The sequence below is a fragment of the Chlamydotis macqueenii genome, chromosome 7 (genome assembly GCF_036417535.1).
Source record: "Chlamydotis macqueenii isolate bChlMac1 chromosome 7, bChlMac1.mat, whole genome shotgun sequence".
Taxonomy (NCBI): Eukaryota; Metazoa; Chordata; class Aves; order Otidiformes; family Otididae; genus Chlamydotis; species Chlamydotis macqueenii.
The window spans coordinates 34,662,381-34,806,559 of NC_141562.1; the positions used below are offsets into that span (position 1 = coordinate 34,662,381).

Below are 144,179 nucleotides of genomic sequence, written 5' to 3' on the forward strand. Positions count from 1 at the left end.
GAACACACTTCTACCCCCAGCAGCTGCTTCTTCCCCATACCACTGCTGTGGGCAGAGAAGCTGTGGATGAGTGGTTGGTGCTGCACCAGAGAAGGTGTTCAAGAAGAGAAGGTGAACCTTACAGACAACATTCCTCCCAAGGACTTGGTTTTGGAGTTGTGGTGCCTTTCTCCGAAGCCTCCTAGCAGCCCTTCAGGAGATAACAAACAGCAGCAAACCACTCTGGGAACCGAGCACCGGTAGCAGCAAAGCCGTTGGGCTTGGTGGTCGAAGAATCGGATCCAGACTTGCAACCAGTAAACCTCCTACCGCAGCAAGTTTAGGACACATCATATGCAAATGCTTACCGTATCACACCACTTACCACAAGATTCCAGAGGAACCAACATTTTTCCATTCATTACAGGAAAGGAAAATAGCTGAAAATTACAGCTCCTTTCTGTAAGTCCCAAGTGCCGTGCCTGCAGCCGTACGAGCTAGGACACAGCACCCCTGCCAGCTCCGGAGGCATCTTCTGCGCAGCTGGGGCCTCTGTGGGGCGGCTGCGTGTTTAAAAGCAGCCAACACGTTCCTTTCACATGGAGCTTCTCTGTAACTAATTATTATCACGAAATGACCAAGTACATGGGGGATAAACACACAGGGATAATTTCCCAGGATTTGAAACACTCACAGCTATCTAGAGGTTCATGGCCATTCCACCTTCAGGAGGAGGTTACTGGTGCACGATGCTAATTTTTCAAAACAGCGTGCTAAAAGCCAAGCATCACACCCTTCAAACATTCTTGGCCTTTCAAAGAACGGCATAAAGTGGGGATTTAGCGATGGAGACAACTTCCTCACCGCGTTACTCAGGCACCACAAGAAACTTAATCATGTGGCTGCTGGCAAAAGGCCTACTTTTAACGGCGTCAGACGTACACAGAGTTTGCTGAGAGAGATCTTTGTTACTTTTTTATGGCGAGTCTTGCGTTCTGGCTCCATAGCAGATTCAAAACAGAAGAAGTTCAGATAAAGATGGGATTGTAATGTAAAATAAATACATGAGAATGACTACTGGCCTTTCTTGACTATCAAACACAGAATTAGGTGGCAGAAACACCAAAAGACTTATTAAGTGGCCTAACACATAGATCAAGTGAAAAGACAACAGTGGGGTTTTTTTAAGTTTTGTTTGTTTATTGCTGCTGAAGTCGAGTCCCATCTTCTTTCATTGTCAGAGAACTGTGAGATTTTTTTCTATTGAGTTAAAAAGCTTTTGGGAGTTCCCTACCCCAGTGTGCATAGGCATATATTCTTCATCCCCTAAGTAAGAATCAACTCAATATGTGGGCTGCATAAGGAGCACAGGCACTAATATCTGAGTATCTTTCCCTTTTCATACTGTATTAGGAGCACGTACTAATTTACACATGCTTCTAGTTGTAACAGATATAAGAACAATATTGACACTGATATTTGTTCATGAGTGTAACCTCAGGGAATACCAAGCATTTCTACTCCAAGGATGTACAACGGATGGAAGAATTAAACCTCAGGAAGTTTTGGACTCACTACATGAGCTACTTGGATGAAAAAGAATTGCATTCAATATCAAATAAGTAGATAAATAATTAAATAAATAAAATTAATCTACTTCTGCTTGGTGGTAGCTTTCTGCAAGTCAATTGCTGGGGTACGGGTGTGCATAGAAATACGGTAGAAATCAAGAACTCCTAAGCTATTTAAGAAAACGTTTACAAATTCAGCACGCAACCTTGCCATGTTTGTTAGCGTCTCTTTGCTATTAATTAATGAAGTGGGAATGTTCCCCCCCCGAAAAAGAAACATACCATTCACAACTGCTGTGCCACACGGAGTGAAAGCAGACATTGCGCCGGCAGAAACCATAAAAATGTTGTGACTTATCACTTCTTCATCTGATGCTCCTTTTACCCCTCCTCCTATCCCCGGACTGAAGGCAAAATCTTCTTGTCTTCCCCTGGGCTCTTTATTTCTTAAAAATTACATTTAGAACTTTGGCGGTGTATTTTGAGAGATTGAAAATAATCTGGCAAAACTATCGTATTTTCTTTGTTTTCACTCCACGCTTCTTCAAGCCCCAACTCTAACGACGTTTGAAAAGGATTTCGCGAGCAATATCTGGAGACTTCAGCTGAACTGATTGATTGTGTTTAATTGCATTTTAGTTTCATAAACGCAGTACCATAAATCCACCACTTGTCAAACAGAGGGAGCTGATTAATGGAGCAACGGCTGTCTGTAGTCGAGTTACAAAGAAATCTCCACAAAATATGAAAGTCTTTGAGGATGCATGGTTTTTAACTACCAACGCAGCGAGTGCTCATAGCTGCGGGTGCGAGGGCAGAAGGTGGAGGAGGCTTCAGCAAGAAAGACGTCGAATGTGGTGCTAAAAAAGCAAGGGACTGCTGCCTTTGCCTGCCTCATCGGTCTGCACCAAGTGAAACAAAGCATACGGACATTTTTCCTCCTTGTTTATCGCAACGTCAAGAATAAAGCACACATACTACGTAGCTGTGAAGCCAACTTACATACGTGGAAAAATAGAGATTACAAGATCTGAGTCTGGATCCAACTGACATCCTTCATATTTAGGGCAGTTAGTATTGAAAAAAAAAGACCAGGCAAAAAATTCTGGAGTTGTTTTAAAGACCTGCTGGAACCACCCTGAATGTAACTGCTGTTTCCCAGTTATTAAGCCAGATGAGGATCCACAGAGCATTTGTGAACAATGAAGCAAAAAGTCAAATGAGGAGCAAGCAAAGCACTGCCAAATACTAGGGGGGGAAAAAGGCGCTTTTAACGTACAATAAAAACATTTCTGCTTTAGAATTTCTTCTGGTTAGTAACATTTTTATTGAATCTTCCAGAAATCTGTCATGATTACATTTATTACGTGACTACTGAACATTTAAATGGCATCAGCCTCATGATTTAAGAACCTGTAGGGCCAGATCTACAAGAGTTCTTGTACAGATCTAGGCTATACAGATAATTAGAAGTAAATATTCTTTTTTTCCTGAAAAATACCAAAAAAGGGCTACTGAACATTAAAAAACAAAACAATGGATCATACTTCATTGACCAGATGATAAATAAATATTACATCTCCTTTGACATGAAGTCTTGGATTACATCAGCTGAAGAAGCCCACCATTTGTTATAACAGCTGTCAGGGAACAACTCTTGGAAATTTTAAATGAGAGGGAAAATACAAATTTGGAAAAATATATAGGCAAATTTTTATTACTTAAAATTCCCCAGCAGAAACCCTCGTTGGCTCTTTTTTTTTTCCAAATCTGTCACCCGAAAAATGCAAATTTTTTTTTTTTTAAATCTTTTTAAAAAGTAAATGAAATATAGTCAAGAAAATTGGTAAGAAGAGGGAGTATCCCTGAAAGAAAACCCTTCAGAAAAGTTGGACGGGCCAGGGAAGTTGCATGCTGGCAGTTCCATTTCAAAACCATTGGCAGCTCCGCAGGAGATGAGCACACAGGCATTTGGGTTGGTGGCTTCCTGGAGCTGATGAGGAGAAAATGAACAACTTCATAAGGAAACACTTTGAATTAAGAGCCAGTGCCAGCTGCACAAGGTTTCTTCTCTAACCTCTTTTTGCACAGCGTATTGCTGGCTTGTGGCAGACCATTGCTCTCCCTTCAGCTGAAGGCCTCTGCACACATCTTCCGTACCACTCATATGAAGGTTGCACTGAAAAGGTCCCTCATCTCTGAACTAATTTTGCACCAACAAAAAGTGCCCAACTCTGGGCTCTGTTCTACCCTCTCCAAAACCAGCTAGTCAAGCAAGAACAAAGGCATCCTTCTGCCACAGCGCTGAATTTCGCGCCTCAGGAAACCTCACCGCAAGCCAGCAGCAGGTACGTGTGATCAGAGTTTCCTCAGGAGCACCAGCACTAACTTTTCCCAGTTCTCAAGCGCTCTTGGCACTTAGGACTTCATAAGCAATGCTTGAAATTCAGGTATGATGCAAGAAAATGCAACTCCATTTTCTCCACGAGTGTCACACCCACTCTTTCCAGACCTGGATGTAGCCGGCTCTTCTGAATACCCAAACCATCATTCTCATGTCAGATCCCTGATGTACTGAACTTAGCCACATTTAGCTTTCAGTTTGTGCATCTCTGTGGCAACAAACTTTTGGAAAACAAAGTACTATATGCTGCTGAATAGCTCTAAAAAAAAAAAAAAAATTATAGTTGTACCAGGGAAATGCGTCTAGACAAAATATTGCACCTTGGCCACTTTCTCTGAGATGTCTTTAAAGCACTCGTTGGTAGTATTGATTTTTTTCCACAAATTGTAATTCACTTTGGTTCCAGTATAATGGGCCATAGATTTCTCCAGACAGCAGTGACACCAGGGTTCTTGTTCGCTGTTTCTCCACTCTCTCCTTACTGCCTCAGACAATTCAAAGGCACGATGCCATAGTGGAAGAGATGAGTTGCGCCTCTGCCACCAAGAAATATTAGTCCTCCCTGGAAATCCTTTGAGGCTTTGGGAAAATTTGCCCAGTAATTCACTGTTTCAGGGGAGGCAGCCTGATCCCAGTGCATGGTGGTGGTCAGTGGAAGTGGTACCAGGCTCCTCACAAACCCTCCTGAGATATACCAGCTCCTGGCCTCATTCACAACGGCCTGGCTGTAGGGCAGAGTAAGTGGTTTGAGCCACAGCTGGTGCATCAGGAAAAGACCCGTTAAAAATATTGATAGGAGCTCTGAGCAATATAAGTGTCATTGATACTTAGAAGTCTATTCCTCGAGAAATTCTGCTACTTGGAAAAAATCCTGTTCATCAGCCTGAACTGCAAATAAAACATTTTAAAAGTGCAGTTATTTGCAGTACATGGTTGTCACTTTGAGTTAACCTAACCATTCTGTTTTGATAAAATAAAAAACACTCCATTCTTAATTTGACTTTGTATATTATTGTCTACTATCAAATAATTGCAACATAAAATTACTTCATTTTCTTCTGACAAGATGACTCTGATAAGGTCAAAATACTTTACCTTCTGAAGACACTTGTGCTTTAGAAAGCTTTTGACAAAACAGTGTTTTCCACTGCATAGGAATTCAATCAAAATATTTCTGGCCAGCTTTGATAATCAAAAGCAAGCCAGGACCTGACTTAAAAAATTAAAATGCCTGAATAGAGGCTTATCTCTCTCTTGTTAAATGGATCACTAAATTGAATTTACTGAATAATACATCCCACTGACAACCTCAATGTGAGCCAGTACCACTTTCCAAACTCCCCCGCAGACCTGGATTACCTTTGGCCAATAACGCAGATTTGCAAAATCACAGAAAAGTTTCAGCTGGAAGGGACTCCAGAGATCATCTTGGCCAACCTCGTGTTGAAAGCAGGGCCTTAGATGAGGTTATCCACAGCCCTGTCAAGCCAAATCTTGAATAGCTACAGCCATCCAAGATTCCACTGCTTCTCTAGGCAGCTTATCCAAGTGTTCAAGTGGTCTCACACTGAAGAAACTGTTTCTAAAAACCAGACGGAAATACTTTGGGAGCAAATGGTGCCTCTTGCCCCTTGTTCTGTCTCCGTGCATCCTTGTGAACAGAGTGACTGCCTCCATCTTCTCTCTCCTTTAGGAGTTTTATGGAAAATTAGGTAAATGGGAGTTTTGCACAGGTAAAAGAGGATAAAAAAAGACGACTTGCTCCACAAAGTCTATGGCACTTGAGCCGCTTGTAACATTCAGGGCTTGTGGCATTCAGGACTCATGGTAACAAAAGCTGAGAAGTACACAGACATATTTAGAGGCGCAGAAGGTTCGATGGTCTCTCCAAGCACAAATTGTTGGAGGTAACTTATGCTTCATTACAGCAAATTGAATATGTTTACTGTGGAAAAAAATAAATTAAATATTTTTATAATAATTAGATCAAATTATGCAGATGCAGAACTTCCTGGTTACAGAATGGACAGATGACCTTTCAAAAACAGGTGTTGGTTGGCTTTTTCCCTTCTATGGCTTTTTTCTTTCCTTCCATGATTAGCAACTTTTTTGCTTCCGTTTTTCCCTTGAGTATCCAAAACTACTTAAAAACATCAAAACAAAACTAAAGCATATGAAGGTTTCTGGAAGGTTTGCTAAAGGACTTGTCTTCTAACAGTGCTTTACCTTTCCCTAACACTAACAATCACACACTGCTTCGATTTGTAAAAGCATAACAAAACAGATACGGAACGGTATCCCAAGAGAAAAAGTGACAGAACAGAAGCTATATTCTTATCCAATCTATATAACCCATGCTGCTTGCTATATTATAGTTAAAAAAAGTGGGGAAAAAAAACCCAAAACAGGCAACATGAACTTGTTTGTGGACTTGATAATAAAGCTGGTTTTCAAATCCATATTTCCTCGTACATTGCACAGAGTTGCTAAGAATCAATACTTAAATGGAGGACAAGAAACAATTAGATGCTGCAGGAAACTGATTATCCACAGAACATAATCCTCATTATCCACAGCAATATAAATTCATTTCCTGACATAATGCTACTCTTCATTATTGCTCCTGTTACTAACAGCAACTTCATTTTCTGATGAGCTAGCAATCCAAACTCCTAACCCTTTCTTCTCGTGAACGAGTCAAAGGTAGGCAGGGCAATAAAGAAGACATCTCCTTTGGAGAAACAAACTTCAATGCTACAATTTATTTTCTGCTGCCTAATTTCCTCTCGCAAATCCACACACAGGGGATGTTCTGCTTCTCCCCCAGAAATTGAGTTTGTGAAATTGTGGTCTGTCTCCAAAGCGCAAACCTAAATCTTTAAGAACTAAAATAGAAACAAAGGAAAAGCAAATAAATTATTTAAAACAAAACAAAGGTAACCAAATAAGTTCATGTTATTCAATTGCTCCTTTTTCATCATGTTCCATCTTTAAAAAGATAGCAAAGTAGATGCTTTTACTTTCATTTCAATACAAGCAGAGAAAGATTCAAGATCTTCTGATATTCTTTAAGCGAATCTTAAAACCAGCCATGTGTCATTAGGAACACTGCGGTTTCTGTCAGACAGTAGCTACCATTGCTGCTAATAGCAATAGACGTCGTGGGGAAAGGGAATTGTTATTTTTTAGTGGAGCCACTGGGAATTTTTCAATCAGAAAATTCTCAGTTGGAAAACACCAGTTACTAACAGGCGCTGTTTTTAGAAAGTTTCTTGGGATTGGTACAGGATTGCTGGTCAAAGTAGAAAGAGATGAAAAGAAACCAAAGAATAGTTTGGTGTCTGGAGCACTTTTACAACATGTGGTGAAGACCAGGTTCAAGAACCCTTTTCTGGCTAACCTGAAGGAGTAATGTGACCATAACATTCCCATTTCTGTCTCAAGCACTAGCTAGTCTGGTGCGTCTTTCTTCAAGTAAAAAAAAAAAAAAATCCCCAAAAAACCACCGAAACAAAACTTATACTCTTTCCATGATGACTATGTCTTTCCATCAGTTACGTTTTTTTTTTTTTAATCTTCTACACAAACAGTCCTCCAGCCTAACAACAAATGAGAAACCTCAGGAATTAAAGGATACAGCCTGACTAAATGAAAAGAGACTATATTTTATGTCTACACTATGAACACTTCAAACCATATTCCAGCAAATAAGTGTCCCATCCCTCCATCACCAAAGATGGTACGTATGTTTGCTCAAATAACCCGCGTTATTCATGAAGAGACATTTATAACACAGAGGGAAAAGCATTACTCCTGAAGGAATTGCTTTGTAATCTAGGATCTACGATAAGGCCAACGGAAGCCTTTCTGGATGCGTTCCATCACTTGATGTTCAGGAAACCATTTTGTATGACACAAAGGATTAGGAAAAATAAGCTGCATGACATTTATTTTGTAATTTTAACATTAATATCTGTAGAAACATTTTATTGTCAGTACAAAAGTTAACAGATTTTAATACTTCTTTTACCCAATTAAAAAAAAAAATCACCACATAAAACAGTGTAATTTGCATTCATATCGCATGGCCACATCAGTGTGAGCGTTTGGAAAGTAAAAACACAAGACGTCCGTAAAAAGATACAAACAACAGTGATATTTTAGCACAGGCCAGTGCTATACCTACTGTTATGGAATGGATCAGAAGGAAATACTGGAGTCAGCATGAATTAATCCCTTTAAAAACACGCTGATATCCCTATGGCAAATTGTCGTTACAAACAACTTCTCTCTTTTTAACTTCAGTTACAATGGAGGAATAGTCTAAAAGGCAAAAGATCCAGGCCAGAAGATCTGGAACCCATTATCCAACTCAGGGAAGAGAACTGTAGTTAATTTGATGCATGTGCAACTCAGGGTAGCAGCTCAGCTCCTTTTAGAGCGGTACATTCTGCTATGGTTATAGACAAATTCATGTCTTCCCTTACTTTAGGAACCCTCTTTAAAATTTTCTCCTTTTTTTTTTTGTGTGTATGTGGAGTGATTCTGCTTTTTGGCCACGGGAAACATCGCTAAAGAGTTAAATTGCTAAAGTGACAGGTATTGAGAATAAAAGACTGTCTTGTTAAAGGATTTGGTTTTGACAAGAATAACCATCTGACACTGCAGTTTTTAACACAAATAAATCAAAAGTTTAATTCCCCAAAATTAGTTATATACTGTAAATATTTCTTTTTTTTAAAGATCCGAAAACTAGTAAAGTCTGAGCAACATATCTACTAGTTCTCTGTGCTGCCTGCATAGAAATGCCATTTAAATTACAAAAACACAACAACCCTATAAACGATTAACTGTTTTGTACATTACCAATTAGTTAATAAATTAATGATATACCATTTTCCCTGAAAGCAAAGTATTTTCCACCTTTGGATGGTGAAAATTAAGAAATTCTGTGTAAGAACAGCATTCAGCAAATAGCTGTTAAAAAAGAGACTAATTTGCTAGGTGGATTGGGACATCCATTTTTAAATCAATACAAAAAATAATTCATTGTAAATATATATAATATATATTTATACATATTTTGAATATATTTACATACATCCAGCACCTATATACTGCATTTGTGCTCTGTAAGTGTGTGCCAACATATATTTTCTCCAAATATTACAAAATACACAAGAAAGGCAGACCCAGAGTTTGCCTCAAGTCCAACTGGTCCATTGTACAAACAAAGTCTGTTGCAGCTTACAGGAAGCCAGAAAATTGAGAGCGATGGGTATCTAGACACAGCTCCTAAACATTCTTCTTTGACAGGAATATTTAAAAGTTGCAAATTATGAGATTCTTTCTGTAGGTTCTGAATGCTTTCCTCCAAGCTTTTTTTTTTTTCTTTTTTCCTTTTTCCATATTTCATATGTACAAGCAGAAACATTAAGGTCCTGGAGAAAAAGTTTTGTTTTGTGTATGGTAGGTAGCTTGATGTTCTTGGTTCTTTATTCCTCCGTATGATTTCTTTTCATGTTTTAACACTTCCATTCATGTGTTGGTACTTGGGAAGACAAGGTTCATAAGGCATTGGATCAGGAGAAAAAACAGAGTCATCACCTGAAGAACACGAACTCCTCGTGTCAGGGTAACTAGGTGAATACTGCTCGAGAGGTCCACTGAGGTCCAGATACTCCTGTGACAAAAGAAATAAATTGCATTTTTAGATAGTGAGTAAAACTGACAATAACGTGTTACCACTGGTCTGACTTGGCTTCATAATACAGTGGGTAAAAGAATAATTGAAAAGCGACACTCATTTCTGTAACACAACTGCGTTCAAGACTGCCTGTTGCTTAAATACCTCATAAAACAAGGAGCTCGACCAGAGAAAGAAAAACCGACCCAATAACCCGTTACTCTTCTGAAGTCCAACATCCCCAGCATCAGCCGCGTCACTGGAAATAAACATGCCAACCACATCAAAAGAGGACTTTTCACTCGCAATGATAAAAATGAAATTTCACCCTAAATAGAACCATTTTTGTTTAGCACATGGTAATGATTTGGAGAGGGAAAGATACTTCCAACTTTATATTCCTTTGGTCACTTTGAATATCTGTTTTATATTCTGTGATATTAAATTTGTGTCTAAACATGCAGTGGCATATGTGCAAAAAAGAACAGAAAGGAAAAAAAAATAAATTCACTAGATTTGAGGTTTTTTTACACTGCATATTCGTGTGTGTGTGTTCCAGAGTAGCCATGACCAAAGCAGTCATTAAAAAAGGAAATAATATCTGCTGAATCCAAGTTTGGGGTTAAGGCTCTTTTTCTAGAAACAACAGTTCTGGCAGAAGAATAAAGTTATTTTTCCCCTTGAAATGTTCCTTCTCTTTCAACTTCTAAAGGCAGCTGCATTCATTTAAATGCAATCTCTTCATTTGCTAAACCACAAGTTATGATCGTACTGATGAGACAAGTCTTCCACCTCAGTCGGTACTTTATGCTGCTGTGCTTAGGGTTGGGGTAATTCAGTTCTTCAGTTAACATATTTTTTTAAGTCAGAAATTCAATCGTTACCATATTATCATTAAAAAATGGTTACCATTTTAAAAGAAGGGAGGAATGTAAGTTTTGAAATGCCAATAAATACAGTAGACAGCAAGAGAAGGCAGTATCTATGGTTACTGCCTGTCTTGCTGCCTAGGCTTTTAGAAGATCCACGAGGACAATCTTAACCCTTATTTATCCATTAACAAACCAGTCCTACGTGATCAGAAATAATCAGCCACTTTGTAGACACACAGAAGAAGAAAGTATTCCAGTACTTGAAGAAAGAGGGCTTTCTCATGGGATATCAGGCACGGCTCCTCATATCAAAAGACTTGATATAATTCAGTTATGAATCCAGTACTGAACGCGGGATCCTTATCCCCTCTCCAGCCTCCTTGTCCAGTGCCAAGGGCCAGAGTCACATAAAAGGGCATAAGAAGTTTCCAGCATTAGGATGGTTCCTGGTGTTGATATAATGACAAAGCCATGAGGATCCATGTGGATTGGGGAAACATCACCCACAACTCTGGGAAACAAGGGGAATAGGGTCATTCTGGGGAAAAAAAAAACACCCCTCAAAACCAAAAAATAACAAAAACAAAAAACCCCAAAACGAAACACCCACAGAAAAACCCTACAGGTTTTTCTCTACAGAGAAGAGCAAGATGTTACCATTTAAGCAGAAATAATTACTTGCAGAAATGCAGAAGAAGATACTATTGCCTGCTCCAGCATTTTTTTGAGGTTGTTGAGCAAACCAGGCTGACCCTGTATCAACAGTGTCGTTGGGGGGAAAGGGAAAGTGGACGTATAAGCAGAAGAATAAGGATGGATGTGGATAAGAATGTGGAAAGGATAAGTGGAAGTATTGTCAGACTGATGCACGGAGGACCTGCACTTCAGGAAAACCGTGCAGATTACACAAAATCAGAGGTCTCAAAAGCTATGGAGGAAAATGGGACATGCTGGAGTTCTCAGGAGACACTGAGTGAGAACATGATGAGTTTTCAGGAACATAAAAAGTGCTGCAAAGACAAGTGAAATAATTTGCTTTCTATGTCCAGGACAAATATGACAAAAGTAGTATCTTGTGTTGAAAGGTAAGAGATTAGGAAAAACTTTCAAGAAGTAGGGCTAATGAAACACAGCAATAAACTGTCAAGGGGTGATGCAGAAATACAGCAGTGGAGATCTTTAAGAACAAGTTACATAAACATCTGTCAGGAATGACAAACATGGAGTGGATCCTGCCGTAGGCCGATCAGATGGACTGGACATGTTCCTGAGCTTTTTCCAGCTGTTTTTCCTATGATTCTAGTCTAAAGTAATTTACATAACCCTAAAGGCCTTTTCAGGTTACCTTTGAGATCCTTCCAGGTCCATGAGCACACGGACTGGGACAGCAAGACGGTTAAACGCACACGAAAAAGAAAGCAATGTTCTTTCCCAGGCTCAGAATTGCAGGCCAGAACCTCCTTCTTGAATTTGCAAATGCATATCCAGTCCAAGCCACCCAGCGCTCCGCAGTGGCAGCCAGCCCACCTCCAACCGCTCTTGTAAAATCATATATAAATTACGCAGGAAAAGATGCAGTCAGTACTGGATGAGAGGAAAACGGTAACGGTACGCAGAGCTGTGTTACCGACTCCGTAGGGAGCGCTTATTCCTGCCTCATCGCTGAGCCATCCCTCAAGGTGCCACTTCTTAGAGCAAACATTACAAAACAAAATCCAGATAAATTTATAGCTGCTGCTGAAGCCAAAACCTTTTTCAACCAGATCTACTGGGCAAATGATGACCACAAAAAATGGCATCCCCTTACTCAGGTTTGTCTGTCATCTCTGTTGCATACAGCTTTTCATAATGCTGCTTAATAATCTGGTTTTTATTTCTCCAATAATTCTGAAGAATCAGAAAGTAATGTTGAGGACCAATATAAAGCAATGCAAATCTTTTTCTACCTCCCCTCCCCGACAAAAAGTGCTATAATCGCAGCAAATCTGAAAAATGTATTTTGAGATGGCCAAAACAAAGTGCAACTTTCCTCTGTAAAGGTTTTGTTATTTTTTTTTCTTCCCATCATAAATATGATTTCTCAGAAATGATAGGAATTTACAAAATATTTCTGGGGCACCAAGCACTTTCTCTCAAAAGAAGCTTCCACCAAAAGAATCAACATTTCCATCACTTGTAATCTTCCTCAAAGGTGCATGTGGTTTAGTGATAAGAGAACCGATCCCTCTGTGAATACCCTAATCAGTGTGCTCCTTGCTAAAACTAATAATATCTCAGACCTCTGAAAGAACGCTCTTCAAATAGAACCTTTTTGCATGCATATATCCCAACCTGAAGCAGGACCTTTGGATAATTGGATGGCTGTTCACACGTTCCCCATGGGTCCTCCTTCCCTCCACAGAGAGCTATTTCAGTGAACCTAATTCACTCTCAGACATATAATCTGAAATCCACCATTGATGATTTCTCCTCTTCTGACCTAGATATCATGCCTGGGGATCAAACTGAGTCGATAAATGAAAAACACCATGAACTCTACATCTCTCCTTCACATGAAACTCATGTTGAAACATAAACATTGCCTCTGAACCTGCCACATGTAGTCCCTCAAAACTGCTATGTAAAAAAAACATCAAAAGATGCAATGAGAAATAAACAAAAACACTTTAAAGATGTGTTTCTGTTTAGCTGCACAAATCAAGGCATAATGGCAAGAAACCAAGGATTTCATAGGACACATAGTTTAACTGCGTGTAACCTCAGAGGACAACGACAAACAGAACAAGAAGAGAACTTGAGCAGGATTTCATAATTGAATAAATTCCATCCGTCTCCTGAACCATTTGTTCTGATCTGCAGCTTATGGAGGGAAACAATTTACCTACCTCATTAGTTGTGAGAGTGAGAATCCGATCCAAGTCTTCTACCAACTGTTTAAAAGTCGGTCTCTGCGAGGGCACAGCATGCCAGCAATCTCTCATCATCATATAGCTGTAAGAAATACACATTTTCTTGGCTTAATTAAAATCACACGTCCTTCTCATAAACCTTTTCATACACAATGTCCTTTATTACAAGTAAAGCAGCGAACACCCACAGCCCTACACATGGACCAGTGACTTCCCCAAAATTGTGCAATACTCCCTTCCCTCAAAGGTGCATTTCTGCTCCTGTGTCTCTCCTGCCCAGTGTCTAAATTATCTTTTGTGGACCCAATTCTGTAGCCTTCTGTCCTGGGAATTCCAATGGTATTACATTACACATGCTTCAAAATTTTGGCACGTTAAGGATTGTAAAGTGAAGAAATTAAAATGGAAAAAAAAAATTAAATAGTTAAGAGCTATACGGAAATATTATAAAGAGAAAACATTATCCCCCTCATCACCAGAAGTTCCCAGATGTTATTTTGTTGTGTACAACACCAGTCCAATGTACCTTACATATGACTGGTGGTATGTGTGCCATTTTGCAATTTTCATATTAATTAGATTAAAATAAAACAAACATGGGTGTAAAAACACTGATGAAGACTGGCTTCTGGATGATCTCTTCTTTTTAAAATGGGATTTCAACGGGTGTGTAAAGAAGTATCCTCTGTCAAACAGCTCCTGAAGATCTTTTCATACCTTTCCTTTACATATCTATGGACACATACATTTATCCACAGTTTCAGACTCAAGCTGTTCGAAAAATGTTTGATTCTGCTGGGGGTAGAATTAACCACGTGAATTCAGTACGGTTTGTGCCCTTCAACCCCAGTAAAGCAACAAGGGTCCTTACAGTTCATTGGTGCAGTTGGCAGGTTTATCCATTCGGTGCCCTTCTTTAAGCAGCTTAAAAAGTTCCTCCACTGGGATTCCTGGGTAGGGCGATCCTCCTAACGTGAAGATCTCCCACATTAACACACCAAATGACCAACTAGAAACCAAAGAGAAAACTGCGTTAGTAGATCAGTCTTACTGCTGAAAACAGAGATGTGTCTGCAGCAGATGCCGTGACTGCTGGTCCCTCCCTTCCAACTCCGACCGACCAGATAGGGACATCGGTCTCTGAAGTTCATCAGATGTGTGGGCAGCATATAGAACAGGGATCGACCTGAGCACGTTCTCAAGCACACCCTTTGCCTTTATCTGGTGTGCTCCGAGCACCCAAGTTTCCAGGGCTACTGCAAAGAACTGCGTCTTTACAGCTTTGCTTACTGACACAATATTCACAGCTGGGCTGGTTTGCAGTTATGCAGTGGGATATTTTGGAAAAAGCAAACTGTTCAAAACAAAAATATTTTGCATAATTTTGTTCTTCTGTTTTTTTTTTAATTAATTTTTGTTAGGAAATGAAGGAGGATCATTTAAAGCCAGTTTTCCTGCCTGCTTGCCACCTCCTCCAGCGCCTGCCCCATCTCGCCTCGCTGGCGACCTCAGGCTCTTTGGCAGGCGGCTTTGCCAGGTGAGCAACAGCACAGAGCGTGCTGGCTCCCGAGCTTCTCTGCAGCTCTCCTAGCTTGGCAGCACCGTCTTCTAGTAAACTATTTGCACAAACGTACGATAATATTATCTTTAGCCAGCTTCAAAGTCACCACGGGGCCAAGAGCCTCCAAGTTCCAGCACTGAAATCCTCATGCTCCCTGACTGCTGGGGAGCTCAGGCTGGCTTTCAGTCCTGAACCAGTGGTGTACTTCACATTCACTTTAAATATTTTGCCAAGATGTTATTTTAAAACAGAAGTTTGATCCACCCTTAACTGTGTATATACTTTCCTTCGTAAATAATGTAAAGATTGCAGGGAAAACCTCAGTAAACGCTTTTCTTAAGGAGAGAGCAGCTCAGGAAGTGCACCCAGGTTAAAGAAAAAGGAGATCTCTCTTATTTTCTCCACACTGCCCTTCTTTTTAACCCTGCACTGACATGCATAACCTTTTACACCTGTGCTGGGAAGCATCCAGCCCTTTACGGTTAACAGCTTCTCTTGGAGAAATAAAAAACATAAGATCTTCATCTGCATCGCATAAAAAATACACGTCTACTTCAAGCTCAACGCATGCGAGTACTGTGATGGGCCTAGGAAACTGTAATAGGAAGCAGAATAAATCCTGAGCGGTTGCATCAGCCAGCGACTCCGTGCACACATTAAAAGATTTTGAAGTGTCAGGGTCCAACGATTTCCTACTACATGTGAAGTACTGCTGGGAAGCAACACCACTTCTAAAAAATCAGAGAAAACTTTTCCAGTGTACCCAGCCAGCCTATGTTTTATTGTATCTAATCTTAGCACAAATTTTTTAATAAGAAGTTTTCAGAACCTCTCTTTTCTTTCTTTCTTTTCTCTCTCTTTTTTTTTTTTTTTAAACCTGAAGGAAGTCCAGAGTATGTCAAAAGCCAAGCAAATTAGATAGACTCTTTGTAGCTGCACATCCGTAAATAAGTTCAAGGGGGGAAACTTCCGCACTGACAGAAGGAGGTTAGCGTTTTCCACCTTTGATGTGCTTTGAAACTGGGCAGATTAGTAACAGAGCACTGGTTAGCAGTCTACCATAAAATCCTCACTTTCTAAGGGCAAGTCCTGTTCCGTCTACTAATATGTGAAACAGAAGAAAACGCTTAAAGGTAAAGGACAACAGGAAAATTTGAAATATCCTAGAAGTACCCTAAACTTTAACGAACATAAACCAAAACAACCCCCCTTCCCACCCCCCAACACCCATTCACATCAGGGCACTTACACATCGCTTTGGTGCGTGTAAACTCTGTCAAACAGAGCTTCTGGAGCCATCCACTTTACTGGAAGCCGTCCCTGTAAGTTTGGAGGGGAAGGGAAGAAAAATTAAAGCGGCAGCAATTCACAGGATGATTTCAAAACCAATTTTTTTTTTTTAAATTAATCAATTCTCAGACAACAGTCTGATAATGCAAACCAGCACATAATTTACCTTTAAGAATTCGGGGGGGGGCGGGCGGGGGAGAACACGACATGTTATATGCACAAAGCAGGGAAGCCGTTAAGAAAAATGGACATAAACACTGAAGATAAAATTAAAAGCATTGAAGTTCCCAGACTGCTTGCAAGGAGAACAATAGGATAAACAAATCAAAATAAAAAAGACCATTCCACTATGGCTCTTTAAAGAAAAAAAAAAAAAAAAATCCTCTGAAAAATAGGCTTGTCTGCAAAAGTAAGTTGATGACTAAACCCAAGATTTTTTTTTTCCTGTTCCACCTTTTGCAGTGACCCAAAGCTCACGGTCACAACTGCCTGTTGCTCTGCACACAGTCTGCTCTGCTCAGCGCCCAGGAATCGCACTAACTGTGATACAAAGAGGGTTCAGCTCCCTCCAGTACTGACACAGCCATAACCTGGTCGCTCTCTCTTTTGGAAGTAGGCAGATATTACCGTTAAAATGCCATTAATCACTTAGTGCTTTATTTTCACAGATAAGTCACTTAACATGATCGTTTATAATTAATATTTATACAAATAATTAAAGTCTGTAGAAATGAAAAGCCAAGCATAGTTCATCGGGATGTTAAGAGACCTCTGAGAAAGTGCTGTAAGCTGTTCAAACCAGTAACTACATCTAAAAAGTTTTATCTTCGTGATTTGGTACAGGTTAACCAGCAAAACGGTGACAGAGCTGGGGGTAAAAATCAGTTTTCTCAACCTCTAGCCCCATTCTGACACTACTGCCATAACTTGTACGTAACAAGCTAAGTACAGGCAAAAAGCACAAAGCTGGATGTGGCATTACCACACATAAACAGGATTTTTATTACTATTATTGCTAGCACAGTTTATACGGTGTTTTTCAAGATCCTAGGCTTGCTCCAAAATGAGCTGGAATCAACAGGAATATTTCCACTTCTTGCAAGCAACTGGAGTCGGGGACATACAAAAACCAATTCTTGCATTTTAGCATTTCTAATAAACCATACAACATGCAGCCCCTTTGGTTATCTTTGTAACTGTCGCTGTCAGAGGGGACAGAAGTGCTTATGTCCTTGAGCCCTGTTTTCTGTCTGCACTGAAAAGTGAGGCTGCTGTAGCAGAAGCCCATTAAGTGTACAACCACAGTTTTGAAGAGCATCATTGAAAGAAACACTTGTTTCCAGAGATAAGAAAACTATCCACTTACATTAGTAGTCTTTTTATAATAATCTATGTTGTTGATGTCTCTGGCTAAACCAAAGTCTGCTATTTTCATGACATTATTTTCAGTTACCAGGACATTTCTTGCAGCCAAGTCTCGATGAATACACTGGAAAGAAAAGGAGAGAAAAAAAAAAAAAAGGCCCACTGAAGTAAACTGCTGTAAAAGTGAAATTACTTCTGCACCATGACTAAGTCTCCTTTACAGATTTTAACCTAAAGCACAAGGTGAGAAAGCCACACATGTACTACAAGCCTGGGAAATATAATTGTCTTAATTATCGCAATCCATCCCCTCAGCTGGTATTTCCAAGATGAACAACGGCCCTAAGAAGCCTCTTAGAAAAACCTGCTTTATTTAAGACTTATATTTTGCTAAGGGTGAAAGCTTGGGCAGTGACCCAGACTGTGCCATGCTGTTTGTGATTCACGGTTTCACTTGTCCAGGTACAGGTATTGCAGTGCTTTCATCACAAATACTGTTAATGAGCAGTTTATTAAGTTGCTTCTCTTAAATTATATCATCTCACCAGAGCTAAAACCTGACAGTCTGGATCAGTGCAACCACTTTAATATAAAAGACCTTAATATGAGAGATAACCACAGAATATAATTTTAAAGTATGTCTAGGGTGTGTTTATTTACTTCAACCATAGGACTATAACAATTTAATCAAATAAAAAAAAAAAAACAAACCCAACCAAACAACACAATGGCTGGACTGTTTGCTTTTTAAACAGCTTTGATACTGAAACTAAAAATGTTCTCTCCTCAGAGATTTTTCCTTCATGTCAGCATTATCCTGAAAACTTGCTACTGATCCCTGACACTGAAAGGATGCTGTGATTGCTCTGGATGTTATTCCTGTGTTTAAGCAGCCCTGTTAGGGTTGATATGAGGTGGTAGCAGGGGCTGGTAAGAAACATTGCATTTGGAATCCCCTCAGGATATTCTACTTCTTTTCAACTTTGTTTTTTTTCCCCTGCTCAATTTTGGATTATTCTTTATGCTGCCCTCTTTATTTCAGCATGTGCATAGACTTTCTGGACTGAACAACTACCAAAAAAACCCTGTACAACAGCCAATTTCTTTCTTGCATTACAACTTGCCCCAGCAATTTTCTGAGATCTCTTATCCTGCATGGGCAAAATGAGCCTACAAAGCTTCTGCTCCTCACTGGGTTAGTCATTGGGAACTGCCAGGAAAAACCTGCTCCAGCAATGCCTTCATGTGCGCAGGACCAGACAACAGCACATGCTTTTGGCATCAAATCAGTCTTCTAATTCAGCATCAGCAATGCTACACCAGCAGAAAAAATACAGGCCAGCCTTCCTGCTTCCCTGCCCCTGTTCTCAAGCCCTACAAGAACATCCTCCAAGAGGCTAGGAACTCAATCCAGCTGCCCACAGAGAAGTACGCATTGTCACCTGAGATGCCCTGTGATATCCAAGGTATCTTGATGAGACTACCAGGGGCGACACAGGATCTACAGCTTTCCAGAGCGGCAGGCTGGGGGTACCACAGAGCATCTCAAACGGCACGTAACACCTCTGAGTGAATACAACAATGATTCAAACCCTGCTGTCTTGTGTCAATATACTTCTGCTTTCTCATACCCTACAGTTTTACAGCTGAGACTCTTCCTATCTTCAAAATGGTGCCATTATTGATTTCCATAACTGGCAGGTTTCATAGTGACCCACTGGCCCTAGTGATTTGCTTTTTCTTTGCAATGATCTGGGCCAGCTCCCCTATTGTTCTTGCACCGTACTGCAACGATGGAGAGGACATGTCAACAGAATTTTAAAAAGCACCAATCCAACTTTGAAACAACATCCCATTTCCAATGTACATTACTTGTAAGGGAAGAACTTTTTGTGAGGAAAAAAAATCTTCTTTACATTCCCCCCCCCACTTTTTTTTTTCTTTTTTTGGTCTCAGTCAGCCATTTATTGGATTGAAATAACAAGAACACTGGCCTTCTCACAATTCCTGCATGACAGAAATACCGTGAGAAGACCAGCTCTCTCACTATTCCAGCTCAACAAATGGATCCCTAAGGGGAAAAGAACTAGTGAAATACAAACAGAAATGGTGGGATATCTGAAGAACTGGAATGAATAGTTTTACTATGTGCCGCCTTTGTTTTCCCTCTGCCTTGTGCAATGCTTCACATTCTGTCAAGTTCAGCACAGTGCTGATCAAGTGTTTTTGCAAAGGAACTGGACCAAGCATGAAATGGTTCTGCCATGTGCATCTGTGCGAGAGCACACCTTCTTCACGTGTCCTACAACAGCACTTGAGAGCTTCTCAGGTGGAAGCTTGTTCTCAGGATTTGCCAATCAAAAGATTCATTTTTTCTTTTCCAACACTTCTTTTTTTCTTGGGACATGGCTCATTGCCAGGCAAATGTTTCATTATCTTAGAAAGAGCTATCCTAAGGTGCTTTACCTAATACGATACTCATGCTTACTTCATCAGAAGATTTTCTTTTGGTGTCATGCATGTCTCCCTGTCTACCCTACTGCGCTGAGAATTACTCCTTCAAAACAATAGGTAAAAGCAAAATTAGACCTCAATTCCCCCTCCTTCTAACCTTTACAAGTGCAGAAAAGTAATTAAAAAAAATTACTCTGCACAACAGGAACAGATATTTACTCTCAGCTCTGGTCTGGTTAAAAACAGCTCCATACTTGGGAGTGGACACGACTGGAAACCAGTATAAATCCCACTAACCACTCCACATCTCACAGGAAGTACTTATCATCAATATCTGGTGCTTTGGTTTAGCCATCGGGTCCAAACACCACCCAGGGTATTCACGATTGCTTGTCCACCAAGCCACAATATGTTTACAGAGTTAGTTATATAGGGCTATTTAAGGTTTCATAACTGTAATTCAATCAAATTACTGGTTTAAAAAAAAAAAAAACATTCAAAGTAAAGCTGAAGAAATAAGTGTCTAGGGACAGGATAAATAAATTCTTTCAAGCTTAGTCCCCTGACAAACACCAGTTTTAAGTAAAGCACATAATTTACAGTGACTAATACACTCCACTTATTTTTGCCTTTTCTGTTTAAAATTTTTGGCCTGATATCTTGTGGTCTTCTCAACTGTGCCCGTTATCATTCTGTAAATCCTTTCACTAACTGAATTCATTTATTTTACATCACTACGTGAGCCGGTTTGGTCGATTGAACTGGAAACAGAAGGCAAATGGTGCCTGATGTCTCATGGGTGGAGTAATGTGACTCGTGTCATCAAGTGACCACCTGTGCTTATGAATTCAAAGTGCAGATATGTACGTAATATTTACTTTAAATGATCCCTTCCGGGCCTCATTTTACCAATGCCATTAAACAGAGATTAAAAACTTTAAGTGTATTAATTTTCCCACCAATTATCAAGAGTGTGGATTATGCAACTTGTTTGAGAAAGGTCCTTCTCCCAGCAAATTCTTGAACATAAACGAGATGAGAACAAAATTCAACTTTAAAAAGTGCCTAACAAATACACACCCTGTGCTTTGTGCAGTACTTGCTGAGTTCTACCTACTTTTTGTGATGCCAGGTACTCCATGCCTCTTGCCAACTGGTATGTGCATGACACTAAGTCCTTGAATGTCATCTGCTCTTCTGGTACCCTGTTAATATCAAACGAGTACTCCATCCCCGGCGGGCGGCGCGTTCGCAGGTACTCACGCAGGTTTCCTTTGGAAGCATACTCAACTATCACGTACAACGGACCTTGGGATAAACAGAATAGTATGAAAACTGGAGTAAGGTCAAAGGGTAAAATGTTTTGACATAAAGACGCTTTTAGCACTCTAGAAAAAATGAACTGAATTAATAAATGTTTAACTGCGAAATCAGTAAGCACAACTTGAAATAAAAGGAGGTCTGGACCTGGCAAAGTGACTGGCCCAAACCTGTGTAGGAGGACAATGGCAGAGCTACAACTACTGTCTGATAGTACCTAAACTCTGACCGATTCCTTCCAGACTATGCCATGTCCTAAAAGCAAGCATTTTCAAACAAGAAAAGCCACAAGATCTCAAACAAGGGGAAACTGCTTCTTAAGATTTTTTAATTTCCAGAATTTTACACCATTCTGCATCGCTTTACATGACACAATTAGCTTTTAATAAAAACACTGTAGAAAGTAAAAGTGCTGATTTCAGATTCATGGGATACAAGTTCCACTAAAGCAGGACTGACAATTCAGAACAACAGGTATGGGTAAAACCCCTGTAAAATGTCTTTTTCTTCCCTACAGCAAGGGATTAGAGAGTTTTCATGTGATATAGTACCCTTTCTCATATTAAACCTGCAAGTATAATGAGAGACAGAAGTTAAAATATTGCTGCTAAGCTGAGGAAATGTCTAAAAATCCCATCATGGCATAACTGTTTCCTTAAAACCTCCTGAGAAATTATGATTAATGAGACCAGTAGGAAAGTCCTGGCTTACTTTCTTTTCTCTACTCACCATCCTGAGTACAGGCTCCAAGGAGATTTATGATATTTTTATGCTTCCCAATCATCTTCATCATCTCCATCTCCGACACCAGGTCGGATAGATCTTTTTCTGTAGCATCATCTGTACAAGACACAAGTTCAGTTATTTTCTAGCGTGCCAGCCCGAAATCCACTAAGGCTCACCAGTTGGTGTAAAACCTGTGCTTCAAAGTGCAGAACACAGAACTTGTTTTCCAGTATGCACTGTACCTTTTACAAAGTCATACATTATGTCCTCAAAAAAATACTCTCAACCTCTTTGATGGCCTAACCACTACTTCATATGTTAAGAGGCAACACAGTAATATCAGACATAAAAATGCTGTCCTTAGCTATCAAACCGCCAATAACTCTGTCTTTCCTGCAAACTAACCTTACAATTAAATTGAAAATAAATAGGCATCAACCACCTGGAGCGAATGTACACATGGAAAGCCTCTGACGCGAACTAAACTAAAAGCAGAGAGACCCACACAATGCTCATACATCTCCTGGCTCCTAAATACTCACTGTTCAAGATAAACATGCTGTCAAAGGCATAGATTTACACCCCAAACTGCTGAAGGCTGAGGTCAGCTATGTGCTCTTTGACCCTCCCTACGATGACAGAGTTCAGATGCCACAAAAGAAACTTTTTGTGGATGAGAACCACCATATCGCCCATTCTGATCCCTAATCACCCAATCTTCTTACCTTTCAACATCTTCACCGCCACAGTCACCGCTTCTTTTGGCCTGTCTTTGTCAATCCCCACCGCTTCGGCCATGACGACTTGCCCAAAGCAACCTTCTCCCAGGGGTTTACCCAGCGTCAGCCTAGAGGTGTAAACAGCAGATTAACACACCGCATCTGGTGAAGGGACGCGACCGGAAAAATTCCAGGGCTAAATATAAAAAGCTTTCAACAATTTGCTGTAGCATGAAAAGTCTATCGCATAGAACTGATGAGACTCATTGGTTTTCACACGCACTGCAATATGTTTCCTTAGGGACGACACTGCGAGCATCTCACACGGGCAGATCAGTCGCTAAACTCGGCTTTTAAGCTCTCCCTGTCCTCGTAACAAGAGGCTGTACTCGATGGCTAGCGGCGAGACACAGCACGGAGGGGCCGAGCTTTCAAAAAGCATCAGGCTGCAGCTGAAATTGAGGAGCAGCCAGCAACACACAAGCTGTTCCTGTCATTGTAAGACAGCCGGTCGTCATCGTCTTCACCTTAACTGCAAGGAGATGAAAGAAAAGTTTCTTTGTGTGTGTTGCCACGTGGTGGCTTTCAGGCAGCTGACGATTTTTGTAGTAAAGGTTGGTATCAAGAGCAGGGGGATGTTTTAAATATTATTAACTCCTGTGATACAATGGCACAGTGCAAACAGAAAGGCAAGTCAAATATGCTCTGAGGCAGCTTAATTTTAGCTCAATATTCATATTCTTGCTTTCTGTTTGGGGACACGGGCCGTGTGGACATTTGCTGAAGGGAAACGGTGTGCTGAAGGGATTGGCCAGGACAAGGACAGCAAGTCAGCAGAAATCATATTTGGGCACTGCTGTGGGTAATTATCACACCCATTTCTCTTTCGTGGGGCTAATGAGGTGGTCACAGCTGCCTTCTTGCGGGGAAGAGGAGGGAGGATGAAGGCGGGAGAAGGGGAAGGGAAAAGAGGCCGGCGAGCGCTCTGGAGAGGTTACTGCAGCGAGAGCCCGGGTAAAGGCGCCCACGATGCTCGCAGGCCTTGAACGGCTGCCAGGAGCTGCCGCGGCCGCCAGCTCCACTCTTCTGCTGCAAGTCCCAGTGCGGCTCACACAGCGGCCACGCTCTCCCCCCACAGCCCGCACGAGCGGCAGCACAAAGGCAGCACCTCTGCGGGACAAAGCACTTGGCAGATCTTAACATCCCCTACAAGACATCTTCTCCACGGCCTCCTCCCAGACAGCAAGATCACTCTTCCGACATCCTCACACGTTCCCCCAGTGCTTTGATCCTTTAAGGGGCGAGACAGGACGCTTTATTTGCCCACAGCTGGGTCTAGCCCAGCGGCTGCTTCTTGGCTTTGGGCTCTTTGCTGCCACAAAGCCATGTGCGAGGGTAACAGAAGATGCCTCATGTCTGCAACACCCAGGCTCTGCTCGCAGAGTGGGAGGCAGAGGCTGGGGGAAACTGAAACTCTGTTCTAATCACGGTATCAATGCAAGAAACTTTTTAAAAAGAGCAGTCATTAAGCGGGTTATGCAAAAGGCATTTTGTAGAGAGATGTTGATCTCAACTTCATGCGGATGAAGAGAAAATAAAAAAGAAACTTCAAAGCCTCTGGGTAGAATCTTGTTGGTTCCAGCCTAAGTGCTTAAGGGCAAGATTCAGGCTCCGTTACTCACAGAGAAGATCATCTAACATCCAGAAGCAGTGCCACACAGAAATCAGGGAGGGTGCTCAGCAAGTTTGATGCTGTTAGCGTTATCCAGTGTGGAGGCCAGATCCAGAAAAGCATCTTCATAACAGAGTTCTTAAGGTTTTAGCTTTCCATGGCCAAAAGCAAATTCACAGAAATATGAAGGGACTCATTCTGAAAAGCATGGACTTCTGTCTTCCCCCGTGAAATACAGGGAGAGGCCATCATACCATCAACAGAAGAGTGACAGACCAGGGCTAAGTGATTTGGAAACCCCGCTTATCTGCTCAGGCGCAAGACAGAAGTGAGAGGTGCCTCCTCCCACGGACAGCCCACAGTCTCCTCGTCAAACGCGGTCTCTGCCTCGGCGAGAAAGCCTCAAGCTGTTTTGGATTGGTTTCTAAAGCAAACGCGAGTTTAAAAAGGTGCAAAGACTGAAGGGCAGCATGTGCTATGCTGAGGTCATCCTGCATTTTCTCCAGAACTAAAATTGAATTTAGAATCTTGGCAGAGAACAAACATTTGCATTGGAAACTGGTTAATTTATGTGCTATTGCCCTGTTAGGACTAAAGTAACAAACCCCTCATTGTGTGCCTCCTGCCCCCCAACCTAATAAACTGCCTCTAAATAGCCTCCTTTCATTGCAGATCTGCTCCACCTACATTTGTGCTGAATGCTGGTTTTAAATGTTTAGCACACTAAAATTTTCCACATTTAGTGTATCCCCCCAGGGCATGGGCTGACAGAAGTACATATACAGGCCCTCACTGTTGACTAGAATGCTGCAGGTGGCAATTACAGCATTTTGCACTAGTTTTCAGCTACATCATTAAAATAATTTCCAGAACAGTTGTCAGAAGGTTCAAAATTACAGCTCTTCTATCCAAAAGTTACAACGCTGAACTTTGAAAGAGAACTGTTCAGGATAAAAGGTGTTATTTTTCTCAAAGCCACCTAAAGACTTCTTAAAGTTAGTACTAACTTTACTATATAATCATAGTTCTACCTGTGTTAATATTATCTCCCTTTTACATGTCTTTTAGATTAAGAAATATGGTTACAGCTTTAATTAGATTATTCAGCAGCTCATTTTGCATGCTAGCCAACAGACTTTGAAGAAATATTATGTAACTATATGAATTTGCATACACCAAAATTCAGTATGCTCTGCTTGAAACCTAATCCTTTTAAGCCACAGAAGTTGTACAGAAATATACACAATATGCAAAATGTCCCATTAAATCAAAAACCATCATCTCCACTAATACAGCCTAATACATAATCAAGATAAAATCTTACCCAGCAGGTCCTGGCAGAAAGAAAATACTGTCTAATCCCGTATTTTAGACTTTCTCTATCTCCTGCATGATATTTTATTAGCTATTTTATAAATATTAAACAGTTAAGTCTCATATGTGAACTAAGAAACATCGTTTAATATACAGAGGTATTGCGCAGGGAAATCTCAACTGCCCTTCAACAATGCTTGTATGTGGACATCTCTTGCAGTCTAAATCTATATATTTTGAAATAACATGTCAGATTTGCTCCTTTCGTAACAAAGGAGCTACATTTCAGCAGGGCATCTGAAAACCTACCAGAAATCTGAAAATAAAATCAGAATGCCAAGCAGAGAAAATTCAGCTTCTATTTAAAAAAACCCACTGATTTCAGATAATTGAATTGGATCTTGATCTTCAGAGGAGGTTCAGGTAATTGAGATTTTCTTTTAACTAAAGAAACTCTGGCAGACACTGGGGAAGATGTTTCCTCTCACGCTGCGTCATGTTTTTCAGACATGTGTAGGTAGTGTTAAGAAAAACGAGCTACGTACTTATCTCTTGGAAACTCCCATTTTGGGTCTTCTGGCAATTCATATTCCGAGACTCCTGCCAGCATGGGGGCATCGGCAGTCGAGGAGAGGCGAGTAGTTATCCTCACCAGAGGCGTGTTGGAATTCATGGAGGAGCTCGAGTCGGCCGACACCTGTTGTTGCAATACAAGATGCAAGAAGAAAAAAGGAGGAGATGTAATCTTGACCCAATATCTGAAAAACAGCAGTACCTGATAACTGAGCCAGCTCAGAACAGTGGTGTTAGGAAGTGGCTAACAGTTTTGTTTCTCGGGCACTGTTTTCACGCATTTACCCTCCCTTGTAAGCACAATACTGACTCTAATGGCTGCCAAGGCTGTAAGTCTGTCCCGTAGGGCAAAAACTATATAAGTTTTAAATACATTCACTTAAAAGATAAATAAACTTTTCCCTCTTTTTGTTTATCAAATTAATATTTTTTTAATCAACTGAGAGTATTTATATCACCACCTTCAGATACCTAAGTGGGCAGCTTACACTGCGAGCAGACGTTACCAATAAGCTCTCTTCTTCCACTCACTTCTACCTACCCACGTCACCTCTTCTTTTCACAAATCAGCACACAATTTACTGGTTTTTGGTGTTACTATTAAGTTGAAATTTTCAATTTTTAACTGAAAAATAGTATTTTTGGAGGTGCTCACGTACTTTTCATCAGCGCCAATGATGAAGATCACATGCATGTTTGTTATTGTGTAGGAAATGCTGGATTCTCTCACATATTTTCTAAGCATTCAATACTGAAAGCATCAAAAAGCTATCACAAGAATTGAGGGATACTTAAGTTTTCAGTCAACTACATTCAGAATTAAAAATTCTGCAGGCAATGCAGAGAAGAGCTCATAAAAATAACTTATGATGTCCAATGCTTTGAAATGTAATTAACTTTGGAGTATGATTTTTCATTGGCCTCAACAACACCACATTTTCCTTAGAGCACCAAAGGTACTTAATGATGACTGCTTTGAAAAAGGAGGCAGCTATTCCCATCCATGTAACACATCTTGTTTTGGGGTGAATGGTGTATCTTCCACATGGCTCTTTCTTCAAATCTGCAAGCAACAGCCTGCTGTCTGTCGACCTCAAGGGTTTCAAGTCAATACGAACACAAAAGAAAAATGTTTGTATTGCCAACTCCGTCCCCTCCTTTAAGTGTGAATCCTCCTTCTCTCTTCAGGCCATGACAAGTCTTGACCAAGCACAAATCCGGTGGCCAAGGCGGGACGAAGGTTGTCTCGCAATGCCATTGCTGGTACCTGTCCTCACATCAGGTGGCAGGACGTTCTTCTTGGCCAGCATCGTTGGGACCCTGCCCAAGCTGGAAGCCTACAGCATCGGAATAACTACCACTCTTGACCTTCGTCCTCATCACCTGGTGTCAACTTTGACACCAGGTTTGCTTATGTAAAGTGCTACCAGGCTACAATTTGTTCTAGAGGCCTTATAACTAGATTGTTAAAAGTAATTATAAGCAAACAGATCCTAATAGCATTAGAGTGCAAATCAGCGACACACAGTGATATGAACACAAAATCCTCTTGTCTCTATTACACCTGATAAGCACAACTCAGTGCTCCCTTATTTCAAGTCCAATTGACAATTACAACGTCTCAGCCCACGAAATGACTCAGGCTCCTCAGAATGGGTCTGAAAGGCTTTTGCAACTATGTCATGCTCTCACACAACGTATTTTGACAAGACAAGGCTAAGGCTCTCAAATGAATTCCTCATCATGACTCTGACAACCTGTTTTGTTTGAGGTGTTTTTTTGCAGGTCAACATCCTCAAAGCCATCTCATCAAGTGGACTTGGCTTCTTGACACATTTTTCCCAAGACCAGAGATTAAAACCAGAAAGATGTTCAGAAGCTTCAGCTTCTGCATGCGAGATGTGGTATCTATGGAACAAGAGAGTAACTGCACAAATAAGACTACCATTCACAGAAGAGTGGTGGACTGCTTTCCCCCTTGTCCATCCCATCATTGTTCATGTTAAGATTTACATTCAGCAAATATAAGTACCTGGCACATTCCTCTAGGCTAATAAATATGGTGACCACTTGGGATACAAAGAGGAAACTACTAGTAAGGCAGAGTACGTAGCTCTAAATAAACCAGTACGTGAATACTGAAGAGAGAGATGCTGCTATGCCCAGCCTAGAGGGGAACACATCTGCTGCAGCTGAAATGCTCACTCAGAGCTGCATGGCAGGTCAGCAAGAGAATCCAGGCTGGAATCAGACTTTTACTTATTTTTTCTGTTAATTTTCATTATTATTTCACTAGAGTTTAAAACTAATGCCTCATGAAACAAACTAGCTCAGGAATAAGAAATGTGTAGATCTCCACAAACAATGTGGCAACTCCTCCTGAATTTAATTTCTCTTATTTCTGTCTGACTTTATTCAAGTCCTGATTTCTTTATATATTTATTTATTTACTAACACTGCCTTTACTTTCTCTTCTCTTCCTTTGTCATTATAGTCATCAGGTGTAATAGAGACAAGAGGATTTTGTGTTCATATCACTGTGTGTCGCTGATTTGCACTGTAATGCTATTAGGATCTGTTTGCTTATAATTACTTTTAACAATCTAGTTATAAGGCCTCTAGAACAAATTGTAGCCTGGTAGCACTTTACATAAGCAAACCTGGTGTCAATGGGGCATCAGGCAGGCATGGAAGTGAAGCTGCAAAATTTAGATGATACCTCTTACATATCAGAAATGGCCCAAAACACTCTGAGGTGTTTTTCTGCATAAATACATTATTTGTATTAGGCACTATTCAGATCTCTGCCAGAGTTTCATATTTTCACTAGCTCTTACACACACAATTCAGCAGTCTCAGCACGGTTAAAACCTATAAATGTAAACTTGCAATAAACCGAAATACTCTGGTGATGCATTTCAAACAGAGAAGTTAAACAGTAATAATGGATAGAAAAAACAGATGAAAGACTCTGCCAGTTTTCCTTTTAACACTATCGCACATGTTTACTTCACGCATAACTGGATGATTGGCCGGAGATGCTGCAGGTAACCAAAGTGCACTAATGTGGACAGGAATGATGGGAAATCCAGAGAACTACTCAGTGTCTCAGAGAAGAAAAATGGACTGCATTCCCAGAGAATATGCTTCTGATTGATTAACTGGAGCTGTACAAAGAGTTACAGGAGCTCAAGGGCTATAAAAATCTGCTCCAGAAAAGATGAAGCCAACCCAGGTTGGCCTGTGGCTGGAGGAGATTTTCTGTTTCAAAATGGCCTTTCACCTCATCTGCAATAGTAAAGAATTAACCTTTGAACTCATCCCTTAAGTATCTTTTTTCATTGCCTTAGAGTGCACTATAAAACAATGAGGAAAACCCTACCTTCTCCAAGGTCAGTAGACTTGGTCAACTTTAATCTACATGTATACATTTAAGTAACAGCATATAAAAAGCCTTTTTCCAGCTTGCTACTTGCAGCACTGCTCTCCAGCCCCTTACCACGCAGGTTCAAGAACCAGTGACACTCCTGCCATGAACCCCACATTTCAGCGTGTGGAGTTGCCTTCAAGTATGTGGATGCTCGTTTTGCTTTCAGTTATGCAAAGATTCCAAGTGCATAGGACACACTGAGGCCATACTGAGTTTGTGCAGTAAACTTGTAATTGTACACAGCCAATACACAGACTCCAGGGCCACTTTTGGCTTTACCAGGTGCCACGAAGGAACAGCTGGACATCTAGTCAAAATGTACAAACTTCTTGGGCAATCACCCAGCTCACCAACACATGCTTCTCAGAGGAGCAAGGAAGGGCACCTGATGTAGGTAAATTAGAGAATCATAGAATGGTTTGGGTTGGAAGGGACCTTTAAAGACCAACCCCCCTGCAAGGAGCAGGGACATCTTCAACTAGACATCTTCAAGGTCTATTCAGTGTGTGGGTGACATCTGTTTGAAGTGATGACACTAGAGTAAGGAGGCATTTTGAGTGCTTAATTAAAACAAGGGAGGCAGAAGTCAGCTTGACTTGAGCAGAACACTGAAAGAACTACTGTGGCATATGTTAACCTCAACAAGAAAGTAGACCTCCACCACAAAGATATTCTTTGAGTGCTTCCTTTCTTCTTATAGGAGGCTAGAACCAAGAAAAGTACCAGCCTCAGACAGCTCTTTAGCTCTATATCTGTACTTCAGAAGAAAAGCCCACTGTGTCCAAATCTCACGCACCAATGCATGATTATATTCCCATTTTAACAACATATTTTTCCTTCGGCCAACACGCTGTATTTAATCAGCTCTGAGATAATGCTTTATAAGCATTTCTAAGCAGTGGAGCATTTAAAACAAACAAATCTTTGCTGGAATCTTTACATGCCATGTGGCAAAATCAGCTGCAGAGCACTGTGTAATTGTCTGTAATTGATTATGAAGGGTGTTTTCCTCCACTGATGATTTACAACATGTCCCGAAGCCTAGAGCTGTCAGTTCTGGCACTCATGCTGTGAGATTTTAGCAGCCATGCAGTGATTTCCTATAATTGCCAGTCTTTTTGAAGGCTCTGCTATAAAAGTTAATTTGAAGTCATATGCATATATGTATGTAAATATAATTAGTAAGTAATGCTATTAGCTGTGATAGAAACAGTCCATCTGAGCGACTGGATCTAGGAAAATATAAAGTTAAATGCCCTACATGAAACTGAGGATTCCTAATGTTAAGCACTGAGATTTAAAACACACACACTACCCTTTCATGAAAAGCACTCCTTTTGAAACACTTACACAACAATAAAATAGCAGATGAGTATCACTAGGCAAGTCAATGGCTGCCACATAGAGAAATCCAAGGATAAAGCAAGAAACTGAAATAGGTATTACGGTAAATTGCTTGCAACATATCCTACTGACAGTTGTGTATTAATCTTTATATTTCAGAGTCTATTCCTTAAAATGAATGATATTTATACAGCTCAATACTATGAGAAATACTCTGTTACTTTACTTGTTCCAGATTACTTTCCTTTTTTTCTGGTTCCAGCTGCCACCACCATTTTGAATTAGCTACTTTGTTGGGCGAGCTTAAGCCTTACTTCAAAAGAGTCACTCTTTGTTCATCACAAATGCACTCATTATATCTTTATGAAGGATTAGACTCAACAAGGACAGTAGATACAAATTAATAGGAATGTACTTAAAATGCTAAGCATAAGAAATCATTGCTCCCTATTTAAGACATGTATATACACCCAAGCTGAGGGGATCCAAATTTGACAGATTAACTGTGATAGCACTAAAGAAAGGCTCTAGTGATGACAAATACTGGTACTTGACTTTGACTGGGCAAATCACAAGAGATGGGACTGTCTTTTTGCCTGTTTCAATTATAATTTATTTATCATAGAATCATAGAATAGTTTGGGTTGGAAGGGACCTTTAAAGTCCATCCAGTCCAACTCCCTTGCAAGAAGCAGGGACATCTTCAACCACATCAGGCTGCTCAGAGCCCCGTCCAACCTGGCCTTGAATGTTTCCAGGAATGGGGCATCCACCACCTCTCTGAGCAACCTGTTCCAGGGCTGCACCACCCTCTGTAAAAACAATTTCCTTCTATTAAGTCTGAATTTGTTAAAAGAAGTTCTACCAAATAGATGTGTTATCTTATTGAAAGCTACTCTTTACCTTTTGGTTACTGAACCTGTCACCCAAATCCTCTACTGCAAATTGGCTTGTGATGTTCAATCCTACAAACACTTCTTCCCCTCCCCCCCTCCACAAGCTGGTACTTGTATGCAGAACATGGCTAATGTTCCTCTCTGCTTTTATATATATATAAAAAAAAAAAAAAAATCAACTGCTTGCTGGATTTCCCCGTAAGCAGTTTCTATTTCGAAAACCAAGAACCAGATCCCAGTGAGGCCGAGGATTGCAGGGGGAGGGAACTGATAATTCCTGACTTCATCATGACCCTTCCTATGAATGTGAAGAGAACCACATTCTGGCAGGGAAAAAATGCCTGCATGTGGGGAATGATAAAATCCTGTAGTAGCTCAGACTAAATAGTGCACGAGAATCCCGGCCCACAAACCAAACCACATGTTACTCAGCAAGCCTCTTATCCCACGTAGACAAGATGGCATCACAGTCTTGCAAACACCTCTTTGTGAACCTGGATTATTTTCACATCCGGATCCTTAGGGAGCTTGACCCAGCAGCAGAGAACTTAGAAAACAATATCAAGAATTTCCCAATCTATGGCCTCATTTCTCTGGAATTCCAACAAACCCCATCACCCAGCCCCCGATCTCTGCGCAGCTCACACCATCTACCTGCCACAAGCATCTCCCCTGCTTGCTCTCATCCATCCTTTCAACTCGGCCACTTTTTCTATTCCTCCCCTGCAAAGGCAAGGGAGAACCTTCTGTGATCAACAGATAAATAGAAGTTTACTGACAAAACCCCACCAAGCTTTAAATACAATCTTCTGAAATATAAATAAACTGAAAAAAAAACCAACAACAAAAAAAAAAGTGTAAGCCTGGCAGTACAACAAAACAAACAGTTTAATAATCCAGAAATGTAGACCCATTAAATAAAACATCTCGACTTATTTTTTTAATTCTTGATTTGTGAGAACAATTCTGATGTCCAAAACCAGCTTTAAAAGATGCAGAAGCTAAAAAAATTCTGCAGCTGGAGAAACCAAGATGATGCTAACCGAAAAACTACTGAAACTTCACTGCTGATGAACAAGTCTTTGGGGACCGCTTGTCTCACCCTGCCTCTCCAAGCTAATACAAAGAATTAGTGACATGACCAGTGAAATCATCAAAACAGAAACACAGATTTCTTTTAATGCTTTAGTAGTTGTATTTTCCTCTAAGAAGATATGAAAGCAGAGAGCCCTTCAATGAGAAGCTCCTGTTAACACAAAAAAGTGCTCAGGAGAAGGGAGAGTAGTGGAATTTCTGCTTAGGGGTTGAAAAAGGATTTGCACTTTCAAACATACGCTGCTTTTCAAAAAATTATTCCCACTTTTAAAAGCAAAATGCTGTTTTTGCTAAGAAAACAAAGAACCAAAATAAACCAATAAAACCCTGTCTAACAAGCATGTTGTAAGAGGGAGATTTTTTTTCCTCTGTGAAAACAATAGCTTTGGAGAAGGTCCATATTGCATCATTTAATGATAAATAACTAAACTGAGGGCAGCGGTTGGCACTGCCGTCACACACAATGAAATAACACTCTGCCCCTGAGGAACCATTTCCAACTGACACAACTGAGCTCACACCAAACCTTAGGTATTTTTTAATGTCGTCAACCTATCTCTGAGTCATTATGATGCTTTTATATTCAGGCAGAAATCTAATAAATGTCTTTTGTCTAAGCAGCCGATATGTATCTCTGGTTTAGTATACAACACTCAAAAAGCCTTCTTTGTTCAGAAAGCTCCATGGATTTTTAGCCATAGAGATGTGTGAATTGAGCTGAGGGCTTCTCATCATTCTTTTTGCTACACTCAGAGCCAAAAGTCCTTCCTCTTCCCAGTGATTTCCAAGCAAATGAGTAAAACCATAAAATTACAAAAAAAAAAATAAATAAAAAAACCACCCAGAAAGTGGCAAAGAAAGTAAGAAAAAATAAGAATTAATATTTTTGCTCATAAACCAAACTAAATATTTTTCAGATTGGGAAAGTTCATGTCCCCCACCTCAAGATTTTGTAAAATACTGCACTTTAGAGGAAGATGGCTAAAGCATTACTACTCTGTAGTATTTTTAACCAAGGAGATTCAGAAACTGTGGAACAAGAGTTCAGAAAAAGGTAATACTATTCAAAATCCCCAAATCAAGCTCCTCCCTAACTCTGTGAGTTCATGCATCTAAATTTCAAACACTTACCCACACTGCAGAACTATTTTTAAGGCACATGTATTACTCTGACAGCGATAATATTCAAGATAGGCTGTAAAAACAATCTCCAGAAATTCTGCACAACCTATTCATGGCGCAGACGGACTTGAACTAAACCCTCAGATCCAAACCCCTGACCAGAGCCTGGATTCAACCCCCTAGAAATGGTCTCTGTTTTGAATAATGAGGTGAACCACAGCCTCAGGTGCCAGCACCCCTCCACCTCACAGGTCTGAAACCTGGAGGTGGATTTGGTGGGTTCAGAGGTCTATCCTGAAGACCTGCTGCAAGAAAATCAAAACATATTAAACTCCAGCTTCAAAAGAAACAAGTCTTTCAGGAGAGGACAGTATGTGGGAATGGAAGCTGTTTTGGCAAGTGATGGTCTGACAAAGCCAAAGTCCTGCTACTCGTTTAACTGGTTTGTTCCTCGCGGTACTGCCCTCTCCAGAAACACTCATTGCCAGCGACAAGGAATTGTAAAATATATTACATTCAAGGCTGTTGTGTGCATTTTAAATCTGACATTTGCTTTTGTTCCTCACTCAAAAGCATCTCTCAAACTATCTGAGATCTGATTTAGTATCTTCCCTATTTTTACTTTATTACAGTCTTTTTTTCTATTTTGAGGTGGTTTCTGGACACTTGGCTATGAAATTCCCTCCCTTCAGTCTTCAAAATTCTTTCTAAAAAATACCTCTCCGTATCTGGTACCTAGTTACTACAATAATAGTCACCTTAGAAACATTATAAATACACAATTAAATAGGATTCTGTTCCAAAAGTCCATTCAGTCAGTAAAACTTTTTCCATTGACTTCAATGAGCTGTGGGATCAGGCCCCAAAATACTCTAAATACATTTTTTTCCATCTATAGACTGCTAATACAGAACATATTCCATTTTTTTACATTTCTCCTCTAACATCCTTGCCCTGATTTCCTTGCCTTGAGACACACGTTGCTGCACTAAGATGTACTTTCTTCCCTCGCCACTCTCCTAGGCGCCAGATTAAATCCCACCCCTACCGCAATTTGGTTTAATTCTTGTTTATTCCCCTTTTCAAAGCTTCCATCAGAAGGATGTGCTGGCTTCATTGTTTGGTAAAAAGATTTTTGAAACTCTTTATCTACTTTCTGTTACCTGTCTGCGCAGAGGGATTCGCTTTGTCAGCTTATGGACGGCGGGCTGGCTGCTGAAATCGGGCTTCTTGGTGGTGTTCTTCATGCGACACAGGATGACTGTCAGCACCATGCAGGCAATCAAGAAGACCCCTATGCAGTAAATTGCTATTTCCAGGTAGTCTGGAGACGTCGGGTATTCTTTCTCTTTCTCAGGAGCTGGATTGGAAGTTTTTAGGAGGGAACAATCATGCCACAGAGTTAGCACGTGGTACAAGCATAGTTCAGCACAGCGCTTGGAACAACATGAAACGGTAAAATATCAGCAATTCTCGCAGTGACTGGGTGACAGACAGAATACTGTGAATGTTTAGGCCACCTTGCAATCAGAGCAATTCCTCTTTCTAGATCACTGCTTTGACTTCTCAGCTTGCCACTGAGTGCGAGCTTGTGCATCTATGTATACGTATATAGACATACACATGTGTCTGCCTAGAGTGGTAGATATATATACATTGAAATATTGGATGGACAAGTACAATTTTAAGGGAAAGTAAAGTGAATTGTTCAAACTAGGCTCAGGTTCATTTTGTTGCTCAAGTCAAACTTCAAACTTCATTCTTTTTAATCACATAAAGACACCTCTGAAGATAAAATACTGAACTAGCTAGCCTACAAGAAAAGTGACTAAATTCAGCAATAGACATTTGGGCTTGAGTCTGCATTGCCTGTTTATCCAAAATTTTCACTGAGATCTCAAAATACAGAGGGAAAGCAGGATGAATCGGTCCCTCATTACGTTTCTGAATTCAGGTTCGGTATTTCAAGAGTGTTTCAAGGACCCAGCTGCCTAACTCGCTGTGCTTCATGCTGGGTGCCCAATTCCCCTGTGGTCCTTTGAAGAGCCGGATTAAAAAGCGTAACGCAAGCAAAAGCCAAATTGCTAGCAATATGTTAATTAACAAGTCCTCTTTTGTGAGGACTGCATATTTCGAGTGGTTACCAGTCTACGAGATTAGATTTTAGTGGGAGTGGCTCTACATAGCTGTTGCTCTGACTGAAACCATTTTGAAATTATCTTCAAGACAGTTCTATGTGCAAACACTGTCCCTAATCCCTTATCTGGGATCCAACCCCCGGATAAACAGCATTCCACAGCAATCAGCGGTCACTCCGCAAGCAATGCACGTTCAAGCTGAAATTTTCTTGCGCCTCATTCTAGGCTTATAAAAATATTTCATTCAAGAAAATCGGTTAAAATAATGCTGTTCAAGCACTTGCAAAATGCAAACACTGCTAGCAGAAGCGAGCTCTACACAAGTACTGCTTTGCCTGCTTGGTGACAGACCACACAGGCTCTGTGCTCACGGAGGAGTGAGATGTAATAAAGGTGCCTTGTTCAATATTTTTTAATAAAGGGTAAGAAATTATCTGCGGAAAGCGGGAAAATTTTGCTCCCGTAATATGAACCTCAGCAATACGCACATGCAGGTTTTGTACCTTTCACTTAGGATTAACAATTAATAAATGGTAAGCACAAGATGACCCAGCAAACCTCAGGTGGTTCGTGTTTTTTCAAAGCAACTCCTAAGGCAGCTGCCAACAGTTATAAATGAGAAAATTTGACTCGTGTCAAAACCAACTATGGTTACATCTTCTACCAGCTGATAGCAATTTTCAGGCAATAAAGCACATTGATGTTTGTTTAAGGGCAGAAACATCATCAACCCCAGAACAGCAAGACATGCTTTGCAGTAAAAGCAAATGACTACTTGTTTTCTTAGAGCATGCAAATGTTTAAAGATGCACAGAGCCAACTCCCAAGATATGAAAGGCACTGCTTCTGTACACGATCCATTGGCATTAGCACTACAATTTCCATAACAGATTTTGATGACAGGTAAAAGCAAATTTAAGCACACTGAATAGCTCAGGTATTTTGACGAACCAGTACATGATTATGGCCAAATTAGTCCCAAAGCTTCACAAGAAACTTTGGATTTCCTCCTTGTGAAAAAGTTTACAATGATTAATGTGCAGATTTTCAGTTATCTCATTGAAGTGCTAAGGAAATGTAGCTCCTTAGCATTTCTGATGAATGTTTAACAGATGTGAAAATATTTCAATTGAGTCCAGTAGACATTTCCCCTCTCCCCACTTTTTTGTTGTTAGGTTTTTGGAGTTGCAAATAGGTGACAAGGCAATTCACTGGCTTGAGATAACTGTGTTAAAAAAAAAAAAAAGAATCATTGTAAAAGTCCTTTTCTGAGACAGAAGCCGTGCTAATTCTGCAGCAATCAACAAGGGGGAAGAAAAAAAAAAAAAAAAAAAAAAAAAAAAAGAGGAAAAACCACAGAAAGAGAGCAGTGTATACCTGGCAGAACTGTCAACCATGCAGTGTGAAAGGATATCCCAATAGAATTACCCGCCAAGCATGTATACTCCCCAGCATCCTCAAAAGTTACATTCCGTATATAGAGAACCTCAATTTCTTTGTCCGTAGTGTTAACACCGGCAGCCTAAAAAAAAACAGAAGAGGGAAGCAAGAGAAAAAGCTAGACATTGAGAGAATTCTTGTGGATAGGGAGATGGAGCCCCAGGGCTTTGCACTTTGTAAAGGCAGAGGTGTAGAGATGCAAAGCTCCTTCCCCATCCACAATCCCTCGTCCAAAAGGCGTTTACCAACAGGTCCCAGCTCACCTCAGAAAGTAATCAACACCCTTCACCAGACCTAAACTCACCACCTAAACATGCATGCAATCAAATGACATGGAAAAATTAACCCACAACGCTTTTTTTTTTTTCCTTCTTTTTTAACACAAGAAAGTTCAAAGAAAAACAGAGAAAACAAAGTAGGACAGAATGTGAGCTTCCTCACATGTAGTTACCTGTTTCAGAGGAAAGAATTTACTATAAAAATATAATGTGAAAGGATTTTTTTTTTAAAAAAGGCAAATTCTGCTCCAAAAGACCGAACTTAGTAGCTGTCTTAAGCACTGTGTGGTCCTTGCATCATCCACTGCCCTACACTTAAATATTGTGCATTGCACAGTGTTGCCAAATCTCATTTAATCTGAAGTCTGGTAATCTTTGGCGGTTTGCTTAGAAGCACAGTGGAAGGTATCTCAGGTCTTGTTCAGTTGTGGCTCTCTGAGATGTTGAGAAAAACTGGACCCCAACAGTTCAAAGAACTGAAATAAAAGATATTTTTCTAAATCTTAGAGACTGAAAAAAAACTCTGGAAGTTGTTTGGGTTTTTTTGTTTGTTTTTTTTTTTTTTTAAATTGGTCTCCTTCCAGACTTGCTAAATCTGGTTTGACAAGTCATTATGCACCAAAGCAATCAGCGTATCAGTGATTACCCAAACTCATAAAAACAGAGTAAATCTTAGACCTGGAACCTTCCAGCTGTCCCAGGACAGGCGCAGCAGGGCATCAGTGTCAAGGTCTCTATGACAGAGATTTAGAGAAATTATTGTTTGCTGCTTTTTGTCTCTGTTCCATTCAAAAATGTCACTTTGAAATACACGATAAGGGAATAAACATCTTTTTACCAGACCATTTTAAAGTAAATTTAGTTGGGAGTTGTAGCCGGATTGTTGCCAGTCCTTACTGTTATTGATGGGTTCTTACCCAGTTAATAACAGGTGAATAGCAACTGGAAAACCTTCCCACCCTGCGCCATCGCAGGTGACGTGGGAAGTTATAAGTGACTAAACTGACCTGACTTACGCTTCGCTGGGTACTTATGTGAACATTTCATACATATATACCCATATGTATATACATAAATATACACTAATTAGGTCACAATTACCTTATTCAAGGAGTACCTTGCATGTAAACTGCAAAGTATGCGGAATTAACAACAAAACTGGACGTAAACACAGACACAAAGACATCAAACACAAGAGAGAATGAAGATCAGCGTCAGAAACCAGTGCTCACGGCACACACAGAATATTGTGGGAATTTTTCCATGGCTGCTGGTGTAATACCAGTTGCATCACCAAAGGAGGATTACACATATACCACAAGGCCAAAGAGTTATCCTACAAGCTGCCTGCAGTCTCCCAAAGCACCATTTTTTCCAGCTTCTACATCCAGCTTGCTTTAAAAAACGTTGTTACCTTGTATACTCGGCAGAACAGAGAGCCAGGCAGACTGGTTGGCCTCCCCTATATAATTGGAGACCTTACAAATATATTCTCCAGCGTCCGCCTCTGTCACATTGTACAGTGTCAGCACTTCAGCATTGGAACTATTTATCCCCGAATGCTAGAATAGACCAATAACACAGGAGAACAATGTCACTGCTGCCCAAAACGGACACCAAGTTGTCTACGGTCCCACCACCAACACCTCATAAGAATATGCCTTCCACTTCATACAGGTATCAGCATCAAAACATTGAGGGCTTGGGGGTTGTTTGGGGTTTTTTTTTGTTGTTGTTTGGTTTTGGCTTTTTTTTTTTTTTTTTAATCCGAAGCATCATACAAGGAGTTAGAAATCAGCAGCATCAGGGGAAGAAGCACCTGGGCTGGCACACCAGCTGCGTGGAAGAAGATGGTATAGAGCTGGCTGTCCCGCCTGCCAACACGCTGAGTTATGGCAATGCCCACCCAGCTCGGAAAACTTTGGAGTTTCCCTGGTCAGGCTTGCTCAGGACGCCTGCCGGCAGGAATGACACCATCAATACGCCACAGCACGCCGGCGAAAAATGGACATCTCTGTAGGCTCAGTATCCAGAAAAACCAATCCTGCCAATAAGCTTTTGGCAGCAGGTGCCAGGTTACTTTGAAAAAAAGAGGCTGAAGAAATGGGAAAGAAATGGAATAGATTCTCCTGGGTATGTTTTGGATGCACTCAACCGCAATGAAAATGTCAATTATGTTCTCTTAGAGGGTTTTCTTTTTTTTCTGAATAAATAATGCCTGAAACATCCAGAGATAAAGAACTTCACGGAAGTAAAACAGAGCAAAACAGTGTCTATAAGCTGCATAATTAGCATTTAGACTATCAATGTTTATCTAACTCATTATTGCATTTGTAAAAAACACTTCCATATTAAAAAAAAAAAAGTTCAGATCTCAACACTCTTGGATTTACATCAAATAAAATTCAACACTTTAAAGAAGTCATCACCATCACCAGCATCTGTAAAGCCTCACCTTTAAAACCTGAAGATAGGGCAGTCCATCTGGTCCATATTTACTGCCATTCTTCTCTACGTGTTTTATCCACTGGATATGAGGCTGGGCATCGCTGTAGACTTTGCAGACAAACTCGACGTCCCCTCCAACGACTGCAGAGGCATTTGCTGGAAGGCCAGCTTGAAGGATGGGCCTGTGCGGCGACCGCTCTGTTCAGGCAGGGAGGGAAGCGAGAAGGAGGAAGAGAGAAAGAGAAATAAAGATGCATAAATAAGCAGAGCTGCCAAGAAAACTGTAAGTGAACTCGAGCCAAAAAGCCCTGTAAGCCTGTTGGCTGACTCCTCCGAAATAACACTGCAGCCAAAACGTAGAACAAAAACTACAGTTCAAAGGAGATGACTGGAGCACTACACTTGTAACAGAAAGAGCAGCTATTTGGGGGGAGGGGAGAAACTCTGCTTAAAAACTTTTAAGCATTTTTCATAGTTCAACTCAGCAAGAATTAAGTAAAATATCTTCCTTTTTTTTTTGTTGAGCTGTCATAATAACTACCTCATGTTTTTAAAACATTCTAATTGGACTAAACCTCCACAAAGAAAGATTATTGATTAATTTTTAAAAACTGATTAACGTATTAACATAAACCAAAGGGAATGTCTCAAAACTAGCAGCACAAGCCTCAGCACTGAAACTTCTCATGCAGGATGCACAATCCCAGGCAACTCGACTCTTCAAAAGGCTCTGACCAGTAACCACCATGATAGCTGCTCTCTACTTCACCCAGACACAGCAAAAATACCAGCTCGTTCTTATTCTGAGCAGGACACGGAAATATGGAGTTCTCTGGAAAACTGCAGTGTATTTAATGTGAGTCAGCAGAGCTTTTAATCTTGCTTATGCCTTTATCCAGTGTGCTTGGTCAAGCTTACACCACGGAACACATCGAGCACATCCCGTATCACCCAGGTACCCAGAGAGTCACTGCAGCCAGCATTCCCCGCCCGATTTTGTGGATGAGATATACAGACTTTAGGCAAAGCACTGAGGGGAGCCTCACCCTCAGCTACGACAGCTTTCCATCACCCTCACTAAACCTGATTTACGAACTGGTGAAATCTCCTGGGTGGTGGGCAGGGCACGAGCCCAGCTCCCCAGCTCCCAGGGCCACCATGAGCTTTTCTTGCTGGACAGGCGGGCAAAGCATAAAAACTTTTCATTCAAACATCACGTAAGAAACAGTCCGCTAAATGACAGCCCTGCTTATCAAATTTCTTTATTATCCAGTCAGCAGGATGGACACTGCCACCTTCCTCCAGAAAACCCTCAAAGAGCTGCAGTTTTATCAGCCTACCTGGGAACTCACCACCTTCTCCATGCAAACTTAACTCTCTCCGCTTCCTCTTACAAGAAAGTAAATACCCACCTACATATCCTTTCAACCTATGGATTAGAAGTGAAACGCCCACTTGCCCAGCCCCAGCCCCTTCTCCTCTGCTCCAGGAATTCTTTCGAAGATAAGTGAAAACCAGCAAACCTAAATATTTATTTTTAGAGGCTGCACACTGTAAAAGCTTTGACATTACGAGCCAAATCAACTGAATTTCAAATCAAGCGTTCCTCCTTAAACATACTAGTTTCCAATAAACTGTTTCACAAGCAAACATTGCGAGTGTAATAGCAAACAATGATGCCGGTGGAACAATGGGATCTTTTACACAGCCCAATATTTTTGGCATGCAGCAAACATCTACTGGGAATTTGTTCACTGAGGCTACACTGGCAGCGTACTACAAAGCAGCAGTCTTATTTTCCTTGTGGCAAAAGTGCATTTGTGTTGCAGTTATTAAATTATTCCATGGCTACGTGTGTCATTTTCAAAGATCTAGGAAGAGTTTAACATTTTTTAATTTGTAACTTACAGTAGAACATATAAAGTACTATTTTACAGTTCTGGAGAGAACTTTTAGTTTCTCACCTTATACTAAATAAGCTCTAATTCCATCTCCGTCGCTCCTTCATTTGGGTACAAAAACAGCAAGTAAAAATCTCTCTTTAATAGAAACCTTACACCATCTTCCAAAACTTATTACAGCTGCCTTCAGTATAAAATGAAACCTTAGAGAACGTTATTTTAAATGTTTTTTAGAAGTCAGTAGGCCTCATGTTTCATTTCTCCACATCAGGGTTTGATTTCCTTTGTGACCTTATTCTCTGCCCTTAAACAAACCAGAGAATGAGGCCTGAAACATCTTGGAAAAGTTCCTACTATGCCAGCATCAACACACGAAATGTGTTTAGTTTATCCCGACAGCCATCAACGATTTAATCTCTTATTGATGACTGTCGAACGTTTCCTCTACTGAAACAGAAGAGGCAAAGCAAAGAAGTAAAAGCAAAGTTCTTACATTCTTGGTCCCAAATTCCTTAAAAAAAAAAAAGTGTATGCATATGTATAGGTAAGACATTTGTGAAATTTCTTCTCTAAGGGTAAACGTGTTAAAAACAAACTTTAGTTGCCCTCCAACACATGGAGTAATGATGAGCGTCCACCAGCTCCCCCACCTCAGCAGAAGGGAGATTTCCCATCCCACACAGGCAAACAGCACCATCATGACGCAAATACAGCAGCATTTCATGACAATCCTGGAGTCCAATATCACAATAAATACACTCTGTATTGGGGAAGAAACCCTAAATATGGCTAAACTTCCACTAACCACAAATAAGCAATTATAATTCTGTACAGTACCATTTCTCAGAAATAGTAATTTCAGGATGTTATCTTGTCTTTTGATATTTCTCTGCAAACCACACATATAGCAGGACACTGCTTAAGCACAGGTACTGTCAAAGCCACAGTCATAAATCTCACATCACTATTTAGCGTTTCAAATACAAGCCTTACATTTGTATGCAGATATCAGCACTCAACTGTCTAGAGTGGTATTAGATGGAAATGATGTTCTCTTTTTTTACTGAAGACTAGCAAAAGAGGCAGAGCTGCCTTAAAAAAAAAAACTTAAAGACTGGTGAAACTAATTTTATCATCTGCCTTACACAACCTAATAATTATGATCAAAACCATCGCTAAACTATACAGATCACATGTATCTCTAGTTATTTAGCTCAGACAAACAATATTTTCAAGCAAAACAAGTTGGTAACCGAGCTTATAGCTCTGTAGCCCTGCTGATTTCAATATTTCCCTTGTTCATTAATATTGAATTGAATCAGAACCTCAGTAAACAAATTGTTGCTACTTGACCACTGAAATTTTAGTGTTTCACTCTCAGTGCTAACACATTTCAAAAACAAGTCAACAGCATATGCTAAAATACAGGAAACCACTCCAAAGATTAGCTGTCTTCAAACACACTAAATACTACATCATAAAAACCATAAAGAGTAGATACTAATTTTATTAACATAAATATTAGTTACTTAGTGAACGACATATAGCTCTACAAGGTTTTTCGTAGATATGCCCTGCTTTCTTAAACACACCTTCCTGGTTCAACTGAAATGTAATGGATATTTTAAAATGTTTAAAATTAAAAAAAAAATTCTGTATATTGATCTGAAAGTTATTGAACCAAACAGACATCCGCTTGCTCTCTCCAATCCGTAGCTTAGATACAAAACGAAGAACAAACATCCCCATTTGAGGAGTCAATTATCTACAAAAGGCAGAGCAGAAATGATTGCTCACGTGAGGAATATCATATTCAAGGCTACAAGCATCTAGATTTTACCCCACCATAAAAGTGCCCAGGGGTTGAATTCTGCTGCTTAGAATTCTGCTTATCTATAGACAAACAGACTCGCTATCTGAAAAGACGACTGACAAAGAGACCTGCCCAACAGCTTAGAAGAAACTGTCATTTAGCCTGTTAATGTTAAAACTTCAGAAAACCTTACCCCAAGAGGGAAAACTGCAAAGAATCCAGGAAAGCTGGAAAACTCCAAGTTTCCTAACAACTGGCACAATGGAGCAAGCTGCTCAGAAAGCTCCCAGCCCTGCAGACACCTGGAGACAGGTGGGAGCCCATCCTGCCACAGATGATGGAGAAATGACTGGAAGGACTATCCTAGAAATGACTACTGGAGCCCACACGCTTCACATGGAGGTCCTGAGAATTAGCTCTTTAAGAAGCTTAGGCCTCTGGACAGCGGTTCCTACTTCTCCTGTCCTCACTTCTCTCCCATCCTTGGCTTTATCTCCTCTAATTTTTCTGGCTGACCAACTGAAGCCAACACAGGAAAATCAGATGAGAGAAACAAAAAAGTCACAATGCAAATGCGTGAGATGAAGATGTTGGAGTACGGACACAGGTGACATGGGCCAAAAACCAAGTTTCACAATCAGTGGAGACCAGAAGATCCAATCCCACCACTCTGGTCCTGGGGATGCAGGGATGGAAAAACTGCCGGAACAGAGGCTGCTCGCTGAGCACATTGGCAGAGGGAAGATGTAGGGCAGGATTTGCTGCTTCCAGAGGCCGAAGTAGAGCGCATTGTGACTGAAAGAGTGGCTCTGCCACTACCGGAGCGTCTTGGCAGGGAGAGGAGACAATAACCCCGGAAGGGGCGAGTGCTGGGGCCCATCCCGAGGCCAAGTCTCCTTAGCAACCTGGCTGTGCCAGGGGCTGAGAAGAGCTCTGGTAATTGTCTATCCAAGCCTCCTTGTCACCCTAGCACAGACAGTTCAGGACCTTTCATGGGAGCTAAAAGCCAGAACCAAAGCCCATTGAAGTCAGGGGAAAAAACTCACATGGAATTCAATGGGCTTTGGATAAGGCATCTGATTCATTAAAAAAAAAAAAAAAAATTGAAAACTACTCTTATTTTCTCCTTTTGAATGTGCTTGTTTCCTCTCCTTGCAAATGTGTGATTCAAGTGCAGTCTAGGAAAATAAAAGCTGAATAGCAAATGCAAGACCAAACATGAGTTTTGGGGACAACAGAGAGATCTTCAATTAAGGGGGGAGAGAGGGCAAAAAAAGTTACCCAATTCTTCTCCACAATTTTTAATTGGACACATTTATCAGTCTTTAACACCAGTTTTGAAATGTTACTGACTCCTAAGGAGTCATCTTGATGGCTGCCACTGTGAAGCTACAAAGAGCTCCCTCAAATGATGCCTCTCAGTGCAGCATCAGTAACCATTCTGGATCGATGGCCCCTGGTAAAGGCTCTGTGTATTCGGTCATCACTGAATAAAAAATGAAGCAGTTCCAGCTGTCTCTCTGCTTAAAACGCAGGCCTGCTGTGCCCTCTTCTTCACTTGCCCTGGTCAGCACAGCACATTCAGCTCTAGTTGCTTATTTGCCTGACTCCGAGAGCTTGGGAAGTCTTCAGCAGCAGGCTGGACACTGTTCGGTGAAAACACTGCCCATTCCCAACCACCCTTCTTCCCATGTGCAACATCTGTTGCTTTGGCAAATGTTAATTAGCCTGTAAATTATGAGTTTCAAAAGCATCCTGCAGTGTTTTAGGTCAGGCTGTAATCACAGGCTCTTACCTTGTCTTTAGCATCCCAAACTCGCAAGACTGACTCCTCAGCCTCAAAAAAATAAATCACAGCCTTTTCATCATACACCTAGACTGAAATATTTCTCCTCCGTGTTTCAGAACGCAGCACCCTCCCACCATTTCCACTGATCCATGTACCTAACACAGGAGGTCCCTGAAGACCACCAAGCTCAGGCAACAGCACCGCTGATGGAAGAACGTGTTGCTACTTGGCTGTCCCCGAATTAACTGCATGTGTCCTCTCCTATCCAACAACGCGTCACATGTGGGGATTTCCTTGGCAAGTACTTTACAGACAGACAACATCTGCCCAACATACACCTCATGCCACCAACTGACTTCCGGACAAGCCTCATGGAGTTGGAAGCCTGTGGTGTCACCCATCTCTGGGACACCCAGAGCCCCCTCTTCCAAAATGTACCCATGGGATTACCAGGACTACTCCAACAAAAAAATACAGTTACATGGTATTCTCAGGTGACTTAATCGCTGCCTGGAGTTGACAGCAAGGTGAAACCTCTGAGGTATAACTCCAACTTCCCACAGGGCCAGTGCACGCCATGCCACCTCAGAGGCGAAATATCATTTTGTCTCAGAAGTGGCACTAACAGTCATTTCACCCACAGTTTGAGGAAACACCTCTCTCTACCTGTGCAAGCCACTCTGTCTCTATGCTCAATTTTTGGCATCCCTGTTGAGACTGTACACATACACACTATTATTGCTGGCTCTGACGGTGTTTTTGGTGGTGAAGACATTTACTAAAGCCACTGGGTCAACCACAGGATATCAGCCTCTGATCACTACCTATTTGGGCTAAATATCAACCATTAAAGGAAAGACTAAATGTTTATCAGTCTCTCACTTTTCAATGAGCGAAGACCTTTCAAGTTTCTATCCTGGTCTACTGACAGCAAAGGAAGCAGCTGGGAAGGAGAGACACAAGGATCACTGTCCGTCATGAAAGATCCCACCTACACGAGCTGCAAATCTGGCCTCAGTTCACGGGCACTCAGAGCCTAGATTAATTCTTGCTCTCTGAATGACAGAGCTCTTTTGAGGAAAGTTCCAGGAGTAGCCAAGGCATGAGGAACCGCAACTCAGGTTTCCCTAATAAATCCAGTGTTATCCAAGTTCATACAAAGGACCCAATTTGAAACCACACTTGCTCTCCATACCCCGAGGTGGAGTGGTGTAGGAGGGGTCTAACCAAACAGATGTCAGAGTCCCCGCAGGAATTTCCTCCTCCAATGTAGCCTTCTACACAGAGACCAAGCCAAACCTTCGCTTCCTTTCTCCAGCAATAAGCAATTGCTTATGGAGGCCTGTGCTCTATGAAATGCTGGAAGGAAAATACTACTAACTCCACTATTTGCTCCATAGCGTGGGAGAGTAAGGTTGAATGCTGGCTGCTCTTTCAAAAGATCAGAAACAACCGAGCAGGTGTAGGCAAAACACCTCTACTAATTAATGTCATACACTATATAGACTTAAGCCAGGAGCTGAGCAGCTTCTACCAGCTGCACGTCAGTTTGGTTTCCTTTCTGCATAATATGAAGCACTGCATGTTGTTTATAGCCAATTCAGAAGTGCTGCTGAACTGTCATGTTCCATTTACACGTACATACATACGCACCCCTCAAAATCATCACTGCCTGGGTCGTTTATACACGCCAAGGTAGCGTTCATTGCAAGCTAGGGACAATGCCCTCTTCCCAAACCCTGCAAAATCAGAAGATGTTTTAAGTCTACAGGGAATAACAGATCACTGCCATTAAACACTAAGAGATAAAGACCATCCCTGGCAAGAGCGCTTGATAAAGAACAGGAGCCTTCCAGGCAGACTAGCTTATGGATCAGACCAGGTTACCAGCACTGATGAAATCATGCCTTACAAATCTTGGCATCTTTTATCAGTAAGCATTAGCCAACACATGCGCATACTATTCAACGTTCCTGTACAGCAGGAGCCTCCATGTACAGCATTTCCTATCAGCCCAACCTACTCAAAGAAGCCATTTTGGTGGCCAAGAGCTCAAAGAGGCATCCCTGCAGTCGGAGCTCCTGGCCCTCACAAGTGAACCCGGTGAGGCCCGGAACAGCGCAGGGATCTGCTCATGCAGATGGGATTGAGGGGCTAGCCTCCATAGTCACTTTCTAAACTCCTTCTTGTCCTCAAATTTAGAAGCCTTTATCAAGGCATTTATTTCTCCCGGTGTGCCACACACTTCATCACTGCTAGGCCTACTAAATCTCTGGTTTGTGGACCAGTATCAGCAATCAGCATAGAGTGAGACAGCAGGGAACCAAACTCCCTCTATTCCCTGCTGTCACTGAATACTTTCTCATGAAACTGAACATTTTAACACTGACTATTAAAGAATTTTATTTCTAAAGACTAAAATTTTGTCGCAGATACCAGAAGCAGACAGCCTCTGACCCTTAGCAGGGCCTTTGCCACCACATCCAACCTCCTTGTGCCACCTAACCCCTCCTACTTACCAGGGTCAGTCAAGTAAAAGCCAGCACCTTTTTTAGAAACCTCTACAGAAACTAATCAGGTCTATTTAAACTCTTTGTCCTTGGCTTCACCACCTTCACCTCTGATTTGAAGTAACGGCAGAGTTTCTCCAGCAGGCAAAGCTCCCACCGATGTGATCCCATCTGTCTCTTTGGATAGCTCTGCGGCACAGCTTCAGCTTGCTGCCCTATGTGCGCTTTAGCTAAAAATCCATCTCTGCACAACACCTTCACAGCCTAAGTTCATCTGCACACATCTTCCTCATATGGCAGCAAGCCGGGAAAAAGAGAGCAAGCAAGACTGACTTATTTGGCTTGATACAAAGCCTGTTGATGTCAGTGAATACAGTAGGGAAAAAAATAAAAATCACAATCAAAACTAGTTAAAAGCTATCCCTTTGGCCTTAAAGCGAAGCCCTGTTGTCAGGCTGACACAGAGCAGGTTTCAGCAGCCCCGTGGAGCAGAAAAAGTCACAGCAGCAAGAGCTGTACCACCCCGATCCTGGAGCTGGCTTGCAGTATCCCTCACACCGCGCATGCACAAGCAAAAGCTTCATACGTGGTCTAAACAAAGTGGGGAGAGGCCTTACTTCGGTGTGAAAAAACACAGGAAACTGAATAATGAGGAGCTGAAACTTTGACGGGAATTCATTTCAGTGTACCCTAAAAGAAAAAGGCTACAAGAGACTATGAAAAACAACTCGTGACTTCTCGCAGACAAGTGGTAAAATTTTATGGTTCTGGCTGCTTCCAGAGACTGCGTTAATTTTTACGCACAGCTATCATCCTTTGTAACCTGCACAGCTCCCAGCACTCAGCTGCTTTACAATAACCAGAGACAATGCTGGGGTCCAGCATCCTTGGACTGGACTCTCACTGTATGCCTGGCAAAAATCACCTCTCCCACAGGGACGACGTCCCACAGCTGCAGTGGGTTTAACTCGCCAGTGCACCCAGCAACGCCATAAAGCACACAGTGGGAGTTATTATTGCTGTTGTTATTGTGACCTGACTGCATATTTTTCATCCTCCAAATTTCCTTTCCTGAAAACAGCTCTGCCTTTAAAGTAAAATGGAAAAGATTATGTAGCCTTTAAAAGCCCTCTTATATTTCTACACTTCTCCCCCTTTCCTTACACAGCACACTTCCTCTGCTGAGGAACGCAGGTGTGAAATTATCAGAAGGACTGTGGTATTCCGCACAAGCTCTCAGGGCAGGAAAGAAGCTCCAGCTCCCAGAGCGTCAATGCTCTGTGCTGGACCGTCCTGGCTCAGCCTCAAGACATGTCTATGTTGGACCTCTCCCAGCCTTCGGACTCTCCTCCCCTGGTGAGGGAGTGCAGTCCCACATCAGGAGGGGAGATGTCCCTCCATCAGGATCACACACATTTCTGCAACACAGAATCCGTAACTTGTTTTAAACGTTGCACCAGGCGCTGAAGGCGGCTGCTCTTGGAAAGACCCTGATCATACATATTTGTCATTCTATTTCAAGTAATTCAGGTAAATCCAGATAAAGTTTGCGAGATGGATTTACCAAGCTTTCACAGCAAGCGCTCAGGTTGGAAATAAACGTTGTGCTCCAAAACAAGAAAGTTTTTCTCCGTAATTTTCTACAGTTCTTGACTTTTCTTCTGCACTCACATTCTCTTGCCTGTCAGCATACACATCTGCATGACCACCTTTTCCTACAAAGCCGAGACCCAGCAACACCATCACCAGCCCCTGGCTGAGCAGCAGGTGACAGAACTGCTTTCGGAGAAAATTTCACTGAAGACTGTTGGGGGCGGGAGGTGGAAGTAATTTTTTGGAATATTCATTCAAATATAGACATAGGTGGGTTACACAATAGAGCATTAGCACAGATATCAAAGGAAATGTACATCTGAAATCAATTGCTGAAATTAAATTATGTTGCGTATAATATGCATATAATCCAATCTAATAGCTAAAAAATATTCCTGCAGACACAAACACTAACCAACGTATGAATATACACTTGTAAACACAGAACACAACTTAAGTGTAAGTATTTGAATCACCTAATTTATGACTGTGATTAAAATTCCCTAAAACCATATATATTCTAGACTTCTACAAACATCTTATAAAAATGGCAAAAACTAATTTTATTCCAACTAATACACTGTCACGCTGAGTTCTTCACGCAGCTCAAGTTCTGACAGTATCAGTGTTTTTCTTCCATGAACAGTCAAAAATTTCAACATATTCACGCAACCTTTTAAAGAGCAACCTGAAAAAGTAATATTTATAATTACAGAGCAGTTCAGTACTCAAAATTATGGTTTTTAATGTGGCTTTTAAACTATAATTAAATTAGATCTAACTATATTTTTATGTTTAAATGGAGTAACTGCTGTTCAAGCTGCAGCACGGGAACAGTAGTAATCCAAAGATGACCTAATGACTTAAAATCCTGAAAATCTGTACAACACAGCCACCTTGGGATTTCCAGTCACACAGTGGTCTGCAGAGCAGTGAGAGGAGAGGATACCAACAGGAATTTTCTCCAATAGCTACAGAATTTCACATTGTACTGATTTGTCCACACTTTGGTACTGCCAGATCTCTCACCCACTTACCTATCTCACCCCAGTACCCATCCGTAGAGGTTTTTTTTTCTCTCCTGCACAACCCCCCAGTGCCTAACACTCCAGCCTACCACTGAGTGCCATCTCCATCCACTTCCACCTCCGCTACATCTCTTAAGCCTAGTTTAATCCCTAAAACCAGCAGTGTGGTGGTCTCAGTTCAGATACACCTCACCCACGAGCCTGTCCCACCTCTGTGTTTCCCCCCACACTTGGGGAGAACACAAAAGAAATGAAGGTGCAAGATATTCCTTAATAAGGCACCCATGATTAATAACCTTGTGTTTGTGTTTGTTCATCCAGGCTGTATCACAATTCATTTACAATTTTTTAGTATTTGTGAGAATTCCAGTTTCCTTTTCCCTCTTTTTTTTTTTTTTAAGTGGACGTAACTACCAATTTACTGTCAAATACACTGACAATTTTTTCAGTAACAAAACTATCGAGAAAAGACTGGCCCAGGTCAAAAAAAAAACCCAGATCAAGTATAGACATGGCTTTTGACACATGACATTTAACAAGACAAGAGTCTTGCTAGCAGCTTCAGAAAACTGCAAATTCCTACTTGCATTTCCACGAGTAGGATACTGCACGAATTAGAAGGCATGATTAAAAATGATAATAACAGAGCTGAAACAATATCCTGTTCATCATTCATCAAAAGAGAGAGAAATACCTGCCTTGGGGCTGTAATAAGACAGAAAGTGGGACAGGGAGATCAGTCCTCCCCAGCAGACTCTGCAGGAAGCATTCCAAACATGACAAATTCACTGCTCACCCAGCAGATGAAGTAACGACACTAGTATTTGTCCATAAAATGTAATTTAGCCAGACTACTCCAATGAAATCAGGAGCTTTAACACTATAAAACTAGGGGGTTGGAATATTTTTACCTTATTAAGAAAAGGGGGGAAAAAACCATAAGCTCTCGTTTTCCCTTAGCTGAACCATCACACTGTGGTCTTTGTTTTCAGGAGTGAACCACACAGCCTCCAGCACTAAACAATTTGTGTAATTTCTTCTCAGATGCACACACCTTGCCAAAAGCCTAGTGCCAGGTGTAAAGTCCGCACTCAGGCTTATCAGTACATTAAATAAAATCATCTTCCCTCTCAGCTTAACCAAACACCCCAGGGCAAGCATCGGCGCAGATTCCTTCATGCTTCCAGCCCCTGTCTCATCATGTCCCACGCCGCAAGCACTTGGGTGAAGATGTCAAGCCAAAGCTTGTCCATGTAAAGAGTCAATCAACAACTACAAGAACATCTGCCAGCAACGCAAGTTCAGGCTTGGTTATAATACCTATGCTTAACTCCTGCCAAACATTAGTGATGCAACGTCCAAGGCATGTATTTAGTTGGTGGCAGTTCCTTTTTCGTATGCAACGTGAATCCTAAAATAATTCTTTGGAAATTAAGGAACGTACTCTAGTTAAGTCAAACTAATTCTGAACTTTATTTCGACAAAACAAGTCATAGCAAAAAGCAAATAATGATGCCTATGTTTTTATTAATTTGGGAATGGTAAAATGGAAACACGTCTTTAAAAAAAAAATGTGTTCGTGTCATGTTCACAGCTAGAGACTCAGAGCTCTTGAAAATCCAAAACTAAAACTGAGTAGAAACAAAAGCAAAGTTTTTTCTTCTGCCTAAACTAAGGGAAATATAGTAAAATACCAGTAGCAAAAAGTTTATTCAATTTTAATCAGATTTTTTTAACTAACATGCTGTAAAAAGTAAGAGTAAAATTCATTCTAAAGTCTTCTAAAACCTCCAGCAGTTCCGAATAAGTGTTTTTCGGCATACCCATCAGTAAAACCACTCATACCTGAGATCTCTGGGACACAATCTTTAAGCTGAGAGTCCTTCAAAATGCTTCCTGGATCAGAAGTTGTTCTCACACCGTTTTCATAACAAAATACGAATTATTGTTAAGGGAGAACTGCATGGTACTCTGCCACCTCTGGAGAACCAAAGGCATGGCTATTAGGTAAATTAGAAACTGGTCAAAGTACAGCTAACCTGGCTGCAAAAGGACTTTTTTGGAAAAAAAAAAATATTTGTGACAAGTTATGTTCACTTTTATAGTAAACAGCAGGGTCTTCTTACACGTCCTTGTAATGTGTGTCGTGTTACGGCAGCTGCTTATAAAACCCAGTAAATGAGGTAATGTGTCAAACTCCATCTGCAACCAAACCATCTTTTGTTTCCCTGGATGATGACATTAAATAGGACAGAAATGGCTACCTGCACTAGAAGTGATCAAATACTAGCCTTTTTTTTTTCCATTAAAATATAAATTCAATTAGTTACTTCCATGCTTAAGCAGAATTGCCGCTGCTGAAATTGTACTCTAGCGATAATTGCAATCCAAGAGTGATCTAATTATACACAAATCTCAGTGGCTGCATTCCCACGTCGCTTCCCACAACCCGGATTCACTACAATACAACTGATAAGTGAAAACCACAGCGTTTTCATTCATTCTCCCTTAAGACTGCATGACTTTATATATGTTTAATGAGAATGGAGTTAGTCTGTTAGCAAGCTTACTATTAAAAAAGCGAGTTTCTACCTACTGTTAAGTACAAAAGAATAGAAATGCACTTCAGCCACACGGAAAAAAAACAGCTGATGGGCTAAACCGTACAAGGGAAAGAACATACCTCTAATTAAAGTACTGGATTAGGACTCAAGTACCAGCTTTACTTTTTGGCTCTGCCACCAGCTTCCTGTGTGACCCAGGGCAAGAAATTTCACCGCTCCACAGCTCCGTTTTTAATCTATAAAATGGACAGTGACATTTCCTTCGCCCGATCTCTCCGCATTTCAGTTGTAAGCCATTACTGTGCGCTGGCACGTCGCCTTAGACAATAAGTATCTGATATTAATTGAAGTCTCTGGGTAGTACTCCAATAAAATGCTCAAATCGAGTCGTCTCCCTTTCACAGGATGCTAACAGAGTTTTGTATCGCTAGCATTCGCCACTACTGCAATCTAACATCTGTATCCCTGAGCAAAGTCCTGCGCAGAGCCTGCTCCAGCCCTTGTTTTGACATGGAGGAGGGGGAGAGAGGAAAAGAGAGTTGACTGGGGTATCCCAAACACTTACAGAGTAACTTTTTCCAACACAGAATATCCTGGCCAACTGGACTGGACAATTCCCCACTAACTCCCGTCAATGTGCACAATTACCCTGTGCGATACAGAGCGGCTGCCAGCGACTTGCTGCTTTTTTCTTCAGTATTTTCTACTCCCATTGTAAAAAAATTCAGCGCAGCAGTTTTGCCAGGTTTGTAAATTTGAATGAGACCATCTGAGCTGAGTTGACTATTTTAAGAGAATTCTTGCAAGTAATTACAAGGTAAAAAGGAGAATACTTCACACCTATATCCTGACTGAAATCTACTCAGCCTTGCTGGCTCCAGGCTTTTAATTGTCAAAAGAGTTCAACATTTGGAAAGTTATTGGCATCAAGTAATGCTGGATATTCCTAACTAGCATTGTGTCATTTTTTGGCACGATTTTTGCTGGGATACCTCCCAAATCTGTGACATAATCAGAGGGTTCTCTACATTACACCATATAGTCAGATGCTCATGTTAGTGTAATACGTTACCATGTTTAATACCATTTTCTATTACTTACACTTAATCAACTCTGGAACCAGTTAAACCATATAGGAAAAGCAATTTCAGAGGCTTTCAACTGACAGTTTTCCACACACAACTCAATCTAAAATTACGACCTGAAGTTTCTAAGATGCGGTCTACATATGCAATTGCTTCTAAACAAACATCCATAACTCTCCACAACCCTGTGGGAACTGAAAATTCTTATGAAAACAGAAAAAAAAAAAAAAAAGAAAAAAAAAAAAAAAGAAAAGCAGCACAAAATTAACTGCTCTAGAACTGTCTTAACTAGAAAACTGTCAGAGTTTCCCCTTCTGGCCAGCCTTAATTTACTGCTTCAGCAATTTTATGCCCAACCTCCACGATTATTCCAAGCTTTTGGCAACACAGAAACGGCTGAGCTCTCTAACACCGATCTCCCTTGTAGGTTAAAGTCCCAGTGCATTATCTCTTGAAAGACTCACAGTAAACTCCACACTGGTATCTTAGAGTGCACATTCCCATACATGTTTTCAAACTAAACTAAGAATTACACCCTTTAACTCATCAAATTACAGGACATAAAATTATGAAGAACACAGAACTCCAAGATGCAGACTGGGATTTGCAGAAGTCACTTTCGGACTTCTCGTTTGCCATCTTGTAGGGTCCAAGCATCAGAAAATGCTGAATGTTCACCCAGGGAAAATTAGGGCTCCTTTGGGATGCCATCAGCTGGGTACCCAGCACCCCAAATCACTAGTCGCTTTTGAAAAACCTCATTATTTACTTTTCTGCCTCTCTATAGGAAAGGAATAGACATTTAAATAAATGACATAATCCTTACTACCATTCCATTCATTCATGCAGGTCACTAATTTACTGCCAGGAAAAATAAGCTTCTGCATGATATTCCTCAATGCAAGACATTCAAAAGGCTCAAAGGGGGAGAGGAGGTGAGAGGGCTTCTGACAAATATTTGCTCAAGTGACCGCATCATCCACAAAAACATATGCTAGAAAAAAAAAAAAGGGTGAAGAAATTTATGGTCAACATGAAACATGCCAGACTGGGTCTGGGAGGAAAGGGAGCAGGGGACAGAAAAGGGAAGGGGAATTTTTAACCAGTTTTGTTTCGGCAAGGAAAACTCCCAAAATTGCAAAACTGGCTTTTTCCTCCCATGTAGCCTACTAAAAAAAAAGGTTTTAAACAAAACCAAAGTGAGTCAATCCATGCTCCCTAAAGGATTAAGAAAAAAAAAAACCAAACAAAAAAAAAATTCTCCAAAAATCCCACAGCTCATCATCCCCTTACATTCTTCCTGGGTCGGGCTCTGTAAATTGAGCCTCCTCCCTGGCAAGTCCATGCGAGCAGCCCGCGCCCTCCAGCAAGGTGGTCAGCAGAGGACACAGGCACGCAGAACACGATTTACTACCATCTCTGGCAGCCGTTGCTGCTGCACCCTCCATAAACTTTGTTTAAACAAGTGTTCAAACAAAAAATGGCTTTGCCAGTCGCTCGGTTCACCTCTACGATACCCATAGCTCACTCTCCTGAGGATGACAAAATATTGCCAAAGCTATAAAAATCCTCACTGCTTTCAGTGTTGACTACGAAAAACCAAGTCCAGGTGAGCTGGGCAGTTCACAGACTGGCTCCGAAGACTTAAACATACTGGGGCTGGTGGCTGACAGCACCCTCATCACAAGATTATCTTTTTCCTCCTCTGCTACATGAAGGCTAGCTCTTTCTGGACTTTTCATGGGGAATGTTTTCATTTCTTTCTGCCTGAGAAGTTGGCACTTGTTTTCTTTTGGATTTATGGGTTTCCGCAGATTTAAGTGGACCCAGACAAAATAAGACACTACTTTTAAAAAGCATCCAAAATAACGAGAGAGATGCATTTTTATTCATGTAAAGACCCATCAAGAAATAAGGAAATTAAAATTTTGTCACTGTTTTGGTCATATAGACCCAAACTCAACAGTAGGATTCTCCATAGAAGACAAGTTGGGCTGCCAGTCACCAGCCAAAAACAGCTTACAATAATCAAATTCATTTTTACTTTCAATACTGATTGATCAAAAGTTTTATTCACAGAACTCAGGACGCTCAGATCACTCCACAAGCCTGGAAAGAGCAAAGGCCCTTGAAGACATACTTCAGAAACTGCAGCCAAGATCCCCAAAGGTACCACCAGCAGGTCCTACTGTAACAGCCAAATCGAGCTCAATTCAGAGTCAATAAAAGTGCTCGCACCCATCCAGGCTAATCAGCAAGAGCAGGGGTGAATGGAATTGGTTCCTGAGATTTCAAGCCCTAATTTAGCTAAGCACTTAAATAAATACATATAAGCCTTATTAAAGTCAACAGGATTTTGGTATTATTAAGTTAATATTACTAAGCATGTGCTTAATAGTCCTTCTGAATCACAGCTTTGCTACTACTAAGAATTCACACAGTTTTTTTAGAGTTTGTCCTCAAGTAAAACCATCTCTTCACAGTTTTTGTCGCCTGTGTTTCAGGGACTCCTCGTAGCCCACGCACTAGGCTACGGTCAGAACTCTTATACTGCTGTGAATACAAAGTGCCTTTCCCGAATCTCCAGATCTGCACTACCTTCACAAAGGCATTATCTAGCTTTTCATTAAAAAATACCAAAACAAAACATTTCAGCTATAACAGCAGCAATCTAAAGGATCACTTGAACAGTTTTCGTAACTGCAGTTATTAAAATTTGTGTTAGTACAACTGTCAAGTAATAATTAAATTATAATACAAATGATTAAAATTGCCTCAGTATTTACTCTTTGTAGGCTAAACCACCACAGTGTATCACAGCAACAAGAACTCATTTGCACACACTGGTATTACACCTTTGCCAAGGCATGGGTGGATTAGTCCTACAGACACGAGTGAGACAGATGAATATATAAATTTATTTAGTAACTGGCTTTGTAGTGAAATCTTATCTTTAGGCTACTGTGAAATCATCGTCAAAATTAACGCAAAACATACCAGCTGAGTTCTAAATGTTTTAATAAACTCTTTAATTAAAAACATCATCTTAAAGTGACAGAGTCTTACTTACCAACAACATCGAGATGGTACGTGTGATTGATGGATCCGTACTGGTTCTCCACTATGCACGTGTAATTTCCTTTGTCAGACGGGACCACGCTCTCCATGATGAGACTCCAGTGCTGGTTGCGGACCTGGTGAGTTGTAAGCAGAGAGGCTGGGAACTTCACTAGCATAGTTTCACCCTCTCTCCCTCCAAAAGAACCGTTTTCTGAATAGCGAACCTCTTCTAACTCGTGTTTAAAAGCCTCTTCCATGCTCATTTGACAGCTCTGGACACTGAAATACTTTATTTATTCCTGATCAGGTACAGCATGGCTGCAGCACTGAAAGCTTCTGCGCATTCTGCTATAAATTCACCTCATCCCTGATCTGAGCACTGCAGACACCAGAGCACACTCAGTCCTACCAGGCTTAACGAGAATGGCACCAATTAGCAGCAGTTGTCTTACCAGACTTTACCCCTCAATCCACTCTAAAGCAAGTTTACACCCTCAGGATATTTCCCATCTGATTCCAAACAATCATCTGATCATACTAACGACCCATCAGCAATATGGGATGGATATGATCTCCTAATATCTAAGTTTCCAGCTTTCTCTAATAGCTCAACTGCACAGGCCATGTTTTGGGGAAACAAAGTAGAGAAGGGCAATGTTTGGGATCCCTCCCGCAGACTGGGAGTGTCCGCATCTCTTGCTGCTCTGGGGTACCACAAGAATGAAATGAAGATGCTGCCTCATGAAAAACGCCTTTAGAAAATCCTCATGGCAACAGAGCATAAGGATATACATTTATTTCATACAATCCTTCTCAGACAGAATGTATAAAGGCGCTGATCCTGTTCCCATTTGAACTCAAAAGGAGCGTTGGCGTTGGTCTTGCAGAAAATAGGATCCAGCCCAATACTGGAAGGATATAGAGTCATCCGGTACATAGATCTATTTCCTGCATCATAAGTTGGCTCCCAGAATGACCTTTTGCTGGCTATCCACTAATCCCTTGTTTTAGCATTACATTTTTGACAAAGCGCTCAAAGATGTTAACATTATGTGGCCATAATGTAGAACTTTTAAACTGCAAAGTATGTATTTTAGCAAATGGAATAAAAATACAATCTGGTACAGTCATTTTAATCAGCCAAATGGAAAGCAGTAATTCAGCGCAGTACACCAGAAAAATTTATGGACCATTCAGTGACACTTCCAGTAACTATACATTCTTAAAAGATCATTACAACTACAGGTCTGAACTCCGGCTTTGTGCCTGACTATTGCATAGGTCCTTATCCAACAGGAAAAGGCTACGCAGGGCCGCGTCCCCGGTGCCAAGAGTTCAGGCTCCTATGCTTGCTGGAGGTAAAAATGCCTTCAGTTCAAAGCTTGGAAGAAGAGAGTCCTGGCTTTCCCTGTCCCCCCAGCTAGTAATTAGCTCATTAGCTAGACATTACTATTATTGTCCAGTTATGGGCTAATAGTCTTAGCTAATGACTGCCCATGTGGGCTTTGAAAAACAAAGAAAATGTAGGTGAGACTCCAGAAGCAGGTGAAGGGCATGGATGCTAACCAAACGTCACAGAAACGTGTGACACGACTTCAAAATCTCCAGCCCAAACTCACAGCTCCTCTCTCCAGCCGCCACTCTTCATGGCACACAGCAAAACTAAATACTGATCATTTTTTACTCTATGAAGAGCTAAGGAGTAAGTTTATAAAGCTAGAAAGAGTTTATCAGTGTGATTTTATTATCTCACTACTCTAAGCAACCTTGAAAGTCACAGTTTGGGTCAGAAAGAATTACTGTCATAAACCATTGGCAAATAACAAATACAACAGCTACATATTTTGAATAGTTTACTTCTTTATGAGTTATTTTGAGGGAGACGTGGTCAAAGTGACCTGAACTTTTTGCCATGTCAAGTTCCATTGTAATTGCTCTCAGAATCAGAGTAAGCATTTTTAACCAATTTGACTGTAAAACAGGAAGAACAGATCATGGTTCCGCGGAAGTTAAAAGAAAATAAAAACTGGTAACAAGCTGTAAGTAATTAATTTGATAGGAAAACACAAGACAATGTTTAGCATTCAATAAGAAAACATAACCAACTTACAGCCACAAGTGGATATACTGAATGGCAATATTAAAAAGTATTTGTGCAATTTCCCTTCTTCTAATTCCAATGAGAAGAGATAATATCTTTATAACAAAACAACAGCTTAAGCCTCTTCAGTGTAAGCTAAACAACTGCTATAGAGGCCCAAAGCATTTATGGCACATCGCCACACAACTGGATTTATGTCATGGATCTGGACTCAACTAGATGAAGCCTGTTGGCTTAGTGCGTTCTGGTTACAAATGCAACATTGCCAGCCCAGAGAAACTCCCCTTTGCTGGTGATGACGGCATCTTCTCCTGATGAAGCTCCCAAACTGAACCTTTCATCCTCAGACACACTGCGGTCCTGCCATGTCCCTGCAACCACGCAGTTTGCAACACCCTGACTGGACAAGTTGCAAACAGATGTTGTCTTCAGAAACGCAGGTTAAAGCCGTTGGCTCCCTCTCGTTGCTCACTTGGGCCCTTCTAACTGAAGACACCAGTCTTACAGCTCTCCAAATATTCCCTAATAAGTTTCCCTGGGTCTGTTTAAGCTGTTTACATAGATGACTGGAGCTCGTCTGGCAGACAGAACGTATTAGGGAGCTCATGTGAACTAATCCACTAGGAAAAAAACACGAGGGCAGCAACAAGCCGCTGAATGCAGAAGCATCCTCACCAGGCAGATGAGGTCTAGCAAAGGACGAGTGTCCACAGCCAGAGATTTATCAGTTGTAGGAAACTCCCAAATTGTTGTTGCCTTTTCTTGACATAGAAAAATTCAGGGAAGAGCTGCATTCCAAGCATCCCAAATCACAGCTTGACTCTTTAGATACTTTGTCAACACAGTTTAATTAACTACTTTCACCCGTTTTTTTTAATTGCTCTGCAATACCCATTTCCATGTTTTATCTGTGCTTCATACCCGAAAATGGTCCTTTATTGAAATAATAACTATGATTTGTCCATCTTCTCCATCAAAATTTTAACCAATTCTTCCAGTCTCTTCAAACAATTCCATTTTTAAGCTAAATAATCAATATCAAATGCATACAACTGTACCCTTAAGATATACCTTCGAGGTAGGAAATCTAAACTGGAATCAAAATGCCAAGAATTATTGGTCAGAAATCTAGGAAGCTGCAAGGAATGTTTCATGGAAACGTTTTGCTTTTGGAATTATCATACAAAAAAAATTGTGGACAGTTCTGTTTAATTTTAAAAGAGGTGTCTTCAGTGAACAGATACATCATGAAAAGTTGTCACTTAGCAAAGAACAGTTAAAAGGGGTCAATTTTAAACGAATTTCAAAAGAAAGATTAGAAACCAAAATACCATTCCCCACAAAACTGGTACTGCTCAGAGAGAACAAGTGCAGAACATCCATACAAAAGCAACAGGCTTTTACAGTTCCTATAGAGTCAGAACTCTTTCTCTAGTCGGTATTTACCTGGCTGAATTTAAATGCCTATAAGACGACTGCAGTGATGAAGCTTATCAAAACACATATAAGAACACACACTCCTGTTAATACTTAAACAGTAACAACTGATAGAAGTACATTTGCTTTCTGGGTGGTGTACAGAAAAGTAAAGGCTGCTGTGATGTCTCACGGAGGATTTAGATTATTCACTCAAAGAAATCATAAAATGTCTTTAAATGCACAAGTAAGAGCTATCACCACTTCAGAGACAGATAAAAAAGACAGACTAAAAAGGATTTAGACATTCAGTAACTGATCCCTTTCTCCTTGCTGTAAGAACTTTGTCCATACCTTGAAAAAGCATAAAAGGTTTGATTTTGAAATTCACCACCCAGAATTAGTCATGGTGGAGGAATTCCGCTCTGGAAGCTATCTTGGCCAGCACATACACCCTTCTGTTAGCCTGCCCGAGTGCAAATTGACTCAAGACATTCCCCAGTCAGAGGGGCACAGTGCTACAGGTCGCTATCTGATTGCGATAAAGAGAATACAAAGAAGAGATTTCTTAGCTCAAGGCAGCAGGAGAGAGGTGGCTGGAGGATTACTGCAAAGCTTCACATTTTCCTTCCCTCTATTTTGTTCTTAAAGTCTTCAAGGGACGATTGCATCTTCCAAAAGGGATGGATGGTATTACATCAACTGGTGATGGCAGATATGGCCGAGTTTGGTTTCAGCTATCCTAGCTGCTCAAAATATTACGAATACGAAGATCTCCAGCACAAACGCTTTACATACAGTGACGCCCAGATTCAAGACAAACCAGCATACAAGAATTATCACAAGTTGTTGTGATATCTGGCTGAACGCAGACCAACATGGAAAGTTGGCCAGTCCTTTCAGAGGATCCCTTCATTACAAATTTGTCTGTATAGAGGTGTCAAGAAAATATAATTCTCTCTTTATTTCAGAGTAATTTTGAACTAAACCCGTAGTGACCTCATCCTGCCTCTCTAACACGAAGAGGGCACAGCCTCCAGAAGCCCATTCACTGAAAACAAGCTTCCATCTGAAAGACCGATGGAATCTGGAATGTACATAGATTTGGTAAGCAGAATGACAATGATAAGCAAATGCTACTAGATAATTTAAAATTTGATGTACTTATGAGCAACAAGAACATCTAAAATCCACAGCTATGTCTCCTCTTTTTTCCCTTTAGACTAAAGGGATGTACGAAGTTATGATTCAGAATTACAGGTATATACTTCACTTATCCAGCTGGCTTTAGAAATAGGCATCTGCGGTTCCTTCCCAGAGTACATACATACCTAGGAAATTGTATACGTTTAATACACATGAGCAAAAATTTAATTTGTGCCACTTAACGGGCACAAGTCTAAATGAGCTCACCCAGATCCCTAACACAAGCCAGCAGCGGCCACACGGAGCCTCACAAGCGGTGACTTACCCCACCCTCCCAAACCAGAGAGGATCAGGTATCTCCATCCTGCCTTGCGAGACACACATTTTCCTTCACAGTTTTCAAGAGTGATATCTGCATTTCCCCTTCATGAGATGTAAAGTGTTCAAATAATGTCTCAGTTAGTACCAAACCAGTTACTACTATTTTCCAAGACAGGATTAGTTTGGGGTTTTTTTAATTGGCTTTTTTCTGTTTTAAAATAAGCACCGAGGAAGGTGAAAAATCACTGAATTGTAGCCAATTCATTAACACTCCATAGCGTTATGAAAGGCAGAAGGTGTTGCCAGGTGTACACTCATAAGCAACAGTAATTTATGGTGTAAGCAAACATAGATGGAAAAGTCTACTTAGATAATTAGTGTTCACGCAGGGAGATTTTCTGGGCTTCACTCTCCACTAACACAAATGTAGGAAAAATTGACACTTTCTACAGTAAATCTAGCTAGAGAGGAAAGGAGACTACGGCTTGTCCTCCTCTGCACTGGAAAACATAATTTTTTGTACCAAGCAGGATCTGAGTCAACAGCACATGAAGCAATATATACCCTGGCTCCATCAGGACATCGCAAAACGCAGCATCCTGAAAATACGGCCATCACTGGGGTAAGGCAGTGGCGTGGCACCAGGGGAGGCAGCCCCAAGGACTCAGTCTTGAGCTTACAGTGTCATCTGGAAAAGTCACTCAACTTCTGTCTTAATTACCATGACAAATTGCTCCGAGCTCCTCAGCAGAAGTTCTAGGCTGGAGCTTACAACTGTGACACAAGGTGACTAACTCGGAAATTTCTCATCTTTGGAGAGAAGTTGCTGACATGCTGGGTACAAGAGGAAACCGCTGCCAGAAGGCCTGCAGAAGACGTTAAGGTAACTCAGAAACGCAAGGCAGGATGGCAAGGGCAGTGCTTGAACAGCAATTTGCCATCAAAGTCACGCATTTCCATTCCCCGTGAGGAGCAGGATAAGATGACCGAATCCTGACTTCTGACCTGACCTAGGCAGATACCAGGAGGTTAAAGGTCCGTGCACTAACGCACAGAGATAGCTGGCCTCCCTAAAACTCTCTCTTAATCAGTAACCACCAATTTAGAATGAAACATCTAATCTGAAGCTGTTTAAAATTCAAACAAACCCTTGCAAGTAATTGCTGTTACTTTCCCTCAAATTCTGCTTCCCATTTCAGTTTCACAGACCATAAACTCTACAGAAAATAATAACTTTTGACTTCCAACCCTTCCTTTATTAAACTGCCTGCAATCACCAGAGTGGATGGTCATGTTTTTAACAGTGCAGTTGAAAATGAACAGAGCAAAACAGTCTTACTCTGCTTTGCAAAGTCAGTCTTTGGTTTTCCAAATAAGCCTCAATAAACAGCTACACTGCTATGCTACAAGCTTGAACTTGAGTAAAAAAAAAAAAAAAAACCAAAAAAAAAAAACAACCAAAAAACCATACAGAATTAGTGCTCTGTAACCGCCAAAGAAACTACCCAACCTCCCCCAGAAGAAAACAATTACCTTTTTTTTGCTTCTACATTTGAGCCAAGGCCATCGAAAGATTTTCTGCTGACTTCAGCAGTTTTGGTGTAGGTTTTTTTTTTTCCCCTTACAGTCTTGGTCAAGAACAGAAATTGCAAAATCACATCATAAGAATTACCTTATATCCACCAATACGATGCTCTTGTTTAAACTCTTTCCCATTTTTCAGCCATCGCATGGTCGGTGTTGGGTTTCCCATCGCCGGACAACGAAACTTGACGGTGTTTGCTGCTGGCACAGCGTGTAGCCGTTTCTCCATTTTGTCCGTATGTGTCCAATAGGGTGCCCCTGTTCCAAAGAGATACATCCAGAAATATCAGTACTTGGAATCCAAGCTCCCTTTCCAGCCCCTTCTGCAGATATAAAGCACTGCACGTATTTGTTTTAAGTGTGGTTTAGCAAGACTATATAACTGGAAATATATGTCACAAGTGTCAACCAGAATTTTGCAAATGGTTCAGTCTGCAGGCTTGAGTATATAATTTATAGCAAAGTTCTAATACTTAAGCACAGATATCCTTTGTTTTGTGTACACCAAGACAGAGGGACTGAGTTTTCAGCCGACTCAAATAATCAGACACTTTTGACCTCAAGTTGAGTTACTGTGAGTGCTCAGCTGTGAAGCCAGACTGACCAAGTCAGAAGATCTACTGGAAGAATCTACCTTAATCTTCCCCCACCGGTCAGAATAAACACCTACCTGCCTGGCAGCGCGCTAAAACGTACACTGCACCACAGCAAGGTGAACCGTGCTGTTACTGTTATAGAAACCACTACAATATATTTACAAATTGAAGATATTTCTGAAACCTTAACCAAAGAGGACCAGCAAAACTCAGTGATAGCATTTATCATTTCCCACTCTCACAAGGCTATCGAAGCCCAAGCGTTCAGTGATGTCCAACACCATGGCACAAGACTTCACTTGTCTCACCATAACAGTTTTTAAAAAGTTAAAGATTCAAGATCTGTTTAATAGTAGGAAACATTAATTTCTTTTACAATGGACTTTTCCTGAAGCAAATCAGATTAGTGTGGAATTTTTAGGACTAGAGGGGTCCAGAAAAATAACTCTATTTCTCTCAGCCCTGTTTCATTTCCTTCATTAGCAGCCTAACACTCCACTATAAATAAACTCTTCCGTTCCTCAAATATTTATAGCAGTTCTTACAATCAGTGCAAACTCAGAAATCCTGCTACCCCCTCTCTAAATAAAAATACAGCTGGACAGAAAATACAGTAACAACTCCTTTAACAACGTCTCTCTCAGTATAAAGAAAACATTCCAAAAGCAAGCTTATAATGATGTTAAGAACGATAAGTGATTTTTTTTTTTTTGCCCAAAATGGCAATTAATGTTAAAGTTAATGAAGTAGAAAAGCAAAGCAAATTTGTGCATGTAATCAAAATAGAAACTATTGAAGGAAACTATTGAGGTAACTATTGAACATTTAACTGCAACACTAAGAAATCGTTACACAGACTAAAGTGAATTAGGGATGCAAGGAAAATTACTGTTAACGTTATTTGCTAAAACCAGGATCACATTAAATAACAGAAGACTTCAAGCAAAGCCAACCAAAGGAATTAACTACTACACACAAAAACCAAATTACATTACAAGTACACCAGGCAAGGGCAGAATTACATGCTGGTACTGATACATTAAAAGGATATTTCCTCTGGATCGCTAACCATCTTCCACAAGGCAATGTAAGGTGACCACTTCTGGGCTCTACCCACAATTCGCACACAGTCAAAGTAAATGGTGACAGGTCAAAACTGATCAACCATCCTAACCAGATATACAGGTGTCTCAAATGGAGCAGAGTGCCTAGACTTGACCCCAAATGGGCAACGCCAACCCAGCAGCTTTGCAGCCAGTATGGCCACTTTCTCATCACGTCCACCACACGCACCTTCTCACATCTATAGAGAAGAAAAAGTGTGGAAGCATCCACTGGCAAGCACAACCTGGGAACTGCAGGCTCCGCAGCTCACTTGTGCGAGCACAAGCTGGATGGACCAAGCTCCAGAGAAGCTGCCATCAGGGTGCAGCCCACAACCAGGGCATCCAAGTTAGTCAGGATCCATCCACCTGTTCCCCAAACAAGGATGCTTCGTGCAGTCAAGTTTCTACTCAGCTACCAGCCTGTACTGCATTACAGGGCAGCTCATCCTCTGGTTTTCTTGTCTATAAGCCCCACCAACCTTCATCCTTTAAAAAACTCTGCTCCTGGAAAAGAAGTGCTGCCATAAGTTTTGTATACAACACACGCAGAGGGAGGAAGAAGCTTTGCTCTACGGAAGAGGTGGGAGCAGAGGAGAGGCCAGAAGGATGCAGTAAGGAACGAAGATAAGTTCTTGAGCTTCTCAGGATGTTAAAGGGAAAGGAGAAAAAAGGCAGCAACATCCACAAATGGTAACGCTCGCCCTCATTTTGTGCTTTCATACAGCAACTGATCCAATTAACACAGAGCATTTCTCTTCATAGATTAAATTATAAAAACCTAAAAGCACCTTTTTACTGCTTCTACTTGTCTTGAGAGGAAAAACATCCAGATTCACCAAAACCAATAATGAACATCGTTAACGAGTACATGCCACCAAGCACCAAGTCCTCTTACAGACCGTGTCCACCGCATCCCATCTTTGCTAACGGGACAGGTGGAAGTAGGTAGCACCACTGTTAGAAGTTCACAGTAACAACAGGGCAGGCTCCGGCACGTAGCGGTAACAAGCAGCAGGGGAACGGGTGGGAATTCCTGATTGCTTTTAGAGCTCTCATTAGTGAAGAAAATATCCTGCTGACCCACACTGCACTCCGCTGCAAATACATTACATCTAATCAGGCAAATCTCCTGCATGTGAAATTGAAATTAGGCAGCCCAGGGGACCACTGCACTTCAGGACGCCTCGTTTTTTATTTGGACTTATCTAATACAAAGAAACACAAAAGTAGTCAACTCCAGGCCTGCCTGACAGGCACCTCGAGCCAGCAACAGTGCGCCTGAAATGACCACATCAAACCCCTCCAAGCTTTTTCAGTACTATTGTATTTGACCTTTAATTAAAAAACACTTCTAGGCAACATCCAATTTTTGCTGCTCCCTTGAGTGGGTTTCCACTCTACAGGATTTGATGAATTTGAACCTTGTTTCATCCTTGCTGAAATTCTTCAAGGCATGAAAAGAACAGCATGTGGATTACATTTAGATACTTTTTGTTCTTGGTGCCAATTTACCATCGCTTGGCCCAGAAGAAATTCTTTAGAGGGCGATAAGGAAAAAAGTCATAAAGCTTCCAGTCACCTGACCAGAATTCAATGCACAATAGCAGCATCTTCAGGGCTACTCAGGCGTCTCCTGAATAAATTATTGTTGGTGAACCTCAGCACAACCACCACGACAGCTGCTGCCTCACCAGCACCAAGTCAGGGTTATAAAAATCCCTCGAGTTAGGGCTACCTCTCAAAATCATGAGGAAGAAGAGGCAACAAGTACCAACAATGTATTCTCCACACATCCCAGCAGGAACTGATGATGATCAACCCTTAGCTTTGTAAAGGGAAGTCCTAGGTCAACACCCTTGGAGGTGGCCCTCCAGAACCAAGCTACGGCACCTCTTTAAGGCAACAAAGGGAAAAACTGAGCTGCCAAGAAAGATATTTTGCAGAGAGAGGACTATTTTGCAGTGGAACCAACCCTGCACCTTCCCCACAAGCACTAATCCCCTCAACAAAAGCTGGAAGTAATAAAAAGCTATTCAGGATGCAGTCTGGAACAAATCTACCACAGTGTTTTTTCAGACAGTTAAAATATCTGTCAAGCTAAAAGGACACCAAACGCAGAGTGAAATCTGCTATGCATACCTTTTACTTTTTCTACTTTTACACCCAGGGCAAATGGTCAAACACACACGTGTACGTGTGAGTGCCCTCCTCGCCCGAGAAGGAGTTGCTCCTCGCAGCTACAGACCCACGTACAGCCTCCGCTGCCTTCAAGAGCAGTTGTATTTTCTGGGCAGCCTTGAAAGCTACACTAGATTTCCTCAACACCCTCTCTGCCTGCATTGGAAAACCATGGCCTCTGAAAAACATACTTGTAACAAAGGCTAAGAAAATTTTAAAAGCTTAAATGAATACTTACCATCATAAATAAAATAGCCCTACAAGGTTTGTTTTAGTTTTAAGTATGCAGGAATGAGAATGCCAAGGCTCAGCTTCCTGTGGAAGGCACTACAGCGATTTCCTGCCTCATCACATCATAATTAACATGCCAGGACAGCTGGACTTTATCAGAATTGTTTCATCAAAAAGCAACAACCTTTGAAGACTATGGCCTTTTGTTTCCATCAGCAAAGGCATAACCAGGCCAATTTCCACTGCTTATCCTTAATGATCGCTGCTGTAATTTGTATGTAAATTATCAGTTAAATGGTTTTAGATCTGCAAAGCTCAAACCATGATTCAGGAAACACTTAAAGACTTCTCTTAAAGAGCAGCAACCAGGGACTCTTGTGAAGTGCTGGACTTCTCCAAGCTCTGCCTAACATAGGCAGGAGAAGGTGGTAAAGGGCATTTGACCATTATACACCACTGCGTGCCACATGGCACACTGAGGGCAGACTTGGACTACTCCTTGACTTCTCCTTCACTTTTTAATCCATCTTGCAACAGTTTCTAAATTAGACATGGCCTTTGGGAAGGGACATAAAACCCAGAAGAGGAATACTGATGGGAAGGCTTAGAAGGCACTACAGAGGCAAGCTTCAGTGGTTTGCAAAAGCACCACACCAAGTCCCAACCCTAACTTCCATGCAGCTCCGATCTTGTCAAATCACAACCCTCCTTCAGCGATGTTGTATTAATCCAACTGAGTTGCTATGATGCAACTTTTCACTGAAAACAGACTGCTTGCAGGAACGCAGTGCCACGATCATTCTTCCCTTTCCAGCTTTTCCCATCGAGTGCTCGGACATCGGGAGGAAGGCTGAGCTGCTCCCTGCACCCATCTGCAGCTTGTGGGCACCTCGTAAAGAGCAACCTCATAAGGACTTGCTTGGGCAACGCCCCGCTCAGGAGCAATCCATCTTCTGGCAGCTTCCTCCCTTCTACACCGCAAGAGTTTGCACTCTCCGCACCATCGGAGATGTTTGAACGTTCACGCTCTAGAGGCATCTTTCTTTTTGAGCAGGGAAAGTGTGACCAACCCCTGCTAAAAGTACACACCCCATCCTTGGCAGACGGAAATTGTCAATGGCCTTTCACCAGCTCCTGAATCAAGATTGATTAACAGCAGCTTAAAATGATAGCTCATATTACAAGAACATCACTAGCATTACAGAACACACCACTGGGTCGCTCTCCCTGTTGTGTGGAAGGGCAGGAATCATTACCACAACCTTACAGAGCACAGTTGCCTTGAGATCAGGCCCTTTCCTTTCTTCTCGCTATATGTGCTTCCAAAATCCATTTGTGCTCAGGGTGAATCTCCAAAGCCGTCTGCTGGGATTAGAAGCACAATTGACTTGGCTAATACACCAGAAATACCGCAAGCCCTTTTCTGACCAACACCAACAAAGCTCTAAGGTGAAAACGGACACGTGGATGTTTCCTAAAAGAACTTCAACCCATGAGTCCTTTTCAAGGGAACGCTAACCTTGCCTGGGTTGGTGGGTTTTGCCTAGACAACGTCTTTTAAAAGCAGTGTCCCTTTTCCAAACTTGCCAATTATCTTTGCCACCGCATTCCTTTGTCAGAGCAGCCTCCAGCTGCTTAATCTCAGCCACTTCAAGCTACACCTGTGAATCAGAGTGGGCTAATCACACTAACAGATGGCAGGGGCCAAACGGGCAGCTAAGAACTTATATCATTTTAAATAGCATCTAATGTTTCACAGCTTCAGACCGGGGGCAGTCATATACGACAGTAACCAACGAGGGGAGCTGAAATCAGGCTCGTACATTATCATCATCTGAACAAGCGTCTCGAGCATACAGTGCAGCTGCCAATTACTAATCAGGCAGAGGAGCAAATACACTACCTGGCTACCGCGTTCGGGAACTAGCTGACATCTCCCATGAAGGATTTCTGTGTGTTATTGACTTTACAAAGCACGAGCGATAGCAAACTACCAGTCACTGAGGGGATTTTGCAACAGAGCACAGGGGCATAAAGAACCAATATGAACTTCACTTCTTTTTTCCTAGCGATTGCTCTATTTAGAGCCTATTAATAGCTTTCCAAATTCTCTAAAGGGACTTAAGTTTAACGTTCAAATAGGTTTAAGACTCTTTTAGCCCATTTTCATCATGCATAAGTAACATAAACTGTGGGTTTAGTGCTGGATTGCTTCCTTTGTGACAAACCTTGAGGTCCTTTGCAGACAAAAGAACTTCATTGTCTCCAAATTCATTCTCCCCAGGGAGATTTCTGCCGAGATTAAGGATTGAAGGATTTGCCTCATTACAAGTTAATTTTATTTTTAAAGTTTCCATACCACCTTTTAACAAAGTGAGCTGGATCTTTATTTCTTCTGTTCGATTTCAGCTCAGGTTCAGGGAAAATTAGTTCATCCGGGAGAGTCTACACCAGACAAAGACTGAACTTCAATTTAGGAAGAAAGGAAACTGCAGAAAAGCTAGCGAGAAGGGAGAAAGAAAGTACAGACCAGTAAAGCATGTTTAGAAGAATATTAGTTTATTTTTCTTTTTCTTTTCCACATTATGAACTATGTGAAACAGAAAATGGAAAAGGACAAAGATATCACTATTTGACAGCCCAAGCACAATCAAGAGGCTCTGAAGGCAGGAGCACGAAAGACGGGACATTATTTTCCACGTGGATCTTGCTAGTGACTGCTGGCAGTTCGCTGTTACTTACTCATCTGGTTGCTGTCATTCACAAAGTCCTCGGACCCATCATTGTCGTCTTCATCATCCCCAGAGGAAAGAGCATCTGCACATTAAAAATAATCAAGTCTTTAAACCAGCCTATTTTACAGACAGCTAAACCAACATGCTACAACTTAGATCATCTATCAAGGAGAACAGAGATTATGTTAGTTGTGCAGAAGCTACAGAAAATCCAGCCACAAAATGGGTGCTATTCTTCTAAAATTCTAACAAAACTAGTTAATAATCCTGAACTTTGCAAAGGGAGCTTGCTAACTCAAAAAAAACAAAAAAAAAAATCTCTTTCCACTTACAATTTTTATTTTTCTTAAAGTTGAGCACAACTGCGTGTCTCCAGAACGACTTATCTGTAAACTTAAAGGCTGTAGGACACTCCTTTTCTGATGCAGGGGGAAAAAAAATACTTGTATCCATTCTCCTGGCTTTATCGTCAACACACTGACTCTGTATAATTTAATCCTGTCATAGTGGCATAAAACAGAGGGCTACTCAGCAGCTGTTAATCACTATAGAACCCGTGATATAAAAGGAGTATATACAAAGCGAGTCCATTTCACGGTCAGGACAAAGGGGAAAATACCTGAAATAACTACGGAACTCAGCTCAACTCGCTGTGCCCGAGCGGGCTGTTTCACGTTACATCGTAATGTGTCTTTATATCATGTTTTACAGCTTCTACATGCAAAAACCTATGTTTAACTCACTCACCTGTAACATTTACAATGAAGTACAGGGTATCACTGTCTAGGGTCCTAACAGCAGTGCAAGCATAGAGGCCCGAATCTCTGGATGTAGCATCCTTAATTTGCAAGTACTCCCCAATAATCACTGTCCTATTGTCGGGCCCCAAAGGGAGCCCATCTTTAGTCCAACTGATCATGACGGCGTCTTTCAATTGACAGCGCAACTCAAGCGGTTCTCCTGGAAGTGCTGAATATACATCTGGCTGAGAGATTTGGTATTTGGTTGGCGGCTCTGCGAAGATGGAAGGAAAGGAGGAAAAAAGAAGAGAGAAGGGAAAGAAGAGAATTTCCAACAAAAGTCAGTGAAGGCCCTTTTCATCCACAGAAATCAAGTTATGTTCAATAAAAAAGTTGCATCCACATTAGCCCAGCAATCTGTCTTGTAAAACTGAACCACATGCAGGCATGGGGCAGGCTTCATTTTCAAGAAGTTAACCACAAACAAAGCTCTTTCCCTTTTGATCAGGGTCTCGGCACGTGCTCTTTTCCCACTGCCATGCCGAGGCACAACCCTTCTCACTGGCCACAGCGAGCCGACTCTGGGCTGATGAGTGCTGCTGAACCAGGTGCCAGGAGGAATTCAACAAGCAAACTCAGTTTTATATCTTAGCATTTGCGCCTATGAGTCAAATGAATATTTATCTTCCCCTATCTCATTTTGTAAGTTGCTTTTTAAAAAAAAAAAGCCTGAAAAGAGCTGTGTTGGAAGAAAAGGACCGCCAAAAAGCCCTTCACTAGCTAAGCTAATAAATATCAGTTCCTACACACAGCATATGTGATGTCCTTTATTTTTCTTCCTGCACCCTTCCCAAAGTCTCTCCATCTGCCTTCCACACTGCCAACTCTGCTCTCCGTGATAGTAACTTTTTCCTTTAATTTTTTCACTTCCTTTCCTATTTCACAGCCTGGCTTGAGCAGAATACAGCAGAAATCCAGGAACACAAACAAAGCTTTCAAAGTCATGGTGGACACAAATTCAGAATGAAACGGCTCATCCATCAGGCCCCTTCTGTAACCATATGAGAAGAATGTCAAACAGTACTATTCTTCCCCAAAAAAAACCTTGGAAAACTACATCTGCTGATAGCTACTAGGGCTTTGTTGTCCCTTTCCAAAGCCAGCTCTAAGCAGGGTGAAGAAATCTGCAGCCCCCGGCACTTGGGACCGTCTCCACAGGGACAGTGTGGCACGGGGCGGAGGGACCCCCCACACCACACCTGTGCCAGACATAGGGAGTGCTTGTGTAACCGGTTTCTCCCTACAACCACAGTATCCCTCTCCCATGAGCCTCCCAGCCTCACCAAGGCCGGCATGGAAGGTAAATAAGGGAAAGCAGCATGAAGGCATCTGCTGTTTGAGCACGAGGAGGGGTCACGTCACACGGACAGCTGCTCCCCGGCACACATCCTTCCCCACGCAGGCGCCAGCTGTGCACCACCGCATGCATATATAAATAAAACACACACCTCTTCTTGTTTGTTTGGGAGTCTGTGGGAATATTAAAACAGGTGACTCATTACTGTCCACCTTTGCTTCTAAGAATACCAAAACCCTGAAACCTGTGTTCCTCATCCTTGGGACACAGTGTTGTCATCCCTCGTATCACACCTCCTAGAACAAGCGTCACATCTGAGCTAGCCTGCACACTGGAGTTTGGAAACGCTGAAGCTCTGTTAGTTTAGTTGTAGGTGGTCCGGCGAGAAGCAGGGAGTTGGACTCGATGATCCTTATCGGTCCCTTCCAACTTGAGGTATTCTGTGATTCTGAGTACCAGAAGGGGTGACCACAGTGGGACACTCCTGCATTTAAATATCAGGTTATACTGACGCACTGGAAAATCGTATGCCAAATTCCTCCTCTCATCCATCCTGGAATCATGTCATTTCAGGGAGTTCAGTGGGAGTTTGCCCGAAGCAAAGGGAGAACAGATCCAGGGATGTGCCCTTGCAGAGCAAGCGAAGCTTCTCCTGGCTTTTTCCCTAAGGGAAACGCGGGTTTTCTCAAAAAAACAGATCTGACACATGCATCACACCACGATGGTGACCAGGAGAACTACATAAAACCATCTAAACAAGACCAATTACGGAGACTGTAAAGATTCTTGGATTTAGATTTTATAACAAGGTCTCTAAACTTTCTGGCATGCAAAGTTCCATCTCAAAGTCCAGGACAAGCTACAGCACAGCTTTGTACTCCTTACAAACTAATTCAGTCTCACTGATGCAGTCACGAATCTACAGATCTGCAATGCAGGTGTTTCACTGAGTTTCACTACGCTGTTTGAAATTTAATTTCCAGAAGCAGCGTGGGCTCCTTTCTACATGTATTTTGTAACAGTAATGAGTATATTTGAGTCTGCTTGAGATTTTTTTTAATTCAGATTCCAATGTCAAATTAAAAAAAAAAAAAGTAAATTAGCTAGCTGGCTTCAGTTACTTTGAAGTTTTTAAGACTTCTTTGTAACGCTCTACCTGCAAAGAAAATTTCTTTTACAGAGTGTACACTGTGCCAACAATGTACAGGAGTCTTCAAAAAAGTCTTTTGTTTAAACTCTTTAAAAGCCACTGTGGGTGAAGATAACTTAACCCTCCTTTAGGTGCATTAGAGGCTTTCCTTGAGGAGCCCCCGGAAACTTGCAGGATGGTCACACAGGCTGCAGTGTCCTCCCGGGCAGATCGGTTCCTGGCATACCATCACAAGGAAAATAATTTTCTACCTCTCATCCTTGATTTCATCCCTTTTAAAACTGTTATTCCCAAATTCACACCGAGTCTTTCAACGCAAATCCAAATCCAAACTCAAGAACAGTATTTTTTTTTCAAAATTAAAAAAAAAAAAAATCCTTTTACAAGGAAAATTACCAGTATACTGAAGAAAAACAAGTTTCAAATAAGTAATAGCATTTGGTAAATATTATCCTCCTCCATTTCTTTCTCTCTAGAGTATCAGGGAAGATACAGCACAAAGTGTTGTCATGAAATAATGAAGTCATGTTTGGAACTAGTGAGTTATTTCAGGTAAGCCTTTGTGTTGCCAAACTAGAATGTAGCAGCACTTAAGACTGTCACTTTTTATAATGTTTGCCTATAAACTTTTTCCAGTGTGGGTTTGAAATGGTGCCCAAAAGCAAACAGAGAACAGGTGGGATTCTGAGGCATGAGTCCACCCAACAGCTTCACTGCAAAAATCAACCAGTTCAAACTGTTAAAAAATTCCCAGCAGCGCATGAACAACCTATGCTTGCAAAGTTAACTCTCTCTCCAGGACACTGCACTACACCGCTCTGAAATTTAGGGAACAAATTTTGAACTCATGTGCACGCTGTACCATCAAATCGATGGTTCCCCTGAGCCTGACACCAGGATTATTTCTCCGTTTCCACATCTTTTGAGGGCACCGGAGAAATAACACTGCAAGTTTGCCCAGCCCTCTCTTCTACCTACCCTCCAGTGTTTCCAGCAGCATCCTCCTGAATCTTCCCTTAGTGAAAATAGATCGGAGGAGGAGGAGATAGCCCTGCAGCACCAAACAAGGCTTGATGGTCTGGTACCACATCCACGCTCCTCCAGCCCTGTCTGAAGCTCTGCCTTGAAACTGTGTCTCAGTTCTCACCATAAGCCTGGAAATCCCTTCACTGGGCGAGCTCTGCACAGCTCCAGGAAGGCAGCGAGGGACTGATTCCTTTCTAAGCAGGTTCTCCTGCAAACCCCGTAATTGTGGCATTAGTTCCTCCTGCAAAGGTGCATCACCCAATGCAAATAACACCTGTCTATCACCCCTTAAAAAACAAACAACCAACAAAGGCATGTGTAAAATTTCTGGCGGTGTTCTCATACGTGGGGGGAGAAGGGAGAGCACGCAGCTTCTGCTATTGTCTGCTCCCAGCTACATCCTTGTTTGCAATAGTGGCGCGCACAATGTATTTTAACTTTATAGGTGGAACTATTGAACAATACCGCCATGGAAAACCAAGCTGCTGTTAAATAAACAGACGGGAACTTTTTCTTTGCCTGCTCGTACAGTCTTGCAGCGTGGTTTAGACCATCCAGCCATCAAATGGAGTAAAGACTGTTTATATAAAAGCCATGACCACAATAGAGGACTGGGGACATTCGGAATGCTCCGTTGCAGATTATGAGATATGCAATTATATTCCCAATCATGTTTCTGCTCAAGGTTCGGTCACTGAAACGAGAGATTTATATTTCCTTAGGTTTTAAATTATTTGTCTCCATTTATTAAAATGTTAACAAAGAGCTGCTTATCTTAAGGCTCAAGGCATTTAGTTACTTAGTTACAGAGCCAAATAATTAAACAATCAGCTAATAGCTAACCCCAGCAAAGATTCTCACACAACTCTCCAGAACACAAAAGCCTCAGACCCCATCAAGCCACTTTCCCTTCAAAAGCCTTTAGTAAATAACTAAACACTCACCACAGCGTGCCCAGAAGGGTCAACAGACCTGACCTGTCAAGGATCCAAGAGGTTCACTGCAGAATTGAACGTCCCCACAGGGAACGCCAGGCTGCCAACCACCTCCACTCTTCCCGCTTTTCCCGCCCCTTCTCCTGCTTTTTCCTGGCACTGAGGAAGATCCAGCAAGACCACGCTGGGTGAGCAACGTGGAACGGGGATGTTGAGCTACGCCTGAAGCGGAAGAGCCATGGGCCTCATGACTTTGACCCAAACCCAAGTCTTTACACTCTTCTCCAGGAGACGGTCTCTCCCGCATCAGGAAGCCCAATATCCTCAGTCAGGTTTGCAACCTTTCCTCCCATTTCCCTCGTACAAGCTGATGGGCTTCTCTCTCAATTTAAGTTGGCAGGCTAATATCAAGCCTCTTCTGAGAGGATGATGGAGGGTAAACTCAGCCTACAAAAGAAACAGCTACTGGTTTCAAAATGCAAAGAGTCATTCCTGGTCATGGTGACTATCTCCTGTGAACTAACAGCAAAGCAAAGCCACAAAGGCTAAGCACGGCTCCTTATACAAAAGGGGACAAAACAGCATTTGCAATTCATCCATCTGCTTCTCCAAAGTCACTGGGCTCCTGCTGTCTCATTTGTACAGCGTTTCCGTCAGCTAGCTGCCAGCTCTGCCCAGCTCTGCCTCCGCCAGGCATAATCAGGAAGTCTCTGTTCTGATAAAATACTTTCCTTTCCAAGTTACTAAACTTCCTTCTAGAATTTTAAAACACACACACAAAAAAAAAATTAAGAAATCCCTTGTCACTGTGAACAACACCCCAAAAAGTAGGAATCATTCCTCCTCCCAGTGAATAAAACCATTAATTGTTCAAATCCGACAAAACAGATCTAGGTCTTGTAGAAAAACTTCAAACTGCACCAGAGAGCAGGAAATATTATATTATGTTGTAGTTACAAAGATAATAAACGTGGCTGATTCCAAGGCTCCACTTGTTCCTTTAAAACGACCTCCTGGGCTGCTCTCTTTGGAAGCACAGTGGCTGCCACAAAACCTTAACTGCCAGACTCTCCAAAACAAATTGAGATATTTTTTTCCTGGCATCTTCTTTAACCCTGTTATCCTTATTCTATAAGGACTTAGTCATCTGATGGGTACAAGAGATGAAGGAACAGGAAGAACCCCTTTGCCCTGGAACTGAACATTAGCAAAACAAAGTAAGTGTTGCCACATAACACAGGTCTGATACTCTAGCAAGCGTAAAGCTTCCAGCCATGCTGACCTGCTAGAGCATGGACCTCCAGCACCATGTCAACTCCTATTGAGTGTCACATATATCAAGATCATAAAAAAAAAGTTCATCTCCTCCAATTTAAATACTTGCCAATGTCATCACAGGTAAGGGAAAATATTACACTGCACTAAGTTGTTTTCCTAAGCTTTGAAGACTTAGAAAAATAAATAATTCTGGAGAGCAGCAAAGAGTCTCACCATTGGCAGGACCCTCTGGCCAAGAGAAAAGTTCTGCATGTGCACCTAAAAGCTATCCCGACATGTTTCCATCTGTGTACCTCGAGTAAGGCTCTTTGGCAGATGAGCAATCATGGAACTGCAACTCCTCAAGGTAACGACGCCCAAGCAGGGTACACGAGGTGCATGAACCATACCAGAACAGTTTTGATGGCTGCAGAGCAGTTGGGTTGATGTTTCCCACCCCGTGGTTAAAGGAAGACAACGCCTTCCCAAAATGAAAAAAAAAAAAAAAAAATTGTACTTGTCTAGGCTTCATGAAGAGATTAAAAATTCCTACAACTTGTAGCCTGCTTGCTCCTACCTGTCTTTATAGTTGTGATTGTTGAGTTACGGCTGCATAACCATGCAACATGCATCAAAAATGCCAAGTATCACATGCTCATGGGCTTGGCTGTGTGCTTTATGCTTCTGGAAGCCAAGCCAGGGAAGACTCAGAGCATGCCAAGTGCAAAGTAAACAGCAGAGAGACCAGCAAGGCCACCTCCTGCTGCTGGGAACTGCCCTGCAATTTCTTCCTGTTTGTCCCCATTTTTCACCGTCTGCTCCTTACAGGATGAAGACTTCTTTATACAACAGTCACCATAGGATTTATCTCCAGATACGGGACAGGACAAGAAACAGCAAAGCATCAGCATGTCTTCTGCACAAAGACTTGGTAACCAGGGAGGGAGAAAACACCCCAAACCTCGAGCAGCCACACAAAACCCCCTAAAATTATTGTGCTGCCTTTTATAATTTCAATCAGTATGATGAGAAGCTACAGGCCATCTTCAGGATTTGAACTTTTGATTCCAGGCACCAAGACTTGACCATTTCTGTTCAAGTCACAGGCTCCGTCAGTCGCCTGAAGTAAGAGAGTGACACTCTCTGTGCTCAGTGTACTGGGGAGCACAATGCAAACCTAACACACATGTAACACAATCTCAAAAAATAATTACCTACTCTTCAAACTCACTACAGAAAAGTCTTCTCATGTAATCTATTCTACAATACAAGGGGGAAATGTATCACCTTTTGCCAGAACCTCAAATTAAAAGCTGGAAAAAAAATTAACCTTGTCTCTAAAAAGCAGAATCCAAGACTAGGTTCAGCTTCTCATTCTTTCTACTTTCAGCAACAGTAGAAGATCAAATCTTCCTGACCTTATTCTACACATAACCAAGTGGCAGAGCAATTTAACCAACTCCCATTGTCCAACTTTGAATTAAAGTCTGATTGGGAAAGGCTCTGCCTAAGATACGCAGCCTTGGGAAAAGGCATGAGCACGTATATTCAGTTGCAAAGGGTTCTTCTTGGTTTTAGTATTTTCTTGCATCTATTCCAACCTGTAACTTTTTTCAGGTTCTTTACTTGCATTTCAAAAGCAACATAAAAACATAACAGAACATAGCATAAATCCAAACACAAAACCGCAACCTTTTTTCTTCCAGGTTTGCTGAAGGCCATGCTCAAGTCTATTACTATTCAAAATGCAAAAAGAAATAAATGACAACTGTGAGGTTAAAAATTGCACAATTTCATGTCTGAGTGTTAGTTCTGGATGCAGAGAACATCTATTCAGATTCCCCATAAGCAAGTCAGCAATTGTTTCTTTTGTATGCGGTCCCATTTTTACTTGACTATACAAATCCTCTTAATTTTAACAGCTCATCTGGAAGTCTCATCTTGCCTGTTGCCCCGAGATTCATCTTCCCCCACTTCCTAAAGGGGGATTTGAAAAAAAGTCATAGGAAACAATATCCCCAAAACATCCCCTCAGTACTTTTCAAAAGTCCTGTTCACAACGCATATAAACATAGGATATTCTCCAAATACTTCAAAGTATCAAGACGCACCAGGCTTGTTCAGTCACAAGATACCAGGGCTAATTTAATTCCAGCTCCACACAGCAAAAAGTCACCAGTGGTACCTGGGGACAAGGAAGGCGCAGTAGAACAAGCCCTGAAGTTAAAAGCAAGGCTGGCTACCTGCACTTCCAGGTGGCCCATGACCATTTACATGACAAGGGTTATTTTTATTTTTCACTTGCAGACACCTCCGTCACTCCTCACTGTAGCCGCGGCTCCCGGGCACTTTGCCATGCTAATGGAAGACGGTTCAAATGCTTCTGAATTGTTAGGAGAAGGGTTACTACCGAGTGGTGGTGCGCTGCAGACTTATGACGGAGCCTCCATGTTAGTCCCGTGCGTCTGACATACCTGTGCTCCCCTGGTGAGTAAACAACATCAGATAATCCGAGTACTCCAACACTGTAATATCTAACCAGGATTACTTTTCATGATTAAACAGTGTTTAATAGAACCAAGCTCAAGAAAGGCTCAAAACTTAAACCAGGGTTTTAAAATGATTTTTAAGAACAGTTGGGTGGCATTCAGAATTACAAGTCGTATTACTTTCCTTGAGACAAATTAAGTGTCGCAGCACGGAAACACTGAGCAGGGCGCTTCACAAGCTGGCCTGCCCAGCGGCTCACCCGCACCCCTGCGCACCCACACAGGCCTCCCTAAAAAAAGACAATTGTGACCCTCACCTCCTTTTTCTACACCGCAACTTTTTATTACGTCTAAAACTTAAGTTCTGATCTGGTCAAGTTCTGCTCCATCTAACTGCTATTAAACCTCCTACAGACCCGTCCTGGTCAGCACAGGTGGGTAAAGCGAGCCCAACCGCAACACCCAACTCCAAACCCCACTTGGAAACAGCCACAACCCTCTGGGAGAAAGCCTGAGGTGGTAACTACCATGTCACAAAACTCTTTTCAAGATAGAAATTCACTAAAAGCTAGGAGAAAAAAAGAAGAAATACAGCCAAAATATTATTTTCTCCTCCCCAAGCAGCTTCTCATCCTCATTTTTCTCCCTTCCAGTCCCCCAGCACATTGCCCTTCCCAGTAAACCCTTACAAATGCAAGCTGTTTCCTTGGTATAAAGGAATTTTCTCCTCCTCTCAGTTTCTGTGGCTTTGCTACCGTAAGGCGCTCTGCGAGGCTGCTCCACGTCGGTTCACGTCCCAAACCCATGAGCCAGTTCTTTTGCGGGGGAGGAAAAGCAATAATTACACACAACTTGCAGCAACATGCGAGGAGAGGAATGAAAGTAGGTCAGATCTCAACTCCTCAGCTTCACCGAGGTTCACCAAACGCTTTCACTTACAGTCATTTTAAAAAATACAATTAAAATAATAATAGCACGGCAAGTGAAGGAAGCGGCAGGGTAGAACTCAGCTAGCTAGCACTGGTTTTGCCTTTCTGGTCCTCTTTGATCTGGATAATATCATTTGTGTGGCGACAAGCAGCAAAAAGAGCTGAATCAGCAGAAAGCAAAGCCCATGAGATGCTTCTCTATACCAGGTGCTAACTACTCCGACACTCAGGAGAACCAAATTCCTACAAAAAGCGGCTCTTTTTCAAAAAAAAAAAAAAAAAAAACCAACCCAGCAGTGATAATTAAGAGATAAAAAAGGATATCCCGGAGATGCATATGACCGATAAACAAGTTATAGACTGTTTTTAAGAGTTTCAAAAAATAATATACATAAATATTTACCCTTCTTACAGAATAACTCATTTTGCAACTCTCCCGGCCAAGAGGCGCAGGCCCCAAGCAGTCAATGCCAACTCAGTTTCGCTGACGCTCCTTGCTCCGATCGAAACCCGAAGGGCCAAACTTCCAGAACAGCTCGGCGCTCCCAGCGCACATTTCGTAATTATAACAGGAGCCGTTGGCTGCCGCACTCTTGAAAATCTGGTCTTTATTTAAAATTTGTCTGGATTCAAAGTTGCTCCAACTTCTTTTTCAATCAGTCTAAAAGCCAGTTTAGTCCCTGGTACTACAACACGGCATCTCTGATTATGGGAGCAAATCCCTCCAAAAAAAAAAAAAAAAAAAAAAAAAAAAAAAAAAAAAAAAGCTACAGACACACAGAACGACGTGCTGAACCTAAATTCAAAGGGTTGAATTTCAAATTGGCAGGCTCAATGCTAAATCAAGTATTGCCCCGTTTCCCACAGCCACCACAAACCCCAGTGGGTGCGTCCTGCCCGGCTCCGCAGAGGATGCTCCCACCGGAGCGGCTGCGATGGAGGAGCACAGCGTGTCCACCCTGCAACCCGGGAACCAAACCCTCAGTCACTCTGGCGCAAAATTCCAGACTCTTCATTGTTTCAGACATGTTTTGGGTTTCTGATGTCTTTTCAGCTTGATTTTTGCACTTCTTTAACTACAGTGAAATAAGTTCTCTCCTCATTAAACCAGGTGCACTATTACAAACAGACAAGATATAACTTGCCTAAGTGGGTGATGGTTCTTTCAAAAACACGGATTTATATTGCTAAGGAGTGCTGCTTCAAAGAAAGTCTCTGCTTTCACTCTAAAGCTTCAACCTTGAGGACTCACAAACGTTTAACACTTAAAAATCTGACCCTTCTAGTAAGGAATTTTTTTCTATTAACGACAGAAAAAGGGACAGTTAAGTATTTTTCTCACACTCCCATCTGTTCCTAAACTAAATATTCATTCCAAGAAAACACTAATCTTTGAATGTATTTGTACAAAGGCATTTCTACTCAAGCTGGGAAGCTGGATATAGAAATATGCTCATTAAAAGCCATGCTATGGTTATTATCAAAACACCACAATAGTCCATCGTCTCATGCGTACACAACCTTGCATAACTGGACATGTCAGCATTTTCATTGTAAATTCTGCTTTCCAAGGTTTGTAACTTGTCTGTAAAAAAAGTTACTATAGCCTGAAATTTGCTGCAAGTTCTCTGCCAAGGAAGAATTATTTTAAGGTTAGAAAACTATGTATCCACCGGAGTTGGTGGCCAGTTTGGGGTTTTATCTATATAACTGGTTTAAAAAAAAATAAAAATAAAAATAAAAACTCCCACAACTCAGTACCTTTGAAAGTCTGCCGGCTCCAAAAAAATCACTAAAGGAATCAAAGTCCTAAAACTTTTTTCTCATTCAAAAACCTGCAATTGTAAAATATGGTAGGTAAGCCTGAAATGTGCAATTATTTGTGCTGCTTTGCAAAATAGTTGCCAGGCTGACACATTACCAACTCCCAATGCCTCATCGACATTGACTGTAAATAACAACCCTACCCGTGCCCAATTAGTCTGCAGCTCAGGACCCTGCCTTCGCTGAAGGACTGCAGATTTTAAACGCAGAATGGACACATTAAGACTGATTTAATCTGGCTGCTTGTACAATTCTCCAGAATCCCAGCTAGCAGTTCCTGTACTGGGCCAACTAGCTTACTGAACCGGATCTCTGAAAGGGCATCCAACCTTCACCCAGGCTGTGGGGATGTCACATTCCTCCATAATGGGCTGTGATAATTGCCTTTTCTTAAAAAAAAAAAAAAAAAGAAAAAGCCACATGCACACAATCCTCTGATTTTACTAATCAGTATTAATTGTTAGTTATAATTTGCAGATATCAAAGCCAGTGCTCTTGTAAAAAAAGGTAACAAGGGAACTCTGGGTCAACTTTTTACTTTATTTTTCCTACCAAACTGAAAGCAGCATCTTGGTCCTTCTCCATCCCCTCTGCTCCGGGGAAGATGACCACTGCTTGGGGTCCCACCAGCCCCACAACCTCACAGCAGGGTGGCACCGGCACGGAGCGGACCCACAAGGGCACCCCCGGATGGGGACCATGCTGTTTCCCGTGGGACAGGGGACATCCCACCACCACAACATCCCCCCTTCACCCGCTGCAGGCTGAGAAGTGCCTCACATCCCGATCCCGGCAGGTCGCAGCGGCTGACGAAGGATCTCCGGGTGGACTGCACTAACCACTGTGACCGCGGGTGACATTAACCTTGTGACCGCGGGTGACGTTAAGCTCTAGGCACGGCCAACATGTTTACAGCAATGAAGGTATATCGCTCATATCATGCAATATTTTCACAAAAAGGAAGGTATTGCTCTGCTGCCTGTGTTTGTATTTGTATTTAGTGCCAGCAAAGAGCTGAGACTGAGTGAAAACCCAAATGACAAAGCGTCACTCACCTTAGAGCCCACCATAAGGGCACACCACCCATTGAAGAAGGCCTCTCTCCTTCACTGCTGCTTCTAGGAACCTCCCAAGCCCACACTTCAGGCCATTTTGAGCCGCTGTGTTTTTCACAAGAGATAGAATTAGGCTGTCCCTTGCGAAAGGCTTAAATCAGTCCCTTGAAATTTGACCTAAATTAAAATAACTGAAACACATTGTCATTGCAGCAGGCCAGGGCTCAGAGTGGGTGCTCCAAGGACGAGGCGTTGCGTGTGGAGAAGAGGCTAAATTAGCTACCCAGCAGCACGATAACACACAGCTTGGGCAAGGGAAGGTCAAGGGAGAGCTTGCTATTTATCAAATATATGTCTAAACTAATTATTCAGTTCACAAAGTAACCCTTCAACCTATGTGTGCGGTCAGAGCCCTTTTGAAATGTTGGCTATCATCAAAGGCCTTCACAGCCTGGGTACAGAGAGAGAGAGAATGGCTCCTTTGTACACTCTGGGGTGGAATTATTTCTAAATATTTAAAAGCAGAAAGTCTTTATATTGTGTAGGATTAAAAAAACATCTACGTAAACATTGGATGCAAGACAATTTGATAGCTGACAGTCCCCAAACTAACTCCCACAGGCCCTGTCTCTGCTCACACTGCTGACCAGCCTCAGATTTTAAACCACCACTGGGTAAAGGAAGAAGGCACCACAACCAACCATGACCACACTTAGCGAGCACCCACGGTATCAATATTGACATTATGATTTACAACGGCTCAAGATACCATCTTCAGCTTTCGTACGCACCAGAGTGATATCTGATGGTCACAGATGAGATTCAGAGCTCAGAGCCCAGCCTTTTATAAAAGCACCTGAGAAGTGTGCTACCAAAGAGAGCGGATTGAGTGCAAATAACCAAAAAGTTAAGTACCTCGACGCACAACAGCCTCTTGCCCGTACCCTGCACATACATTGCTTGTCCTAAAGCACACGTTTAACCAAATACTCCGAAGAAAATGATTGCAAACATCCCTGAAACTATGTTTAGCTAAGAGACAAGAGTATATTCCCTATTACAATCAAAGGAATCAAAAGCCACAATCTCAATTCCTGTTAACATTGCATAGAGCTTTTCGAATATTCTGAGTCACCAAGACAACAAATTGTAAAAATAAAAGCACCTAACATCAAGAAATGAAGAAACTTAGGGGATGTCTGTGAAGGAAGACCAAGGAACAGATTAACACGTGTCACGAAAGGTCAGGGCCCTGCCGACCTTCTCAGCTGGTATGACATGTCATCGCTCTAATGACCGCACAGCCAGCAGCCCCTCCGAAAATTTACATTATTAGAGCACCTGACCCCCGAAATTAGTTGGCATTTACTAAATTAAAAAAAAAAAAGTCTGCTTTGTCTTTGAAGAGATTTTTTTTTTTTAAAGAGGTTTTTGTTTGGTTTTTCAGCTGAGAGTGCTTGTGGGTGGCAGTGATGGAACCCAGAGAAGGTGATTGGGTAAAAAGTTGGTACTTTTTTTAAAAAAGAGGTTTAAGGAAGTACATAAAGGAGGTTTTATTTCCCAAATCTCAGATATAAATCCCACACAATTCCCTGTATTCTGCAGCATAAAAGCTCTTATTATACCATCAACTTAGAAGCGTGGGTTTTTTTCTCCTTTCTGGTAATGATTCGGGTTCTCATGTCTAAAACTGTTTCATGTCAGTAACTTTCCCGCCCAGGGAAGAAGTTTTAAATCCTTTTTAACAATTTACACTTTGAGAAAACCCAGATTCCACCCCCTGGATATTCACCACAAAAGACATATTTGAAAACCATGTTTTTTATTATTATAAAAGCTATTCTTTCCCTGAAAAGCTGAAAAATTATCAGGCGTTCTTCAAAAAAAAAGAAAAAATTACTCTCCTCCCTCTAAAATATGCCACCAATCATGCAATCACATTCTTTCTGATTTAACCCCAAAACTAGGGGACCTCACTACCAACAGCTAATCTGACACCAGAATTATTCATGATTTTGTCATTACTCTGAAAAGCTAAAAAGGCACCAGATGTGCAATTAACAAATCATACAGTAAGTGGTGAGGAGAGTTGGCTTTTTTTTTTTTTTTAAATTCTCAAGTTACCTTCAAAAGGAAAAAAAAAAAAAAACAACAAAAATCTTTGCTATCAACAATCTATGGCTGACAGATGACAATATTGCTATGCTTTGTTAATTTTTTTCAGGAATGCTTGCTAAGGAGGAGGGCTCATCATCTCCAAATAGTTCATCCCCTGCCATCAATAAAAATGTACTTGGAATGGATTCTAAAAATATGTTAGCTGGTGACGTCTATTTTTAGAAGCAGTGGATAGAAACAAATAAGTTTTGCATGAAAACGTATTAAATAAAAAACAAAGCTGTATCCGTCGACATGAGTAGCAGAACGTGTAAAGACCCAAATTCTCCCCAGCAAGCCTGCCGGACCAGAAGTGCTCTATGGACTATTATATGGTCTGACAGTCAAGTTATTAGAAATGTAATCACTCCTCCAAAGGACAGATAAAACCTTTCGAAGGAACCCTCGCTTTCCCCCTAAGGTGCTCAGAGAGCAGGAAAAGACCCTACCCAATGCAGTAAAATCATTCTTAAATGCATTCAGCTTTTTTTTAAAGCAGCCTCTCCAGAAAACCACTTTGCAAAGCTTGAGGAACGGCTATGCCTACAAGAACATACCAACAGGTGCAGGCTCAAAACAGCAGATTTTATCAAAACACCTCTTCCAGCGTAAAGGTATCAACTAGCCTTGGCTTCCGCTGTAACAAACTGCAGTCCTTGCTAGTCAAATCTCAACATGTACACTTCCAGATCTTGCAATCCAGGCGCTGTACCAACTCTTGGACAACAATAGGGAAGTTTATTCCAAGCATAAACACCAACAAAACTACAACACCATTTTTGCAGAGTGCCTCACAAAATTAAACATTCAGGCCATATGATTAAAAGCTACTGGGATTTCTTTTCCTCTGAACTTCTCAGGTTAGGAGAATCACAAAGGCATTCACAGGCATTTCGTTCCTTGAGACAGCAACACGTAACACGTCTGTAAGTGCAACAGGCTGGTTTCCTTAAAGACCCATTCCCGAAAACTTTCGGCCGTTTGATTACACAACGCGATGCCAGCCCCAAGTGAAATCACCAACACCGCGTGCTTGCATAAGATTAAATGAACGCACGCTCGCATGCACACAGCCTGCGTGTGAGCAGGAAAAGTTGAAAAACATAACTCTTGAGGGCTCATCTGTTACTCGCCTCAGATTTACCAAAGCACACAAAGAGACTTCTACTTCGGACCTTCAGGCATTTAAAATTAAGTTAATTTGCGGAATATTGAGGATTCTAGAGTGATTTACCTTCAGGTTCCAGCGTGGCGTCTTCAACAACTAAATTAAAGGAAGGTCGAGCCAGGGACAGTCCAGCCATGGTGACCACCACCAGGCAGATAAGGCAACCCCAATCCCAGCTGACCATCTTTTTAGAGTAAATTCCTGGTCCGTTTCCATATCTCCATGTGGACTTTAATCCCATCTGAGCACCTCTAGAGAAGCATGGAGAGAAAGCAGTGTCTTCGGCCAGGGTGAGACCTCCTCCCGTGGAACAACAAGGGCTGCTGCTGTGGGGAGGAGAGAGATTTAACACCGTCAGAGAAACCACCTTCGACAGCAAACTGAAAAACTTCAGAAAGCCCCGAACAGAGCGGAGGTGAGAGGGGGAGGAAGATGGGAAAAATAGCTTTCCAGCTTCAAGAATACGTGAAAAGTGAGTGACTTTTCATTTTCTGTTAGCAGTTTCCATCATCACCTGAGGCGTAACCAAGTCCTCCTTGTTTTCACAAAATCACTTCTCAGCACATATTTAGAGAGCTATTTTACTGACAGAAAAATATACAGGTTTTAAAAAAATGGGAGGCACACACATGTGCAGGCATATAACCTGTAATGCTACAAAATTACCACAATTATACAAATTATATTCTTGTTATTGTTTGAAGGTTTATGCGAGTTTCCCTTGTTTTTCATTCCTTCACCTAGGCAGTTCTGCAGCCGGCTGAATTTGCAAGAATTCAGTAATTTTCCACAAGAAAAACAGTTGAAAAATACTCCTTAGACTTGGATAATCTGTAAAATTTAATTTCACTCCAGGACTTCCAGCTCCCCTATGGATGTAGCTTCTTCTGCCCCAGTTCAGTGTCGTTTTAAAGCCCAGAGTCCTGTACAGGTGAAAGGCTCCAGTCTTTGCAGGGCTGCTGGTTAGCTACATTGCATTACAGGCAATTAAAACCTGTATAAAGTGTGGGACAGACTGCAGTTTCACAGGAGACCTCCACAGCATCGCTTTCCATTCATATACACTAAGCTGCAAGCACACACCTTTCTCTTCTCTCTCTCCCAGCAATGCTTATTGATATATATTTTTCAGACAGGGGGGCGGGGGGGGCAGGGGGAGGGGAAAGTGTATTTTGTTCACAGTAAAACTAATTTAGATGGCTGGAGTTAACTTGTAATCCAGGCATGGGCTGATGGAAGACAGAAGCGGTACCAAAGTAACTGGCACTCCCTTCAGGGGACCCTGCTGCCACCACAGTAAGATGCCAGGTGAGGGTCAGAAGAGCATCTTCACAGGGTGATTTAACTGCTCAACCAGAAAATTAGACCTGATTTTCCGCTTCAAAAATAAAGCATGGTCAACTTCAGTAAATAGATGAAAGAAGTAACTGTAGCAATTGTTCTAATCTGGCCAATGATTCATCTTAGATGTGATGAAACCCAACTGAAGCTTAGAAAGCACTTGCCTTGAAGGGAAAAATAACAAAAAATTCTTTTTCCCCTCCTGCCCTCACCCTTTAAAAACAAACAACCAAAAAAAAAAAAAAAACAAAAAAAACAAAAAAGGGGAAAGTGTAATCATAAAGGCAAACTTCTCAAAATTCTGACATTTGGATGTAGTGTCTCAGCATACAGTACACAGAAACACAGACAAATATTCTCCTTTTCCTATTCCTTCCTTTTCCTTTACAAAGCCAACTATTAAAAAGTTTACTCAGATTTTCTCAGCCTTTTGCTACCTGCACGCACAAACCAAGCTCACAGTGCTAACTAAGGACAGAAATCCTGTTGATGCACCTTTTACCTTGGGTACTATATACAGTAACTTCTGGAGTCAGTAGAAACAGATTTTAGATGACATAAAGAAGGCACTTGGGGAAAATAATTAATATACAGCATTTCAGGTGAATCCCTGATACTTGAGGGTAAGTTTTTTTTTCCACCTCAGATGCTATCAGCTCAAAGTTTGGTCCCTCCTGTAGAGATTTAAGCACAGCATGAGCATCCCAGACCACAACCTAGCAACCACTACTAAATCTCCAGTGAAAACACCACCAGACCACTCCAAAAATATTTGCAAAGTGCCCGTGGAGCACTTCTGTAAATAAGCACAGAGCAGGTGTAGAACTGAAGAGAGCTCTGTCTCTCGGACAGATTTGCGTTTGGTGAAGGACCAAGTCCTCCTGGATGTGACCACCCAGGTCAGCTGCCCCACTCACTGTCTGACAGCCACAGCTCCGTTTATCCAGCTGTAAAGCGAGTAGAAACACCAATTAGCAGACTGGACGTATCGCTAATTTAATTTCCACTAATCATCCTGTAAACTCCGATTAAAAGTGATGTACATATGCAAAATTTGATCATAATTTTGCAAAAAGAAAACATACCGGAATGCTAGCATTCATTCCAAACTCTCTTTTAACAGCCTTAATTCCACTCACATTTCAGCTGTTTCAGATTTTCAGGCTACATTAAACACCCCTGAAAGCACGTTGGTGGTTCCTACCCTCACCCAAAGTCCTGAAGCGCGGCATGAGTCTGCTTGACCACGCGTCCCCTCACCTGAAGACTCCTGCCACCTTCCACACCCGAACATCTGCCAGCAGAAAGAAGGGAGTCTCCATCCACAGGGCAGCAGCAAACTCAAACCCCTGGCTCGCAAAGGCGTAGCAAAGCAAAAATCAGGGCTCTGGACCCATCCATGGGGCCAAACCACTTTTCACCACCACGACAGCGAGCAGGATTCGAGGACTGCCCTTTCCCAAAAGAAGCGGTGTATGATGAAGGTGAAAGGAAACCAGATTCTTTTCATAGTTTAATCGCCACAGTCGCTGGGGGACGAGTCTCTGGAAAGACCTCCTGCGCTGGGTAATTATGTACCTCTATCTCCATGTTTGGAACACAGCCCCAGCATGCTTTTTGGCCTCCACCATTCTGGCTTCCTGACTACAATACCATAATCCCTCCTGGAGTCTCAGACTCAGTGAAAGCCACACGTAGTGTTTATTTTTCCCCTTGAAAGGGAACTCTGTCTCTCTTCTCAGCCTACACTTTGGGGAGGAGTTGTCAGCCCTCAGTGATTGATGGCTAGCCTTGCCACTCGCTCATCAAGTCAATTTTCACCTCGTCACATACCTGCCCAAATTTCTTTGCCAAACTGACAAGCATGGGAAAGCAGACTGGTTTGGGAGCCCAACCAAATTCCTCCGAGCTGTACTTCAGTTTAAGCACACTCACACACACAAACAAGTAGTACTTGTTCAGCAGTGGCATTAATTAAATTCGATGCTCAGTGTTCTTTTTAATCTATTTCCATTGTTGTTTATAAGATGTTTATCACTCCCCAGGGAGAATACAATTTGTGGAGTATGTTAACCAAATCAATACATTGCTCATTGTGTAACTCCTCAGCATCTTTCTCTAACAGGCAGGGAACAGCAAAATCTGAATGAAATGGAGATCTTCGCTCCACAAAGAAATCCCAAGCGCCCTAAAAGCCCAGCGGCTTCACCAGAAAAATCCAGGTACGTGAAGCTTTAAAGCGAACAGTAACACACACACACACAAATATATAGCCCTCTATAAATACATATACACACACACATATCTATATCTAACAAGGCTCTTCATCACAGTTCAACCTCCACGCAAATCTGAGCATCGCAGCTACCAAACATTAATTCAGGAGGACTAATGGGAACCGGCTGGCAGCTTCGCTACTTTTTCATTGTTTGAACTTCTTTCATTTCCAGGACTATCCTGTTTTTCGCAAGTATTTTGCCACTAAGAGATCAGGGAGGGGGGGAACAAAAAAAAAAAAAAAAGAAAAAAAAAGAAAAAAATCTGCATTTTAATTGACATTCCAGAGACAGAGAGAGAAGTCCAGAGGCTGCTGATTGCTGTCTATTCAGCCCAAACAGGCTTTTCAGATGAAAATGAGTAAAGGCTAGTGGAAGATTTACAGGGATTTGGTACAAAGGAGACAATGAAGTTTTAAATGTTGATAGCGTTTCACACCAAAGGCATAATGGGTCCCTGTTGGAACGGGCCGGTTCGCATTTAAATATCTATTTCCCTGCGGGTTTATTTCTCCCCGTATCCCGGAGGGGAGGGGGCAGTGATCCGAGTGCTGCCGGCCCCGAGCCCCCCGCTCCGAGCCGGGCACGGCGGGGCCGCCACCTCCCGCCCTCCGGTTCCACCGGGCTCCGGGCGGCCCCCGAACCGGGACGGGACGGGGAGGAGGGCTGCACCCCCGAGCCTGAGCCTCCCCTTCTCATCGCTGCCCGTCCTGCTGTCATCGTTGGAAACCGTCCCCAAAGACACCCGCGGTCGGGAGCGGGGAGGGGGGAGACCGGCACGGACCCAGTGGTGTTGCTCGGGCTTCCTCCTCCCAAAACGCAGAGGCGACCAAGTGACAGAAAAGACCGACCCGCAACTCCGTCGGGGAACGCAGCCCGCCGCAGCCCGCCCCGCAGGCTGCCCGAGCCCCGCACCGGCATCGCCAGGCACCAGCGAGAACCCCCCCAACCCCTCTCCACTGCCCCCCTTTTTAGGGACTGCGCCCTGCCCCCGCAGCCACCCCGGCCCGGTGTCGTTACCTGCAGCCGGAAAGCTCGGCGGCGGGAAGGGTCCCGCTTCCCCGCAGCCGGCGGGCTGAGGCGCGGTGCCCACAGCGGCTCCCCGGGACGGGGACAGCCTCCTCCTCCTCCGCGGCCGCGGTCACTCCGCGGGCAGCCCCGCCTGGCAAGCCCGCAGCGGCGCAGCGGGGCGCATCCCCCGCGGGACGCGGCTTGAGGCGGGGAAGCAGGAGGGAGGCGAGGCAGGAGCCGTCCCGTCCCGTCCCGTCCCGTCCCCTGGCTCGGCTGCCGCCTCAGAGGGGCGAGCCCGCCGTGCCCGGCGCCAGCAGCCTCCTCCCCCGGGCGGGCATCGCCGAGCAGAGAGAGCCGCGGGCCCCGCTCCGCTCCATCCAGCCGCCCTCCCCGAGCCGCCGCAGCTTTGTCAGCCCCACAACCCCCCTCGGGTGGGTGGGTGGTTTTTTTGGTTGGTGGTTTTTTTTTTTCTTTTTTTTTTTTTTTTTTTTCTTCCTCCCCCCTTCTCTCTCTCCCGGTTCCCTTCCTCCCTCCCCCGGTCACTCCCCCCTGCTGCAACCCGAGCCGTTTCCTGGCCGGCGCTGCTCGGCTCTGCCAATCGCGGAGGCCTCGACGCCGAGCTCCGGCCCCCGCCGCCCGCCCCCGGCCCCGGCCCCGGCCCCGCTGCCGCCGGAGAGTAGCGGCCGGCCGGGGACCGGTTCACCCGGTGCGGGGGGTGCTGATGGCGAACCCACGCGGGGAGGTGGCTGCTCAGAAGCAGCGTTAAGGAGAGGGGAACGGGAGTCCTGTGTGTCGTCCCCCCCCCGCGATGCGGGAAACGGGCATCCCGCAGCGGTCACGGGGCTGAAATCCCTCACGGCCGCGCTTGGGTTGCCCCACTAAAAGTTTTCCAACCGGTTAGAAAGATGGGGAGCGTGGGATGTCCCACTCGGGGCGGTTTGGTTTGGGCCTGGCCCGTGGCGGTACCCTCCACGCAGCTGGGCGATGCCGGGTGGCATCTCAGTCCTCACACAGACGCGGTACCAGCTCAACAACTTTCCCCAAAAACCTTTCCAGAAGTTCTTTTTTGGCTCAGAGGCCATCGCTGGCTTGTGGCCTGTCCCAGCTCAGGATGATTGAATAACACCCACTCAAAAAATCAGCCTCCGTTTCGGAGCCTTTCGGTGCAAAGCCTGATTTCCGCTGTCTCGTGAATTCAGCTCACAGTGTACCCTTACTAATTCTGTATGTGGTGCCCAAACAGGGAAAAAGAGTTCTGCAAACATCATTTGCCTGGACACACAGATTAAAAGCGATGCGTAACATTGGTATTCAAAATTCGGTATACCTTAGCCTGATACTTGCTTCATAAAACATTTGCTTTAGATACCATTAACTAAGAGGCTGCTAATACAGAGTCCATGCTTTGTAGAATCAGCCTGACAACAAAATCAATAAGTGGTGGTTGCCTCAAATTAAATCAGTGTTGATCAATTTAATGTTACTTTACTTAAGCATAGCCCTGCTGTGCAGTTTATATGCTGGCTGCAATATTGATCAAGGGGATTTTCAAGGACTGTGGCTGCACAGCGTAGTGCAACTCTCTATTTACATACTTCCAGCCACCGAAAACTTGAAAACAAGTTTTCTGTAGAATACGTAGTTACCTCCCAGAAAGTACTTTCCCACTGTCGCTGGCCATAATGCAGGCTTTTTGAGGGATGGCAGGCAAATTTGTAATTGATTAGAAACACAGGTTTAATTTTTTTTTTTTTTTGGTTCCTAAAGCAACAGACATCTGAATGTTCTAATTGAGAAGCTGAGATGTCACAGTCGAGATCCAATTTTCCCAGCTCCCGGCATGTCCATCGCCCATTGAAAACATTGTTAACGCATTCTCACATAAATTATTGTCCGACACAGGAAGCTGCAATACCTTTCCCCATTCATTGATATCTTTGCAGACCCTGAAAGAAAAGGAAGCATTCCACTAAAAAAAAAAATGACAAATCCGAACACCTATTTCCAATGTCTGGAAGCACTTGTCAGAATTTATTCTTTTTGGGGATGAAAAGATAGCCGTCTATCAATAGCAGCCTTTTCTCTTAAATGAGCCACATTCTCCTAAAGTGGCCCACAACAGCCCGGCTCCTCAATCTGAGAAAAGCAGAAGCATGTTTGGAATTAAAAGGGGGGGGAGGTGGGGAAGATCAATTCTGTCATCATATTTAGGCTTCAAGAGATCTCAGTGGGCCCAGGGAGCCTTTCAGAGCGGTTAGGCTGCTGAATGAGGGCATAATCTCTTTACAGTTTTTCCCTCCTCCTCTCAAAGTGGCTGGGATCTTTTCTGTGAGCCCTCCTGCACGTGAATGGGGTGGCTAATAAGCCTATTAATGAGGTTCCACAGCGGAGTGTGAATAGGTAAATAAGCCCCAATCTGTTGAGGTTCAGGAGCAAGGGCAGTAAAGCCATCATGAACTAAAGGTGACAGTTTGAACTGAAATAGGAACAACAGCTCCAGGTTTCGAGGGAAAGAAAAGACAGAACAAGGCGCACATTCAGGCTCCTTCTACCCCCTACCGAGTCCTATTTTCTTTCCCATTCTTCCTCTTTTATAAAATGTCTTGAGTAGTCACCCATTTTTTCAAAAGCTCTTGAGATGTCCTTTTTCATCCTGGCAATGATACATCAATAGGGAGGAAGGAAAATGAGGACACCAATGCTCCTTTGCACCGCAAAGTTTCAAAAGCGGGAGCGGCGCTGTCCCCCCCTCGCCTGTGGAAGCAGAGGAGGAGGAGAAAGCAAGTTAAATTGAATCTTTCAGCCCTTCCAGCTCTTTGTCACTGCTGTCAGCTGGACCCTGGTCCCCCCTCCGCCCTGGGATACAGTTAATGTTCAACAGGGACACGGTGCGAGCGAGGGGCTCCAGCTGCGGCGAAGGCACAGCTGGGCTCGGCCAAATCTCCACTGCGGAGCGGGCGGAGGTGAGGAGATGAATTTGTTTCCACTCGGCACCTCTTTCACCTGGCTGGGTGAGGTGGAGATGTGCCTGACTTCAGGCTGCCCCTGGGCTGCATCTGCAAGAGCCCCACTCTTTTAGGGATGGAGGCAGAAAGTTAAGGAGAACACAAAGAGCTTGTGTCTATGGAGGGATGAGGTGAGACAGACAACCAATGCCTTCGAGTGATGTGGGAAAAGTCACCTTAGAAAAAAACGTTACACAGAGCTGCTGAGCGCTCCTCAGTTCTAATCCTTACAGAGTCACTGACATTTCTTTTAAGTGCTGGAGACAGGGCTCCACAGAAGCCAGCTCCTCCGCGGGAGCCCAGCAAGGAGCGGGCCCCAGCGCCATCGCAGACAGATGGCGAGGGAGGCACGGGTACCGGAGGGAAGCAAATTCTCCAGTACTGGTCTGTTCTCCAGGTGTTGGACCTGCTAACCCGGCACATTTCCATCTATCTGATGAAAGTAGAAATATAATACAGAAAATTAATTAAATTTTTTAAAATAAAAATAAAACCCACACAAAGTTTTAGAGAACCATGGGGAGTGATCCTCTAGATCCTAATTCAGCCACGCACATCACCAAGGGTTTGGCTTCTCTACAAAGACAATGGGAGGCAACATTTCTTCCGTGTTATTCACGCTCTCCTGTCCAAAATTTTTGCTTGACCGTGCTAGATACTATTAAATACTTGTCCAAGATTTATTTTTTTTAAAAAGTTCTTCTGAAGCTAAGTGCCTAAAGCCAAACTCTGGCAACTGTTTACCTTGTTTCCTAAGTATTTATGGCTCCCTTTCCCGGCAGCTTTCATCTTTTTCTCTCAGGATGCCAAAGCAGCAAATCATAGGAACCCACTTCTGAAAAATTTTGTCTCAATTTTCATCTTTTCTTTTCAAAGACAGGCAAAGTTGCTCTATATATTTGTCAGTGTTGTAGGGGAAAGTCATACCGTATCCATATAAACGTGAACCCTTTCTAACATAAAAACTGCTACTGAGAGACTTCGATCACTAGTCCTCACCATGTAGTACTTCAAGATGCTGCTGAACTGAAAAATTGAGATAAGAATTTCCTTATTTCAATGCCAGTAGATACCATAATTATCCACAAAAGTGTAAAGCAAAGGGGATACCAAGTTCTTTTGCAGGAAAATGTATATAGGAAGGGGAAGGCTGCAGTTCTCAGCCCATAAAGGGATAATTTTATTGGGTATTTACCAGAAAAAAAAAAACCCTCATTTTGGTTAAGCTACAGAATGTGGCAAATTAATTACTTTTACCTGTCAAATTTTGATATCTTTCTGCATTATGGACGGCAGAATCTTCTAAGAGGCACTTCTTCAGGCACTAAGGCCAAACAGTTGGAAAAAAAAAGATATTATTTTCACTACGATCATGTCAATGTCTTGTAATGGCATTTCCAGTGTCAGCGCTCCCTCCAGACTGTTGTGCCTTGTAGCCATGTAACCTCTCTGGTACTCCTCTCATTTTCTGCCTCTCAAGGAGAAGATTAAAAAAATGTTTGTTGTTATTATGACGCTGTTGCGAGATATATTTAAACAGGAAATGTGCTGTGTTATGAGCAGGGTATTACACTGGGATACTGGACATCTGATGCTTTCTGCCCCTCTGCATCGCCTTTCCTATGCAGTCCTGGGAAAGGCACTTAATTTGTCTGTGTCCAAGCTCTCCAGCTATGAAATGAGAATAATAGACGCTTCCTGTCTCCCACCCTTTATCCAGTTCATCTATTTAGATGGTAAGCTCCTCATCTCTGACCATGTTTTTATGCATGGCTTAGAACAATAGGACGCTGATCTCAGCTGGAACCTCCAGGCACTTCCATAATGCAAATATTGAATACTAAATAATCAAAATAAAAGAAAATCCTCAATTTATTATGTATTCTCTCGTAAAGAATTTGTCACACGCAGTCCTGGCAGAGGACCTCTGGCTCTTGGGGAATAGTGTCTTTTCTCAAAGAGTGGAAAAGCAGCCTCCATTGGAGAATATCTGTTAACAGCGAGCTCCCCTGAAGCAGGCCTCAGAGAAACCATGTGAATAAACCCCTTTTCAGCGCCGAGCAGGCCGCAGCAAGACAGAGCCAGACTTATAAAAATGAGAAGACAAAGGCTGCAAAGACAATTTGTCTTTCTGTTACAGATCTTGGATATATTTGGCCCACGCACTTCTTATTTCTGGTTCCAGTCGATCGCTACACGCTGGTTTGTTTTACTGAGGCTCTGTTGTCTAACTAGGCCAACTGGTGGCTGTGGTAGCTTCCCATGCAATGTTACATCAGATGGGATTTTTCTCTGGTGACACCACAGGGTTCAGCAAGCGTGCTCTGACTTTCAGGCACAACCTCAGAGCTGAAGGTGTGAAGTCGGGCTTACACCCGGGTTCGTGTTACGGTTTAAACCCTGGATAGGGCAGAAAACAATACAGCAGGGATCTGTTCTGTTCTTTCTGGGCAGGGTCCTGTGACCCAGCCGTCCCACACCACCGCATCCCCGCAGACCTCGTCTGCTCCCCACATCCTTCGCTGCAGTGCCAAACTCCGCGACTCTAGTTCACTCTTTCAGGGGCCCAGCTGCAGACACAAACAGTCACTCTGTAGCAGCTAAAAAAAAAAAAAAGAAGAAATAAACAGCATTTTTTACTTTCCACAACCCTGGGTAATGAAGCACTAAATGCCTGTGACTGTTTCCCTGCCTCATTCTTCTCATCCCTCAAACACCTTTAAGTCAGCATTCCGCAAATAGCCCGTAGTCTTTCTTCTCTCCTCATCCTTTGCACATAATTTTACTTCTCTGTCTCCTACCATAGTTTTCACAGGCATTTGCTCCTTCCTGTGTCTCTCTCTCAGTGAAAGCCATGTCTTTTACCGGCTCCAGTCCCCACTGTAAGGTGACCTCCTCCTCCTCCACTTTGCCAGGTGATTAAGGTACCCACAATTTCACTTGAGAAACTGAATTGCCTTGGAGAGAAGCCAGTGACCTGCCCAAGAAAGCCTCCACGTAAACAGAGGTGCATCGAGGTTTAACAGCCCTCGTTTGTTAACTCTGTAGCCGCGTTCAGGAGCTGCAGTCCAAAAAATGGGATGAAAAGGTGATGGTCAGGCAGGTGAAGCCCAGACACAAATAGAGATTTGCTATTTGATACAGGCACATGGAGTTCCTTAAACAAAAGTCATAGAATCGTTTAGGTTGGAAAAGACTTTTAAGATCATAGAATCCAACCATTAACCTAACACTGCCAAGCCCACAAGTAAACCATGTCCCTAAGTGCCCCATCTACAGGTCTTTTAAATACCTCCAAGGATGGTGACTCCACCATCTCTCCAGGCAGCCCGTTCCAATGCTTGCTAAGTCTTGGGTTTTATCACAGAAAGGTTCCCTAAGTCACTGCACAGACCCAAACCATCCTCTTCCCCTGCTCACACAGACCCAGAAACACATTCATTCTTTTGTGTTTTGAAGGGAGGGCTACAGAGAAGCTCAGTTTGCATGAAATCTAGACTTGCATTACTGAATATTCATACACACAGCAATGAATATTCATATGTGCATGAATATACAGCAGTATTTCAGGGCTGCCTTTGATTTGGATGGCCAAGTTGATATCCTAAAGATACTTTCCATCTCATAAAGGATAGCAAAGGTCAAATAGGTGATTGCTGGACGAGAAAAACCCAGTAACAATCGTGCGTCTCTTCTGATGTCAACCGAGCAGAGAAACAGATACTGCTGGAGACTCCCAGGGCTGCTGAACGCCATGGGTCAGGAAATGTTTTACATTGTGGATAACAAGTAAGGAGCCCAGAAGCTTGATTACAGGGGAGACTTAGTTAAATATTCACTGGGATTCATTATGTGAAAACCACTAAAAAGGAACATGTTTCTACAGGAAGGGCAGGGCTGTTTTATTCTTGCTTCTGTTGTAAAATGCTACTGATAGCTGTGTACACCAGCTGCTGTCCTCTAGTGGGAGGAATACAGCAGGTCTGCGTGGATGTGCAGAAACGCTTTTGCTGGTTGTTATGTTAGCTAGAGGTAGGGCTTCTCTAATTTGCCAAGGAGAGCCAACAGGACTTGATTATCTGACCACCTTGCATTTACTGAGCAGGTAACATGAGCGTTTTGGGCAAAAGGAATGTAGAAAACAAGGTTTATAAAGTCTTAGAGCTGTTGCTCATTCAGTCTGAAATAATCATGAGCGCGAAGACCCAGAGCAAGCTGCACAAAAGCTTGGAGACTGAGAAAACCACGTGGCTCTCGCAGTCGATCCCTGCCATGGAAAGGTGATGGCTTGGTCCCAGATCACCCATCCCAGCCAGCATTCATTTGACCAGATGCCGGTGAAGCCAGCGCTTTGCTTCTCCCACCTTGCAGCGTGTGCTTTCCCCTTGGCTGCAAAGTGTTGAGTGAGCACCGAGTGCTCAGGGACCTCGCTCGGCGCTGTCTTCCAGCTGGCTGTGCACGACAAGATGTAGTGCTTCCTGGCCCCGACCCCCGGCTCTTTGCGAAGATCAGGTCCTAAGAGTATAAACAGAGGTAAAAAAAAAAAGACACAAAAAAAAAAAGGCAAAACATCCCAGCAGATCCCCCACGGTGCTTCCTGTGAGGAAGCGGCGTGTGCAAGAGGACAGAGGTGGCCTGCCGTACTGGCACCCATCCCTCATCACCCTGGCTGGGGATCCGCAGACCCCATCCCATGGGCGTCCCCACGGGTAGCTGCTTCGCAAGAGGTGGCCTCTTACAAGCCATCTCCTCTCCCCACCTCCCCGGGCTGGATGGGTCCCAAAATATTGCACGTCCTTTGAAAAGAGCCGTGATGATGATTGGTGACGGATGATAAATCTCCCCAAAGAAGCTTTTTAAACAGAGCTCCCATTTTCAGTGGCATATTCAGCCTCACTACATGCAAATAAGAGCAATTCAGCAATGAATCTGAAAGCAGCAAGCTTCATTTTCCCCACAGAGGACTAGAAAAGTGTAGTAAGGAGTCAGGAACTAGAGAAATGCTGAACCCGCGGTTACAGAAAGCGTTAGCACTAATAAGAGCTTTTCACGGCATGCAAAGGGTGAAACATCGTGTTGGCCAGCGAGGTAGCTCTACGGTAAAAACATACAAGGCAATTCCTCTCCTGTAAATTTTATTCCCTGAAGCCTTACATTCAGCAATCTACTTTCTGAGGGGAAAAAAAAAAAGGGAATCGGCAGTCCCACCCTGCTCCACATGTAGCAACAGGCTCCCAATTAAATTCTGGAAAACAGAGAAGCTGAAACATTTTAAACAGAAACTACTGTGATCTCCAGCGTACAACCGAGAGGCAGCGGGAGGGGGAAAGCAAACAGTGAAAAATTGAGCTAAAAGTAAAGGAGCTGCATTTGTAGTTGTGCTCAACAGGAAAAACATCATTTACAGGTAAGAAACTACGCAGTGTTTAACCCTGGCTCCACAAACAGGCAGTAGGAACTACAAGCAATTGGTCTCCTCCATGGGGCCTGGGGGTCAATGAGTCTCCTGGTTTGGGGAGATGCAGAAGAAGGGCCGAAAGGGAAAAGAAACTGAAGGAGGGAAGGAAGGGGCTGGTATACCAGTACACCTCAGTGTAAAAATTTTTTTTCCTTATATCAAACCTGAATCTACCTCCCTCTATTTTAAAACCATTACCCCTCGTCCTACCACAACAGGCCCTGCTGAACAGTCTCTCCCCATCTTTCCTGTAGCCCCCTTTAGGCACTGGAAGGCTGCTATCAGGTCTCCCTGGAGCCTCCTCTTCTCCAGGCTGAACAGCCTCTCACCCTGTCCTCACAGGAGAGGTGCTCCAGCCCTCTGATCATCTTTGTGACCTCCTCTGGACTCCCTCCAACTGGTCCATGTCCTTCTGATGTTGGGGGCTCCAGAGCTGGACACAGTACTCCAGGTGGGGTCTTGCGAGAGCAGACCAGAGGGGCAGAATCCCCTCCCTCAACCTGCTGGTCACCCTTCTTCTGATGCAGCCCAGGATGCGGTTGGCTTTCTGGGCTGCGAGTGCACATTGCCAGCTCATGTCCAGCTTTCCATCCACCAGCTCCAGGAACTGGTAAGGCCAACAGTGTGCTACTTGCTGGAGAAAAGGCAGCAGCCTCCAGGCACTGCAGACCTCTGCTCCTGGGGAGGCTGGGCTGCCTCTCGCTGCCAGGTCGGGTGGTCTGCTGGGGTGGGAGGTGAACTGCATCAACAGAGCAGTGAGGAGAAGCAGTTTGCAGCTGTTTGCGTGATACGTGTCTTGCGAATAAATAAACCTCATCTCCAGCACTGCTGCTCTCTAAATATCTATAGAGACGTGCTTTCCCTCAAAACATTCAGAAAATAAACAGAAAGAGGGCTGCTCAACGGAACCCTCCTCTAGCCAAAACCCAACGCTGTAAAAGTGTCACCTTTCAGCAGAGTCAAAAGTCTCCTCAGCCCCCCAAATTTTTCTTCTTGAGGAATGCTCTGTCTCCATTTTCTGATGCAGAAACACCCCAGGGCTCACAGGTTAGAGGGGTTCCAAAACCTGATGTACATTTTTCCACATATACTGGGAGGCAGAAGGAGGTAAAGAATAGTTAAACGTAGCACGATTGAAAATTAGCTCGAAATGCCGCAAGCTGCAATTCAGATGGATTACGAGATAACCTCAGTAGTCTCAAGAATGTAACAAGAACAGCCTTAAATCAACATAAATACTTGCTCAGCTATTTTCATCTCAGGATTAATGTCAGACCTTTTTTTTTTTCTGTCCCGTGGCAGTAAAACCATTTTCCAGCATTTTTTAGGGAAGGCATTTGTGGTTACCAGGAAAGGGGGTGGGACTGGTGATGGCTGTAGGACCCTGAGGGCAGGAGCAGGGGGAGTGTGGGGTCCAGACACCCTCTGCAGAGCAGGAGCGGAGCTGGGCAGGGAAGGGTTGATGCCAGTGGGTGCACCTGGGCGGCCACGGTTCTCCAAAACACCAGGATTTGCCGGAGTTTGGTGGGGAGCCAGCCAGATGACCTCTGCCACCTGCCCTTTGTTTCTGCCTGCTCGGTTGTACCAAAAGGCAGCTATGACCATTTTTAGTGCTTTCCTGAAGATTTTTTTTTTTTTGACCGTCTCATGGTCCATGCCCACAAGACACCATGATGTGTCCCACACCACATTCCCGCTCACGTTCAGCCGCACCTCAGGCCAAGTGACAACCTCAGGATGCAGCCTATTATTCTGGGGTGAATTCAGGAGATTTATTGATACTCAGAAAAAAAAAAAAAAAGTCCCTAGAGAGGCACCTGTGGCCTCTAGGATAAATTTCTCCTTTACGGTCGCCCGTAAGCTGCCCGGGAGACACACCCTCGTTTGCCAGAGTGCAGATAAGCTCCCAAGGACTTCAAAGGGCTTGCTGAACCAGACCGCAATGAATTTCTGCAGAAACATAATGCACAGCATGTGTCTGAGAGGACGGAGAAGAGCTGGGGTGGTTTAGATTAGATAGCATTATTTGGCTTTTGAGGGGCTGGAGGAAGTGAAGGACACAGAATTGTCTTTTCAAGTGTAATATTTGACTTCAATTCACCCACACTGCAGAAGTGCTTGCAGATAAGCAATGGAAATTATTTCTGCATCAGGGTGAGGGCTGGGTATCGCTTTCGTAGAGCTAATCTCCCCGAGATCGGTTTTCCATTGAGCTTATCGTTGTGCCGGGGGAAGGCTCGGTTGTACACGCTTGGCGATGCCTGGTCCCATCGACGTATAGTTGAGTGGAGCCTACTGCTAGGGAGCACCTGAGGGCCACATCTCCCTTTATTCGTACAGTATCGCCGTTAACAGCGATGGCACTGATGCGCTGGCAGGTTGTGCGTGATGAGGTCTTCGTCACAGGGGAACCCACGTCCCCAGAGGGTCCCCACGTCCCCAGAGGTCTCACACCTGACACCCCCAGTGCCACCTGATGCCCATCCTTCCCATGCCAGCACCCCCTGCTAGTTAAAACACAGGTGTTTTACAACCTGCTGGACTAAAACCTGAAATAGGAAATCCTTTCATCAGAAGAGCAGCAGAAAGAAGAAATATTTGTATGCTAATGACACTTTCAGTCAATGTTAATGCATACAGAAAAAAAAAAAACCTTCAGTTGATCTAGAATCCTCTTTACGACTGGGGAAAAATGGTGCTACCTCTGTTGCTATCTGTGCTGGGGACACTGTAAACTCATTTGAGATGGGGCAGTCTCTTACACAGCGTTTGCAGTTGGCAATACCATCTAACATGTCAACGCTTAAGGTTTCTGGCCACTGCGTGTGTGCCTCGTCTACTAGAAGGTTAGTGATGGTCTTTCTTCATTGTTTGGTTCCAGCTCTGCTCTGTGAAGGAGTGCAAATACACAGGCTTTACATATTTGTCTGGAGCTTGTGGTGTGCTCTCTTTCTGTTAACAAGATATTTGTTTTTTCTGTTTGAAGTCAATAAAATCTTTCAAGATATAAACATAAGGATGAGTTTCTTCCTCTGGTGGAAAGTACACCCAAAGAGCCAGCCTATATTCAGTTTCTCCTTAGGTGAATATTCCCCTTTTGATATCAAGATTTGTTTTCCTTGAAGAAATGTGCCAGACCACACCACCAATGTGAAAAATCGCTGTGAATTTGTCAGCAGAAACATTTGCTCTAGAGTAAGTACGAGCTTGAAGAGCAAAGCCAGAGTCAAGGCGAGGACACTGAAGATTAACTGTTTGTTCCATTAAATAATTTACTGGCCGAACAGCATGAAGCATTTTAAAATGCAGTGTGTGCCTCAGGCCAATAAAGAAACATCTGCCCAGCAAAGATTACCTACACGGAGTTCTCAATTGCTTGCTTTGAAATTCCTCATATAAATCTCACCGCCTGGCCTGTCTAGAGGGTATTCTTCCCAACTTAGCACATCGTCTCCTGGCAAGCTGCAACCTTCAAATGCCACCCTGCACATCTCTGCTGCTGAAAGCCACGGAGGCAGAACAACAGAGGAACTTTCCCAGCTGCCAGCCCTGAGCACCAACCAGGGATCACAGTAAGGGAAACTTCTGTAAGGAAAAATCTTCCGTCTGTTTATTTTCAGTAAACACAGGGAGAGAAACATAAGCACTTTTCCCCAAGACACTTTTCAGTAAAGTGTCTTTTTTTTCCCTTTAAAACTGAAAATACTTGACAGTAAATGTTTTTTCCCCAGTGTGTCGTCTTTGAAATGAAAGCATGAATTTTTCTGTTCCTTTCAATAGCTACCAGGCAATAAACTCAAAAAAGTAATAAAAATTTGTGAAGATGCATTATACACAATGAAGAATAATTTAGCATTGGCAAAAGGATGGGTCCTGGCTTTAACGTGATAACAAATCAAAGAATAATTTTCTAGTATTTTATCCCTTGGCCATTAACTGCTTTTCACAAGACCCTGACATGAAGTAATGTGGTTCTCCTCCAGCCCTGCTCTGTTCACTTTTAACAAGTTAAAGTAACCGGTGACATTTATTAGAATGATTTCCCAGAGCACAGGAGAGGGAGTCTGATGGATGTAGAGCTGCAGGGACACGGTCTGAGGGCTAACCAGACCAGCTGACCGAATACATTTAAATGTAAAATCAAGGGACATACTGAAATCACTGCACTGATTTCCCCAAAAAGCACTTTCTTTTTTACCTATTAATTCCAGAGTATTAAGAGAAGGCTCCTTATTCACATACAACACAATTAAGCTTGGCATTCCCTGTGTACACTCATTCACCACTATCGTTAGAGACAGAGAAAAGTGAAGTAGACCCCATAAATAGGCCTGCCTTTTCCTTTCTCTTCACGGTTCTTGTATAGAAACAGCTGAAGTAACCACAAGATCATCATTACCGGATTAATCTAATGATCTATACAATGCTGAAAGACGATGTAACGTACTCTCGGATTCCACAGGCTGCTTCTATGGGATCGTATCAAACAGATCCTCTTCTTACTTGCCTTTTTCTTCCTTCTCACTAAAAACCTGTTACTAACTGTTCAGCACAGGCATGGTAACAGCCTTGTTAGCTCCTGCCAGCCAAGGTATTCTCAGTGGTGTAGTAAACATTTCCATGCCCATACTCGTCCCAGCTCCTCTGCAGGGGATCATGGATTGGGAGGCCGCTTGGGCAGGTAGCAGTGGTTTGGATGTCGCTGCGTTGCAGCTACGGCTCCTCTGCAAGGAAGAAGGATGGGAAAGGGAAGCAAAACTGTTCCCTGCTCTGGGCAGGGAGGTCCGCGCCCTGCCAGACACAGGGGCTTTTGTAAACCTCCCCTCTGCGCAGCAGTATGCCAAAGGAAGAGTAGAAAAATATACTTAATAGCTCAAAGTCACTACCACCACTTTATTTTGCATTCCTTAAATATTTAAGCACATGGATTGTTTTTGCAGGAAAATGAGTAGAAAGAGGGCTGCTGTACTGTGCAGTTCATTACCTGGCCTGGGGTGTTTCCTGGTGAATTTTCCCTTAGCGCCGGTATTCCAACAGGCAGGCAGTAACCCATTCCCCAGCACAAGAAAAGAGATCAAGAAGCTCTACAAAGCTGATTCATTTTAAGTCAGGCACATTTGATGTCAGTGAGAAATTATTGGAGGACGATATAAAAAAGCAAGAATACATCACATAAGAAACAATTCAGAAAATGGGGGGAAAGTCACAATAAATGACATTTCTTCATGCAGGGGAGGCAGAGTTAAGATTGAGAACAGGAGGGTAAGCAATGCTTTAACACAGCATTCAAAACATTTTATTTCACCCAAGTGGAGACTTGCAGGGTCTGGTCTGAACTCCTGCATCGCCTGGGTCAGAGACTTGCTCCCGGTACCTCCAGCATCAAGACCATAACTTCTGGTTGAACCAGAATGTTTAGAAAAAAAACCAACAAAAAACCTCATCTTAATTTAAGTTTTCAAAGAGAGAATTCATCATGTCCCTAGGCAAATTGTTTCAGATATTAAATTCTCCAGTGGCCAAGAATGCACACCTTATTACTGGTCTGAATTCTTCAGCTTCAGCTTTCAGCCACAGAACCTCATTATAACTTTGCTTCATTAAAGAGCCCTTTCCCTACACCAGTACCCTTGCACTAATGGTTTGTCCACACGGAGAAGCGTCAGGTGACGCACATACTGCTGGAGAGAGCTCGCATGGAGTAGCCGGTTTAAGTTTATTATACAGGAATTTCTTCAGCAACCGCAATTAAGGTTGGTTATCCAATATTTTATTTAGATCAATTTAACATTTAGAAGAAAATAAAGCATGGTCAATGCGACAGCAGGGACACCACATCCCAGGTTTGCTGGTGTCTCCAGGCAGGAAAGATCCCTCAGAGCCCAAAGTCTAGGAGCTTGTCCCACCACCAAGTGCTCCTTGTTCAGCCCCTGTTCTTAGAGGTTACCCTCACACGGTGTGACCCTATGGCTACACAGCCAAAGCACTACTGTGACAATTTTATTTTTCAACTAAATACCCCGAGAGGCTAGAGGAGAGAGCTGTTTTGCAGCAGATAGATAGGTTGTAGAAGCAGATGCAAAGTAGCGCCAATAGCAGCTCCTCTTGGGATGAAGTTGTGTCTCAGCAGCTCCTCACAGCTCATGGGTATGCACACTCCTCCATCCCATCTCCCATGGTACAAGAGACTACATTGCATCAAACATCATTAAAGTGCAATATTGACGCAAAACTGGAGCACACCAGCGCAGCGTGCAGAGGGCTGAGGCTGCTGTTGTCACCACAAGCCCAAAGTGCGAGAAGCCGTAGCCGTGCGCAGTCACAAATCAGCAGGAAAGTGTACTGCAAGCAGGCTGCTTCTGCGACCATCTACGCTTCGCAGTGCAGGGAATGTTTATTGTGTTTGGCACAGAAAATTTGAAAATAAACAATACAGTACCTGATCGTTATTTTCCATTCAGCTTTGGAAGGCCAAAGCAAGGAAAGGCGAAGGGGGAGGCGAAGCGTCGTTCCAATAGGTGTGTCTCCGTGTCTGCGGCGTGTTCCAGCTTGACAGTTCTCCCCATGGCGTGGGCAGCGTTCATGCAAAGAGACTGACTTGTAACTCCAAGCAATAGCACAGCGCAAAGTTAACTCGCTGCGTGCCTTATGACAAACAGGACGGGGTGAAATAATGACCAGCACAACAGTAGGGCTGCACTCCTACTCCTTCTTCAGGTTGTGACGCTCAGATGTCCTGCAGTGTGCTGTGATTCATGGACATTTGAGAGCTGTTCACTTTGCTGGGCAAAGAAGGACAAAGGTGGAAAAGTAAACATGGAGATTTGGGAATGGCCAGATCTCTGGTTTTCTGCACGGGAACAGTTTGGAGGCGATGATCTCCACTGTGGTCAATAATGGTTGCGTTTGCTGGGGTACAGAGTGTAGTGGCATCCTCAGAGGAAAGCTCTGCTCCAAAGTAGGGGAAGCTCCTCTGTGCAGATGCCACATTTTCAAGAAAGAAAAAAAATAAAAAAAAATAAAATAAAAATTGTGTGATGCCGTTCCATCATAGACAGCAAGCCTGTGTTTTAATCAAGGCAATGATGCACTGGAGGGCTCTTGGTAATAAACATCCCATTACCTATGGTTCTTATAAAACCAACATTTTTGTGAAAGAAGCCATTTATTTTCACACTCAACTCTTCACTAAGGCTGATAACAAAAAAAAAAAAAAAAAAAGAAAAAAAAAGTGCTTTGGCTCAGAGACAGCTCCAGTTTTGAGAGTTCTGCATTTTCTGATCAGCTTTATTTTTAAAAGATTCATTTCTTGGCCTTGCTCTGCAGAGCAAGAGACCGTTTCTTGCATGTCAAAGGCTGGAAGATGCTTACAGCGTATTTCAGCCACCTCAGGAGACTGTAAAATGCAGTAGCATTGCAGAGCTTCGCTTACCTGAGTCACCTCCCCCTTCAGTCCCTCCTTCCCCTCTTTCCAAACTGCCTTCAATTTTTTTAGGCTTAGCCTATGAAGTCAACCATTGGTTATTTTTCTCATTTCTATACTAAAAGAGTACTCACTATGGAAATTATGACTTTTTAGGGCTTCTTTATGTTCTTACAGTATTTTGTAGAGCAAAATAATTGAAACACAAATCAAACCCTTCGCCATCCTAAATCTGGTGACCCACCGTTACTACCTCTCGGTAATTCCTCAGTAACTAGCAGGGTGCGAGGGCATGAGGGACCGGGGATGGAGAAGCGTGCCAGAGCACAGCGAGCCAGCAGTCTCACCCAAGGTCCTGGGGGGCTTCCTCCAGCTTTTGGGCAGAGGAATGGGTAGAGCTCAGCATTTCTGGTGACCCTTTCACCAGAGAGGCAGAGGGAAGCTCCTAGGGAAGCTGGAGGTATCATCTGAAACTGGAAGAGGACCATCAGTGTGGAGGGAGTCAAAGAGGAGAGTGCCCCGAAGCTTGGTCTTGGGGCTGAATATATTAGATATTTTAATTAATATTCTTGACCAGGCAATAAGAGCATGTTGATGAATTTTGCTGATAGTGTAAGACTGGGAAGGACTGTCAAACAGAGGAAGATGGGAATGTCCATTCTGGAAGAATGGGATCAGAACAAAAAGAGTAAACTGAATTTATTAATATGATGAATACAGTTGTGCTGCTCAAGATTAACAATGACAATTTATGTCAAGCTTATCAGCTGGCAATGACAAGAAAATGTAGAAGACAGGTTTCTAGCTATTGAGAGAGATTCTGAAAGTATCTTTCCAGATGAGGGCCAATTCCTACCAGACCTTTGTCTGGAAATTGATATGCAGAGGATTACACGAGGTGGTTGCTGTGAGAGCTGATCATGGGGGTCCAGTATCTCCAGTAGAAGCAGGAACTTTGAGTTGGCTGCTCACATCTGTTCCACAAATCAGTGGGTGCTTTTGCTAATTAAACCCTTTTAATGATGACTATCTCCATTACCATTTTTTACATTTCTTTAGGATCGCTGCTGTAGTCAAGCTGAACATTACAGCTCCATAGATACACTTCTTTGCAAAATATTTATTCAGAAATGTTCAAAGCAGACCTTTCTCCAGACTGCAGCATCTTCTTACCTGATAGGAGAGATCTTCCTCACCCTCAGCAGCTGCCTGAACAGCTTTTTCTCCACAAACCAACCATTTGCGGAGATGCTAGCCTTTGTGTACATGAAACACTATTGCACTAAACACATCGCACACTTCAGAGGGAAAAGGCGAGGTACATCAGGTCACTGTCTTCTGAAGTTTCTGCAGCATGTCTAGATGAACACAAAAGCCACCCATAGGAAGATGGTGTGATACTGAGCAAACGAAAAGAGGAAGACTAAGAGCAAAGCTGGGGTGGGAGCAAAGACAGGAATATGCTTTAGCACACACTCGCTTCTAAGCAAGTTCTTACGCTTGGTACACAAAGGCTCTGTTTCTCCTCTAAGTAGTGTTTCCAGCAAAACCTGGGTTAGAAATAGAGATATTTGCAATGCTTTTATTGCCATTATAGTTCATCCAAGATGATGTGTCTGGTTTGAAAGTCGCAAGAAAAAAAAAAAAAAAAAACAAACCAAACCATATTCTTGTTAAAAATGCTGCCAAAAAGCTAAATGAAAACAGCCCGCTGCTGAATCCTGTGTTTGCAGCATTACCAGTGGGTTTTTTCGAGAGTGTTTATGTAGACTGAGTTTCATTTCACAAGGCAAAAGCCGGAGCTCTCACATACTCCATTATTTCTCTGCAGGTCCTTCTCACCAGGGTTAAGTCTTTACACTACTTCCAAGCAAAGCAGCCAAGAAAAAGAAGAAACAAATGCTACTACTACTGAGCACAGAGGCCTCCTTTGCAAGAAATGTGATTTACGGAATGAAGTTCCTGGCATGTCTGCTGTGGGCTGTCACAATGTGTGCCTAAAATCCAAGGCTGAAATATGATCCCCGTTCCTTCCAAGACGCGTTGTGGCTTCTAGCAAGTTCTTCAGAAAGCACAAGAAGCTGTTTTCTCGGGAGCTGTGCTTTCTGCGTATTTCCGTGCCTTAATCAGCCTTTGCCTACCTGAGTGTTGTTTTGGGGGTCAGGAACCTCCTAATTTCCTCCAAAGTTGGTGTTAGTGAGCCTTGCGCTGTTGAAAGTTCAGGAAATTGTTTCATATAGTTTGGAGAATAGACACGTTTGGAAAGACGTGGAGCAAAGCTCATCTTGGTACCTAGGATTTAGGCTCTGTCTTCATACTGTCTTTAGCTCTCCACTGCCCACACTTGGATGACAGACACCTGATTGCTGGGAGCTGAACCACGATGGAGATTGTTTTTCACAAGTTAACAAAATGACAGGCAGACAACAGAAGCTTGAGGGCTTTCTGGCCTTTGCTGGCCCTGAACTGTTGATGTAGAAGACATTTTCACCCCCTTTCTGCAGTCCTTTGGGCATTCCTCTTCCTCTATGTGAAGGAAATGAAAATTCCTCCTCATTTTGCTGTAATGATTTGTACAGCACTATGGTCTACCTCACCTTGCAGTAGCAGAGACCCCATCATTGTAGGACCCCTTTTTGCCAGCCTCCCCCCAGACCGCCAGGTGACCCAGCCCTTACCCACAGGTCTCGTCACATCACATGTTGGTTGATCCCATGGGAGACAACACCGAGGACCTCTGGGTGGGGAACTGCCAGAGAGTGGAGGTCACAAGATCCTGATAGACCTCATTAATGAGGCTTGCAAACACACAAATAACCTCTCTATGATTTTGGATAAAATCCAGTGTATCAGCTATGCTAAGAAGAAATGTTGCTACCTTATAATATCTGCGTGATGAACAAGTATTTTCTAAGAGTAGTAGCTAATGAACTGGCAAAATTTTCCACAAAACAATAAGACAGACATAACCAAGTCGAACAAAGTCAGCCTGACCATTGACTTTGTATTTGCTTCAGCAGGTTTTGGCGCTGACGCCACTTGAGCCACAAAGTTTTGAAACTCATGCGTTTCTTCATTCTCATCTTTCAGTTTTACAGTAGATGTTTTTTTCCCACAAATGTCTCTGAGGCCGTGTGGGATGTGGTCCAGCTCCCATTAAGGTCAATGGGAGTGCTGCCACTGGCTTCCCTGTGGGTCTCAGCCCTCTCCCATTGTATTACATTTCCAACTGCAATTGGAGACAGCTTATTTCAATTTTTTTTCCTCTCCTAGTGCCCACAATGGGCAAAGTATTTTCCAAACAGAAAAGAAGGTCCCACTGAATGTCCCTAAATTCTCTAGAGATACCGGAAAAATCCTTATAATTAAATACATTTGACATGCAAGATCACAACTGTTCTCTAATAATATTTTTTTTTAAAGGTTTCTCTCCCATGTAGCTTTGCTTTACTGTAAAATAGCAGGGATTAAATCCTGATTCTGTTGAAGTTTATGGGAGTTTTTCCAATTAGCTTCATTGGGGCCATATTATCTTCCTTCATCTCCATCCTTAACGCTACCAGGCCACTACTGAAAACATCCCAACAGGAACCAGTAATGGCACAAGGGTCAGTTTGTCACTGCCAGTCACAGACTTACTTGACAGATTGTCTTAATCAACATGCACCCCCCAAAAAAAAAAAAAAATCCATAAAAGGAATGGAAATGCATGCAAACTGTATTAATTTATCTTTAGAAAAACAGAAGCCTTGTGCAAAAATTAATTGCATTCAAGGAGCGGTGAACACAGACTAACAGCTGACAGGAGAAATGGCAGGGCAGTAGCTCCCTGCTTTTACACAGGGACTGAAAACCTCACACCACCGTAAACTATTGGGAAGTCCACAGCGAGGATTTAACAAATGCAACAGTGCTGAGAACCGCTTGGAAGTGGGAACATCAAACATAATTCTGTTTACAGAAGACTTCATCCTCATATTAATGTCTGGTTTGGATGACCTGGTTAATCTTCAGGAAAAAAAAAAAAAAAAAAAAAAGTAAAGTTTCCCCCAGACAGCAAACCAATAAGTAGTAAAATGTTAGTTACACTGTCTGGTGTGAAGTGTGAAGGAAAATTACTACTAGGAGGTGCTAACCTTGAACCTTTACATAAACACTTTGGCACAGACGCTTTAAAGACACCACGGACATCCCTAAGTGGGATTTCATGAAGGAAACATGAATTTACAGTGAATAATAATTTAAAAACCTCATCTTTATGCATAAAGAGCTCAGCCTCTTCTCCATATCGAATTGATTAGGGGGCATATATTTGGGATTCAACCTAGTTAGCTAGGAAAATTCAGCGCTAGCTGCCAGCCACCAGAAAAACAACTGACGGGGACTAAGAGCTCCAGTTTGCTGCATGTGCTACAGCGATCTGCGACATCTTGTTCTCATTCTTTAAATGAAACCAGCCCATTTTGTATTCACAATCCAGACTTGAATGCAAAAGTTTCTTCATAGATGTTCCCAGCTACCCGGCTTCTTCCGTAATTTGGAGAAAAGGTATGGATTTGTCATTGTTGTGCATACCCTACCGTACCACAGATTAATTACATCATCCAGCAGTGCCATTTTGCCACCAGTATACTCCTCCTCATCCCAAGTTTTTATTTATTATCCTTATTATTTGGCATATTTGGACTTAGCCTTCAGCAGCCTGGCAGGGCTCTACCTGCTCCCAAGAGTCTGCCTGGGCATGGAAGATCCTGCATCACACCAGTGCTCTTGTCAACATATTTGCACTGTAGAGCCAGGCCAAAAAGGTTCACTTAAGATCGGAGGAGGGAAGCAATTAGAAAATCCCAAACAAGTAAGACGCTGGGTTGGAGAGAAGGATCTCTAAGTGTGACGCTCTCCCAGGGTGAACACTGGGAGAGTGTGTTTCTGCTGTGCCAGGCTTGTTCATGTGCTAGTGCAGTTGGCGTGGAAACACTTCTTTTTTTGTTCAGTTGGAAACACATCTCAAATACATGTAGGCTTCTTGCTTTTGGTCCATTATCATCTTCATCCCTGGAAACATTCAAGGCCAGGTTGGATGGGGCCCTGAGCAACCTGATCTCATTGGAGATGTCCCTGCTCCTTGCAGGGGGGTTGGACTGGATGGGCTTGAAAGGTCCCTTCCAACCCAAGCCATCCTGTGATTCTCTGCACTGATCTCATTAACATCTGCTGCGGTTGTTGCGCTGCTCCATGAGCCTCGATGGCATTAATACTGCCTTCCTTGCTTGCAAAGGCTGAAACCCTAAAATCAGGTTGTGGTTGCTGGTAGCTCCCCAGCTGCCAGACCAGCCTCTCAAAGTCATGAACACTGCACTACAGTCAAGCTTATACATACATACACGCCCACATTCTTTATTTGCCAAAAAAGTATCCATGTTTGGGAGGCATTAAGCCAAAGGAGGAACTCTGAAACCACTTCCCACTGCTGCTGGAAAGAGGCAGGGCTAGGATGCCTCCCACAACACCAGTCTTGTCTGCAAGGTGTGAGTTAGAGCATCCCTCCAGCCTGTCTGACACAGCTTGGTGGTGGTAGCATTGACAGGGCTCCAGCAGCAAACATGTGCAGTGCAAGCTACTTCTGCGCACCAATTTCTGGTCTTAGTTGTCTGCCATTTATATCAACATTTAAGCTGGTTAATCAATTGCTGTGGCAAAAAAAAAAAAAAAAAAAAAATTACGTACCTAAAGATCCCTAAATAATTCCATTAAGTAGAAGAGATACATGAGTAATGCCTGGAGCTTGTACATCAATATCTAAATTGATGAATATCTGATTATTATATCAATCCATAGCATCTCCTGTCCTAGCCACCACTCAACAGCCATATTAAGTTCTTGTCAGAGAGGTTAGGTTCTGCCAGTTGCCTAGCAGAGGATTTGGAGGGTGTACTAGACTTACTCCCTCTTTATACCCCTTTTCTCTCCTCTGCATTCTGGTGGGTGAGGAACAAAGAAACAGAGAGCATGCCTACAGCGCAAGTGCCCCAGGTGGGAGCTCCTTGTGTTCCTCTGCCCCAACAGTGCCAAGCCCTCCTGGCTGAGTTACAGCAGAATTAAGAAATGTGAAATAGCTGCCCTATGGTTTTGGGATCTGCTGGTTTTTCCCAGCTGTAGGATTGGTTTCCTGGGACATGAAGAAGAGAGACAGTTTATATTTCTAGGAGTGACATTAGTTTGCCCACATTTTAGGCAGACTCCATTAATCAACTGGTGGCTTCTCAGTGCCTTCAGTGAAATGCCACTTCCTACTGGAGCTTGGACTGAGAGCTGAAAGTAAGCATCCTTGGTGTGAAGATCTTACAGCTTAAAAGAAAAGGCAAGTCAGAGATCTTTTAAGTAGCACCATACTTGAAGTTGATGCACTGAGAAGCACCAGCAAGGATGGGAAACCATTGATCAAATGACACAGGCATCTTCATGGAATATGAGAGGAACAAATGCACTTTGTTTCTTTGACATTTTTAAGCGTGGATACTACTGTAACTATCAGGACAAGCTGGACAAATACCATTATCCATGAGTTAAAAAGCAAACCTGGAGCCCCAGTTCAGCACAGCTTTTATTATACATTGTTATTGAACACATGTGTAAGCCCCACCGAAGCTAATAAAACTTATAGATACGCTCACATTACTTGTTCAAAAGGGATCAGCTCAGGGACGTACTTAAAATGCTTCCAGGGTTCAAGGAACTGAGCTAAAGTCACTGTTCTTGGTCTCTCTTCTGTTCTCATTATTTATATATTCATTAAGAAAGTTCTTCGCTTTTTCCATCATCTCTTACAATAATGACTCTCCACAACAGCTGTAGACAAGATTCCTCTCCCGTTTGAGGGCACATAATCCTTAGCACGGGCAATATAAACAGGCTCAGCTGCATAAAACAAATATGGATTTTGCTAATATTTTTTCCAGCCCCTCACTAAACAAAACCATGACACATATCTAAGAAAACCTACACTATTTTTTTTTCAGACATCAAAAACTAGAAAAATGGAGCATATGCAGCCAAAAGTGGTTATATACTTTGTAAGTTTATTAAAAGTTAGAGTTGTTGTTGAGGAACATGCTGAACGGATTTTACTAGTTTCCCAATAATGGAGCCCGGGCTGGCATTGCTTTAGAGATTTTACTGTGGAAGAAATGTCAGGCATGCACTCATCTCTCTGACTGCCGTTCAAATCAAACAAACTAGGCTAGACATCTAATAACAAGCTTCATTCACTCTAGAATGGCAGCTATGGAAATGCGCTTCATTTTATATATTATCATATGTCTAAAGAGCACACTGCAAAAGCAACAAACACCGTTCATTCTTTTTGAAATGACCGGTTTTGAGTTACTTGTTTGACCAAGGGGAAAAACCACATAGGACTTCCTTACTGAAAGTCTTCACAATTCAATTTTCCCTCTCATAAGCCGTGATTCATATAACTAGACGTTTCTCAAAGAAGCTGTGGACATATATGGAAACCAACGTTACCAAAACTTGAAAGTAAATTAGAGCTAATTGATTGGGGTTAATTTATGAAGGCAACGACATGCCTTGTTTGCAGCTCCAGCGCCAAAATAAAAAATGAGCACAATTTATAGTTTGTTTCTTATATAAAAATTAACATTTAGACTTTAATTTTTTGCAGCTATGTTTAAGTGATGGCCTGAAGGCAGAAGAACACTTTGTGAGGTCTGCTGCTGCTCCATCTTCGGGGTGGTTTGCTATTTCCCCTTTTAGAAACCAAAAGCCCCGTTTCAATTGGCACCTGAACAACTTCACAGGGTTCCACAGCGAAGATGGGAGGAAGGCACATTCCCCTCCACGTGCATCTCTCTGCTCTATTGGAAACCAACTTTAAGCAGTCCTGGCGTGGTTGAAGGTGCTTCCATAACCGGACCCTCACAATCAGCAATCCAGTGCCTTGAATAAGTATATACATTAGCCTCTTTTTCTTTCTAAATTCCTACACCTAAATTCTAAATATTTACCGTAGCAAATGTTATCCAACCCATGGATTCCAGCTGCCAACATCATCGCACCTCCCTCTGCGCAGACAGGCTGAAGGCCTTCGCAAAGGCTCCCAGGTGCCCGAAGCACCAGGCCCGCTTTCCTCCAAACAGCTTCTTATCATCGTAATGCAAAAGGTCACACTAACAGTTTGCAGTCTCTCTCAGCAAAGGGAATAAATGTGCAAACAAAGCCATTAGCCGTTTCCAAAATAAACTCCTCTACCCAGTCACCAGGACCGCAACGTGCCACAGATGCGCTGCACAGGAATCCTTGCTTACATGTCAGCCGAGCAGCTGCAAAGAGCCGCGAGCCAAATGAGCACTCTTCGCTTGACCACAGAAATGCCACCTTAATTAATTAGGTAGATACCGAAAGCTTAAAAGCATTAAAGATAAGCATGGGGAGATCAAGGGAAGGGTTTTCACCTGTCAGCCCACTTCTTTATTGCTCTCTCCAATTAATACTCACACCAAACAGGTGCCACTTGAAAAAAAAAATAAAAATTAAAAAGCTGTTCTGGAGGAGCATATTATTCCTGAAAGGACATACACACAAATTACCAGGGAGCCATCTGTGCCACAAAAATTTCAACAGAGACGCAGCAGCCAGAAAAAAAAAAAAAGAAAGTCAACAGCAGTAAAAGCAAACATTCCAATTTAAGATATGGCAAAAATGTTTGAGACAGCTCTAATAAAGATTTTTCCTGATTACTATTTTCCTTTTCAGGCTGGCGGGGATGATTCACCCCTCTTCCACTTCCCCTGTGCTCCAGGACAGGGGCCCACTTTCCCCTCCAGCATCCCCGTCCCCACTGAGCTCCCACTCACTCTGCTCCTTGGGCCTGTCTCATTTGCCTGTCCTCTCTCCCAGAGTTTGTTTTCCTGCTGCTATGGCTCTCCTGTGGCTGGTATAAACGGGAGAAGTCGTCTCCTGCATGTTTCAGGCTCTGTTTGCTTTGATGGGAGCTCCTAGTCACATCTGGGAGACCAGAACCAGCTCCTCCAACCACCAACCCTTTCAAACCTGGGCTTGCCCTCCTGCTAGAAATCTCCCCCAAATTTTGTAGCATCAAACAAACCACACGTCAGCACACCATCCTGTCTTTCTCATCTCTCACTTAATCTCTTACCTTCAGATCACAGAGCTGATGGAGCAGGAGACACATCTCCTTCTGGCTTGTAAAGCTCCTGATATCTTCTGGCAGCACCAGAAACAAATTAATAAATCCATGTAAAGCCCCGTTTGAAACAAGCATTCAAACAGCTGAGGAGGAATTAAATAATTGATAGTGACAGGTATTAATGGGGCAAACAAATTTGCTGGGGCTGCAATTATACCCAGGTTGTGCTTGCCTGAAATGTTAACTGTCTGATGAGACTTAACACCCAGCTAATTAGCTTTAAAAAGTCATTTCCACGTGCCACCACCTTCATTTCCTCACAGAAGGGAAGCAGAGTGTCTGGCAATTGCTATGGCCATCAATCCAGGACTAGCAGCTAATCCTGCTTTATTACCCTCGTTACCCAAATACAGGACCAGCCACTGAGCAGCTGTGCTCTTCCTCTCCCTGCTCTTCCTCTCTCTCCCTGCTCTTCAGCCTCTACTGCTTCTCCACCCGGGTTGCTGTCTCCAAGTGTTCCTTCTTTCCCTTTATCCATCCTGCAGAAGAAGAATTCAGGTCATACAGCCGGCCTGAGCGCCTGTCATCTTGTGGTCCATCACGGCCCTGCAAGCACACCTCCTCCCACCTGGAGCTCCAGGAGGGGCTTCCCCCCAGCTGGATTTAGCTCTGAAAACCCCAATCCCTCTCTGAAGGCTGGATGTCTCCAGTTCTCCCCCAAAAATGGTTCCTCAGCAGCCAGCAGCTCCTACTTTGGCTCTGCTCAGCCATCCTCACTCCTGCTCTTACGCTTTGCCATCTTCCAAAGTCTCTGGGCTCTTAGAGAAGATACCACTAAACTCTCAGTAAAAGGGTCTAAGCTGGCTAAGATAAAAAAGTATTTATAAAAAAAAAAATCCTTAAAAAATTTAAAATACAAAAGACTAATACAACCAAGAAGAGAGCGTGCAAAGAGTCAGCAGGCTCTGGTCAGGGGGGCTGTGGGGATTTGCAACACCTGAGAGGTGAAAATGTGCAAAGATCCGTGCCAGGAAGCAAAACTGGGGAGAGTAATCCATGAACATTCAAAGTTTAGCTTGTTTCAGGGAGAGGTGAGGGGAATAAATGAAACCCATTGTTAGAGCCTCGCACGAAACAGTGTGCAGATTTTATTTATTTAACTTTAGCTGGTCCTTGGACCTCTTTTTCCAAAAGGCATGCGTCTTTTCATTAAAAAAAGGTGGCAAAGCACAGCTTTAAAGAATATTCTTCAGTACTTGAGTTATTTTACCTGCATGGCAAGGAGCAGACAGGCTTTCTTCCAGGCTGCAGAAAGGAACAAAGAAAGGCCTCACACCTGTGGCTCCTGCCAAAGTAAGTAAACAAATGCACTCTGAATTATGGGACCTTCATTCTCTCAGCTGCTTTGCTTGTTTGCTTGCCCAACTCCTTTTCTTCCTGGCAATGGGCCATTTGAAAAAATCCTTTATCTGCTACTATTTACATTAAGATTGCTGTTGTACAAAGCATGCCATGGAGAGTGCAAACCAACATCTTCAAGCCCAGACGCCTACCGTTGGGTTTCTCAACCAACCTCCTAAAGCAGAGCTATCTGATTTCTCAGAGTATAAAACTTCATCAGATCTTTTATTTTATTTTTTTTTCCCCCTCCACTATGAGTGCCCCAGGTCAGACACTGAGTTTTTGATCTGTTCAAAGCCTGCCCAAACTGCTGGTAGGCCACCCCAGGAATTTGTGAGCATATCGATCGCCGCTGGATCAGCACTGACTCTGCTCTGCCAGGAATCCCGCGGTCGTGTTGCTGCCTGACAACTGGGAATATCACTGGATGAAAGGCGAAGAGGAATGACTCGGGAGATGGAAAAAGGGAACAGAGAGAAAATGCTAGAAAACAACCTAACCAACATCATATGCCAACTTCGCTGACCAAAAGCACTTTCTTTCTGCATTCTTCACCCATCATCAAATGACAGAGCCAATAATGTTATCATGTGCCAGCCTGCACAAGCCAAGCCTTGCTAATCTTTCCTCATTCATTCTTTCTGCGCTGTGCCGCACTAGGCCGTCCCAATGAGCTGCATTGCCCCTTTGTTATTTCGGGTACAGTTACTAGCCCTGGTACAAGCCCATTCTTCCTCCTTAGAGTCCCCATTGTCCCCGGTTGTTTACTGGGGGCACATTCGCGCTCCACGGCATCAGGACATCTGGTGACGAGCAGCGCTGAGCATCGCCCAACCGCCCCACGTCCTCAACAAGGCGCTGAAACAAAGCTCATCAGTATCTCTTTGTGTACCAGCACCTCAGATGAGAAGGGCCAAGATAAATGAGGTTTCTAAAGCAGTGGCTTATCTTTCCCGTTGTTTCCTTCACGGTATTGTAATTCGAGATAGGAAAGACCGCAGTTTCAGTGCAAGAAATTCATTCAGCTGACTGCAGCCCACGCTATCCAAGTCACAATGTGCAAAGTGACGCTAAGGCACGTCATAGGCAACAAACAGCCGCAAAACAGCTTTGAGAGCTATTGACAATATATATTCTCATGCTGTGCCATGCAATTCAGTGATTTCAGGCCAAAACCCTGATTCAAAACAACCAGTGGGTGGGAGGTTTTCAAAGCAAGAGAGACTGGTGGGAAGTTTTCAGACACATTGCTTGTGGAACCCCAGTTTCACCAGGAGGGTCTGTGACAAGGGACTAACCCAGGACCAAGCATGTTGGAAAGGCCCAACCAATTTGCTTGCTTGGTAGAAACACTTTGTGCAGCATTTATTGTCCAATATTTAGAGGGGAGGAGACTAAGGAGCAAGGGAGAGCGACGGTGTACGAGGTTGTTAATGAAAGGGAGAAAGCAAGAGCGGATGAATAAAGCTACTGTACTTTTTTTAGTTGCATGAGACAACCTTACAGCAAGAAAGACACGGCCACAGCCCTGAGGAACATGCAAATAAAGTAATCGTGGCAGAGTAGGAGAAAGACTGTATCAGGCAGAAAGGAGGAAATGGAGAGATTAAAAAGTTAAAAAACTGGGTCATTTAATCAGAAAGGCAAACCCTTACCTTAAATTAACTGTATTTATATAGTGTGTAACAGTTTGTAATTACGCTTTGTAACCGTTTTACTCCTTATGCATGGTGTAATTGAAAAGCACCTCAGAGCAACTGAGTCAGATCCATCCCACTTCCCACAGGCCCAGCAGTGGATGCCTCGTCCTCACAGCTCCTACCAGCTTTCTGGGGCTTCCTCAGCGGCTTGTTTCATCTGAGTCATTATGGTTCATGATGAGTGATGAATCCAGCCTTCATTCATTTCCTTAGTTCATTTTTTAAAATAATCTCTATTTCTGTCCTTCACAATATCCTGTGGCAATGAGTCCCACAGTTAATTTTGTAGGGGACAAAAATATTTTTTCCTTTACTTGCCTTACCTGCTGCTTGACCTCTTCACTACCTATGCCCAATTAGTTTTTATTGTAAGAAACAGTCAATAACTGTGCTCTAGTCATGTCTGACTTCTCAACTTAACCAGGTTTCCCTCTCTCCTCCAGATCAGGAAGATCAGCAAACAGCTTTGGAGAGAGCGTATTTCCTCAAGGAGCAGGCAGCAAGGAAGAAGGCAGAAAAGAGACATTAAGACTAACGTAACGGAAAGAACAAGGCTGTGCGAATTGAAAAGGTGTGAGCCACGGCTTGGGGTTGAGTGATTGATGTGAGGTCTTAAAGCAAAGCCCAGAATGTGATGAGTTTCATTTTCATAAAACACACTGCAGGCATTATGTGGTGGCCAGAAGGCCGTACAGCACTAAATATTGCTGATGTTTAAGAGCTTCTTTTTAAGAGCTCAGATCTTAAAATACCATGTGTGGGCACCAGCAAGCAGTTATTTGTGGTAAGTGGTTACCAACGGACAGAGAACCCAGCTGCCATAAACATTGCAACTTTATTTTCTTCCTTTGTACTTCTATTCCCAAAATGTGCCAAATAAAACACATTTTTCTAAACAGACCCACTGTTATTTTATGGCTTCACCATGCTGGGTTAGAAATTGCAGTGTCATGAAAACATCCTTTAAATAAATAATAAAACCCGATATTCCTAAGACAGGGTCTTTCATCTAGAAGGAGCCTGCACAGCCTCACAAACCCCCCCACCACTTCCACCACGGGGACAGGTAAGAGCATTCAGAAATTCAGCAATACCGCTCTGCAGTTAAGGCCAGCAAATGTGGAGTAAATACCGTATGGCATTTAACAAGCAGTGGAAATGCAAGTAGGCAAAAAAAAATAAAAATAAAAAATCTGATTCTCCTTACTGGGAAGTGGGCCAAGAGGCTGGAGCGAGCATCCCTCTATGGAAATGCCAGTGGGCTGCGAGCGGTCAGGGTCTGTGACAACTCCTCAGGGAGATGGGTACCTCTGGCACTTCATTGCTCCTGGCAAATTGATGAACATGAGATTTACCATTATGAATGCCCAAATCCTGGTGGGATTTTTTGTCAGTGGTCTTCCAGCTACTGCCCACATGATATCCTACATTATATGACATTAGGATGAGAGGAAATGGCCTCAGGTTGCACCAGGGGAGGTTTAGATTGGATATTAGGAAAAATTTCTTCCTCAAAAGGGTTGTTAAGCACTGGAACAGGCTGCCCAGGGTAGTGGTGGAGTCACCATCCCCGGAGAGATTTAAAAGATGTGCTTAGGGACATGGTTTAGTGGTAGACTTGGCAGTGTTAGGTTAACGGTTGGACTTGATGATCTGAAAGGTCTTTTCCAAACTAAATGATTCTATGATTCTATTGTTCTATGATCTTGGTGCTCCATAGAGTATGAATGTGACAAAGAGCACAAAGGAATTAATCACTGGGAGCTCACTACAAAGATACAAATCCCACTTCATTTCCGTGCAGTTTGTCCATCTGCAGAAAAGAGCTTTTCCTGAAAACACTCTGGTAGCCCATGAAAATACACAATATACCTTCTGCATTATTGTTTGCACACACAAGTAACATTTCTACCCTATAGATTTTACAGTTTAAATCGCAACAAAGCAAGGTCATGAGTGTAATTGAAGGATGGAAAGAGGAATATGATTCTCAAGACATAGAAAGAAGTACGTGCTTATGGCACGTATGCATGTGCTGCGATTTCCAGAATGAAAGGCAAGATGGAGAGGAAAATCAGAAGCTCACTGAAAAGGATGCATGATAAGAGATTTACAGAGCTTTTCCAGGGGAGGAAAAAGGCTTTGCCTGACACGGGTTCAAATGAGTCAGGAAACAGAAAAAGCAAATTCAGTGCCCAGTTATAAAAAAAAAAAAAAAAAATCTAAATTTTTAACCTGGACACAGCATTGATCACGATCCAGATTGAGAAATACAGCTGAGACCACAGCCTCAGAACAAAATGCGACTTCCATCCAATGACTTCACTGTAAGTGACGTCTTCCTGGCATCGCTGGCGTCTCTGGAGAAGCCTCCAGCCACCATCCATGGTTAGTGTCTTTGGGCATTGGGATCACACCCCAACGGCATTCGCTTCCAGCTGGAAATCAGTCAGATCACTGAGATCATACTCCCACAGGAGAGGCGAGCGGCCATCCAAACCCTAATGAAGCAACGGTTGCTTCTGTGCAGAGACTTTATTTTTTCTTAATAAAAGAATAGAGTATTCACAAGAATCACCTACTTCAAGGTCAATCCAGACATTTCTTTCAATTCAGCTTCATTCTGTGAGTTAGGTCCATCACTGTGTGAATGAAGTTGGTTAAATCTGCCATCACCCAGCAGTAAACACACATTTCAGTGATTACGTCAGTTAGTGTCCCAGCAAAAATATACCTTGCCCTTTCATACTTACTACGTACACTTAGGAAAAAAATGAAAAAATGTTTCTTTTTTTTTCATTTTCCTTCCATTACTTTTTCTTTCAGGTGTGGAGTGACATTTCAAGTGAGGAAGCAGAGCAGAGGACCATTTTCCCATCATTAGTGGAGAACAGAGGCTGCAGTTTTTTAATTTAGCTGATTTTTTTCAGCCATAAAGCCCCTGCATGCCCTCCTCCAAATACTGCTGCGGCAGGAATGCCAGCAAAAATGACAGTTTTCTGCGGGGCTGTGTGGAGCAGAGTTCCCCTGGAAGCGATGCTGAGGCCCTGGCTGCCCACAGGCACAGCCCCGAGCCATGCACGCTGCCTGCGCTGCATTTTAAATTTTCCTGAAGTTTGGATTTGGAAAAGGAAAGAAAATCAATATGTTTCAAAGAATCCTCTCTAAATTAAATCTTGTTTTAGAAGGTGTGTGTGTTTGGGGTTTTGTTTTTAATTTCAAAAAAAATCCCCCAAACAATTCTGTTTGGAGTAGCGTGTCAGAAGGCTTCTCTTAGGAAAGCAGCCTGGGATAAATGGGAAAGCTGTGGAGAGCACCTCCAAACATGGAATGAATGGCCAGGAGAAAAGGGGTGCAAGAATCTGCTTACCCAGGGCATGCACAGAGGAGCCAATGCCTTTTAATTCTCTGGTCACAACTAGTGGTGGGAAAAACTAAAGACATTTAGACATTTAATTCTCTATTATTCTGGATTATCTCAGTGGATTATCTGAGTGTTCTTTCGGATTAGGCAGGCAATATGCGTAGCGACGGCACTGGTACCGCGGCAGATGAGATCTGCAGATCCAGGCTCACATCTGATGATGGGTTCCGATCTGTGGGTGCAAAAATTAAAGGCTGAATTCCAACCCATTTTTAAAAGGTTGCTTTTCAAGCAGTGAAACGAGAGCTGCCACCCATTCCCTAGCCGCCTGTGATTTATTTATCCGGGCTGTAAGCTTGCCCAGCATCACTGGCAGGTAAAGAGGCCCTCAAGCCCGGTATTCAGGGCTAGAGAGAGTGAAGGGTACTTTTCCACGTAAAGTGCGTTTGGGAAAAGGAATGCCTTGAATTTTGATGATATTGGCCTGGTTCTCAGCTACACGGCCGTAACGCAGAGCAGCACTACTGCATTCCACTTGTAACGTGGAGGAGCAAGCATTAGCCACCAGTGAGCCGTAAAGGCGAGTGATTAAACGGCAGGGCTGCCTTCCACGGCTCTCCCGCTGAAGGGTGAAGGATGATGCAGCAAATAATAGGACGGTTGCAACTGTCACGCAGAGGCTGAAATGTCTGGAAAAAAAAAAATAAAAATCTCTTTTCATTTCTTGTCTGGAAGACTCAGACAAAAGCGGTTTCCTTCACATTAGGCGACCTCTTCAGAATCACCTCCACAGCGGATATTTTCAGTGGTGTGCTCCCATCAACCAGCTTTTCCAATACCCACGAATCCTAACCCCAATTTTAAGCTCTTTGCAATTAGGGGCAGAAAGGAGGACGGGTTTTGCCTGATGTTCTGGGAAAGCTGGGCACGGCGGATAGTTGGCAGAGGAGACACAGCTTTTGGGCAGAAAGCTGCAAGGAGCTTCGCTCAGCGGCACGCAGAGCTCAGTCTTTCCATTCGGAGCTCCAGGCCTGAACGCAATGCTCAAATCCTCTCTTGCCGAGCGCTGAGCCACGTGTTTGTGTTCCTAGGGGGGAAATAACAAGCAAGGCACCGGGATGACAATAGTCCCTCCAAACTGGCAGCTCAGACACCGTCTGGTGGGTAGGGCTGGAGCTGGAGGAAGGCAGAAGCTCTCTCTAATCGACTCTGAGGCCGCATCCCAGGTTTTAAAACATAGGTAAGGCCCAGAGGGAAGCCTGTCCCAGCCCCAGATAATTTCCTCACGGCTCTCAGCAGTTCTGCTGCTCCACTCCCTGTCTCCTCTGCTGGCACTCGCGCCAGACAAACGCTGTCAGCTTGTTCACCGTGCTGGCACGTCAGGGGAGAAGCAAAACAGATAAAACTACCCGTGATGCCAAAAGGAGAGACGTCTCTCATCGCTCTGCCAGCACCCAGCCGCGCAGCTCCAGCTGACTGCTCCCACCGGCAGTGGGATGCAGGCCTTGCTCTGGCACAGCACTGCGGCAAATCCAGCCCTGCTTCGTCCCTGTCGCTCGGCTCCACTCTGTGGGAGTCTGGCTGGCTTCTGCCCTGTTCGCTGCCCCAAGGAGCACGTGGCAGAAGGCCCTGCAGCCGTGTCAGGGACTCTTTTCCTTGGGAAGGTCTGCTCCATTTGATGACAGGCACTTCTTGACTGAGGACTGTCTGAGATGCTGCTGAGAATCCCAGGGCAGCATTTGGGTGCCAGACTGGAGACAGAACCAGGACTGGGTACTGCAGCCCACAACAGTCAATATATGCATTACGCGTGATGAGCAAAGGACGGGGACATTCACTGTCTTCCTCATGGAGAGATTCACTTGTTCACCCTGTAAATGCCTTTCAACCCCCTGACGAACACCTCCACTCATTATGACACAGCTAGGACATGGTGGAAATGTCAGACTTCTGGAAACACAGAAGTCGAGTTAAGATGCCCCAGCCCTTAGACCTGCCAGGTTTATGTGCTGTGATACCCAGCCAACACCATTAACTCTAGAATCAAAGTCTGTAATCGGGAATGGTTTCACTTTATACTAATTTGGAGGCCCTGGTAGCAATCCAGAAGCTGAAGTCTAACATTTACCACAAGAGCAGTATCTCTGGTGAGAATTTTTAGTTTACGTAAAGCAGCATGAGGCCATTAAAGTCCATGGAGTGACATGAGCTCATTCAGCTTTTTTTTTGGTCTCCAAGTGATGTACACCCAGAGCACAGATTTTCCCTTTCCTCTTTCTCCTGTTAGTATCACCACTTTATATGACTGAAAGGGTCTTTTAGGAACTGGCTCCTTTTTAAAGCTTGACCCTAATGACTCTTCAGTCCTCAGTAGCTTGAGACAGTCCCTGGAAAGCCTCACCCTCAAATCCTGTATTTTTATAATATTGTTCTCTTATACCAATGCTCCTCCAGTTTCCCAGACACCTATCCTGGGCTGCCAGCAGGCAGGCTGGGAATGCAGCGACAGGGCTGAAGAGGAGAAGGTGATGACAGAGGCGGTAGGGAGAGAACCAGGTCTGGACAGGAGAGGAATCAGGAGGAGGAGCGGTCCCTCTGAGTCACTTCTTCCACCTGGCAGGACCAATTTATCCCAAATCCAGGCTCCAAAGTCCAACAGAACCTCACCTCCTTTTGTCCTCAAGCTGTTTACCATGTCCCTAGTTGGGTCCACATCGTTCCCACCCGGCCACATCACCCTCGCTCTGAGACTCCAAAGGGTCCACGTTGGGGTGGCGTTGAGCCAGGCTTGGGAGCAGCGCAGGCACGGCTGCTGATTGCACTGGCCATTTCCTTGATAGCCATTATGGCTTTGGTGGCTAATTTCAAATCCTAAATTTAAGTACATTGGAGGGGGATGTTTCTTTCTTCTCCCTGTTTTCTGCCTGATTACTCAAGACGAACCGAAAAGCCAGACTTCAAAATTAATTCCAGTTTCCAAATCACCGTTCACACTTGCTGTTAACAACATTAGTATTTTACGTTATTCCCATAGATACCAGGCAAACATACACAGTCCTTGCCCTGAAGAAATCGTGGCACAGACTTGAGATGTGACAAGGAACAAGTCCTAACAGCGCGGGGGCTGGAACGAATGAGGTAATGAGCGTGCATCGCTCACGGCAGGCACGTGCGCAGCTCGGTGGATTTCTGCTGCGAGATTAAATAATTTTTTGTTTATTTAATTATTAAACTCAGAAGAATTTCTAGCAACCCTCGCGGGACGTGGAACCAGTTTTGATGCAGGTCTATTGCTCGCGTCTAAATTAAAAATGAAAACCAGATGGTGGGTTATTAGATGGCTGCAACAGAAGCTGACAATCTGCTCTGTCCCCGCGCAGGCAGGGGAGCTCCGGGCAGTGAATGTTAAAACACACCGTCTTCGTTCCTGGCTGTGTCTTGAAGGTGTTGATCCAGTGCCTCTGCGCAGAAATGAAGCAGCCGGACTCACGTCCTCCAGCCGAGCTTCTCCGCCAGCAGAGTTGCTCTGAAGGTTACGGAGGGAGGAAGAGGAAGGTGATCAAAGGGCACCGTTCACGTACATCTCTCAGCTTCAGCAAAGTTAAAGCTCCACATTGCAGACGGAATCAGAACTTGCTTTGTCTGTAGAAAATGCAGCTTGAAATCTTGCATGTTTAAAAAATCCATATATTAAAATATCATCAAGTCCTCGGTTTTCTTTTGGTTCTGTATCAGAACCAAAGAAAATGCCGGCAATAAAAGAAATTTGGTGGGAGAAGAAATCAGTGTTTCAGGTAGTAAGAAGTAAATCAGGTTAACACACAAGGAAGGGCAGTAGTGGATGACACTTTTGAGAGGAAATGGTTACAACTGAAATATGCTCATGCGGTGAAGGAGAAGGGAAGACTGAGCTACAAGATTTTTTTTAATGGACATGAAGTATCCCCTTAAACAGCTTAGGTAACAAAATATAGTGCCAAAATAATTTGTTAAATCATCCAGATACTAGAAAATCAATGTTGCACTCTTCTGTTAAATACATGTTTTATTCACTTCACCTCGGCAGCATGCGTGCCTTGGACTCCCTTCCAGCCCAATGGTCTGCTTGTGATCCCAAGTTATTGTGCGAGCATTTGACAAGTGCTTCAGACGTGACATAAATCCCTACCTAGCACTGCATGGACAGCAATCATTTGGGAAACCTTCACAAACCTCTCCCAACCAGCCAGCAGCGTTCTCTGGGCCCAGCAGATGCGGCTGCTTACCACCCCAGGATGATGATGATGTCCATTTGGGCTTATTTAGCAGGAACATTTGGAACAAGGGAAAGGAATGACGATGCTGGCGAAGGTCATGGGAGACCAAAGTTCAGAATTCACCTCTGCCCCCTTGAGACACTGCACAAGCCATTGAATTCTGCTTTTCAGGTCTTCTCCGTAAAATGGGAGCAGTGCGGTTCTCCCTCCCAAATGGAGGGAGATGCCAGAGCAACAACATCACCAAGAAGCTGATGCTGCACAAATATGGACAATGATGACTACTGAGAAGTGCTTTAAGGTGGAAAGTCCCATGACTAGATGTTTAAGCTCTTCGAAGCTTTGCAGCATTTTTCTTCGCTGACTTGTAGCTGACCCACCAAGCGAGGTGTGTGGAGCAGCTCTGCAGTTTTGGCTGTGCCACTGCTGGATGTCCCAGCAAGATGCATCAAGTCAAATGTTCACAGATGGTTTTCCTTAGCAGATAAAGGCTGAAATGAACTTAAGACTTGAGGAAATTTCATGCAACACTTTCTAGAACCGTCTGTAGGGGAAGGTAGGACAGTTTCTCCCCTGTTTCCCTCACCACGGATGGTGCACAGTAGGAAAAGCTGCACATCCCTCTTTGCTGCAGCGTGGAATGAAAAGACATTTCTCTCAATTCGGGAATCATGAACTTCAGCAGGCACTCCCTGCACTCCCAACCTATTGAATACCTGCCAAAAAAAGAAACCTGTCATTTCTCTAACAGCATGCATCTTTTGTTTGCCGTGGTATTTTTCAGGGGGAACATTAAATCTGCCTTAGCTAAAAATTAACATCTGGAGATTCTCAGTTTTAAAATAGCAGGTAATGTTTTGGCAAAGGACAAATCTATGACAAAGAATTTAATAAAAGAGGGAGACAGGATAGCTCATGGGACCGGTACTTTAAACTCCCAACAGGGGTGTGAAATGGCGCTTACCGATAGTAAATGGAGGAGCATTGCTAAATGTGAATAACCGCTGCATCACACCACTGTCTTCCTATTTACATCTGTATTAAAATGACCACGACTTTCCTGTTTGCATTTCCTCTCTGGAAACATTCTGGGAAATGAGATGATTAATGGAAAAATTCATAACAATAAAGAATTACATGGAAATATTGGAGGGCATTTGTAAAATGTGAATTCCTGATTTGCAACTATTCAGATTTTCTCAAGAAATCTCCTTCCAAAAGCTGCATTTGTGACCAGTGTTGGGTGTTCACACAAATACGTATGCTACATGCACAGTGAGCAACTCCTTGTTTAACTACTATGCAACAGAAGTGCTTTTACCAGCCACTCATTTTGCTCTTCTTCCTGCTTTCAAACGTTAGACTGGAACAGAGCTTGTGTATTTAGGAGCTTTGAAAGCATCAGGGAACTTAGGCCATGCAATAAAGATTGCTAAGACCTATGCCAACTTCACCCTGGCAGCCACTGCCAGAAGACAAGAGATTCACTTGGTAGATCCATCCTGGTAGACCCCAGGTGCCTGCAGTCATCGCCACGTGCTAAAAAGTGCCAAACCAACTCACACGCATCAGTTTCCCTGGGTATTCTCCCAACAAGACACTGATCTGCTGTGGGCTTTGCAAAGAAACTACTTATTTTTCAGAGGACGTCACAGCAGACTCATGCACTTGCTGCATGAAGGACAGGTAAAATGAAATAAATCACAGTCAGAACTTCTCCTGACTCGCAAAGATGAAAATTACCTTTTCCTCTCTCCCCTCTAACTGGTTTGGGGGAGGAAAAAAAATAAATTGGGCAAAAAAAGTGCGCCTAAGCCTTGAAGACCATAGGCCAAGAGAAGGAACATGTTCTGTCATCTGAAAAATCAAACTCAGTGCAATGCTAAAACCACAAGATTTGTTTACTATGGGAAGCACATTTCCAGACTTGAGAGCAGTTTCTCCACAACCCTGATTAAAATTACTCATCAAAACACTACACAGAACTAACTCCACCTCATATAGTGAACAATTATGCAGCTTGGGTGGAGTGGAAAGTATCCAGCGTGTTATTAGTTAGCGTTTAGCAGAGGCATGTGGTAAAATTTCTCCTTTTTTCCTGTCTTGGAGCTGTATGCCAATGTAGACATTTACCAAGAAAAGCAAAGGTGAGCGGAGACGAATAGGAGCTGGAAAAGCTCAGACTTTCAAACAGCAGTACAGGAATAAGCAGCAGTGAAACAAAGAGTTGTTCAAAGAAAAGTTTTACTTCTTGTTCTTCCTATAAACCAGTTGCAGAACCGAACTAGCTAGAGAAAACAGGCTGTGTATTGCAGGATACAAATCATTTGTTCCAGGACAAACAGCCATTTTCCCAACAACTATCCTGGGTGTTACGGGGCTGAGAGAGGGTTTAAATCAGCCCTTCTGTTCTGGGTTCCTGCCTGTGCAACGATGTGCTCGCCTATGACAACCACGTTTGAAAGAAGAGGCATGTCTTTCCATTTTGATTAAGCTGATTAACGTGTTCTCCTCTAGCACCTTTCCTGTGCTTAGCAAAGTCACAGGATTAGACTCCTTATCATGCCTTTTAGTATTTCATTGCTAAAGAAAGCTTGACAGGCAGCTCACTTACTCAGGCAAGAGAGACACAGAAAATAGCTCCATCGCAAACGCAGTCGTGGCCAGGACCCACGCTCCAATGCCGCTTGTTTTGGTAACGCAGCTCAGACTAGAGGAATATTTTTCAAGTAACACTAATCCACAGTGGATTAACATTTCACCTAAAGCATAATGGCTCATTGTCATAAATCCGTCACAAAATTACAGCAATTATAAATAAGAAACACATTTTAAGAAAATGAACTTACTGTAGAGGGGGAAAAAATATATTTACTGGGGCACGCAGCTAAAAAAATCTCATGCTGACAAAGCACATTAAAGATTTCGTGTAGAACTCTTATCATAGCCAGCTCATGTTTGCACAGCCTTTCAGTCAAATGGTTTTACTAAAGGATATTTGAACAAGAAAAGAACCCTTGAATCAGGCAGACACCACGGATGAAAGACTCATGATTTTGACAAAGCTCGTACACGCAAGCTTAAAACAAAAGCACGAAACTCCTCCAGATTTATAGCCAACTTTGTTCCTTTCATAGCGCTGGCTTTCAAATACTTTGTGAAAAAATGTTGTCATAACAATAAAGCGTGAATAGGCAAATCCATGTATTCCCAGTTGTTGTCCCAAGCAAACAAGAAAAACATTTCACACTTCACAATTAATACAATGTCCCTTTGTCCCAACACATGAAAGAGCTATTTAAAACAAATAAACGAAGAGATAGCTACATTTTTGTTAACGTCTGGAATTTTGTAAAATATTCCATGTATTTTCACTTCCTTTTTTTTTTTTTTTTTTTTCAGTTGGGTCTTTTCCACTAGCTCCAACTACAAAATACCATCAGAAAAGGCCAGAAGAGATACAGAAGGGCAATATGTTGTATGCTCCAGCTGCCTGTTGTCAACTGAAAATGTAGTAAGGCAATTAAAAACCCTGCTAGTAAACCTTGGTCCTCTGCCCTCGAGTGGTGAAGACCATTGACTGGAATTAGCCAGAATTTATCGCAAGGTATCAATCTGTAAATAGTTATTGATATACAGCTTTATTGACGTGTTGGTTCCAACAGTAACAGCTTTAGCCTCTTCCTACTGGCCATTCCTGGTTTATCTACCACCACAACATCACCTTAGGGTTAAAAATGTAACTCCAGATGGTTCTTTGGAAGATCAAGGCTTGCGTGGTGACGGGCATTCCTGAAACCCTTCCAACACTTCAGGCTCTGGCCACCCCAAGCGCCACTTTCTGTGCTACTGAAAGCTGAATGAAGAACGTAGGAGGTGCAATGGCCAAGGCAATTTGAGAAGGATGATGCACAAAGGCTCTGCTGCAATTTCTGTTCTTGGCTGAATGCAGAGATGGGCTCACCCCCATGGGAGTTGGTGCAGATTTTCCCTGAGCACGGCCACAGGGACTTGGACAAGGGCAAGCAGCAGATCACATTTTCTGAGTAAGAGTTGGTGATGGCGGTGGTGGTGGTCAATGCCTGGAAAGACATAGCTCCTTTATCCCAGGAGCACAGCTGAAGACATGTTAGACAGCAATTGGACAAAACTGAAGATCCCAATGCCAACAAGCAGAGACAGAGCTTGACTGGTTTCACAAGTGTCACGGTTTTCTTATTTCTACAGACATTTATATACAAGTTTTAGCTTTCACTTAATAAATACACAGTTCTTTTGTTATTACTTACACTGTAGGCAAGCCAAACATTGGAAGATGGATTAAAAAAAAAGGGATTCCGCATTTTTCTCCTACCTCTCCCCTTCTTTTGTGTCTTTGCAAAGTCTAGAGCTTTTTTATATGTAATGTAGCTCAACTGAGTGACAGCTAGTACAGCCAGCTCTTAACTATTACAGGATGTACACTCCTCTGAACTGTGTTGATTTGTGCCATTCTAAGTATTCAGATTTTCTTCCTGGGCTCACTCAGAATTTTACAGTAAAGATGATCTCTGAGAACAGAAAAAAAATTTGCTTGATTTATTAATTGTTCTCACTATCTGCCTCTGTGGTCTTTATTTTTACTCTTTGCACTCATGCATTGTGCTGTCCAAATTAGTCAAAAGTTACTATTGTGAAACTACACAAGCAGGCAAACATCAATATTGATAAAATTTTGGCCTGCCCGTACCAATTCTTAATTTTTTCATCCATTTTTACTAGTTCAGTGTGTCCATTTTCTTCCTGGTATATTACTCTTACTTTACTACTGGTTAACACCCCATTAAGTCCTCCAAGAACCCAGAATCTTCCCTTTCCCAGGAAAATTTCCTTGTAATGTAACATAACTCCATGAAGAGTGGGGCTTATGCTACAAGCATGGTGCTCCTCCAGAAGCTGATAGGATTTGTAGGCTTGCTAGAGCTTTCTAGGCCGTAGGACACTATTATTATTCAACACACATTAACTCCCAAATTCCAAACCCTGCTCCACTTTCCCATGGCATTCAGCTTTCCATAGCTGGCTTAGGAGACTGACATTTGCACAGGGAAAAGCATTAAAAAACTGAACCTCGAGTCTAAAGCTTGGGTTCTGAGCCAGAGGACTTTGCAGGACTCAAATTTTCGTCAAGCGAGTGGGTGCCTGCGAAGGCATAGGTGTATCGTGGTGTTGGAGCTCAGTGCTAACATCGCTGTAGCCGTGATGGTCTGACGCTTTCTACCCTGCCTGTATCAGGTCTAAAGGCTTTTCTATTTCTGCAAGCTGAGACAGAAAGCGAAGGAATTACCAGTTCTCTTCTCCTGCCCCTCAACGAGCTGTTGATAGGATTACAGACGTGTCCTCCAGACCCAGTACCACAGCCTCGTGCCCTGGCTGAAGCGAGTGGTAAGGATGGGTTCGCAGCAGACGTGCCTCTATGTGTTAATTAAGCAAAACTCCATCTACAGCAGCTCACCAGGATCAGCAGAGCCCCACCACGCAACCGCCCCAGCCCCCATACGGGCAACGATGAAAGCCCAGCGCTCAATGAAGACACTGGGAGTTCTTAAGACATCTTTTCAAAGAGATTAAACAGCCCCCACATTGGATTAGAAAGATGATGCCTGACACATTTAGTTTCCGTTACCTTTTGTGTACCCGCTCAGTGCACAGACCTGTACCAAACACTGCATTATAATGCAGATTTCCCCGAATCCCTCTGGGATTTCACAGAATCCATAAGACCCTCTCAGCAGGAAGCTCTATTATTAAGCTATCTGCACCTATCAGGCAGTAAGCTGTGCCTAAGGGCCATCTAGAGGATGCTGAGTTACAAGAAAGCGGAGGGGTCAGGGGTTTGCGGTGAGAAAAAGAACTTTAATCTCAGGGTACCGGTAAGTGGGGGTGTGCAGAAACGCTTCAGCATTCCGCAGTTTTCCCTGTTCTTCCATCTACTGAAGTATGTCGTGGAGTAAATTAGAGAAAATCCCAGGCTGGATTGTCTGATTAGGAAAAATTATTTGTTACCAGAGGAACCGCTTCAACTAAAAGTGACAAAGAATAGATAAGAGTGAGCAGAATAACCCAATAAAATAGCACAGTGAAGTTCCACTCAGTGGAAATATTTTAATATACTTCTTTTCTCCAGTGCAAGGAAAAGAAGGCTCCAGTGATATTTCCAAGATAAATACGTGTTTAATAACTCCCATACACTTCCTTGAAGGAAACCACTCAAAAACCTGAACCCCCTTTTTAAAAAAGGGGCACAGGAAAGAAATAATCACACAAACCATTTATCTCGTGTGTGCGATGGAGAAGGAACAATTTCTGCCCTCAGCTCATGACCACAGAGTTATTTTGAGGGAGGTCTGCTATTTAAGCCACACCGCTTTCTTATTTTTCCTGGCACTGAAGAAGGCAAAGGTTGTGTGCGGAAGGGAAAAGCTTTTCTGCCTCCCCTGGAAATGCCAGCACTCCGGCTCGGCCGGAGAGAGGAGAGACGACCTGCCACGCAGGCTCCAGTCCCCGCTTCCACTGAGCCAGATTAAAACACAGGCTTGGCCCAAAACGCTGATCAAACTCAGTTTTCTTCAATAAACAAATCAATTAATTAAAAGTTGTCCAGCAGGCTATGAAATCCAAGTCTACCCCCCTTCAAATCTTCTCCCCCACGCCCCCCGTTAGGAGAAACACCAGCCTGATGGCAGATGCTCAAGAGCTCTGCTGCTGAAGGTGCCAAGGCAAACAGGGAAGGGGGAACTTTCAAAGCTCCCTACGAGTTTCGCATAACGCAAACAGAAACAGGTCTTTCTACACACACCTAAAATGCCAAAAAAAAAAGCTTGCTTTTCAGACACGGTACTATTCTTTCTTGCCCTCGATTCAATTTCACACTCCAAGTCAAGCTGGCAGGCAGAAATGTTAGTTTAGCTGTCATACTCCAAAAAAAAAAAAAAAAAAAAAAAAAAAAAAAAGCTGAATGGTTCGTTTTCCCCACTCAAGATGCAGAGAGTATTTGCTGCAGACAAAGCTTTTAAAAATAAAGGAGTGGAGAATGCTTTGTTCATTTATTCACTGCCATTAATTGAATTCAATGAGAAGTAGAGAAGTTCATTTTTTAGAACAAACCCTTCGAAAACTAGGCAAAGTCTGACAGGACAAAAAAATCACAGATCACAGTAGCTTTGTAAAGGACTCCTAGTGCGTCTTAATTCCAATTTATTGATCCTACTCCTTTTGTACACCTTCGTACGCCCATTCTGTATTCCTTCATCCAGACAGATACGGCTGCTTGGCTTTAGAGGCTCTTGGTCTACTGAAACCTCAAATAAAAATGGACAAAAGTTAGGTGTAGGCTACAAGATAAATAGAAGTTTCTTAGATAAGCTGGGGTTTGCATGCTAAGAAACAAAACATGCTGTTTCTCATACTTCTTTGGCTCCCTTTAATAGGATGCTAATGGAAAATAAAAAGGCGGGCGGTGGAGAAGGGAAGGTGTTTCATCTGAGCCAAAGAGCGAGCAGAAGACAAAAGGCAGGTATTATATTACTGCATCTGTAACCTCATGATCTAGACCACTGCTGGAAGAAGGTTTAGCCGCTGCAATTAGTTACAGTGCCTCACTATACCATCATAAAGTTTATGAAGTTTCCTTGACAATACAGCATCACGCATTCATTTTGTAATTGTTAGTAACACAGGTCCTGCTTAAAGATTTTCCTTTGATGTGTAGTTTTTTTCTGGGTGACTGAACTTTGTGAATAACTCTCCAGCAACATTGCCCTCAAAACGCTGATTTTGTTTTTTAAACTACAGTACGTTGCAAATTAACCCAGTGGAATTCACAAGGGGCTTACGGGAGGTGTCAAGAAGAGAGCTATTGTATCTCGGGTGATTTATGACCATCTTTAAGACTCCACCTTGGCCGCACTTTGCTCAGGGAAACCTGCAACGTTCAGCTGTAGCAGTACATCAGACAAGGCTGTTTGCAAAACCGAAAAATGAGGGTTGAAACCCAACCTCATTTGGTACCTTTTTCTCCCCACAAAATCAAATATTGTAACGTGCGTGTGTGGAGGCTCGTTTTTCTTGTAATTGATTTGCAAGTATGGCAACACCATCTGGGACTGCGAGCAAGCAGACAGCTTTGAAGGATAAGAAACCTTGCGCAAAGCAGACACTGCCAAAAGATACAACTACTGGCATTTCATCCCCTCACAATACTCAGTAGGATGGACAAATTAACCATACAATAACAGTACCTGAAGCCTAAGTCACTTTTTCCATCAATATCCACAAGACGTTTCATGAAAGAAATCCAAATAATCATCCACCTGCGACTTGCCCCAGAGGTCACTGGGCAGACCAAAAGCAGAGGTGGGCAGAGGACTCAGCAGTGGATCCTAATTCCCTGTGAAAGTCAACGACCCCACATCTCCCTTCCTATATTTAGTTGAATCAGGGAATTTTTTTTTCTATAAGAAGTTTCACCCTGACAAACTCAATACGGTAGAGTCCTTCTTCCTGAGGACTTTGCTGGTGTGCTGGCAATCCTCGCTCCAAGGTGTTGTGGAGCCATGCCAGGAGAAAGCAGGACAGAGAGGTAAAATGAACAGTGTCTGCCTGGCAGAAAAGCCAAGATTTATTTCTGACCCTGGCCAAAAGGCAGGAAGAGAACTCGCTGTGACCCAGGTGGGCAGTTCTGTGGGGAAACAGAGGACTTCTGCCTCGGGAGTGTACCAAAACAAGGAAACCACAGTGTGGAACACAAATTCCAGTTTACTTGTTCAGTGATGCACATCAGTACTGGACAGTTCATAAAATTTACTATTTTGTCATTAAAAAATACACTGACATTCATCTGAGTCCTTTTTTCTAAATAAAAAAAATAAATCCAAGCAACACAGTGGGACAGCCAAGGGTATCTCCATGGACAAGCCCTGAGCAAACTCTCCCAGATCAATGGTTCAAAGAAGAATTTTCTTCCTTTTCTCTGACTATAATCCCATAGAATACATCTATAAATGCTCCAATTGGAGAAAAATACTACACACTCCCTGCATTAGAAAGGGAAGTTAGCTAACTGCCATGCTATTCCTTTAAGGCACCATGGATGAAGGAAATACAAAGCAAGCTTTAGTCCAAATGGACTCTCAAGTTCACAGAATATGTTATATGCACATTACTATTTTAGGGCTTGCTTTTTTTGTTGTTGTTGTTGTTGTTTTTTTTATTTTTTAATTTTTTTTTACATAAATTGCCTTGTGGGAAAAGCTGGCTGCAAGTCAACACCACAGAAACCTAATTTTAACTCCAATGAATACAACTATTTACAAGGCCCCCTTTCTGCAAAGGAAAAACCCTGCCCTTGCTGGCAGTTTTGATGCGATATGAACGCATATTTCTAAGGCATTCAAATGGACCGGCTTAAAAAAATACTGTGTTTTTACTCATGCATCTTTAATGTTCAAACTCTTCTTGGCAGCTCCCAGTCAGAAGCACTGGCATTCAAAATAAGAGAGTGACAGACATTAATATGGAAACATTCAAGTTTTTAACTGAGCCAGAAGAATAATTAGGCCGTCCAATTTTATTTTGAAGAGTGTTGACCTCAGTCTCCACTAGCAGACAAGATCCAAAAGATAAAAAGAGGTGTTTAGGGAAAGTGAAATAGAAGTTTTTTCGACCACGGCATATTGCCCAGCATCAGAACCCTCATTTGAAACTAAAAATATCATTGCAGGGGTATTGGGAGACTCGTGGTATGACACAAGAGTGAATCAAGCCTTTACTACAGGAAACACTGGTGCTCCGAAAACACTGTGCTAACACATCCAGGAAACAGCCAGCCAAAGGGGAATTTCACGTCGCCCAACCTACACCACACTTTCCCTAAATATAAATAAATTACACGAACATATGCTCTGTACACTGCTCCCAGATGCTCGAAGTGCAAAGACCAATAATGAAAACCAACGCTAGCAGGGAAAATCTGTCGTTAAACACAACGCTCGGGGAGCGCGGAGGGGGAACGGCTTTTAATGAAACAGGTCACGACGGTCTGAAAGGAGCTGACAACAGCAGGGAATGCCGGAGCCGACGTCTCCAAGTCTTCTCAGTCTTGGTTAAAAACAAGAGCCACAACCCCTCGCAGACAATGAAATCGTGTTTTATTAGACCTATAAAAGCACACAGTTTTTTTTTCTGAGACAATAAACAGATGGTTGTCTTATGCTCAGAAGCCAATGGGAGCAGACTACTTAGTCTACTACTACATTAGGTACTGCCGATACGCTGAATTATAAAGTACTTGTACGAGTCTTTGGCCAGCTATGGTGCCATCCTAACAACGTACAACCTGCTGCGGCAGGACGCACCGTCCATCGCCCTCTCCTTCTCAGGAAGAGGAGGAGGGAGAAGAAGTGGCAGGGAGGTCCAACATGCAAAAGTAGCAAGGGAAAGACATCCAAAAAAAACCCAGTAAGATGATTTAAATTTGACTCTGATTATCCTCTTTACAGAGATGATCTCCAGCCACACTTGCCTGTTCACGCAGTCCAGTGAGGTGATGTCTCTGCTTACCACCTACTTGTCAGCAACCCAGGTCTGGTTTTTTAGGTGTTGCCAAGGGAAAAAAAGGCTTTCCACTAGCCTGAACTGGGCATTTGCAAACATCCTGCTACGTTTGTGGTCCTCGTGACTGACAGTCACCTTACAAACCACAGGGATAAAATCCACAAGGGAAACCAAATGGAATTTTCCCTCTGCGTGCGGATACGCTAACACGTATGTGTGCGTACCTATACTAATGGAATAGAAATCTCCCTGAAAAGCTGAATTATATTTCCAAGTTGCAGCACACTTCAATTTGTCAGGATTTGGAAACTGATTCAGGCCCTAGTCTTGTCTAGACTAGACTATCGTAATTCCCTGACAAATGGCTTTTTTTCTTTTTTTCCAGCTGCTTAAACAGTCTTCACAAAAGCACCACCTCCTCATGCATGCCTCCATCCTGGAGAAACTTGAAAACTTTTCTTCCCCTCTCCATTTTCTTCACTGTGTAATCTTTTCATTTACAGGCAGACACTTGAAATTGCCACATTAACACACAAGGAAATCACCAGGAGCCCTAATACCGAATATCTTTGTGCCTGTGCTTCACCTGAGGCGTGTGAACAGCGTTGTTTCCCTGAAGGACACCATTCATGGGTTTAAGAAAATGAGGAATTATTTGCAGGACCGGGGCCAGAAGGTGCACCTTGGGCACAGGCTTCGATGCACCCACACAAAAGGAATTCCTGAACTGTTACTCAGAAAAGCCGTAGTGCAGGCAGCAGCGTCGCAACCGAGCAAGAGAGGGTGAGAAGAAGAAGGGACAGAGGTCAAGACTGAGGCTTCCTTGGGCTGATCTAACATGGTTGGGAGCCCCCGTGCAAATTATCACTTTTGCCTCTGCTCAGCTACCCCTGCACTTTGCCAAATCCCCTGAGAGTTAGCGGCATTGTTAGTGGCATCGGCCAGGCAAAGCATTTCCTAGGCATCCTGGAGAAGGTTTGGAGGCAGGACGTGAGCAGAAGTCAATTTTCATGTCTGGAAGCCTCTTTGGAAAGGGTTGAAACCACTGCCAGTTTTTTCCCAGACTGTCCTGTCTAGGCAACCTTGAGGGAATCTGAATAATTTTCTCGTCGCTTACCAATTCAAAGGCATTCTTTGCCATGATATGCAGCTCCAGTGAAGTCTTCTCTAAATTCCTACTTTTCTTTGAAGACGTATCTCTATAATCAGCCTAGAAAGCTTCCTGAATCCTGTATGAGATGGTGAACTTTTGAAATCATCTCTTCTGGCTGAGATGTACATCACAGCAAAGCTGGAAGGGAAAATCTTTACAAACACCCAGCAAGCTTCCCACACAGTAGAAATTACACCTGTTGTATTTGAAAAAACCCTGCTGATAACAAACAAAACAGAGCTTCATCTTCTAGTAGGTGTAGAAAATAGATGCAAAAGAAATCCAGGCAGAAAAGGGGGTGAAGAGGAAGAAACAACATAGACATAGTCTCTGGAAATTTTGAGAGTTGAAATCTCGAGAGTTCGTATTGCCAGGGCTGGTGGTCACTTCGTTAGGGGATTACCGCCTTTTGATGAAAGAAATCAGTTTTAATCGTCTCTAAGGTTGTACTCAACAACTCCAAAGCAACTTGAAAGTTAGTTTTTTGCAAAAATCCTAGTTCTTGACACAGTTTGAATTTGACCTGATTTTTTTTCATCTTTATAACTGGCAAATAGCTTAAGCTGCAGGAGGTGGAGAGGTGAAGTATTTTTAAGGCCAGGGCATCTAGCACCTTGCAAAAACGCTGCTAAGGCACCATTAAAGTGGTCACTAGTATGGTGCATCTTCATCTGGGAGGGAAGGGCATGAGCCCTGAAGGTTGTCAGAAGGCAGTTGTGTATCTCCCTTTGCTGCTGTCGGAGATGAAACCTTCTGCAGACATCCGCAGATGGAGGGGCAGAGAAAAAGAGGAATGCTTTAACACCTGCTCGCCTCTGCCCATTTCTTTATTCCCTGCTACTCTGGCTTGTGCTTGGACACTTCCATTCTCCTCCGGGTGCCTGGACCCCTTGGCAAATTTCCCGAGATAGGCAGTTCGCTATTTTCTAGGGAGGAGGATGGTAATTGGGGTGGGGTGGGCGGGGGGAGATTCCGCTTTTGATGTGCAGGGCAATTAAATCCTCGATGAATGGCGGAGAAAATGAACCATTCGGTGTCACTTGAAAGGCGAGATGTGTAGTGCCATTTCTCCGCGCCAGTGTGAAATACAGAGGGGCACAAGGGCAGAGCGGAGCTCTTTATGTTGCGGCCAGAGCCGCTCGCAGATGCGGCGGCACAACAGCCCATTCAGAAGGGAGACTATACAACAGGTCATGAGAAAAACCTGTTGCTCCTGATTAAGTTTGCAAATACTGTATCCGTACGGGATTCAGAGAGATGGCTGTACCAGATGAAAGGTTCCCAACTGGAATTAGGATGAGTGGCAATTCTACATCGCAATCAAGGCTGATTAAACTCGTATTCACCCAGCAGCTTTTACTCCTTTGTACAAATAATTCAATTACCATTTTTGACAGGTTTTTGCTCCCTTTTAAAGCAGTTCTAACAGTTCGTAATATACCCCAAAACAATGTGTTCAATTAATAACACATTCACTCCAATATTCACATTTTTATATCCAACCTTGTGAATATTTTCAAGAAGAAAGCAAACTGCCCATGGGATTCCTTCCACCTTCAAAAGAGCTGATACAAAGCGGTACAGGAATTTTAGCACATCCTGATGCTTTCTTAAACACCATAGAGTATTAAAACAGAGTTTAGTTTATGTAGAGGCAACTTCCCTATTAAACAGCAAGGAAATTGGGGGAAAAAAACCCCACAGGATTATTAGCCAGTTTCTACAATGTGGTCTTTTAAGTTACTTCTCAAGCCCTGTAGAGAACGGCATCGCAGGACAGACGGGGCCCTGTGTAGGAAGTCAGAAGTATGAAAGTCAGCGTTATGCTACCTGCAAAGACAAGAGGCCAAATTCAGGCTTTGGGTAAGCACAGTCTTCGGAGGGAAAAATGTGACTGGTGAGGAGACCTGATTTTGGCTTTTCTGATTTGAGTTCAGGGCAAAAAAAAAAGTGGAAAAAAAAAGTACTTCAAGTGTCTGATCAACTTAGGAGTGTAAATCCCATTAATTCCCAGCCGCTGCATGCTTTCACAAATCCTACTCTTGACTATCAAGACCACGTGAGTATGAATGTATCTCAGAATAAGATCAGATTCAGATATCCATTGTTCCAGGCACCCAGATACACAGCGTTAATTGAATTTGCACGTGGAGTAGGGTGCCGTGAAGCGCATGATGTTGTAGCTGTGCTTCCTAAAACACTTCTCCCTTGCCAAGACAGACAGTTCCCACAGAACAACTTGTACAGTGTCTAGCTAGCTAATTTTTTTTTTTTTTACGCTGTTTCCATCTTCAGTTGTTGGAGTTAAAGCATCTGAGTCTCTTTACAAGTCATATCAGAAAACCAGGCTGCGACACTCATGTCATTACGCTGAAAGCGTACGCGTGGTCCTGTTAGGCAGGAACAGAAGACAGTCAATCTCATACGAAATACCTCTGGGAATTGGCTTCACAACACCGTAACTGTTAAGAAACGATGACTATGGGACACGATAGCTGTGAAGGGCAACGAGAGCAGAGCCACGAGGTGGGAGATGCGAGGCACACCCAGGAAATACCGTGGTTTCTGCTTCTGCTGCAGAGTGCTCTTCATCGAGGGGCTGATGCCGCGTCTACCGAAACCCGTGGGAGATCTGGCACCGGCTGAAGTGGGAGCGAGGGGAGAGTCAAGGGTACCAAACACAAGAGGTGGCTTTAAGTCAACACAAAGCACAACTGCTAATATAGAAAGAGGCAATTTACTTACTCAAAGGAAAAAAAAAAAAAAAAAAAAAAAAGTATTTGTTCAGTTCTGTAAGGATTTCAGGATTTGGGCTTTTAAACGTGCGTTAGCACTCTTACAGGGGCAAATATTTACTTCTCCTTTCTAACTCATTTTCTTCATTATTGAAGATCCCCAGAGTCTGATTGAGATCCAAGTGGGTTTATACTTTAACTCTCAACATGCCATTTAAAAACAGTTTTAAGAAGCCTCTCCTGCTCACCACTGCTTGTACACCAGTCCCAGGGCCAGGAATAAATGCAAATCTATAACGGCATGAAAAAAGATTGCTTCGGAAAGAGAATTTTATTACTATTTTCTTATACATGATTTAGAACAAAATCCTGTGTTGTATTTTGCTACAATAAATCACAATTCTTTAAGAACTTCTTGGGAAAAGGACTATTTTCTTTGAAGTGTTGCTTTTCTATGGCAGCCTAGGTTTTTTCAGCTCAAAGCAATCAAGTACTATTTTCCAAAGCAGTTGAAATGTAAACTCTTTGATACAACTGCCTTTCAGGAGAAATACAACATAAATTAAAATCAATGTGATTTGACTACTTTGTTCATATGCTATTGCACACCGGAAATGCAACATTTAAATATTTCATGTATGCACTGTGGTATTCAAGCAAAACATATCGTCTGTGAGAGCAGTGCCTAGAAAAAGCACTGCAAGCCAAGCATTTGGTAGCCTATCTCCACCTTTCATATTTCCTTCCTGCCCTTAAATCAGTCAAAAGTGGGTCTACATTCAATAAACAGAAAACAGAGATTACACAACCAACTTGCTATTCTGAATAATATTTTATCCATTAATCTGTTTAAAAACAGCAGAAAATAAATTAATTATGACCTAATTTTCGACATCCAAAGTGACAAGCTTGTTGGCCTGTGCCCTACAACCTACCTAAATTTTTCCTCTTAAGTATTGCCAAGGAGGTATTCATACTTCTCCAGAAAAATCACATCTCAGGCCTCTGGTTGTAAGGTTTCATGCACTGGTTAACTAAAATTAGAAATCCAGTCTAAAAAGAAATCAAACACATCACAGACATCTAGACATGACATTCCATTACAGAAGTTATTTGGAAATGCTACAGTTTGATGCTATGGTTTCCTTCATTTAATTTCAAATTACCTGAAGAATGTTAATCATCTCACAGCAGCAAATATCCTGTGCGCCAAGCGTTTTCCGTAAAACCTAGAACTCTTTCTTCACATCGACTGGGATCTCCAGGGGTTTAGGTGGTCTGCTCATAGAAAGGCAAAAGAGAGAGATGACAATTCAAACTGGTCTTTGAAAATCATGGTGCCTCGTAATCCATCATAAGCACTGGTCTTGAGTGGAGATCAATAGCAAGGACTCATCAAGGCCATAATTTGCTGGTTTACTTGAATAAAAGTGTTATAGTGATTGACACAAAGCACCACCCAAGGGCTACAACTGGGCCTGCAACCCACAAGATGCTGCACAAAGGACAGTCCCTGCCCTTCAGGGAGGTGAATCGCCTCCTGAGGTGCCTTCAGCTGCAGCAACCAACCTCCTCCACCACTGCTCGTGGTCAGCACTGTCTGAAGCAGGACATCTCTTAGGACTTCAGTGAATGGTCAGCTACTACCACCCATCCTCTGAGGCATTACAGCTCACTCCATGCATGTTTTTAGCCCAAAGCAAAGGCAAAATAATAATTAGCAAAACACTCTCATCATTAAGATGAACTGCATCACTTCTGCAGCAGGTCAGGAGCACACACAAGGCCTGTTCCCAAATCTCTGCTGACACAGGGAAATTTGATGGTGAGTTGGAGCCCTAGTT

At 42.8% G+C, this 144,179-nt stretch overlaps 1 protein-coding gene and 1 long non-coding RNA gene across 7 annotated transcripts; both read right to left on the bottom strand.

The window, feature by feature from the left end:
- Positions 1–8,461: 8,461 nt before the first annotated feature.
- On the bottom strand, positions 8,462–92,213 carry FGFR2 (fibroblast growth factor receptor 2). Of its 6 annotated transcripts, none has more exons than XM_086751822.1 (18): positions 92,088–92,213; positions 87,517–87,776; positions 72,111–72,377; positions 71,371–71,445; positions 64,606–64,775; positions 57,960–58,083; positions 40,614–40,804; positions 37,818–37,962; positions 35,466–35,662; positions 26,388–26,539; positions 22,863–22,984; positions 22,141–22,251; positions 21,209–21,399; positions 17,639–17,761; positions 16,232–16,302; positions 14,293–14,430; positions 13,398–13,503; positions 8,462–9,637 (listed from the first exon to the last, which is right to left on the bottom strand). In XM_086751822.1, the coding sequence occupies exons 2-18, from the start codon at positions 87,689–87,691 to the stop codon at positions 9,473–9,475; spliced, it is 2,523 nt and encodes an 840-aa protein (XP_086607948.1). In that variant the 5' UTR covers positions 87,692–87,776; positions 92,088–92,213; the 3' UTR covers positions 8,462–9,472. The 6 variants fall into 6 exon arrangements, with proteins under 6 accessions (XP_086607948.1, XP_086607947.1, XP_086607950.1 ...); XM_086751821.1 differs by lacking the exon at positions 37,818–37,962 and adding an exon at positions 39,573–39,720; XM_086751824.1 differs by lacking the exon at positions 72,111–72,377.
- Positions 92,214–97,574: 5,361 nt separating this feature from the next.
- Positions 97,575–107,076, bottom strand: LOC147600131 (uncharacterized). Its single transcript, XR_015259035.1, has 3 exons — positions 106,981–107,076; positions 99,448–99,580; positions 97,575–97,683 (listed from the first exon to the last, which is right to left on the bottom strand). It is a non-coding gene; the product is annotated as an uncharacterized LOC147600131 (long non-coding RNA).
- Between the last annotated feature and the right edge of the window lie 37,103 nt (positions 107,077–144,179).

Bases quoted from the DNA above. Each gene is read 5' to 3' on its own strand.
- FGFR2 (XM_086751821.1), bottom strand. From the start codon at position 87,691: ATGGGATTAAAGTCCACATGGAGATATGGAAACGGACCAGGAATTTAC. The intron at 72,378-87,516 runs GTAAATCACTCT...CCATCTTCGCAG, and splicing joins CGCCACGCTGGAACCTGAAG to AGCCGCCAACCAAATACCAA. The intron at 40,805-57,959 runs GTAAGTAAGACT...CTGCCTGAACAG, and splicing joins GTACCATCTCGATGTTGTTG to AGCGGTCGCCGCACAGGCCC.